This window comes from Anguilla rostrata, chromosome 7 (assembly GCF_018555375.3).
Source record: "Anguilla rostrata isolate EN2019 chromosome 7, ASM1855537v3, whole genome shotgun sequence".
Lineage (NCBI taxonomy): Eukaryota > Metazoa > Chordata > Actinopteri > Anguilliformes > Anguillidae > Anguilla > Anguilla rostrata.
The window spans coordinates 24,588,588-24,716,716 of NC_057939.1; the positions used below are offsets into that span (position 1 = coordinate 24,588,588).

General features: G+C 42.2%; 2 protein-coding genes across 3 annotated transcripts; both read left to right on the forward strand.

Annotated features, from left to right (window-relative positions):
* Positions 1-1,313: 1,313 nt before the first annotated feature.
* On the forward strand, positions 1,314-3,717 carry nkx3-2 (NK3 homeobox 2). The gene is made up of 2 exons (XM_064343855.1): positions 1,314-1,959; positions 2,682-3,717. Exons 1-2 carry the CDS (start codon positions 1,557-1,559, stop codon positions 3,116-3,118), a joined length of 840 nt encoding a protein of 279 aa, XP_064199925.1. The 5' UTR covers positions 1,314-1,556; the 3' UTR covers positions 3,119-3,717.
* A 13,695-nt stretch (positions 3,718-17,412) lies between these two features.
* On the forward strand, positions 17,413-57,948 carry rab28 (RAB28, member RAS oncogene family). 2 transcript variants are annotated; one of them, XM_064343858.1, is made up of 8 exons: positions 17,413-17,729; positions 25,232-25,328; positions 31,562-31,650; positions 32,858-32,987; positions 48,604-48,707; positions 49,544-49,621; positions 53,683-53,777; positions 55,246-55,347. In XM_064343858.1, the coding sequence occupies exons 1-7, from the start codon at positions 17,655-17,657 to the stop codon at positions 53,770-53,772; spliced, it is 663 nt and encodes a 220-aa protein (XP_064199928.1). In that variant the 5' UTR covers positions 17,413-17,654; the 3' UTR covers positions 53,773-53,777; positions 55,246-55,347. The 2 variants fall into 2 exon arrangements, with proteins under 2 accessions (XP_064199928.1, XP_064199926.1); XM_064343856.1 differs by lacking the exon at positions 53,683-53,777 and having other exon boundaries at positions 17,499-17,729; positions 55,246-57,948.
* The last annotated feature ends 70,181 nt before the right edge of the window (positions 57,949-128,129 follow it).

Consider the following 128,129-nt stretch of genomic DNA (forward strand, 5'->3'; position numbering starts at 1 on the left):
AGTGAGGGCCACAAAAAGACGCTATTAAATCGAATCTGTTAAATGTAACATAGTGTGTGTTTACAAATTTAACGGTCATAATGGTAACACGTTGAATCCAAATGATTTGGCAGGATATTTTAAATAATCATTTGATTTATTTTTTTAAATACCTTAATTCATTTTATTTATTTTTTTTTTTCTTTTCGATTTCACTCCACTTGTTTCCTGTTTGCTATAAACTTCAAATAGCTTTACAGTTGGATTGACTCACTGACGCAGTGATTTAGTAACTCCCCAATTCTAATTCCATAATACTTTTTAAAACATTTTTTTTTTCACTTGTTTCTTCACTGTTAATCCTTTGACTATGGAATCGTCACAGAACGTTTCGAAAAATAGACGAACATCCTACTTTGCATTTCTGTCTTGTTATGAATATTATTTGCAAGAGAGCGTTATAGCAGTGACATACATATTAACCATCATAAACAAACATAATCGAATAATGCACTGGTTATCAGAAGCAGGGGCAATAAACAGGGAAATATTTCCATTTTATTGTTGTTGAATATAACATGAAATATGAATGAAACAATAAACAATTCCGTTTGTATTTCTGCATAATAATAATAATAATAATAATAATAATAAATAATAATCATCATCATCATCATCATCATCATCATCATCCTCATCATCATCATCATCATCAGCAGCAGCAAAGGATAAACCGTCTTTCGGTGAATAGGTTATAGGCTATCGATAAAGCGAATACCTTTTTCCTAGGATCATTCTTCTCCTCTTTGGGATATCACTGAAACTGCCAGCCTCTTCGTACACTTTTTATGAGCAATTGTGTTCATTTCTTGACCTACCTTGTAAACATAGCGGAAGGGAGGAGTAAAGCGGAGACGAACATTGCCACAGACTAGCCAAATGCGCTACCTATGGTGTTAAGTGTTGATTAGCGTTCCAAAGCATGAGGAAAATGACGCTTATAATATTAAGAGTTATGTAATTGTATTACATATAATAGTAAATAACTCATATGCATTTATTCACAACACAATGGAACAAATTAAATGAAAGACTACATAGATAGAAACGAGCGCATTTGATTGAGCCCTTTTAAAGCATTCTACTGCTCGGTGCTGGTGGTGTCTTTACTTTGGGAGGCAAAGGGTTAAGGCGTTTAAAACAGTATTAAGAGTCCCGACATGTTATTAGTATTTCGTAGTTTTGGGTGGCCAATCAGCGGACGACCTTTTCCCCCTCCTTGTCCAATAGGAAATGGTGAGGGATTGCTGTCAGTTACAGGTGAGGTACGACAGCAGAACTGGGTGAAAAGGGGCAGGAAACTGAGAAAGGTCTGGACTCGAGAGGAGCGTGCCAGCGGTGAAGAAGTGAGCAGGAGAAAACATAGCGCAGCCTCCATACCATCCGAATAAGTTGAAGGCGCAATGCGACCCACAACCCAGCTTGCGAAGATAAGTGGATATATCGGCCATTGAGGAGTAAAATGCGGTTGAACTAATTCCAATATATCCGTGGTTTTAAACTAGTTTTGTATTAAAATGGCCGTTCGCAGCAACACCTTGACGCCTTTCTCCATCCAAGCTATTTTGAACAAAAAAGAGGAGAACCGACATTTGAAAGATTTGGACGTATGTTTCCCCAAGGCAACTTGCTGGAAAATATTCAGAGATCTGGACACTGGTACTGAGGATTTGTCTTCTCCCTGTAAGAGTGAAGAGGGAGCTTGCATGGCCAGTGATCAGAAAAGTTATGACTCGGACTCGGGTCTCAGTGAGGAGAATGACAGCAAGTCGCTGCCCGTTTGTAAATCGGAGAAAGACCCGGAGCGCTCGGCTTCAGATGCACTGGAAGGCAGTATACAAGACGAAACGGATCACGAGTCCACTGCTGTTGAGCACGCAAAAGGCTTAAGTGACTGCGAACTCTCCGCTAATGTCTCCGGTGAGTGTGTACCATTGCTACAAAAATGGCAACGTACACAGTATAATGTCCTGTGTTAAGTTTACTTACACATTGTATTTGCGGTCCCTATTGGACTCATATAAACTCTGAGTTTAATTAACACTTGACATTTTACTGCGTAATAATCATCCGACCCACCTTTAAAATGCTGTTATTAAACTGACGCAAATAACCCTTCATTGAATCTGGTATTATAAGAAACATATTTGGGTGTGTATTTGTGTGTGTGTGCGCGCGCGCGCGCGCAAGTGTTTTCAGCACAGAGTAGGATACTCTATTAATTTTGCTAGATAGAAATATACCCAACAGAACTGTGCTCTGTAATTCTCTGTTTATCAACATCAGGAATTCTACAGGTATGAGAGAGAGGTTGAGAGTTGTAATGATAATTGTAGCAATTCCATACACACAGATTACCTTTTGGCGCATGTATTAAAACTTTCATTTTGAGGACGGCATATTAGACATCCATTAATGTTAAGTTAAAGCTAATTGCTGCATTTGCTCCTTTATTGTCCTATGATAATTAGAAAAGTTTGATGAATGTGTTAATACTTTATCGCATTTTAAATAAAAACAAAACTAATACGCAATGTTGCGTAAAGGCTTGAGGAATTGATCGCGATTAATATAGGCCTACATTTCACGAACCAAAGTTAAGCAGCTTACAACTGAAGATAATATTGACACCTTTCTTTCAGATTGTAACCTCCTGGACGAGTCGAGCTGCGACAAAAGTACGGATCAGCCTAAACAGAGGAAGAAACGCTCGAGGGCTGCGTTCTCTCACGCACAAGTATTCGAGCTCGAGCGGCGATTCAATCACCAGAGGTACTTATCCGGACCAGAGAGGGCCGATCTCGCGGCCTCCTTGAAGCTGACAGAGACCCAGGTCAAAATATGGTTCCAGAACCGCAGATACAAAACCAAACGTCGACAGATGGCCGCCGATTTGCTGGCATCGGCTCCAGCTGCGAAAAAAGTGGCCGTGAAAGTTTTGGTGCGGGACGACCAAAGACAGTACAACCCAGGGGAACTCCTCAGGCCCCCGCTACTCTCCCTCCAGCCTCCGTATTATTATCCTTACGCATATTGTCTCCCGGCATGGACGCTGTCCGCCTGCGCTGGAAATCAATGAGAATGGGGACAACAATTTTGAGTTTCAACATATTTATTTTTTTTCCACAAAAAGAGACAATTGTTTGATTTTGATCTGAAGAGAAAGAAGAAAAATTCGCAGGACTGCTCTAAACGGATCGATCATTGTAAACTGCCTCATGGTATCCATGTTTTGACAGAGACCCCTTCTATGTTGGACTATTGATGACAAATGCCCTACTGTTTGTGAATGTATGGACTGTTAAACACCTAACTCTTAAATGTTTCCGTAGACATTCGAGCTCTGTGTTTCCTGTTAACCTGTCTTGGAAAACGACAGCTTCCCGGTGACGTTGTGAATAGAGCCGTTACTGCTTTTTTCTGGCTGGGTTTTTAGGGGACCGGTAAGACTTTTCAGCACTTTTAACACATCTAGAGGTAGCCTGTGACCTTTTGTCTGACTGTGGGACTGGTACTTTTAGCGATTTGAAAGTGTGTATAAATTCAACACTCTCAAGTGAACTGTCTAAGGACCCGAGAAGACCTAACTCTGATTAAAATGTATCTGTTTTCTAATAGTTTCGAACTATTTTGTTAACTGAAAAAATTAAACTTATAAAGCATATTGGTATTATTCAAGACCAGCTTTCATGGAGTAAACGTTTGTACACACATCAAATGCATTTATATATTTTCTTTTTTCATCAGAACTGTAAAAAGACACGTCCTATTCTAGCGGATAAGCTATAACCCCTCTATCACAAAAGTTGCAGTCGTCGCTATCTTTAATTCTTGCCAATGCAGAATTCTATTCCTTATGCATAGGATAAATGTAGGCTAATGATTATGCGGGAAATCATAGCTGTATCACACTGCCTTTATTATTATTATTATTATTATTATTATTATTATTATTATTAATAAGTTTTATGTTAGAGTTCTGAGATTTATTATTATTAAATGTTATGTTAGAGTTCTGAGATTATATGACTGGGAACATACTAGGCTACTATACGACTGGTACGTTCTACAACCATCTTAATTATTATAAAATCATCTAACGTTCGATTTGTACTGAAAAACGGTCACTAAACGTGTGAAACCGTGCGCGTAGGCCTTCTTAAAAATAAATCTTATAAGTCTGTTTTCTTATAAGACAGCTGAAAATGTATCACATAACATTTAGCCGTGATATTTTGAATGAGTACCCTTTAAAAAGTGGCATAATATGTCAACTATTACGACTGGAAAAATACATTTTTATTGCTAGTTTTCTGCGCCATTGCTTTTACAATGGCGAAAGGGTCTTTTCTTCCTGAAGTTTTACACTCCTTATGTAGAGTATGTACAAACCTATTTCACCCAAGGCCGAAACAGACGCACACGATTCAAGTTAGGCTTTAAGATTTTTACTTTATTTTTGTGTTATTGTTTTTTTTTTTTTTTTTTTTTTTTAAACTAATGGTAATAATAGTCTGTCATGGCGACAATAAACGTCACTGTGTGTTTGGTAAATAAATGATAATGAAAAACAACCAGCCAAACAATTTTAGGTAATCCTCATTCGTTTCAGAGGCGTTAAAATGATTAGTTCATTCACAAAGGGGTTTCCTTTGCCCATCTCCACGGGAAATTGTGTAATCGCATGACAGAATCTAATGCAAGTGCCAAAACGTAAGGGCCCAAGCGCTACTCCCTACGAAAGTAGGGCAATGTTGCTCATCATACAAAATAGAGGGCCAATGTTGTCATCTTCGTCATTTTTATTTTCTCTTAATAAATCTAAATTAAGTTTGAATCTGTGATATCTCACACCTACGACGAAATCTCAGGTAGCCTATGCTGTACAGGAAATAGACCAGTATTGATCTTTATTCATTTGCCTAAATTGCCAGTTGCCTAGTCGTCATTGGACAGAAAATATATCTCGATTAGGCACACAGCTGGCTTTATAAATGTAAACAATTGCAATAATATTTTATGACGATTATTATTATTATTATTTATTTATTTATATATATTTTGTCGTATTGCCTAGTAGTAGGAGGTGGTGGAGGAGGATTATTTCTGCTGTCGTTAAAGGAGCGATAATGTTTTAGATCAATCTTATCACGCATAAGGTGAATATAAAAGATAAGAAATTAGTAAAATGTTATGCAGTGTGAACGATGTTGTTATCTACACGCACTGCAAATGTACAACTGGATTACCTTCAATATCACTTTTATTTATTTTTTTTATAAATTTGCAGTTTTATCCTCCCACATGTAACTTGCACCAGAAGATTTGTGTTGTCGAGGTGGCTTCTAAACCGGCGAAATTGAGGCCTCCACTACTGACTCAGGGCGAGAAGTTTTAGGGAAGCATAGACATGCGTCATCATTGTTGTATGTGTTTTAGATTACACATTTCACAACCGAGGGGTGTGGATTGCGTAACAGTTCAATTATTTTTCGCAAATGCATATGCTAATGTGCGCATGTTTTTAGCAATAGACTCCCATAGTCGAATAGATCTGCACCTACTGTACTCTACAGTAGGCCAGTATTAGGTGTACGATACATAATATATTTTAGAGAGGATTAACGACAGCGGATATAATCTGCAGAAAATTACATAATTCTATTGATACTAAATCATTAAATTATGCCCAGGAAGAGCTGACATAGGAACATCACGGTGTTACTACTCTCTCTCGCTCTCCCGCGCGCTCTCTCTCTCTCTCATGACGGATTTAAGCGCGCTTTTTGTAAAACGCAGACGACAAACCTGCAGGCTGTTGTTTCGCATTAGGTTTAATTGTGAAGTTTGTTATACTTATATGATTATATACTTTTTTAAACCATTTTGATAGCCTACTATTACCTGTCAGATGACCCCCTGACAAGGGATCATCAATGTGACGTTTCATTGCAACCACGGCCATATTAGGCATGCGTAAAAGAATGAACGAAAGGATTTCGGTCATATACATTTCGATATAGGCCTATTAATCACCAGGAGGACACTAGATTACCTAGCGCACACATGTACGCCTCTGCGAGCGATGAGGGTTGCCAGCAGGCCATCACAATGTCGCTATTCACAATTCCCGTCCTACAGGCAATATGCAGGGCACTTGTCAAGGCTTTAAAGAAAGAATTTGTCAGGCGAAACACAGATCTAAAAGTTGGGGAAGGCTATTTCAATGGTCCGTCCCCCATCCCTTGTCACGGCATATCCGTGGCATAGCCTACCTGCATGTGGCGATATCTGATATAGTGTAATATCGTCCGAACTGAAATACAAACACCCATGATGGTTTTTATTAACCCGTTGTAAAATATTTTCCCAGAAAATGAGTAGACACTTGATATGTGATGAAAAGAGCAAACAGCAGTTGTTCCGCGGTAATTGCGCAAAACATTTTGTGAATTTCACTGCTCCTGACTTCCAGTTCTTTAATTCTAACTCTATTAACTATTCAAACCACTTGCATACTGAGAGAGAGAGAGAGAGAGAGAGAGAGAGAGCGAGAGAGAGAGCGCCAAGTGCACGACAAATTCCAAACCCCCAACGACATAGGCTTTTACAGTAAGATATAGCTAGGCCAGGAGGGTGCGTTATAGCGTTAGCTAAGATATATAAACCTATATTATTTAATCAACACCTAGTCTACTAAGGAGACACTGTTTTCCATGGATTTAGCCGTACATTCAGTTGTTTTAATGATAACCTTTTCCATTCACCATTAACTAAAAAAACATACATTACAGCCGCAGAAATGCCGCCAAGAATGAATCGCCCAATCAATGAATATTACCCATTCATAAGTTTGGCTGATAAATAGATAAACAGAAAACAATTTTAGATACGACCTGACACAAAAACCTATGCCAGTATTAGCATCTTTCAAAAACATATTGTTCAGCAAACGGATATTACCATAGTTATTGTTAATGGTCCTTTTAGAAAACAATGCCAACAGAACCCTTAATTCAAAGTTCAAGGCCTATAATTTATTAATTCTGCAACGCCCCGTGGGCGACTTGAGCAAAAGCGGGTGGTGCAAATTTAGGTAGCTTAGATCTTACAGCAAGCAGGTGTTTCACAATTAGACTGCAGTACGTCTGTGTGCCTCCTCTTTCAAGCGCAGTCGGAAAATTACCAAGTATTTCCACATTGTATTATAGACCTTCCGCGTATTTAGTCCAATTTGCATTCTGTTGTTCATTGATTTCATTTAAATAAATGAATCATTTAGATAAATTCTACGGAGTATTCCACTGCAGGTCATTTGTATACGTCTAGTAGCCTATTTATTGACTCAAATAGGGTTAAGAGGAAAACATTCCGAAATAGAAAACGAATCAGTCGACCTTAAACATTACCTAAAATAAATGCACCTGGGGAATGGTCCGTCTTTAGGAGAGTACGCTTCACTGAACAAGCACAGTTGATAGCCTATATTCAGTTCTGACAACAAATTTCGCATATAATTAGGAACGTATACTGGGCCTTTATAAGTAGTGAATTGGTGATAGTCAACTTCATAATTCTGGAGTAAGTGCGTGGCCTACATCCAGTCAGACCCCAAAGTTAACTACCATTGCATCTGGTAAACAGACTGAATCAAGCATTCAAGCATTTTTTTAGATTCTCACGCACATATAGTCTACATTATGAATTAGTATGCTATGTAACAGTATGTTTTGAAATATATTTGTAGCACCGAATTGAATCATATATTTATCTGGTACACTGCAAATGAATACATTTTGTATTTTGTACATATAGTATCACACAGCCATTTGGGTCGTACATGTGTAGACAACACTATCTATTTGTAGTCAGAACGAGAGGAGTGAGATTTCCAGGTATTGCTGAAGTTTTGTTCTTGCTATAAATTCAGCTAATTTTCAGTCACCTCACCTGTGTTAGTTTTATTGGCACATGATATTCAGATGAGTGAATAAATGCATTAATTATTGTATAATGTAGGCATGCATACTTTCAAAAAGAGAGTAACGACTCTTTACGCATTGTCTACCCCTGGGAACAGGGTTGATCTCTGAGGACGAATTTTTATATCACTTGCCCTTACTTAATGCAGGGCACATGGCAAATTGTAAACTGCAATTCAATTTTGGACATGGCAACATGTATCATGGATAACAGAAACACTGCTTCCGCGCATTGAAAGGTATTTCAAATGTTTAACTGGTACAGAATATTCAACGCAAACGTAAATGACAGAAGTGCGTTTCCGTTGTTTCATCACCACGGTGACCCCAATATAGAAGAAAAAAAAGCATGTGTTACCGTAGGTGGGAAAGCGTTCACATTTAGAATATTAGTAACAAAAATTACATTACTAAGAGGTTTACAAAATAATTGTAGCTTTTTGAATTGTTGTTTTATAACCATTAATGAGCAAAACTGCTTTGAGTCGGTAGATTGATTCGGCTTAAATGTTGATGGATCAGTGTGATTGCAAACGGGCCATTTCTGATTTATATTATTTGACTACAAACATTTTAAAAGTTTAATTTAAATCGGCGAATGAAGAACTATAAACTAGCCTAGAGAGGGTTAGATTATGGCGGTTCGGTTATGCCTTTTATTGTTCAAGGCCAAAGTTAACATAGGTTTATGCAGGTGTAGTTATACGTAGAATACTTTGATCAACTTTAAAGGGCTTACGAAAATACTGTTGTTACAACTTTCGAGTTAGTAGTGACTTCAAAATGGCTGCGCTTGATTGACCAGTACACATATAACAGGAAATAGAATGCTTTTTAAGTAGTAAAAACTTCAATTTTCAAAGAAATCTATATAATTTAGTGTGTAAATGAATATCATTTAACTGAAAAGCAAAAAATCCCCTCCCTTTACAGAATAATTTTATATGTTTGTATATATGTATATATATATATAATTTTATTTTCATTTATATATTTTTATTTATACAGATATGCAAAGTTAGTAGTAACTACCAAAATACACTGGCGACTTGGCATACTCTTCCGATGTAACATCCAATAAATATTCTTCCAAGGATTAAAAATATTCCACAACGAGCACATTTTAACAATGAGATACTTCATTATTTAGGTTAACCACCTATACAAATATGCTACGATTTTTGGAATGAGTCACACAGGTTCATGTAGCCTACCCAGATAATGGCGTGCAGCACGTTCACAGAACGAGGTACGTCCACAAACCCACTAACACAGAACACTTGCTCACGCAACCTTCTGTGTACACACGTGCGTGGTGCGTGCATTCTTCCAAACGTAAGCGTGTCCAAAATTAGGAACACGGAAATGCATATGCACGCGCGCACACGCACAAACATATTTGCCAAACACTAACACTAAATTGATGTTGGGGATTATATATTTTTCTCAGGAACACATTCTGTTGATCGACCTAAACAAGAATGATGATTTAAGTGGTGCTATTCATTAAAACACAATTTAAAGGTTCAATGTTAAAAGCTGCAATTTTTAGTTGCGACTTTTCTGTTACTCTATACTAAAGACGAATGTACCATTTTTATTTTCATAGGATTTACAACTTTAACATGGAATAGTAATTTCCCAGTTTATAAGTACATCTTTACTATCCTGTGAATGCCTGTATATTTTTGGTAAGATTTTGCACGTCAAGGACAATTTCTTTATACATGTTAATAGAGTGCGGTTGACACACATAATGGCACTTAATCAGTGAAATTATTTTCCCTAGCGAGGAGACATGTTCCAGTTGTTGTTCTAGATCACATTTCAGATTTAATGATAGAAAATTACCATTTCAAATGCTACATTTTTTGACACTTAAATCCGTGCACCATATGTTTCCTTCTGCGAGGGATACATTTATTCGAGCATAGAACCTAATGAAATTATATTTAGAGATGTCAGGTTACGATAGCCCAATTTCAAAGTCACGACATAGCCTACTGCCCAATGTGACCGTTGGGATTTGTATAGGCCTAAAACTTTTTATTTTATTTTTTTAATGCACCGGGGGTGTTCTGACAAACATATAATGGCAAAACCGTAATATTAATTAGCATATATCATGTTCCCATGCCTTTGTTCGCCTCCGAATTTCAATAACCGAAGAACATATTAATTCACAAATTCCGTGACAGGTTAAACGAAGGGATTAAAGTAGGCTACACGTGATCTTACTGTGTAAAAGCATAAAAAGTAGGCTACTAAAATAAAAAGTATATATTTTATTTTAAAATACACGTCAAAGAAATATGAAATATAAACTTACATCAGGTTGGTTATATGGTTTGAGTAAACATCCAGTCAATTAAATAAGGCTTAAATTAGACTCATATTCTTTAACCTGCATCTATGGAGGGGTACAAAGTCCAGTGTTAATTCAACTCTTAACATATAACATTTGGTCTCAAATAACACTGGACATTTTACTGTGTAATAGCCTAGGCCTATATATATATATATATATATATATATATATCCGCCACATTGCACTAATAAATAAAAATGTAGGCAATCGATCCGCCATCCTAAAAAGCATAGTTGAATATATTTCTATAAATGCGCCGTGGACGCGCAAAGACTGCAACCGTCTGCAAACACTACGGAGCTAGAAATTGCACTTGGGCATGTAATTCCAAAGGTGATGCCGCCTACCTTAGGTGTGAAATAAAAAAATAACATGATTAGCATGGTAAAATAAAATGCAGGTTTGTGGTCTCAGTAAATAAAGCGATGTATTTCGACTGTATTTAGAGCTCGATCTGTATTATTATGCAGTTGAAATTTGCTTTGCCCATCCTTTAGAGAACATTCATTATAGGCATATAGTAGCCTACACAGTTCATTAAGTAAATTCACTGGACTTAATTTCATTTGTTAAATGTCTAATTGGCCGGCTCTACATAATTAATTTTGACATCTGAGGGAATCTGGTGCAAAAAATTACAATGATTCAATTCTGATTACATTTTAATGCCAGTAAATTAGCTGCATCTAAATAAATAAATAAATAAATAATCCTCCGAATGGAAAGGACATGATTTTATAGTTCCAATAGCTTTGTCCACATTAGCAAAACACGTGTAGGTCATGTCAAACGAACCTGAGAAAGTATCGTTAAATACAAACAGGTATTTCAAGATTGGCCGACATAGTTTACATTTTACTTAATTTTATTTGCCGGTGCACTTTGCAACTTTTCGTGTGGCCCTGAAACTTATTGGGGCATCGAATAGGTCTACATAGATTACAGTCAAAAACTTACTCGTACGAAGGCCTGTCCGCATTTTAGCTTCAGAAATATGTTAAATAGGAAAATTTCCACTGAAGAGATTCGATAATAATAAACACGAAAAGCTAGTAGGCTATACCATTTTGGTACAACAGGAACACTGACAGTTGGGCTAGGATGTCCTTTCGAAAATAATTTTATGTTTATATTTTCTTACAAATTACATCCATTGTGTTTTTTCCGCAATAAATATGCTACTTAAGAAGCTATCACGTCTATAATGTGTCACTGCTGTTAGAAATAGATAGGTTGACACAAAGACAAATAATGTAGGCCAATCTTGTCGAGCCAAGAGCTTCATTTCAAATATAACGTTTCCTCTCTTTTGGGCTTACTTAATGGCCTAAATAATTAAACTGCACATAAAGAAACAATTTAAACCTTCATTAAAACTTTTATTTAGCCTATCTGCGCTCCAAGATGCCTGTGAAATGAATTGTTTAACTACACACAACGGCATCTTTAAACGGTGACGCTTTCTTGTTGTAGGCTACATCAGCGTAAATTTGAAGATTCGCACGTTAAGTAGGCTGCGTAACGCTGACGTGCTATTTCTAATCAATATTGTGTGCAGGCAGGGGAATACACATTCGTATATGGGTAGATCCCCCAGACTGGGAACCCTGATTATCTGTGACTACAAATGCATTGCAGTCGCAAATGCACACACTTGGAAAGATAAAACTTTGGTCACTTAAATGCTGCTTTACGACCACAACAGTAGGTTTACAAATGTGTTCTGAAATAAAAGCGATTTCTGTCCTTGGACGTGATGTTGGGTGATTGTGCAGTTAAAGGCAGTATATGTGTCATAACTAGAAGAGTGAAGAGGCCACACACTGCTGAACGGGCAGGGTGTCCATCTGACAGACAGTGCTTATTCGGGCTTAAATGTGACACACAGGGTGGACTTCCTTCGTTGTTAAACTATGCCAACACAAACACTCTCATAGAGCTGAGGTGGCTTTTCAGACCGATACACATTACCTCTTTCATGAAGGACAAACCCGTGTTGATTCGCTTTGGGGACACTGCCCACCAGCTGCATGTGGCCGGGATGGATGATGCACGGATGATTTCATCACAGCGCAGAAGCAAAAGGCTTTTTTGCTATTGCCCTTTTCTTTAATGTTTAAAATGAAGATATTTCACACATGTTCCTAGAAATTGGCGAATGCTTAGTTAAATGTTTTACATGCAGCATTCACAAAGAGGGTTTTGATTTTTGAATTCAAAATTTTAGGCTTATTTTTATTTTTTAACGAAATATGTGAACCTCAGCACGAACCACCTATCTACACAGCAAAAAGAAGAAAAAATAATCATATTTATTCAACTCAATTATTAAATTAAATTTAAGCTGAAAACATGCAAACAACATAAATATAACAGAAATATATCAAAGCAATACAAAGCAAGCAAATCAAGAGGAACCACTGTCCACAATTAAATTGAATAAATGAATTTTATCATGGAAAGTGTAAATGATTTTTTTAATTATAGTTTTTTTTTGACAGTGTCTAATCAAATTTAAGTATTCAGCAACACACGTAGTTTAGTACAAGTGACACCTTGATTGGAAACACAGCTTGGCTCCTCTTGTTTATCACATCCTCTTACAAAACAACACAGAGTGCGACTGCACATCTATAAGTGATCTTATCTGGAGGTGCTTCCCCCTCTTAATGTGCAGGATTGTGAAAGATTTCGTAAACAGTCTTTTCACAAAGTGCTTTCCCTTAACCATTTCATTTAGTCAAGCTTTGGTTTCCCATTATTGCCCTTTAACACTCCCCAAAACTGAAAAGGACAAGAAGAAGACGAAGAAGAACTTATTTTCTATTCCATCTCAGTCATAAAGGTCAGTTATGCTTGTGTAAACTCTTGCTTTTCCCAAGACCTCTTGGAACCAAAAATATGCCCTCTAGACTGAAGCTTATAGTACCTCTCCCTGTGTGGGGTAATGGCGAGGAATGCTCTGCTGGCTCACTCACTCAGCAAAATCATAACACCTCCTGTTCTTGCCATCCCATACTTCCTATTTTACTTTCTCAAACCAAATGTGAGGTAGTTTCCTTTCACAGCATTTAATTTGCCATTCGTGAGTAATGCCCAGTATATTTAGCCATAAATTGATTTTTGCATGTTTCATAAAGTAACCCCAGCTGTCCGATGGCCTGCAGTGCTCTCTCATAATGATTTCATATATAAATAAATAAATACATAAATAAAAAAATCACATACTTTGACAGTGTAATCAGCCTTTCTGTTTGTGCCTTACCTGATCACTGGCTGGCGCTACTTGGGCCTCCACTATCTGAAACACTGTGGCTTGCAGCACATTGTTTCATCTCTCTCTGTTGGGGTGGGATCGGGGTGGGGTGGGGGTCTATTTAAAATAAAAGTGAAGTTTTATTTTATTCAACGAGAAAATGACTAGAAGCAATCTTTCTGCCTTCACTCATCTTTTTCAACAATTTTTTTGATAATTCCAGTGAACTTCACCAAACTTGTAATCTATCTAACAAAGCAAAGCCATTAAAAATGCAATATATATATATATATATATATATATATATATGCAGTGCCATGAAAATTTTTGCCTCCTTCCCCTATGTGCAATATTTGAGGAAATTGCTCAAATATTGCACATTTGTCACACTGAATGATTTCTGCTTTTCAGATACAGATGTGATATCAGACAAAGGGAACCTGAGTTAACACAAACCACATTTTTTAAAATTATTGTTCATTTAATGACAAAAGTTATGAAACACCCATATCACCCACAAGAAAAAGTAATTGCCCCTCCAGTTACTGGTTGCAGCAACTTTAGCAGCAATAACTGTGACCAAATGCTTCCTATAATTTCAGGTCAGTTTTTCACATTGCTGTAGAACTATTTCTGGCCTACTCTTCTTTGCAGAACGGTTTTAATTCAGACAAATTGATAGATTTTCAAGCATGAACTACTTGTTTCAGATCCTGCCATGGCATCTCTATTGGGTTTGAATCAAAACTTTGACTAAGCCTCTCCAAAGTTTCAATTTTGTTCCTTTTCTGCCATTCAGGTGTGGACTTTTGTGTTTTGGATCGTTATCTGGCTGCATAACTCGACTACACTTCAGCTCACAGACAGATGACTGGAATTTCTCCTTAAGAATATTCTGGTACACATCAGAATTCATGGTTCCTTCAATGATGAAAATTTGTCCAGGTCCGAGGCAGCAAAGCATCCCCACACCATTACAACACCACTGTTGATATGATGTTCTTTCTGTAAAATACTGCATTTGCTTTACACCAGACATAATGGGACCTGTGTTGTCTAATAAGTTTCACTTTTGAGTCATCTGTCCATAGAACATTATTCCAAAAGGCTTGAGGATTATCCAGATGCTTTGCAAATGTGAGATGAACATTGATGTTTCTCTTGGTTAGCAGTAGTTTCCACTTTGCTACACTCTCATGAATCCCATTTTTGACCCTTGGAGAAATGTTTTGCCGGCCGCTCCTGGGAAGATGCACCACTGTTTAAAGCGTTCTCCATTTGGAGATAATGGTTCTCACTGTGGTTCAGTGGAGTTCCAGTCCCAGAGCCTTAAGTGTGGCTTTATAACCTTTTCCATACTAATGTATTTCAATTATTTTTTTCTCATTTCTTCTGGAATTTTCTTTCATTGTGGCATATGGTATGCTGGTAGAAAATTTGTGGTGACTACTTCACTCTTATAGTAAGCTTCAATATGATTACAGTTACTTTTTGCATGGGTGATACGGATGTTAGATGATGTTTTTTTCATTAAATAAATACAATGATAATTTAAAAAATGTGTTTTGTCTTAATTCGGTTTCCCTTTGTCTAATATTACATTTTGTCTAAAGATCTAAAACCATTCAGTGTGATAAGTGCATTAAAGTTAATCAAGAATAGGGAAAATACATTTTATCACAGTACTGCTTATGTATATATATATATATATATATATATATATGTGTGTGTGTGTGTGGGTGTATGTACAATAATCTTGATAAAATAACTGATAACATTTTTTTTAATGACAGACAAAAACTCCTGAATCCTGTCCACCATATGTCAAAGAATAATGGTATATGCGTGCAATATACCATTAGTGGGAAATAATGCTGAATAATTCTTAGTTATTATTAGTTGTTGTTGTTGTTTTTTTGTAACGTTTTTTTTATGAAAAACCTGACCAAGACAGATTTTTATAAATCCAAAGTTTTCATTGATTTTGATGTCTTAGTCCTGCATGATTGTAATGACTAAGGTTTTGGCAAAATTTAGATAGTAATGATTAAACTGTTAACAGTGACACCCACAGTCACAACAAGAACAATAGATATTTGCAGGTATACTTGAGACATAATATGTAGTTGGCCATTGGATAATTTATGTGTACTGTATTCAGAAAATATTAAGTGGGCTTACTGATACTTCCACTCTTTTTTGACATCAACAATTGTATCGATAAAACTGCAGCATCTGCATTGTGCTTACTTAAGTTTCTTCTGCATTTCCAGTTGAGATTTTGTCTGTCGCTCACAGATGCCCTCAACATACTGTTTTTACATTGCTTTCTGGCTCACTACCTTGCTTTGTACATTGATGGGCCAATTTTGACATGACAGGAAGTTCCACCTGGATCCCTCAGACCCCAGGTGCAAATACTGGCAACATTGCTGGCTTCCATTAGTGAGAGTCTTGGAAAATAAGTGCTATAGTATATTTGTCAGGATAATCACTAGTGACTAAATAATAATAGAATTATGTAAACTAGATACAATGTGTGGAATTATTTGGACAGTGACATAATTTTGTGTTGTTTTTTCTCTCTGTACTCCAGCACACTAAATTTGAAATGAAACAATGAATATGAGGCTAAAATGCAGACTGTCTGCAAGACATTTACAACCACACTGGGTGATTTGTGTCAGAGTTACAGACCTTTTGTTATAGTCCCCCCCCATTTTAGGGGAGCAAATAATTGGACAAATTAACACAATCTGAAATCAAGTCATCATCTTGACTTCAGCAAGTGGAATTCATGTTAATTTGGATTCAGGATGGGTGATTAACTTGGCCAGTCAAGAACATTTCACCTTTTGGCCCTTGATTGCTTTAGCAGTATATTTTGGTTTTGTCCAGCTGTATGGGGAAGCATCTTGTGGTGAACCCTCTGATGAAATGCTGGTGTCTTCTTTTTGTGGTAGTCTGACACATCTATGTCTACATCCAGGAGAGTGTTTTTGATCTGTTTGACAGATGAAAAGGTGTTTTTCTTCACAGTTGAAAGTATCGTCTGCTATTACTCAGGTGTATTCTTGCTTTCTAACAAAGTATCAAACAGTTTATTTTGACATACCCAATGTTTTAGCTATGCTTCTGATTGACTTATTCTGTTTGTTTAGTCTCATGACGGCCTACTTTACTGGCATGGGCAATTACTTGGTCCTCATGTTGAAAGATAACTCCAACAGATTCCACATGCAAATTCCAGTCCTAGGCTATTATGAACTCCAGACCATGTGAGTTAAAATCGCAATATGTCTACAGTTGACATTTGCTAATAAGTAACCAAAACACACGAGTTAAATACATGAAAAACACAAATTAACCGCAAAACAGAATCTATTCATAAAAGTACTAATACTCCGTGAAAAAATTAACAATTAACACTCGGAAACTATAATAACCACAATATTATTCGGTTAAATAGCAGCAAGCTTGCGAATTGCGAAATGTTTTTAAGGAAGAACATGTCATAGAGCAATGTTTACGCATGCTTGCGAGTGCTCAGGTTATAAGAAACGATTTCTGATTCTTGGGATTTGCAAGTGTAGAATCCTCCCAACACCAGAAACTGCTTATCCTTCTCCATAACTATGGTTCCCATCCTAACTTGCGACTCGGTGCCTTAGCGACGAAGACGCGTCATGGACGGAACAGTCCATGTATTCCTCAATCGAAAACAATTAACAAATAACATATTAATATATAAAGTGTAGATATTATTGAGGTTTTACATACAGCTAAGAACAATCGCATATCTGATACATAAAAGTTACCAAATTATCCATAAACCACATAAATAATTCGCGAAGTGAATCTAGCGGAACATACCAACTGGTGCCGCTGGGTGAATATGGCGTCTGGTTGCTTAGCGCTAGCCCGTCTAATCTCTCTTTGATAACGTTAGCCCGTATCAACTGCGATATCCGTTACTAAATTATAAACAGATTATTTATTCATCAACATAATGTCGGATTCGGAGGAAGAAAGTCAAGACCGACAGCTAAAAATTGTTATTTTAGGAGACGGAGCTTCGGGAAAGGTAGGGGATTTTCAGATTTGTGGTGGATCTAGCTTAGCTAGCTATCTAGCAAGTTCTAGCATCAGGAGGTTGCAGAAGTATGCAATGTCAACAAATCTTGCGAGCTAATGTTACTTTACAAAAAGACTAAATATGACAGTGTCAGTATTTATGCAGTGACATTGCACAAGTATAACAGTGGATTTGAGTAGCCATTGCGCGTGCGATGTTTCACGCATTTAAATGGATTTATTGTTATGATAAATGCCGTTATAATACAGCACTGACAAGTCTGTCAAGCAATTCTGGTCGGTATAGCTTGCTGGCTAGCTTCTTTAATGAAACCTAGCTGACTGTTCCCTTATGTTTTGACTCGTTAACACGACGTTATCGGCTTGAGATACCGCACCAACCTTAGTCTACGCAATTAGCATTATTGAGCTAGCTAGCTAGTGGAAAGGTGATGGCTTGCTCTTGCTGGGTAACACAGCAACCGTTATTAACTGTGCGTAGCTAATTTTAGCCCTAGGTAAAACAATTGACTGGCTAGCTAAATTAACTTTACCTAACGTTGTCATAAACAATTTCCTGGGGTAATCTTGGGTTGTCATTCCTCAGTGTACTGAATGTTATTATGCTAAGATAGCTAGCCGTTAACCCACTAGCTATACTAACGTCGTCGTAAAATGTGGATTACGTGGTAATCCAGAAACTGTTTAACGTGCGTAGCTAATTAGCCAGAAAAATGATCTAGTTAACCTACCTAACGTGTCAACAATTTCGGTAACGGCGTGATCCTCTGTCTGAATGTTATTTGCGTAAGAATGCCTAACCGCATAGCATAGAAACGTCGTTATAATGTGGAATTACATCGGAATACTTTTGGGGAATAAAAGGCTATATATTACCACTGCGTGTAGATCAAACCTACCATGCATCAAAGCAAATCGTTAATCACCCGCTCAAGCTGTTTATGATGCCACCACAGCGTGAAGCGTTTTAAACTACAGCGCTGCACCACCTTAAAAAAAGAAAAGAAAACATGGCTACATAATGTTAAGTTTAAGTATAGACCTTTATAATTTTACATTGACAACTTTGGGACTAAATTGTAATACAACTCAAAAGTAACTTATACATCCAGTGAAAACCTAGTGGCTTACTACTAGTTGAGTTTCTGTTCTTGAGTATAATGGACCAAAAGTTGCAAAAACTTTCAAGTATAAGCCTAAGTATATTTCCTGAAGTGTATAACCCTTCAAAAAAATTTTTTTTGAAGTAGTAGTGTAGTGTACTATAATAGTGTGCTTATAAAAATGTAGGGTCAACCTTGTCAAAGTTCTCTTCAGTCTAAAACTTCAAGTTATTCAAGTAGCATCATATGATGTTATGAAACACATCCCAGCGTTGTGCCATCATAAAATTCAAGAGAGAATAGTTAGGCTAATACATGGAAAACTGAAGTGAGCCTCAGCCATGTTTTTGAGTTAATTAAACTGACAGCACAGGCAAAGATATTGTAATTAAGAAATCATTGAAAATGCATGATGATGGAGCAGCGTCTTATTCCTGAATCCCCATCCTCAGTCAGTGAGAATTTGTTTATAGGACCCCCACACTTCCAGTGTATTTTGCTACATTCTAAGCTTAGACCTTAGTGGATAAGCCTCTGGCCACTTTGTTTTTTAGTAGATCACGTAGCATATGTACATATTTCTTCTTGAAAGTTGCCGTCAGTTTCTCCACAAGGTCCATCCTGAGCAGTTCCTGAAGATTTAGGGGTGGACAGTGAAATCCTGGTAACTATGTACAGAGGCATATATAGATGAAGATTACTTGAACATGTTCTTTGTGTTGTTTGATGTTCTTCTGGCACTAAGGGGAGTTCAGGAATAAGGCACTGTCATATTTCCATACATTTTCAATGATTTCTCAATAATAACCCGTGCAGTAATCTTTGCCCGTGCAGTCCGCTTCATCAACCCAAAAACATGGCTGAGGCTCATTTTCTTATGTACGGATTCTCCCCTTCATTTTATGATGGAATGATGTTTCATGATATTAGCCTATATGATACAGCTTGAATAACCAGTTTTAGGCTGAAGGGAACTTTGACAAGGTTGACCCAACAATGTTTAATAAGCACACTACTTTAGCATATTTTCTTAAAATAAGAAACCACACTTGGTTCATTTTTGAACTATGATACACTTAAGGAAGGTACACTTGGGCTCAACTTCTGTGCAACTTTTAGTACAACAAGTGGGCGTTAAGTACTAAGTGGCTAGTCGTAAGCCGCTTGTGCTCACTGGATTTAAGTTATTTCTGAGTTTTATTAACTGAAAAGTGGGCCAATATTTTTTTCCCGAAGTTGTCAAAGTCAGACTAGTGAGCCTATTCTTAAATTTTACGTGTACCCTACGGTTTATTTTATTTTATTTTTTAAGGGGGTGCATTATTTATACATGCTCCTGGCAATGATGGCATTATAAACAAATTTAGCGGGTAATTGAGTGTTTTTTTTAATTTAATTTTTATTTTAATTATTATTTAAAAAAAATATATATATGGTAGGTTTGATTTAAATGCAGTGACAGCTTTGGGCCCTTTTTAAAAGGTGGCATCTCTCGATATAATTATGCCACCGTAGTAAAGCATTTCTACGCTTGCGGGTGGGTCAGGCATTCTTCACGGTAAGAATACATTCTTAATACAGCGCTTCCGGCGTTGATTGTGTCGAAAGTGCTGCGACAGTAACAGCGATGGATTATCTTGCAGTCACGCCTGTCCAGAATGTAAACACAAACGTAAACAAATCAGTGAGTAAGAAGACATTTTACGAAAACGGTCACTAGTCGTTTGCGCCGTGGGGATCCAAACTGCCCACAGTCACAGCTCGGTGCAGTTAAATACTGCCATCCCATCTAGGAGATGAGGGTTATGTTCGTGGCAATGACGCTGATAACTGACTTTGACTAATTGCATTGTTTTTAAAAATATATATTAAATGAATACAGCTGTAACGCGCAGTATCAAAAAGTCATTGTGTAATTTAGGATCTGTAACTGGCTTAACTAGTTAGTTGACAAATCTTCCTTCTTGGAAACATTGTTACTTTACCGAAATGTAAAGCGCAATTACCAGAAAATACAACGGATTATTTACGGTAATATAAGTACTTCCCTGTATTAATATTACATGACTGTTAAATTGTGTTGCAAACAACTGGTTTATAACCCCGTTTGATTGTACCTGCTGCGTAATGTTTACATATTCAGTTGGATGGATTTTCTTAAGGGCTTTGGGGTTATTGTAGCCAATAACTTGATGCTATTCATTGTTCTGTCTTAATGCGTCTGATCAAAAAAACAAAAACAAAACCCTTTTCTTCCGAACCCCCTTCATATTCCGTGTCTGATAGACCATGCTCTGGTTTATATCTCGAGAAAAAATGCATCTTCTGTTTCTTTTGGTTGCGGATAAAGTTATGTGAAGTGGCCCATAATACAATTTCTCAAATTAGTTTATCAAAAATGCATTGAATCCATACGATCAGTTTTATAAATTACTCTTCATTTCCAGCATAAATATATTTTAATTTGGCGGCTAAAAGCTTAATGTTGTGAAGAATATGAAGAACAACCATAATAATAATAATAATAATAATAATAATAACAATAATAATAATAATAGTTTAAGATAATTCAGGACTGAACATTTCAAAATGGACTCATAACATTCATTTAATAGAGGCATTCTGTTTAAATATACAGTCATAATTTTGGACGGTTTTATTTGAGGAGTGAGAAAGAAAAAAATTATGACCTATTGCAGTGTTCATCGGTGTTCACATGTGCTTTTTTCGTGCAGTACCATACAGCATAATACAGCAGGTGTAGTTTGATGTAATTGCTGTGGTCTTGCAGTAATGACGCATTCTTTCAGAGGAAATGGCAGGGGCTATACTTTAGCCACCAGAAATGTGGTCAACCTCAATCCAGATTACTTTAATAAGACATGTTTTTGAGGAGCCCAAGTCATCTTGTAAACTCCTAATCTTTACAGGTGTTTTTTTAGCTTTATGATGCTTTGTGTTTTTCTTCTTATACTTTTTCTTATTATTATTAGTAGTGGTGCTGCATTTTGTTTTGTTCATTTCATATTCAATCATTTAAATTTTATTTGTGATAAATGAAAACGCGATGTCAGTTTTTTTAAAGTTTCTTGAAACAAAGTTATGCTCAGAGTAGGCTGTGGAACCAAGGTTTCATAAAAAAAGAAGATTGATTTGAGTACCTTCCCTTGATTTTGACTGTATTCTAGGCGTAGCCTAAACCTTGAGTTTGACATTGTCGGTTATACCGTTAACAGAAATTAGCTGGAGGTATTAAACCACCTGTTCCAATTGCTTGACACCTTCTTTGGGTGAGGAAGGTATTGTCATCGTGTTTGTTTTCTTTTCCGTATGGAGAACAATACAGGAGATGATCCTCAGTTGATACTGAATTAATGTGGGAGAAGCCGGATTTTGCCATTGGTTTCACAACCTCTTCGGTTGTATTTGGCTTCTTAAGCAATTACCGAAAAAAGATGTGTTAAATTAAGCCGGAAGGGAATTCTGTGTTGAATTTTCATGGGTCTGAGTAATTTGCTCTACCTATACTAGTGTTTGGTTTCTCTGTCCGCCTTGGTCCGTCAGCTGGCTGAATTGGAAAGACTAAGCTGTGAAAATGTCGGCGTGATCCATCCCCTCGCATATTTAAACCTTCCCAGATTGTCATTCTTTTCCCACAACGTTAAAAAGATGGATAAAGAACAATCAAACATGTAATCAGTAATTTTAATCTCATAATGTGAATAATTTGTTTTATAATAACTGCAAGCTGTTTGTAATATGATATCCACCCAGTGATTTTGTATATAGCATGCTATATTTTTAGGAAATATTTTGTGGGTTATTATGTAGATGTTAATTTACTTTTGGTCACCAGTCCAGACACTGGGGATGAAGATTAGCTGTTTAGCTATATCTCCGTATAGTGCATTGGATTTAAAGCTTGAAGTACGTGGTCCCTGTTGAATAAACAACCACGAGAGCAATCTTGCAGGCCATCAAATGTGGCAAGTGTGTGTTTATGTATATGTATGTATATATGTGTGTGTGTATGTATATATATATATATATATTTATATATATGTATTATATATATACACACACACACACATATATGTATATATATTTAGTAATGTGTAATATTTACAGCAAAGTACAATGGTTGCCCTGACAACCATTACAGGCATTTAGCCAACCAAGGCAGAAAGCAGGCAGAAGGCAGAAAGCAAGGCAGGAAGCAGTTTCCTTCAGAGTGTGTCTTCAAAATTGAAGAGATTAGGCATGAATGCACAACAGCGATTTTGTAAAAGTGCCTTGGGACCTCAAGCTCATCTCTTTTTTCCCCCTTTTTTGTTTTTAAGAAGGAAAAAAAAGCCACGTTATTTAGGCTTAAGAAGCAAATGAATGGTTTCAGCGCGATGGTGCTTTCATGCGCGTGTGTGTTCTTTGAACGGCGAACCAAACGCCTCGGTTTTTCTCAATGAACGCGCACAGAAGCCGTCAGGGCCTCGCCTGATTAATTCAGTCCCTGAAGGATATCTCTTCATGACAATATGAGCTCCTTGGACCGTGGCCAGATGCCAGTTTGCAGCAATTAAAACGACTTACCTGCCTGCCTGTGGGGGAAAAAAAAACAAAACAAACAAAAAAAAATGCTTCAACAGATAGATTGACTGACATTCTGTCTTTAATACATATTTGCTTGGAGAGCAGCCACTGAGACTCGCGGCTCTCATGTCACGATTCTAATCCCGTGCTCGAGGCAGTCCGTCCATCTGTGAAGGAGGCCGTGGGCGCCGACCGGAACGCACATCTGCAAAAGAATTCCCGGCCGACTTCAACCCTTTTGAAAAAGTCTATCTTTCGCAGTATTTCACGCACGTTCGTCCAAGTTTTTTTTTCTCCTTTTTCTTCCTCCGCGCGAGAAATCGCGCTCGCCTTCCGTCTCGATCCCCGCGAGCGCCCTTCCTCATCGGACCGTCTGGCTCCGGGCGCTCGCTCGCTCGCCCGCCGTAGCTTCTCTGTGGCTGAGGCGTCGCTGAGGGCTGTCCGCGCCAACCGCCTGCAGGGGACCCCGGCGTCCCGGTCCCTGAGGACGCAGCGAGGGGGTCTCCGGCCCTCCTGACGGCTGGCAGCTCACGGGCCCCACGGCTCGCCCGTTATAAATATCCGCGTCGCCGCGTGACGCTCTGGGAAAAAGCGGGGTATTTTTCCCTTTTCTCTTTCCACCGAAAGGCCAAAAAGGCATTGTAAGCATCCCCTTCCCACAATCCAAACATATCACTGCTTGCCAATGAGTCTTTGTTGCCTCTGACAGGGGAAAAAAATAAAAATAAAAATCCATGCGCTACGCCAGCATATAAAGGCCAGGTTACTTTCAAACTTTGGAATGAAAATAATAATGGATGTGTGTAAAACATACACACATGCACGAAGCCAGGCTTCTGTAAAACGAAGAAAATTGTATTGCAATGCCAACATATGCATGTGGAAAGTAGATTCTGTCTTGGCTACTTATTCTAGCTTTGTATACAGTTGTTTGGGCTACTAAAACAGAGGTTTCATGGACCGATTCCCATTCCTTTTGTGTTTGTCACCGTTAGGCCGAGCCATTTTTCCCACGGCGTGTTTTGCGTGTGAGACTGTGTGTTCTCCTACGTCCGTAGAGGCCTGTGAAGGAACTTTGGGCTGCTTGCACATTGTTTTAGTTATTGCTTAGTACCTACTTACTTTGGAGATTTAGTCATTGCTAACTTTGTGAGTGTGTGGTTAGAGGTCAGTTTTGGCTCCGGGGAAACTCCGGTGTCTGTCTGAATGTAGCCAGCCATCGAACCCGGGACCGCAGGACACTGAGCAGGTCCCCTCTCTTTCGGTTAACTGCACTGTTTATGCAGTTGTACGGTTCCAGATTTGGCAACGTGACATGCTGTTGCACTCCTTTTCTCTCTTATGGGTTCATCTCATCCATCAAAAGGAATTAAACTTGGCAGTCCAAGCGAGAATTCCCATGGATTTAAGAATCTGTCATTCATTTATTTTTGTTGAATTCTAAGTATAAAAAAAAAATCTTGACACTGTTGAAGCTTTAAATTTGCTGCAATTATCTGCTCTATTGTGCATCTGAACACCTGTTTTCTCAATTTGGGTTTTCATGCTGTATTATTCTGTACATTGTGTGCAATAATATAATGATCAGTGTTAGACAGACACACAAAAACAAAATGTGTTCCGTATAACCCGGGTTTCTGAAACATTTCTCTGAACAGTCGGAAGGCAAAAACAAAGCAAGGACATTTGCTGTGACTTACTGTGACTTGTTGCACATGGGAAAATAAGCTCTCCCTCTCCCCCTCTCCCCCCCCTCTCTCTCTCTCTGCCCCCCGTCTCTCTCTCCCTCTCTCCGTTTCAGACGTCGCTGGCCACGCGGTTCGCTCAGGAGGCCTTCGGGAAGCAGTACAAGCAGACGATAGGCCTGGACTTCTTTCTGAAGAGAATAACGCTGCCAGGTGAGCCGCCGCCCGCGGCGATGGCGCGCTCCGGTCCTCCCGCGCCCGCGGCCTGCGGAACGCCGCTCTCCGAACGGCGGGAACGCTCGGCCCCGTGGGTGTCGCATCGCCAGCGACCCGGGGCCACCCTCACAAATAACACCCCCACCCCCCTCAAAATCCGTATTTCACACTCTGCTCGACAGGAAGGACAGTAGAACTAATATGAAAATAATGATTATCATAATCGCTATCATTATGATTTTCCTCATTTTTCTATCATGTTATGTATGATGTGCGCTCTTATCGGGTCTGACATAAAAGGTCTGTATGCCCCGATATGTGTAACACCAAAGCATCAAGAGGAGCTGTAGCATAGGTACAGAGCCACCACTCTCCCTTTACGGACATCGAGCCGTATGAATAGTAACGTGTGTCATGAATATTTCCTGTCAGTTATCCATAAGAGTAATACACATACATTGTGCAAATCTTAATTGAGACTATAAATGAAAAATGTAAATAATGAACTGAGTATGAGAAGTTAACAGAGTTAAAATCGCAAAAGTGTGAAGTGTGAAGAGGTACTTGAGAATTAGGTTACAGAACACACACGTGCACGCACACACTCACGCACCACACACGCACACACATACGCACAGGCATTTCGGCACAGTTGGTGTTATTGTTTGTCCGACGGCTAGATCTGGGATATAGCACTGTAGGTAGAATGCTGTTTAAAAAGAAAAAAGCCCAAAGAATTTGATTTTCTATGTATTAGGTATTGCATTCTATTCCATACTTGTGTCACCAACAACCAGGAAGATTTAATTTAATTGGTAATATTTTTATGGTTGCTACTGTATTTACTCAACATATCAGTTTCACTTATTGAATAGGCTTTATTCAAAGATCCCTTTTTCTTGCTGGCTGCAATTTTCATTTTACCGATTTAAATAAGGATTTCCTTTATTTTAATCAGTCGTTTTTTTTTTTTTTTTTTAAATGATTTTTTTCCCCAGAATTTTCCTGAAATTCCTGTTTCTGGGGGAGCGCTCTGTATTGTAGGGTGTCTGCCTTTTTTCAAGTTTATTCGTTCTGAAGGCTGTTCTCTCTAGAGCAAACACAACTCGCTTTTTCCCCCCCTGAACCTTACAGACATGTTATGTGCGGCACGGGAAATCTAGCGAAAAATTCTCTGGGCGCACTGCAGAGCAAATATATTTAATATTTATATCCATGTCCCTTATCCCTGGGTTTCAACTGAGCTTTGTTCCAGTCCGCATAAGACCTGCATGATCCTATTTACTTCTTTTCAATTCCGCGGAAAAGCCAAATAATTCTGTAATTCTGTAATATAAGTGCCCGTTGTGCAACTTCTGCTATATTTTGATTTTCAAAACACTTTAAACATATGAAAAAGACAGAAATGAATTGCAGCTGCAACTGAAATGAAATTAAAAGTTGTCATTGATCAATTCATTGATCGGTAAGAGAATGCTAAAACCGCCATTTTTACATTTTCAGTAGATTGTTTGTTATACATGGGTTTTTGCTCGCATATTCACATCCGGACAGAATCTAAGATAAAAAAGAGTTTGAAAAACCATGACTAAAAGTTAGAATTAAGAATACGTCTTTGGTCTGAACAAAGCTTTGTGTTTATGTATTCTTTTAGGATATGTTGTCATCAGATTGCTGCATTTTGTTGTCTACTGATGATCAACTGCTAACTACTAAGCCTGTTTAGGGATTATTTGCTCATATTTCTGTGTGCTGTGCATCTTGGTAAATACGTAGGCTATCTTTATTGCAGCTTCCAGCACTTTGCCTGTTTTATTGTCTGCTTGATGTAGCTTTGCTTGTGTGTGCGTACGTGTCTATGTGTGCCTTCATGTCTGTGTGGGTGCACGCGTTTGCGTACGTGTGTGTATGTGCGTGCGCACGTGTGTATGTATGCGCGTGTGTGCATGTGTATGCGAGTCAATGCATGCACATGTGTGCATGTTGTGTTTGCATAGGTGTTTGTGTGCATGTGTGTGTGCGCGTGCACGTATGTTCGTGTGTGTGTGTGTGTATGTGCATACAGTATGTGTGTGTTTTTGTACATATGTGTGCATGTGTGTGTGTGCATGCGTGCGTGTTTGTGTGTGTATGTTTGTGCATACAGTATGTGTGTGTCTGTGTGCGTACAGTATGTGTGTGTGTACATACAGTATGTGGGCATGTGTGTGTGTGCTACAGTATGAGTGTACGTGTGTGCGTACGTGTGTGCACGTACAGTATGTGTGTGTGTACATACAGTATGTGGGTATGTGTGTGTGTGTGTGCGTACAGTATGAGTGTACGTGTGTGTGCGTACGTGTGTGTACAGTATGTGTGTACGTGTTTGTGTGCGTGTTTGTGTGCGTACAGTATGTGTGTATATGTGTGTGTGCGTACGTGTGTGTCAGTATGTATGTAGTGATGTGTTTGTGTGCGACGTTGTGTGATGTGTGCGTACGTGTGTGTACAGTATGTGTGTACGTGTTTGTGTGCGTGTTTGTGTGCGTACAGTATGTGTGTATATGTGTGTGTGCGTACGTGTGTGGGGAGGGGGGGTTCCCGGCAGCACTGTGGCTCCTGCGAAGCGGGTGGCCTTCGGGCTCCTCCCCCTCGCTGGGCGGGAATACTCCCTCTGGCCTGTTGGTCCTTCAGTGCTGAAGAGGCATGTCACTCTTACAGTGAAAGAGCGGCTTTTCAAACACAGCGCACATTTTCCACCCGGGTCTGGCTCACAACGTCCTCAGTGTGTGTGTGTGTGTGCGCTTGTGTGTGTGTATGTGTGTGTTTGTAGCCCTTGTGCAGCCACCAATCAGTGAGCCTTAAAGAACGGTTGTGAGAAGAGGCTATAACTGATTGGTAAATGACAGGAAAGCTTTGATAAGATTTTAGCCCAAGCACTTAAATGTATTGCTCTTGTTCCCTCCAAACCCCCGCTTCATTTTTTTTTTTCAGTGAAAATATGTGAAGCTGCAGACATGGGGGGGGGGGGGCAGTCTGGGACTAGAGGTGATCATGGGAAATATTGAGTTACTGCTTCATTTCATTGGCAAATACCTCTGAGGTGTTGACCGGTGCATAAATCATAAATCATTTATCGTAAGGATTGAACTGTGAAATAAATAGCCTACAGAATGTATACTTTTTCCTTTCCATGTGAAAAAAAGGAGCAGTGTTGGTGGTGGTGGTGGTGGTGGTGGTGGGGTATGAAATCACAAGCCTGAGATTCAGGGTAGGTCCTTCAGTGTGCGCTTCAGCGTGTGGCTGTGTAGTCTGGATGTATTCACTGTGACGCTCACGTTTCCTTCCTCTGTACAGCCAGCGCGAGCATGCCCAGTTCGCCCTGTCAATCATGCCCCGCCGGCCCCACTCCCTGGGTGTCGTGTAAAATCCCTCTCTGAGCCCTTTGGTGCAGCTCCTCCGAACACTGTTTGCTCTGAATGGGGTTTATTTTTTACCTGCTCTCTCTCTCTCACTCTCCCTCCCTCCCTCTCGTGTTCTCTCTCTCCCTCTCTCTTTCTCTCTCTCCCTGTCCCCCACTCTCTCACATAAGCACTGCATGCTCTGCCTTGTTTTTTTTTTTGTTTTTTTTTTCTCCGAAGGAATAAAATATTTATTTTGATTTGGTTTTGTAACTCTCTCCTGCAAATTGGGGTCAGGAAAACCTTAAAATGTTTCTTTTTTTTCCCTCTTGGGTTATTCTTTTTTTTTTGTTTAATTGCCTTTATTTTTCTTAACACCACATATTTGTCCGCGCGCTCACTCTTTGGCAGCGCGGGGCACAATGCAAACAGTCGAAACCCGGGCTAAGAAGGCCTTTTCTTCTACGCTTTTCTCGGCCTGCTGGAAAGAGTTTAAATTTCGGGGTGAGCAGAACCTGTTTGTCTCTCGGGATTGGCCTGGGAGATGTTCTTTGGACAGAGAGCGACGGTTCTCTGCCAGGCTGAAGTGACCGTAATGAGATTAACCCCCTCCTTTATTGTCTCCAAAATTTATTTTACCAGCAGTATTACTTTTTATAAAATTCCTCCTCAAAATTAGAGGCTCTAACGTGAGATTGAGTGCCTGGTCTACGGTGTGCCTGAACAAACCAGCAAAGCAGTGTGTGAATAGAAATTAAATCTGAAAAATGGTGGCCATATGCTAACAGTAATACCAGCATCAGTGCTAGGCACAGCAGTTTCAGTAATAATTCTGCTTGGGGATGAAGTTAGATTGATTTCTGAGTGAGAATATGTCTGATAATATGTCTCACTTGGAATTCCGTAAATGGGCATTATGACTCACATCACTAATGAATATGCTTCTAATAATGCAGCCACAAGAGGAACGCCTAATGAAGAACATTGTAAAGGAGTTAACTTTAATTTTTAAATTGCAGTTCAGGGTGAATGTTGCTTGAATCAAGGCCAGTGACTGGATACTGCTTCAGGATCCTTCCGGCTGATCTCAGATCAGTGCTTCGCCGTGTCCTGTGCATAGCAGATCAGCGGCATTGGGGGCCTGGGCTATCTCTGGTCAGTTTGATGACTATGGCTGCTGTTCAAATGACTGAAGCACAGTGATTGCGTTGCTGCTCTGAAGTGTGGGCTTCCACTCTGTGGCGTTTAACGGGGATGCTCATATAAAGTGTAGGCTTTCCTTGTGAAGCGCAGGCCTTGTTGTGAAACGCTGTGTAGGGTTTCAGTGCAAAATCCCGGTTCCGCATTCTGGTCCCAGGCTGCTCTTCCTTTACACTTATTTATGTGCGTATTTATTTTACTCTGGGGTCGTGGTTTAAGAGCCGCTGATACTGATTTACGAGAGCGCTCAGTCTAGGCTGAGCGCAGTTTTCTCCCGTGCCGCTGAGCTAGGCAGTTAAAGAACAGCTATACTTTTTTTTACTGTTTACAAATGCTCATTTCTTAATTTCAGGAACCACGAAGATGTGTAAGAATTGAATTGTCTCATGGAAATGAGGTTGCACAAATTGTCCTCGGTTTTTCCTCAAAATTACAGAAAAATCGGCATTTGCTTTCTGGGATACTGATATGTTATTCATAATGAAACGCCTGGCACATTTTTAAAGCCTGTATTTATTTGTGAGATCTGTGACATAATGTAATGTTGTCTAATGGTGTGTAATGCTGTTCGCTGTGTGCAATGTGTAGTGTGTGTAATGCTGTTTGCTGTGTGTAATGGGCGGTGTGTGTAATGCTGTTTGCTGTGTGTAATGAGCGGTGTGTGTAATGCTGTTTGCTGTGTGTAATGAGGTGTGTGTAATGCTGTTTGCTGTGTGTAATGAGAGGTGTGTGTAATTCTGTTTGCTGTGTGTAATGAGGTGTGTGTAATGCTGTTGCTGGTGTCATGAGCTGTGTGTAAGCTGTTGTGTGTGTAATGAGGTGTGTGTAATGCTGTTTGCTGTGTGTAATGAGGTGTGTGTAATTCTGTTTGCTGTGTGTAATGAGGTGTGTGTAATGCTGTTTGCTGTATGTAATTAGGTGTTTGTGATGCTGTTTGCTGTGTGTAATGGGTGGTGTATGTAATATTGTTAGCTGTGTGTAATGGGCGGTATGTGTAATGCTGCTTGCTGTGTGTAATGGACGGTGTGTGTAGTGGGTGGTATGTGTAATGCTGTTTGCTGTGTGTAATGAGAGGTGTGTGTAATGCTGTTTAGCGTGTGTAATGCTGTTTGCTGTGTGTAATGGGCGGTGTGTGTAATGCTGTTTGCTGTGTGTAATGAGCGGTGTGTGTAATGCGCTTGCTGTGTGTAATGGACGTGTGTGTAGGGGTGGTTGTAATGCTGTTGCTGTGTAATGGGCGGTGTGTATGCTGTTGCTGTGTTAATGGCGTGTGTGTAAGCTGTTAGTGTTGTAATGAGTGTATGGTATGCTGTTGTGTGTAATTGTGTTGTGATGCTGTTTGCTGTGTTTATGGTGGTATGTAATGTTGTTTGCTGTGTGTATGTGGTGTGTGAATGCTGTTTGCTGTGTGTAATGAGGGTGTGTGTAATGCTGTGGGTGTAATGGACGTGTGTGTGTGGTGTAGTGTAATGCTGTTTGCTGTGTGTAATGAGGTGGTAATGCTGTTAGTGTAATGCTGTTGTGTAATGGCGTGTGTAATGCGTTTGCTGGGTAATGGCGGTGTATACTGTTGGCTGTTGGTAATGAGTGATGTGTGTAATGCTGTTTGCTGTGTGTAATCGGTGCTGTTATTGTGGTCTTTTCTTCCAGGCAACCTGAATGCTACTCTGCAGGTCTGGGACATTGGGGGACAGACTATAGGTGGCAAGATGCTGGACAAATACATTTATGGAGCTCAGGTACAGTCCTGAATTCACGCAGACACACACACACTCACACGGGTGAATGTCCGCCTTTCTATAGCTCATTCACAGTCTGTTACAGTGATGCTCCGTTAGACTGTGGGGTTAATAAGCTTTAATAATTATATTAGTGTAGCGTGACTAGGGTTGAAGCTGCCGGACTACTAAATGCAGACTGTGTGGGTCTGTGTGTGTGTGTGTGTGTGTGTGTGTGTGTGTGTGTGTGTGTGTGTGTGTGTGTGTGTGTGAGGGAGAGGCAGTTTGTCCGTGTGTTTGAGAGTAATTTTGTTTATATGCACATCTGTGTGTGCAGTGTCAGTGGTTGTCACTGGTATGTCTGCAGGTGGCTGTTGTATAAACGCCTGTGTGTTGCCTTGGTGCATTTAAATATTATTATTCTAAAAACACACAAGGCCATATTTAATGATTATTTAATGATTTCGTACTGGAACAGAGATTTTGTTCTTCAGTGAAATGAGTTACTGCGCACAGAGAGGTGACGCTGTGATGTCACAGACCTAGCCGGGTGAAGGCTAATCTGCGGCTAATGAGCGAGGCTCATTTAAACGGCAGAGCGTGGTAATGGCGCCGAACGGGGAGAAAGAGGCTGGGGGCGAGCGTCGCAGCTGCGTCTCTCTAGCCCCTGTGCGGCCTAGCAGCGAGCAGCCTCCCTTCCCGAGCGCGCTCTCCGCGCGTACGCCGTTTTCCTCGCGTCACTCCTCACCCCCCCTTCCTCTCCGCCCCGGGCCTCAGGGCCCTGGGGGCTGAACCCTTTCTCCCGCTGGGGCCTTCAGAGCAGTGCTCTGGGCCTGCCTCTCCAGGGACCGCAGCTGCCGTCTGAGGCACCAACGCCACCTGCTGTTCACTCTGCCACCCTGCCCTTCTCCTGTCACTTTGAGCCAAAATGGCCGCCCTGTATACAATACTGTTCAGTTTTGCATCTCCCATTTTAACAGTTTTCACGCAACTGTAATTTAACAATATTAAAATATTAAAATTAAAACTCATACACGATCCTCTTAATCTTCATAATCTTTGTGTGTGTATGTGTCCATATGTATGATTATGTTTATGTAAGTTTCTGTGTCAGTGTTTGTATGCATATATATGTGTGTGTGTGTGTGATATGTTGTTTGATAAAATATCTGAAGGGATTCGGTCCTCAGACCTGCTTCACTCTTCCTTCCTCCTCTCCTGCCTCCAGGGTATTCTTCTCGTCTATGACATCACTAACTACCAGAGCTTCGAGAACCTGGAGGACTGGTTCGGGATGGTGAAGAAGGTGAACGAGGAGTCCGAGGTGCAGCCGGTCATCTCCCTGGTGGGGAACAAAAGTGAGTCCTCAGGCAGGGGAGCGGGGCCTGTGGCTTCCACCGGCCAGCTCACATGCAGCCGAAGGCAGGAAGCCCCGGCTGTTTCGTCCACTGCAGCCAGCGGCTCCCACATCTGAGGGGGGGGGGGGGGGAGAGAGAGCGCGCGGGGCTGGCCCGGTCCGCCGCGGTGCCGTCATTGTTTAGGGCTGACTTGCTCCCTGCGGCGTCTTCCCTCTTCATTATCTGGGGCAGAGGCGCCGGGCCGCGGCGTCGTGTTTGGTTTGGAGAGAGCGCGCGTTTCTGACTGCGCGCTCTTCGCTCGGCGCGTACGCCTGTGAGGGTGCGGTGTGCGAGAGTGTGTGTCTCAGCTGACACACTCTCTGAGTTTGTGTGCTTGCCAGTGTGTGTGTTTCTCTGTCGTTCTCTTTGAGCCCTCTCTCTCTTTCTCACCCCCTCTCTACCCTTAAAATTCAAATAAAATAAAGCTTTATTGGCATGACAAGATACATCTTATGTTGGCAAAGCACAGAAAAGGACATTACAGTTTAATGGATAAACATGGATCTAGACATACACTGTACAGACAAAAATAATAAGTCTGTCTTTTAATATCATTAATAATATGTCTATCCCGGTGTGAGTGTTTTCTCTCTCCCTCTCTGTCTCTCTCAGGCTGGATTGATAGTCAGTAGAGCCGGAGTGCAGTAGCTGGGGATCAGGGCTCCAGGGGCCGCTGGGTTTTAGGGGTGATTTATGATCTCGCGGCGGGACGTCCCGGCAGCGCTTATCTGCCTCTCCCGGAGCCCCGCGGGCTCCTCTCCCCGCCCCTCCGACGGGCAGGCCCAGCCGGACGTTAACCAGACCACCCCCCCCCCCCCCGTCCCGTCCCGGAGAAAATAAAGACTAATAACAGGCGATGTTTTAAACATCCCCCTGACGGGCGGAGGAGCGGCCGAACGGAGCGGCCCGTAATTAAAACTCTCGCCTCCGCCGCGCCCGTGATGGATGACTCCTGGAGTGGTGTCTCCGCGCAGGAAGTGCTGATCCCTTACTCAACAGAAGGTTCGAAGGTCAGCTTGTAATGTACGCATTAATTCTGGGCACTTTGCGCTCCCGCGCGGCGGCGATGCATTAGCCGTGCTAACGTGCTTCGGCGCGGCACCGATGCATTAGTCGCGCTAACGTGCTCCGGCTATGCATTAGCAGTGCTAACGTGCTCCGGCTATGCATTAGCCGTGCTAACGTGCTCCGGCTACGCATTAGCAGTGCTTACGTGCTCCGGCTATGCATTAGCTGTGCCAACGCGCCGCGAGTCCCCCCGCTGTCCCATTGGCCGTCGGCCCCCGGCGCCTCGCATTCCTCCTGTTTATAAACCCCGCCCTGCTCGCTCTCTTCGTGCGTCTTACTCCTGCGGCGTGGAAAAAAAACACTGACCCGAATCGCCCCGCCGGGGGCTATCAATAACCGCACGGCGCTATTCCGCCGACCTTCGCTCGGGCGCATTTTTTGCGAGGGAAGAAGCCAGTCGCGGTGTCTTCTGGGAACCGGCCGTCCGGACCTTTCTATTTCTTGCACCCCGGCGGCCCGTTCGGTTTTTCGAACGCCGAAGACTGCGCGTCGGGGAAGAATGAGAAACACACGGCGTTCCCGGGCCTTTCCGCACAGACTCCGCAGGTTCCCATGGCAGTGGGATGAGTGACAGCCGAAATGGAACAGCGAGGGTAAACAGTAATTACGCCGTCCTGATTTATGCCTGTGAAAGGGAAGGTCTTTGGGGAAGCGGCTTCACTCGACACCGGCCGCTCAGGAGGAGACGCGGGGCCAGGCGGGATGGGTTCAGGGAGTATTTTTGGCTCTCCGGGACAGCTGGACGTAGCGAGCGTTCCCAGGTCCGCGCTGTCACGGTCGTTCAGTGGTTTTTTTTTTTTTTTTTTTTTTCCTTTTCTTGCTTCGCTGTTCGTTTGAGTTCTTTCTAGAACATTTCGTTGACTTTCACAGTCCATTGAAATATGCCTTACAGGATGGTTGTGATAATTGTTAGGGAAGCAGTTGGAAGCATGGAATACTTCAGGATTAAAAAAAAAACAAAGTACTGCTTGTAGAATGAAATACTCTTTTGAGCGCCTGCAGGACAGCACTATCTTGGTTAAAAACTGAAGGTGTAGAACGTCACAGTGGTGTTGTGTAGCGATACGGGGAGAATCCCGGCCTGCTGACGCCCTCCCTCCCTGGACTGGGCAATGATGCACAGTCAGGATTTCACTACAGCCCTCCTTTCTTTTAATCCCTTCTTCTTCTCCTTCTTTTCTCTCTCCTCATCTCCCTCTTGGTCCTGAGTGGACGGCTTGTGACCCCAAAATGCCCTCTTCCCTTTCTCTGAGTGCAGTGTTCCCCCCCAGGAGCAGCGACCCCCCCAGCCCTAACCCCCCCTCCCCCTGAGAACCCCAGATGCCGCCCAGATACTTGTGTTAAAGAATGGCACCTCTTGTAACAATTCTGAGAGGAAGCCAATAAAAGATTTTATTGAAAAGACATACGCTCTCACACACGCACGCGCTCCCACCCACGCTCTCTCACACACTCACATACACACACATGCACACATTCTCTCACACACACACACACACACACACACACACATGCACACACACACACACACACACACACGCACACAGAGTATCACACGCAGTATCACACGCAGAGTATCACACATGGAGTATCACGCACAGACTATCGCATGCAGTGCATCCCCCACGCAAAGTATCGCACGCAGAGCATCACAAGCAGAGCATCACCCACGCAGAGTATCACGCTCACAGAGTATCACATGCAGAGTGTCAAAAGCAGAGCATCACACGCAGAGTATCCAATAAATCACACCCACCAGAATATCACACACAGGTATCACACATGATATCACACCACCACAGATATCACAACAGGCATCACACATAGAATATCACACCCACCCACACAGAATATCACACACAGGGTATCGCATACTCAGAGTGTCACACGCACAGTCTGCACACAGGCCCTGCAGCCTGCAGTTGAGCTGGAGTTGGAGAGGAAGCAGGCTGCTGCAGTGCTGAGCGTGGGCCTGCCCTGTCCTGAAGCCCTAGCGTCATTGTGCGCTGTGCTGGCTCGTAGCCCGAGGCTGTCAGGGATATTTAAATGAGTTATTCATAGGGACACTTAGAGGCCTCTTAGCTCTGCACTTGTTCTATGGTTTCCTCCAGCCGCGCTGCAGTATCACATGACCTGCTGCAGGGAGGAGGCCAGGCTCCTGTCCAACTGTGTGTGAGTGTGAGTGTGAATGAGTGTGTGTTTGTGTGTCTGTGTGTGTGTGTGTGCATGCGTGCATGTGTGTGAGTGTGAATGAGTGAGTGTGTGTGTGTGCGTGTGGGAGTGTGTGCATGTATGTGTGCACATGTGTAAGCGTGTGTGTGACTGTGTGCGAGTGTGTTTTTGTTTGTGCAGTTGCAGGAGCTGCATCATAGCACTGAACTGTCCAAACTGAACTGATCCGACAAAATGCACAGCTGTAGTTTTTTCTGTCGTAAATATTTGCATTGCACAGGACAACTGGGCGGATAGGATCTGAGTGACTATAAGTGTTTTAATTGGCCTTATTTAGACCAGCCCTCTCTGTGAAATACTCACACCCGCTCTGTCTCTTCCAGCCTTGTGTCTGTGACTCTCACCCCTTATAAGAAAGCTTCCCAGTGTCCCGTGTCTGGAGCTGGGCTTCCTGCAGTCCTTTCTGCAGTTTACTTTTCTTCCTCTCTGCAGTCTGTAACGCAGCTCTTCTGCTCTGTGTTTAAAAATGACTGTCTGACCTCCCTCCGCTGCCTCCGCTAACTCCATTTCCCTCCCCGGGTCTCAGAAACATTCACCCCCCCCACCCCCCACCCCCACGGTCCTTATTTGGTGTGACTTAAATGGGTTCAGTTCTCTTAACCCTGCACCATTACTCATGGCTTTTAGCACAGAGGCTTGTATCCTTTAACCTCTGTGGATCTGAACCAGCTCTGCATGGGAAATGTTCTCCTTTCCACAGATAAGTTTTTTTTCTTCTTCTTCTTCTCCTCCTTCTCCACGTCTCAGGACTGCTTTACGTATATATAAAAAAAAAAAAAACTCTCCTGCGTCCTGTCCAGGGATATCTTTTTATTGGCCCGTTTTAGTGTTGTGTAAAGCAACACGCGTGTGTTTACATTCTGCTCGGTAGAGCGGCGTTTCCGCGCATCTCCCACCCCCCGCCCCCTCACCCCCCCATCCCCCGCCCCGCCCCCAGAAACCTCGCACTCAGTCGCCACGTGAGGGTTGACGTGTTTTTAAAAAGCCGGGTTCTCATGATGGTTTTTTTTTTTTTTTTTTGGAAATGCCACCAACATTGTTCTGGGGTGTTCGCACATTTGGCGGGAGGAACGGTGAGGGGTGCGAGACCCCCCCGACCCCCCCCCCGTAAATCGGCCTCACTTCCTGTCTGTTCAGCGCAGGGCCTGCGCGTTTCTTAATCCAGAGATGCTAATAATCCGCCGGGTGCAGGGAGGCTGAATACGCTTCTGTTTTCCGTTTGGCTGGAAGGTGTTTTCTCTGGCTCCGGCCGTGGCACTTCAGACCCTCTTATAACAAACTGAAGGTTTTTAATTGCCCCCGGGGGAACGGTTAGGGCACAATGGACATGTGGCGGACAAAAGGCTGGGCTTCGCGGGGCCCGGGGCTCGCTGTAAACGGGGAAAAGGCGCACACGTCAGCGGCGTCTGCGCGGCTACGCGGGGGTGGGTGTGCGGGCGGGTGTGCGCTTCGGTGAGGGGAGTGGAGGGGAGGGCCTCGCCGCGTGTCCTCACGCCTGGTCGCTGTCTTCGGCGCCATCTTGCTGGTGAGCGCTACCGCCGCGCTTTCAGGCTGGGACTGGAGGAAGAGCGGCTCCCACAGCGGTTAACTGCAGTAGCGATATCTCACCACTAGGGGTGGAATATATGCTGCTGGAGAAATACCTGTTCAGTTCCTTTTATTTATTGGGCACAGGCACCAAGCTGTTGGATGTTACCATGTCGCATGGTGATGTTGGTGGACAGTGGATGATTGCTCTCTGTGTTACTCTCCTTATTTTTATGTATATCTGCTTGTACTTCTATTAGGCTTAAATATTTCTTGTTTAACTTTTGGTTTAGTTAAATAATATAAGGTATACACCTTTTTGCCTTCTGAATTTTAGTTGCTGGGAAATATGTGGCAATTTTTCCAATAAAAATGTTAATTTAAACAATATATGAAATACAATGCGAGACACATTATTTTGCAGTAATGTACCTGAACAAGTATGGACAGTTAATTTTATCGCTGCGTGTTTTTATTTCTATCATAAGTTCAAAATCAAACTAGTTTTCGGCTGTTATTTTTTATTCAGTTCAATAATTTAATGAACTGAAATGTATGTTCATCTTCGGTGAGTAATCTGGCATAATGGCACTGTTTTATGTTCTCTCTAGTCTTTTAAAAGCAGGCAATCCATAGCTTCACGGTTTTTCCCACGATTTAAAAAATAATGTACCCTCGATGAATACAGAAGAAAATAAATCCTCTTTATTATTCGTACTTGAAATAGACATGATGTACAGCATTAGTGAATTTCCCCTCAGAACCAATAAGGTTGTGTTATTTATGCAACGTTTTACTGTGCCGACAGCACGTAATTATTCATCGATTGCTGTTTTAGACAACCGATAAATAAAGGGGGTATAGAAGGAAAATACTAGCTAGCAAGCTAAACTGAGCCTTAGGGATTGTTACAGATTCTAATAGCGATTTAAACGCTCAGGAAAAAAAACTACAGGAAGTGGCGAGAGGTCGCGACCCCGCCGTACGCGCCGCCGCGCTCTCCGCTGGAAGCAGCCGGAAGATCGCAGCCGTCACGCCACGCCGCCTCTCGTTTTACGGGCCTCGGCGCGAAGGACCTCACACGGCGGCGCGCAGTAAAGCCGATTGAATAACGAGGCGGGTTTCGAAACCCCGCCGCTCGCGCGACAGTGGAGCGCCGTTAGCGGTGATGCAGCAGAGCCAGTGTCCGCATCTGCAGCGCATTGAGATAGAGGTAGGGTTTCTATAGGGGAGGGGGTAAGGGGACGCTGTGTGGCCGGCCGCCCACCCACCCCCCCCCACCCCCTGGCCTGTTTGAGCGGCTTTGCTGCGACGTCGAGCGCCGGCCCGGAACGTCGCCGACCGCGCGGACGCTTCTCGCGCCCGTCCCCGTAGCGATTCCCGCGCGCGCGGCCGCGTTGAATGTCTTCATTCACCCGGGCCGTCCGTAAAGCAAATATTATCGCACATGCAGCGGACGATCGGTCTTCTGCTGCCTCCTTGTGTGGTACGTCACAGGCCATTACCCGCGCGTACCACCGGGCCACCTGACCGGGCCCAGCGCCGTCTGGAGCACCGCCCCGCGCCGCCCCGCGGTCAGACGGAGCCTTTTATTCCGCCGTCGCCGCGACGACGGCCGCCGGCTTTAACGAGCGCCCGACGGTGCGGCCCGCGGCAACCGTGTCTCACGATGTTAACGTTCCGTTTGGGGTGGAGCCTCTTTCACAGCACCTGATTCAGCCGTAACACACAAACAAATAAACAAATAAATTAATAAATGTTCTTCAACGCTGATATCTTTGTAAGTCCCGTGGGATTTGTTTTTCCTCACCTGCTCATTTTGTTTGCTTGTATTTCTAAGCCATTTAAATTCTCCCTAAATATTCCCTTAACCTTATTTGTGAATAAATAAATGCGATCAAATATAAGTTCTGTGGAAGGATGGGGGGTGCGTATAAATAATTAATAATATTGTTCATACATTTGTTTATTTGTTTAGGCAAAAAGTAGCCTTCAACATTTATATATTATTAAATTATATATTACTTAATTAAATACATATAATTATATGATTATATTTAAGATGTATGATAATGCATATTTTCTGTTAAATTGATTTTCACAGGCAAATATACTTTTTAAAAAAAATTAAATGATTGTTTTTATTTTTGAATGAGCAAGAAAAAGCTAAATGGAATTTTCCAAGCCACCTTCATTTAACAAAGCCAACAGACAGAATCACCGTACTGGTAAATATGTGTTTGCCTGTCTCATAAATAGTTTACCTTAGCCCGTTTCCAGAAAAAAACTAACAACATTTACAAGTGCGCAACGCAGAGAAGTGTTTTCACAAGTCACAAGGTGCGTTGACGTTGTGAGAGAATTCTGACATCTCCTTCGTACGTGCCAAATTAACACACCCAGCCCGGCCACCGTGTCGCCTCTGTACTGGTGCACCGAGCAGGCATCACGTAAGATTACATTTAGCATGCGTCAGGCCTGCACCAGGTGAAGCATGTGTAACCGTAGTTAGCATAAATAATGCCTTGGATACTGCGGGTCAGTTTCTAGCCTGTACAACACCACTCCTGGAAATATACAGCAAATATGTTGAAATAAAGTGTATTAAGATTGCTTATTTCACTACTTCACAGCGTGTGTACAAAAAATTCTAATTTTCACTTTTTAAAAAATTTTGAAACATACATTGCTGTGGAAAAATACGTATTCTGTTTTTCAAGTGTTTTTTCACATATTTTTAATATATTGCCATGTATTCTTTTTCCATACAGGACATGCTTCATGCTTCTTTTTAGGTTTAAGGTTTATTTTCACAGATTTTTTTTGTTTTGTTTTTTTAAACTGATCTTGCAGTTTATTATACACAGTAATCCTTTTAGCTCTCTGGCCTCTGATAGTCACATTAGGTCTTCACTCTTTTAGATGCTTTTAATGAAATCTCACCCTGAATTTAAGCGCAGAGGAAATCTATTGGTGACCCTTCCGGGTCACTGCGGAGGTGACTGATGAGCACTGAGAAGTGTTCTGAGGTTTGGGGTCGACCGGTACCGCCCTGGAGGATGGGACGGATTGAGTGAAGCTTCATTAGAGTGTTGCTTTATTCGCGGGTTTTATTGCTGGGTTTAGCGGGGACGCTGTGTGCGTGTGATGTGATTGGCGGGGACGTGATGGGCGGCGGCGTGGGCGGGCTCGGCAGAAGCGCCGCTGCGTTCTCTTCACGGGTCCCGGGAGCTCGTAAACCCGGCCAGCGGGCGTGCGGCCCCGACCCGCCCAGACCTGCTACTGCTGGAGTCCGCCCGGCCTGCTGTGTGTGCGCCTGTGTGTGTGTGTGTGCGTCTGTGTGTGTGTGTGTGTGTGTGTGGAGAGAGAGACGAGGTGGTGTGTGTGTGTGGTGTGGCAGAGAGAGAGAGAGGTGTGTGTGTGTGTGTGTGTGGGAGAGAGAGAGAGAGAGAGAGAGTGCGCGCGTGTGTGTGTGTGTGTGGCAGAGAGAGAGAGAGAGAGTGAGAGTGTGCGTGTGTGTGTAGCAGGCTGCTGAAAGGATGAGCTGTGATCAGTGTGCCGCTGACAGGGCTCTTGTGTGCAGGAGGAAGGGTTCGAGTCCCCGTAAGTTCTCCTGGTGTCCGGCCACCGGGGCACAAAGAGGCCTCTGTGTGTGTGGGCCTGGGGAGCCAGCGCCTTATCACTCGCTCTCGCACGCTCCCTCTCTCCCGATTGGCCCTGGTCAGCCCGGTCCTCCCGACCGCCCGCCCGCCCGTCACGGTCAGACCGCGGCCGCACGCTCACCCTCCGCCCGCCGCCCGCGGCGTTGGACGAGATTCACACGAACGCGCTGGCGGAGGGACGCATGCGTGGGAGCAATGCCGTTTTATTTCCCTTCTCTCTGCTCGGTCGTAACTTTTTACGGCCTTTTCAAAAACAAGCCGGAGAAAAATGTTTCGTAGGGAGCGAGCGCGCTGAGCAATAACAAGCGATCGGGTTGAAGTCCTGTTCAGTTTTGCCTGTTTCGTCTTGGCACAGTTCGTTTCGCATTCCAGCCCATTCAAGGTCCTCAATCTGAATTACAATGCCACGGAATTTGGCACCACGTTGACCACAAACAGCACCCAGACTGGTTTAGTCCAGTCACTCCAGTGAGTCAGTCCAGTACAGGGATTAATACATGATAAGGGCAATATATACATGTAAATGGGGCTCCAGACATATCTACTTGTCGGTGTCAAACCGAAAGTACAGTAAGGATGCAAATGCTCAGATGAACTCGGTCTTAGTCTTAGGTTTGGCACCAGTACATCATAGAATGTCTTAGCCCTGTTTTGAAAAGCTCTTTTGGGCGGTGGATTGCTTTGCTTTGAGTGCAGCGCTTTGCTCTTAGCGCTCGTGTTTTGAGCCGCCTTCTGCCGTCTTATCCTTAGTGCTCGAGAGCTCTCTTAAAATTCGACTGCTGCCTCGGCGCTACGCTTCCGCTCTGCTACGGCTGTGCTTTACCGCACGCACAGGCCCTGGCTGCTTTTATCGTCCCTTTTCACGTTACGCGAAACCCCTTTTATTATTGTCGTTCGGATTTTTCCAAAGCAACCCTTGCGCGGCTTTTCCGCGTAATGCCTTCAGTACGAACGGTCGCTCGGTGCGAAAGGGTTGTAAATGACGCATGGCGTTTCGGGAACATTTTTACGGCTACGCGTGGCCGTCGGTGGACGACTCTAATCGGACCACCGTCAGGAAGCTAGTGTGACGTTACATGAGTGTTGATTCAACGTTCCACTCACAAGTGCGTATAATTGCAGCGCTTTTTATGGGGCATTTTTATCTACCCTTTATATTCCCCAGTGGGTCCCATTGAGAAAGAGACCCCTTTTCTCAGGGAGTCCTGGCCAAGAGGTGGCGTCATTCGACATAGGGCAGCGTAGCACCATTTGAAACTACAGCCGTGAAACGGAAAGACTACGCCGTGACCACCGGGCCGTTTTTAGACCGCGCTCGTGGTGTGGTCCCTACGGGCCGGAGGGTTCAGCGTTCCTCCCATACGGGGTACGGTGGGAGGAGGGTTCGAGAGGGAAGCCGCAGACCGGCGGGTCTGAAGCCCGGCTCCCTGGCCGCCTCTGGGCTCTGTGTTACCGCGGCTCCCGCCAGGGGGGCGGGGTCAGAATTCGGAGGGGTCGCGGAAGGGGTCAGGTAGTTCGCGAGTGGGAAGGGGCGGGTGGTTGGGTTGCTGGAAAAACGGGAGCCACCGCCAAGGGGGATGTCGGATTTTCGGGAACACCAGGGAACCAGGGAGGACGTCGTGGCGGGAGAGCCATCCGGAGAAGGAAGAAGCCGACGGCATCCCTGGTGTTAAACAGAGGGGAAAAAAAGCCTACAGCTTTTACAGCGCCCTCTCCCGCCACCAGCGACCCCTTTTGAACAAGCCTGGCTGGCGGTAATTGTGTGTTATTCATTCGGCTGCAGTTACTCAGTTAAACGCTTCTCCCGGTGCTCGTCCGGCAGAAGGGTGCGGCGGGGTGCCGTGGCACGGTTTGGCTGGCGTTTTTTTACTGTGTGTTTTATAAGTTGTGACGGCAGGGACCACAGGGCCCGCAATGCCAATCCCAGAGTGCCCACCCCGTTTAAACCGTGAAACTATGCAGCCGGCACCTTTATGTAACAGACACACCTGTAGCTAGCTAGCTGTGTTTCGCAAAACCATAGCTTCGCTGGTTACTATGTTGTTTCCCATGTTGTCATGAATATTTATTTGTTTATCTGACATCAGTCCCAGTGGGCCTTTTTTCCCGAAAGCCCTGTCAGATCAGTACACCTTCGTTCTGGGCTAGTTTGGGAAGGAAACCCAACCCTAACCCCGATTCCAACCCTAGCACACCCTAATCCCAATCAGAACCTTGATCCCAACTATAACACACCTTAATCCCAAACCCTGATTCCAACCAAAACACACCCTCATTTTTACCCTGATCCCTATCCAAATCCTAACGCTAACCCAAATCCCAAACCTAACCTTAATCACCATTAAGTTTGTTTAAGGTAGAGATGCCTGGGCCTGGGCAGCAGTGTGGCTGGGCGACAGTGTAGTATAATGGCTAAGGAGTTGGTCTTGTAACTTAAAGTTCGCAGGTTCAATTCCCCAGTAGGACACTGCCGTTGTACCCTTGAGCAAGGTACTTAACCTGCATTACTCCAGTATATATCCAGCTGTGTAATTGGATACAATGTGAGTCACTCTGGATAAGAGCGTCTGCTAAATGCCTGTAATGTAACGTAAAGATGCATCGGGATGTTGATGTTTTCTGTTAATGAATGGAGCATGGACATGCATCGTACACCTTAATAATAATAATAATAATAATAATAGCTTTATTTGTATAGCACTTTTCAATACAGGAAACATTGTGCTTCACAATAGTCGATACAAAATACAGAAACAAATTTGAAGATGATATTTATTTTGAAGCTTTATGCTATTTTGCGGTTTATACATTTATTTATTAGTGATTACGTCCCCACAAACACTGGTTAAATACAGCTTCCATGCTCCTTTGACAGTTACTGTATGTGAACTGCAATACCAGAATATCAGTTTATGTTATATATATGAGGATAAGCTACACCTAATGTATTTTTGGTCCCTACAGTATATTGCAACAGCGGGAAAACAGTAGAAACACTGTAATATTTTTTTGGCCTCCATTTTAGTTGTTTTTAGAAGCATGATATATTGGCATGCGCAAAAATGATGTGCTTTCTCTGTGAGTGTATCGGAAGTGTAGCATTTGCATTTATGTTGTTTGCACTGGTCAGAACTGATGAATGAATGCTTTCCTCATGTGCTTTCCTGCAGAAGAAGAGTGTTTGGGTTTGTTTGGGTTATGAAACATCCGAATCCAAACCCTACAAGCCCTCATTGTGCTACTCAAATGAGGGGAAGGTAAAGTGTGTGGTGTGTGTGTGCATGTGTGCGTTTGTGTGTGTGTGTGTTCTCGCGTACTTCATTGAAAGCAGCATATAGCAGTGATTTCGCGTTTGTTTTATTTTCCCGCTAAAGAGGAACTTCGAAACGCTAGCGGGCACCTCAGTAAAATAAACAGCGCCCGGATCCGAGATGAGCGCGCGTCATCAATCTCCCGGAGGGACGGCCTCGTCCGCCGCGCTATCTGTGCGCGCGATGGGGTAAACAGTTTATTTTGCATTTGCGCTCACTTCCTGGAGGTAGTTAAGGTGATGTACGGTTTGTCAGCACTGAGGCAAACCAGATCGGCAGGGAAGATCGTTTATACCTGATAACCCAGCGCAAAGTTTTTTTTTTTTTGTGCGAACCAAAAATACAAAAACAAAAAAAAAGAAAAACGACTCAAAGCTTTAAAGAAGATCATCCCTTTCGCCTGTCTGAGCCCGGCACCGGTGTGGTCTTTCGCTCGCAAAATATTTTGTGCATTTTGCGAAGGTTCGAAGTCTCCGGTCGCCGCTTGCGAAGTGGAGTTTTGTGATTCGGCTCGTCTGTTATAATGCGAATGAATACGTTTCGGGTTCTTCCTCGTTATCGGCTGCGTTTTGCCGTCAGCTGAAACGTGATAACGAGGCAGGCCCTGCGACAGCGATATGGCAGGAGCCGAGCGACACAGTTATTTTCCCATGTCTTTCGCCCGGTGTTTGTGAGAAGTCAAAAGCACTTCCAATACGCCGGTAACTATAGAACGGTTTTTAAAGGCCTGCTCTTTGTCTATTGTTATTCCGCTGAATGCGGTCTAGTAAGATGTTCTTTATTCCCATTATGGTCTATGCAAGTTGTGGGTTTGAATTTCCACAGCTGAAAAATACTGTCGTACCATGGGTAAAGACATGACAGTATACTGTCTTTCTGTGTTGTTGTTTTTGTTAACCAGATATGAAATTGTGTGTGTGTGTGTGTGTGATATTTAAACAAGCCTTCTCTGATTACTTCTGTGAGTCCCGTAGGGATGGTTGTATTCACTTCAGTTCAGTACAGTGGCACAATACTGTATGGTTATGAAGCCCTTTTATGTCCTCAATCTGCTCAGTTTATTTACTGTAGATTCTTCACACAAAGCTTTGCAAAAGATAAAACGTGCGTGTGTGTGTGTGTTTGTTATTGCAGGTTAGAGCAGCCTGACTGGCTCTATTATACTTTAGCTTGTGTATGTGTGTATGTGAATGTGTGTAGGTGTTTACGTGCATGTGTGTATGTAAGCGTGTGTGTCTATGCATCCGTGTGTGTGTGCGTGCGTGTGTGTTATTGCAGGTTAGAGTAGCCTGACTGGCTGTCTAACACTTTAGCTTGTGTATCCGTGTATGTGAGTGCGTGTGTGTTTACATGCATGTGTGTATGTACGCGTGTGTGCCTATGCATCCGTGTGTGTGTGTGTGTTCATGCGTGCGTGCGTGTGTATGTTATTGGAGGTTAGAGCAGCCTGACTGGCTCTATAATACTTTAGGCGTGTGTATCCATGTGTGTGTGTGTGTGTGTGTGTGTGTGCGTGTGTGTTCTTATGTGCGTGTGTGTATGTAAGCGTTTGTGTCTATGCATATGCGTGCGTGCGTGTGTATATAATTGGAGGTTGGAGCAGCCTGACTGGCTCTATAATACTTTAGATTGTGTATCCGTGTGTGTGTGCGTACATGCGTGCGTGCGTGTGTATATAATTGGAGGTTGGAGCAGCCTGACTGGCTCTATAGTACTTTATATTGTGTACCCGTGTGTGTGTGCGTACATGCGTGCGTCTGCGCGTGTATGTTTTTGGAGGTTGGAGCAGCCTGACTGGCTCTATAGTACTTTAGACTGTGTATCCGTGTGTGTGTGCGTACATGCGTGCGTCTGCGCGTGTATGTTTTTGGAGGTTGGAGCAGCCTGACTGGCTCTATAATACTTTAGCCTGCTCTTCTGCCGGTCAGCAGGTTTACATTAGCAGCTCCTCTTGTGCAGTTGTGGCAGAGTGTTAATGTTGGCTAATCTTCTCCTGACAGCCCATTGATAACCCTAAGAAAGTGTCCTGGATCTAACGGATTACTGCAGTTTAGCCCTGGTAGCGCTGGGGTTCCTCCTCTCTTCGCTACAGGCATTAAAAAGCACCTCCCCCTCCCCTCCGCTCACTGGCGTGTTTATGCGCTGTGTGAACTCTCCATTACAGCCTTTACAAGAGTCCCTGTCTGTTTGTCCCATGTCTGTCTGTCTGTCTGTCTGGTGAAGTGTGTGAAGGCACGTACAGGTGAAGTTATGGATTATAATGGGATGTTAATAAAACAATCAACATTTTCCAAATAGAATGCTAACTATGGCAAAGTCGTATTTTCTTGAAAGTGACGTTTGGAATGCTGATCCATTACCGTCCGAAGTTGGATTATTCTAAATGTCTTCACTTGATGGCGCATGCAAACATACACACACAAGCATGCACTGTGCACACACACAGAAAGACACACAATCCACACTCGCATGCACAGTCACACACGCATATACGCACACACACACACAGACACACATGCGTACACACACACACACACACACACACACAGACACACATGCGTACACACACACACACACACACACAGACACACATGCGTACACACACACACACACAGACACACACGCGTACACACACACACACACATGCAGAAAGGCAGGAGACGGGTAAATTCTCTTATCTGCGTGAAACCTCAGTCACAAAAGGAAGCTGGTTGGAGGGAAAGGCAACACCGTACAGTAGCCTTCCCCCCTCCCTCCGGGCCGAGAGGACCTGGGTGTGGCTCCCGCGGACACAAAGCCCCGAAACACAGAGGGAAGCTATCGCTTTCAGCCGCGCGACCCCCGGGCGACCTCCCGCCGCGACCCCCCGGTGACTCCGCCGTGACATCACATCTCCAGAGGAGAGGGAGGAACGCCTCGGGGCGCTGTCGCGCAGCGACCGTAACCCGCGACGACGACACGGCGGCCGCGAAACTCGCGCGGTAAATCACTGCGCTCCGACGGGCCTAGCCCCGCGCGCGGGTCCTGCTAGCGTCCTGCTAACTTCTAGCGTTCGCGCTAACGCCGTGCGTTGCGGCGCTTCTTTTCCGCCATCGTTCGCGACCCATTAGCGCGGATGGGTCTCCTCACCGATAAAATATTTTTTTTTAAGGCTGCTTACAGTCCACGGCGGTCTCGTATCACCTGGGAATGAGGACTGACGAACACCTGGGTGCGGGTAAAGTTCCACTCGGACAGAGCCGAAGAAGCATGGTCTTTTTAAATTAAAAAAACAAAAAAAAACAAGATAAAAATAAAATGGGAAGTTGACAGAAACTTCAGGTAAACACGGTGTGGTTGTTTTTTTCGTTAACTTTCCACGGAAGTGTGTACGGCATTAGGACGTGTGCTTTCATCAAACGCTCATATTACTTGAGTTACATATATGAAAACATTTACAGGCCTTCAAAGGTCCCTTTACGAATGAGCTCCAAATCAAATATTTAAAGCTATATCAAGAAGGGTCATTTTAGAATTTTTGAATCCATTATAGATCGGTGGAGAGCCGTGAAGCGATTAGACGCGAAGGATTTGTCAACAGCGTGCCCTCAGATTCTCTGGGAGTCAGGTCGAACGCTTTTCTAAATGTATTTAAAAATTAATTTGATACGTTCCTGAAACGCATTTGAATAATTGTGTGGGACCCAGGACCGAGCAGGTTTGCGTACGCTGCAGAAAACGGACGTCTTATATTTTTTAAAATGTTATTTATTTATTTTTTCTCCCTCTGTCCTGCAGTTGACCTGGAGCACATGAGGACGGTGAAGGCCGACAAGCACCAGCGCTTCTGCCAGGAGAACGGGCTCGTCAGCCACTTCGTGTCGGCCAAGTCGGGAGATTCGGTGAGTCGCCAGCGCCGCGGGCTCCGCTAGCGGCCGGGCGGCGGGATTCTGCGCGCGCGTGCGTTCCGCACATTCGCGCGTCGCTCGTGTACGGATCTCAGATCTGGCCCTTAGTACTGCCTCCGTGAGCGGAGAGAGCAGCTAAAGGTTCTGGATTTCTCGCAGCTAAATAAACACTACTGTATGTGACACCATGCTTTGGCCTGTCTGAGGATTGATTACCTGCCTGTACTGTATGTGACTGAAACTATTTGTGGCCGAAGTAGCGAGCGTTGGCTTTTGTTGCACCCTAGCGTGGAAGAGCACGGAGTCTCGCAGGGCACTCACGGTTTAGCGGCTGAGTCTTGGCGGACGTTCACGTTTCACGCCAGAGTCTTGGCGGGCGTTCACGTTTTACACCAGTGTTTTGGGGGGTGTTCATGTTTTAGGCCAGTGTCTTGGGGGGCGTTCACGTTTCAGGCCAGTGTCTTGGGGGGCGTTCACGTTTCAGGCCAGCGTCTTGGGGGCGTTCACGTTTCAGGCCAGCGTCTCGATGGGCGTTCACGTTTCAGGCCAGTGTCTTGGGGGGCGTTCACGTTTCAGGCCAGCGTCTTGGGGGCGTTCACGTTTCAGGCCAGCGTCTCGATGGGCGTTCACGTTTCAGGCCAGGATCTCGAGGTGCACGTGTCGCTGGCTGTATTTCAAGTCAGTTACTAATCTGTGCTTTTACATTTAATTCCCCCTCAGGATGTGAAGTGATGCTGATCTTTGCCCCTTTCTCACCCCTGCTTCTCTTACACTTTGTGTTTTTCACTTCCTTTTACTTACATCTTCACCTCTCTCTCTCTCTCGCTCAGGTCTTCCTGTGTTTCCAGCGAGTGGCAGCTGACATACTGGGTGTGAAGCTCAACAAGGCAGAGATTGAGCAATCTCAGGTAACCCCACCTTCACACACCTCCATCTTCACTGTATGACCCTAAAGGTAACTTACTTCCATTTTTACTGTATGACCCAAAATGAGCTTACCTCCATCTTTACTGTATGACTCTAAATGAGCTTACCTCCATTTTTACTGTATGACCCTAAAGAGAGCTTACCTCCATTTTTACTGTATGACTCTAAATGAGCTTACCTCCATTTTTACTGTATGACTCTAAATGAGCTTACCTCCATTTTTACTGTATGACCCTAAAGGCAGCTTACCTCCATTTTTACTGTATGACTCTAAATGAGCTTACCTCCATCTTTACTGTATGACCCTAAAGAGAGCTTACCTCCATTTTTACTGTATGACTCTAAATGAGCTTACCTCCATTTTTACTGTATGACCCTAAAGAGAGCTTACCTCCATCTTTACTGTATGACTTTATAGGGAGCTTACCTCAATTTCTACTGTTTGACCCTAAGAGAGCTTACCACCATCTTTACTGCATGACCCTTAATGAGCTTACCTCCATGTTTACTGTATGACTCTATTGGGACCTTACTTCCGTCTTTACTGTATGAACCTAAATGAGCTTATCTCCATCTTTACTGTATGACCCTAAATGAGCTTACCTCCATCTTTACTGTATGACCCTCAATCAGCTTATCTCCATCTTTACTGTATGACCCTCAATGAGCTTACCTCCATCATTACTGTATGGCCTTAAACTAGCTTACCTCCATCTTTACTGTATGACCCTAAATGAGCTTATCTCCATCTTTACTGAATGACCCTAAATGAGCTTACCTCCATCTTTACTATATGACCCTCAATGAGCTTACCTCCATCATTACTGTATGGCCTTAAACTAGCTTACCTCCATCTTTACTGTATGACCCTAAATGAGCTTACCTCCATCTTTAATGTATGACCCTAAATGAGCTTACCTCCATCTTTACTGTATGACCCTAAATGAGCTTACCTCCATCTTTACGGTATGACCCTAAATGAGCTTACCTCCATCTTTACTGTATGACCCTCAGTGAGCTTACCTCCATCTTTACTGTATGACCCTAAATGAGCTTACCTCCATCTTTACTGTATGACCCTAAATGAGCTTACCTCCATCTTTACTGTATGGCCTTAAACTAGCTTACCTCCATCTTTACTGTATGACCATAAATGAGCTTACCTCCATCTTTACTGTATGACCCTAAATGTGCTTACCTCCATCTTTACTGTATGACCCTAAATGAGCTTACCTCCGTCTTTACTGTATGGTCTTGAAGGGAACTTGCCTTCATCTTAGAATTTAAATATTTATTCATTTAATAGATTGTTTTTCGTGTGTATTATTCATTTGAGAAATGCTTGCACTGAAGTGGCTTTGGAGGCGCCCGGGGGACGGGCTGTAATCTTTGTGAAAGACGTCTGCGTCCGTAGATCAGAGGAGGTTTTTCAGGAGTTTCCCCGGCGGGGCGGTAGAGGCGCGGTAGTCGATGTTTACCTCCGCGCGTAACTGTCTGGGCCCAGGTGACGATGTCCATGCGGAGCTCGGCCTGTGTAAATACAGGCTCCCTAATGATGACGAGAAACCCGGGGGCGGCGGCCCGCCATTCGCGGCTCCTGATTCATCGCCCCTTATCTCCGGCGAACGCGGAAAAGCCCGGAATGACACGTCCAGCCGGATCGCCCCGTCGCCCCGAGCCGCGGGGTCGGGCCCGATAAGATTAGGGCTGGCGGGGGCCGGGGGACATTAATCCCGCCCCTGATACGACTCGGCGGAGACGGGCTGACTGGAGGGAGGGGCCCGGGTCTGGTCCGTGCTCGTGAACTGGGCTGGGGACGGGGAGGGAGGAGGCGGGACCTTGGTTGCGGACAGGGATGGACAGGGCGTGGCCTGGGCTAGTGACGGGGAGGGAAGGGGTGTGGCTTGGGCCGGGGAAGAGGAGTGTCGTGGACCAGGAATATGGAGGGAGGGGGCGTGTCCTGGACCGAGGATAAGGGAGGGCTTCATCGCGAGCCGTGAATAAAGACCTCCGTCATCACTCCATCACCTCCCGCTGTTCTCTCCCACTCCTGACCCCCCTGCTCCTTCCCCTCATATCTGTCCCGAGAACAAGGGTTTTAATCCTGGAAAAACAAACAGCGTGCGTGTCAGTCCGCCGTCCCTAGGTGGGGGGGGTTTGCTTTCTCACAGCCTCCTACTGCTGCTCGCTGGTTTCTGCTGTAGGAGAACGTGAGCAATTAGATAACCTTGTGAACGGCGCCTGAAGCCATCAGGCACTTAATGAACTGAGCTTGGCTTACTGGCACTTAATGAATACCACGGAAACACTGGGCACGTACAGTACCTACAAACCGGACTGCTGAGATGGCTTCTGCTGAATGGGTAGGGAAGAGATGAGTAGATGGAGAGAGAGTGGTAGGTAGAGAGGGATAGACTGGGAGAGGGATAGATAGAGATGGAGGGAGGGAGAGAGGGTAAGAGGGATAGATAGAGAGGTAGGGAGGGACAGTGGGATAGATCGAGAGGGAGAGAGGGGTAGAGATGAAGAGAGAGAGAAGGGTAGATAGAGAGGGAGAGAGAAGAGTGGGTAGGTATGTAGAAAGGGGTAATAGAGGGAGAGAGGTAGGTAGGTAGAGATTGATAGATAGAGAGGTAGTGAGGGACAGGGATAGATAGAGAGGTAGGTAGGTAGACTGGGAATGAGGTAGGGAGGGAGAGAGGGATAGATAGAGATTGAGAGAGGTAGTGAGGGACAGAGGGATAGATAGAGATTGAGAGAGGTAGGGAGAGACGGCACGATAGATAGATAGATAGAGATTGAGCGAGCTAGCGAAAGGGAGAGGGGGGTGAGGTGGGGTCAGACAGGTCTCATTAACTCCTGTCAGCAGCGAGAGCCGAACAGGAGAGTCAGTGGCCTCTGAGCCGATAAGATCAGCACGGGGGCCCCCCTCTGTCAGCTCCCTGTTTATGAGATAAGATAGAGGAGCCGCGGCTCCTCAACCTGGGGCCGGTCTGGGGGCCCGGTCTGGGGGCCCGGTCTGGGGCCGGCTCGCTCTCACACGCGTGCCCCCCGGTGCCTGGAATACACCCGGGCCTCATGGGAATGCTTTCACCCGGGTCAGGCACCGCTGCCCATATTAATCATGCTCATGCTGATTCTGGGTTCTGTCTGCTAAATGAATGAAATGTAATGTAATATGATGGATGGCTTTATTCGTACACATACCTGGTTTGGACAATAGGGACCTCTGCTCTGCTCTTTAAAAACATCTTGTTTACTCTTTACTTTTCAGATTGTTAATTTGTTTTTTTTTTTGTTTTTTTTTTCCAGCTTTTCAATATTAAATGATCATGTACAATTATTATGTAGGGTTGAGCTTGAATTCTTAGCGTTCTCTAAATGAGTAAGACTCTCTGTAGTGGTGGTTGAAAGTGTTTTTAATGCAAATGGCTAAGAGAAGTCACAGAAGGGATTCTCAGGCTTCATTTGTGGCTAATTCGTCTGTCTGCTCACTTTGACTCTGACTTGTTCATGTCGTGTTTTTATTTTCTTTCCCGAGTCATTGTTTGATGATTCATTTTTCTTCTGCCGTCACCATATCCATCTTCCTTTCTGTTTATGTCTCTCCCTGTTTCACTCCCATCCCTCTCTTCCCTTGGTCTCTGTCTCCCCCATCTCTCTCCTCTCCCTCTCGCCTCTCTCCCCTATCTCTCTCCCTCTCTTTCTCTCTCCTCTCTCTCTCTCTTACCGTTTCATTCTTTCTTATCTTGCTTTTCCTCTCCTCCTCTCCCCCTCTTGCCTCTCTCCCCTATCTCTCTCCCTTCTTTTCTCTGCTTCCTCTCCTCCTCTCTCTTCTGTTTCATTCTCTTCTCTCTCCCTCTCTCTGTCTCTATTCCTCTCCCTATCGCTCTCTCTCTCTCCCTCTTGCCTCTCTCCTCTCTCTCTCCTCTTTCTCTTTGTTTCCGTTTCATTCTTTCTTTCCCTGTCTCGCTTTTCCTCTCCTCCTCTCTCTCTCTCTCTCTCTCTCTCTGTCCCTGTTCGCCAAACTTCCCGCTGTCAGAAAGTGGTGCGAGCCGAGCTGGTGAACTACCCTCAGGACGAAGGCCCCGTTAGGCAGGAGAGCAGGAGCAAAGTCTGCTCTGTTCAGTAGCCACAGTAGGTGCGCAGAGTCACTGCTAGATATATGCTTCTGTACATATATCTACTGGTGAGCGGAGCAATAGAGCATTTAGATCAGCCACAAAGCCCGTCACAGTGTGCCTGTAGAAATGAATGGTACTAGGTGTGAAGTAGCGGCAACTGTATTAGTAAGTAGAGCTAGCAGTAGTTAGCCTGGCCAATAAATTAGGTGGTACATTATCCATGCAATAACATGTCTGCTCAGGTGTTGTGCCGTAAATCTGCCGTGAAATTCTTTTTAAAGAAATATGAACTTTATTTAATCATTTACTGTTTTCATAAAATAGAAATGATGCTCATATTCCTAATTAAAGTTATGTATTGTTTGTCTTTTTGTGTATTTAAAGGTTTTAGTTTTTTAAAGGTTATGTTTTGTTAAAGATGAAACTTTTATTGAATTCAGAGCAAAGTTATTTTTTTCTTTTCGTAGCAGAGTATTTTTGTTCTTAAAGTGCAGCACTTTGTCTCTGCTGAAGTGTGTCATGCAGGAATGGGGATGTGAAATGGAGTTTTTCAGAGTGCAGTGATACTTGGCTGAGAGCGGAGTTTACATCAGCATCATCCAGGGATGGGTGATTGGCGTCTAGTGTAAATATTTGTGTCTTCTGACCTCTATTTAACCCCGGGCCAGGGCTGCAATTCGCAGTTGTGAAATATTGCTAAAATGTCAAGACGTTCGAGATTCAGAAAAGTACCCTACATTTTTAAAGTAATTGGTTTCAGTACACACACTTTTTTGTTTATTTATTTCCGCTCTGAATTTTTAAAAAATCTATTATAAATCTATTAACTATTTTGTTCCCCTTATTTAAAGAGGAACATGTTTTGGAGTTATTTCTGGATTGCCCATTAAGTGGTCGTGTAGGTTTGTGCATAGCAGTGTTCAAATGGTAATGGTACATTTTTAAATAAATTAAAACATTTTTAACATTTATTTCCATGTCTGTCTGAACGTAGACATACCAACCTCCAGATGACGAGGACAGACACTGTTGTTATCGTTGTTAAAGGGGAGTGAACGCGTGTGTAGCAGTGTTAATTTATGTTATGTTTCATCAGTGTTTATTTGCGTCATTTGTAATGGTGAGTTATGCCCACTTTAGGACAGCTAATACAAAATGGCCGTTGATGCTAAATTAAATTCGTGTAAAAACAAAGGTTTGAAAATGTACCGTTACTTAGTGTTAATGTTTATTGAATTTTTGTTGTTATGTTGTAAACACATGGATGTGTATATGGGATGTGATTTAAATTGCTAGTGTGACGAAAATGTTGAAATAAGTGGTTATAAAAGTATGTATTTAAAAAAAAATTGGAATTGGACTTATAGGTGTGTTTTTATATTATAGGTTAGCACAGGACCGTAAACTGCTGCGTGGTTTGCGGGATGTTAGCGTAGCGCTACGCTAACGCTAACGCTGTGCCTGATTGCCTCTCTCCCCAGCGTGTGGTGAAGGCCGATATTGTGAACTACAGCCAGGAGCCCGTGGCTCGGACAGTGAACCCCCCCCGCAGCTCCATGTGTGCGGTGCAGTGACACCCCCCCAGCACAGCCAGAGGTTTCACAAACTGACGAAAGCAGAGCAGGAGCGGCAGACAGCTCCCCCACACTGGACCTCATCCTGCCCTGCAGGACCACACAGAGAAGAGACAACACTACTGAGCCCCGACCGGCCCTTCTGCTCCACGCACACACTCACGTTCATACACATACACACACACACACACACACACACTGTACATACACACTCACGCTCACACACACACACACATACACACACACTGTACATACACACTCACGTTCATACACACACACACACACACACTGTACACACACACATACACATACACACACGCTGTACATACACACTCACACACATACACACACACTGTACATACACACTCACGCTACACCACACACACACACACACATACACACACACTGTACATACACACTCACGCTCACACACACACACACACACACACACACACACACATATACACACACACGCACACTCGCACTCATACAAACACACACATATACACTCACTCAAACACACGCACTCACACACACACACACTGTACGTACACTCACGCTCATACAAACATACTCATATACACACACTCAAACACATGCACTCACACATATACACACACATACACACTTGTATACACACACACAGTAGTGTACACACAACACACTCGTATACACACACATACATATGCAGTCATACACGCAGCCACACACACTCATATACCCAAGCACATTCACTCATGCTCAGAGTCATACACACATCTGGGCTTATGTATTTGTTAGTATTTTCTCTGTATCGCTGTTAGACTACAAATCAGTGTTTTGTGTCAGTTGTGGTTCTGAGAGAATGTTTACTGTATATTACCGAGAACACTATTCCTTTAGTGGACTTTTTCCTGTGTGCGTGTGCGTGTGTGTGTACGCATTTGTGTGTATGTGTGTGTGTGTGTGTGTGTGTGTGTGTGTGTGTGTAGACGTATCTATAGAGAGGAGTGGGAACTACAATTCCCAGGTGTATAATCCTGACTGCTCCACATCTACATTTCACCCTAGACTATACCTGAGGGAGACTTAACTTTTAACTGCAACGCATTAATGTTATACACACACTGTCATCTCTTTCCCGGGTTCGGAAATGTGCCCTTTTTCATTTCTTTTCCCACATTCACACATGTAAAGTCAAGCATTTATAATGCGTTTTATTTTTATTTTCTGTTGGAATCATGTGTCTGAAAACTGTAAAATGATCGAACTTTTGTTTGGCAGAACCCTTCTCTGCTTTCCTGCTTTTACAGTAATAGATAATGTCACAGGGACCAATTAATAGTATTCAAGAAATTATATTGTTTGTCTTTCAAAGAGGCGTCCGTTTTATTTATTTTATGTCGTGTTTTTTTGTTGAGGGAACATGGGTGGGCCGGCGAAGGGGAGACAGTGAGGAGTTGGTGTTGAGGCCCGTGACAGATTCGGGGAAAATACTATGTGCGGACGGCAGCGGCAAATAGTGTCTGCACTGTCTTCCCGTGTGGTGACTCCCCGTGCACTTTCAGTCACCAGGGTCCGCTTTTGAGATGGCGGCGGTGTTCACTGGCCTTTTACTTTATTTGACGTGTGCACGCGCTCGCTTGTAGCCTGACTAGAATGTTCTCAGCTAAGAATGTCATGGAAAGCATTTGTGTGTGATTAGTTTTATTATTTTTTTAAATGATTATTTTATTACATTTCTTTAAGGAAAGTTTGCAAAGCTTAGGATTCTGCTGTCATAAATAAAGTCCTGATGGCACTAGAAACTAAGTTGCTTAACAGTTAGTTAATAGTGTTATATTGTTATAACATTATAATTGCAATAGTTAGTGCTTTTGTTGCTATTGTAGTGTGATGTTGCAACCAGCTTTGAAAGGGACCACTGGAGAAGTATTTGAGTACTCAAACAGACACTAGAAATGTATTTGTTTTCAAGAAAAGAGTGATAACTATCAGTTAAGCCAAATACCACTTCTTTGGATGTACGATTTGTGTTTGTGAGAACCAATCACAGCTTAAAAAGATATATGAGCTGTTTTCTAGAAAAGGTGGTTTACTGAAATGTACAGAATGTTTTTACTTAAGTATTAGAACTAAGACCAAAAAACTAGGAGCAGGTAGTCTGTGCTTATGTTTAGCAAACATAGACTCTGAGTCAGCAAAGTAAAACAGCTGTGATTCATTAAGTGCTCACAAGGATTTCATCTATATAGACTTTTTTTTTCTTTTTATCCTTTAAATGAAAATAAGGATTTTCTTTTTTCTTTTTTTCTTTTTTGCTGAAAAGGAATATAAAATGTATATGTAGACATTAAACAGAGATATTGTAAGGCTTTGTTCATTAATCTGACCAGTAACCATATTACTGTCTGTATATTATTTTCATACTATATATTGTGAACCAGAAAAATATATTTACTGTCTGTGACATTGTCACTTTCTGTGAAAATGGTCTGTCTGTTAATGGGACCAGATCTAAATATGTGGTGCCCGTATCTGCTGATCTGCATGTCATCTGAATGGGCTCATATGGGTCTCGAAGATTAGACCTGGACATCCATGTAGTATATCTTCCGGACACCCGGCAGACACAATGCCATATTATTTACTTTATTTTTATTGAATGACTCTTGTAGTGTAGGTTTCAGTATATTAGTTTCAGTATATGGTTCTTGAAATTACGACCAGTGACTCGCGATCTCTACAGAGGACACACGTTAATTGCCGGGTCAATGTATGTGTGACCTCTTAACTGATTTCTCTGGACAGACAGGATGGTGAGAAATCTCTGACATTTTGCCTTTTTTCACAAAAAAATAATAATTCTAATTCGTCTCTGAACAATTTTGTTTTAAGCTATTCCCTCCCTCATATGTGATATTTTTCCCAGTAGAAGTGATGTCTTGGGGCTTTGACATTGTAGGGAAATATCTCGCCTCCTGGTCATAACTCACTGTATTTTCCTCTGAAGAAATTTGCTTGTCGAATTTAATTTGAATGTGATGTGCACTCCAGCTTGGCTGTTACGTGAATGTCATTAAGAACAAGACCATATTTATATATTTTTTTTTTTTTTTTAAATTTATTTATTTTTTCCCCATACTGGACATCAAGTACATAGATCTGATCGGTTTAGTATATTAGTTTGCATTTTAAACAGTAAAAGTGCATTTTATGATTAGGAATGTGTTATATGTAAGAATACTAGTTGTGATCAATTTTTTTAAACGTTTTGGGAGATCTGTCCAAATTATGTACATAGAAATTCAGTTCCATTCAAACATGATTTTTCTCTTTTTATTAAAAAAAAAAAAAGAAAAAAAAATGCTGATTGGATAGCTGGTGCGTGTAGGCTTAGGTTTTATAAATGTGAATTCATTTAAAATGTAAAAATTAAGAGGCAGTCAAACATGGTCAGAGATAATTTAAAAACTCCTATTGAGCACACAGTGATTTTCATTTACAGGATATAGCTATTTACCTTTAATACCCAATATAGAATAGTATCAGATCTGTACTCTTTAAGGCATAGATAGAAATCAAGAGGGCTTTTACATAAAAGGGCATTGTAAGGTTAAATATTGTTATTTGAATGATGGAGTCAGCACGTCAGTTTTTTTTTTGTTTTTTTTAAAAAAATTTTTATTACTCATTACTTTTATAAAATTAAACTTGCTAGTATTTTTTTTTTTACTTCCTGCCATTGTTATATACATTACAGAGGGGATCTATTCATGAAGATGCTACTTTTCTTTCTGGGTAACTTTCTTCTCATAGAACGTTTTTTTTATTTATTTTCCCCTCAAAAAAAAAAAAAAAAAGAAGAAGATTATATATTAAACTGCAGATGCACTATTTTTCACTCCTGTAGAATACATAATTTGTCAGTGACAGTTCTATAATGGCATCTGTCCTTATTGAAATAAATCTCTCCCACAAAAGAATTAGCTAATTTGTTGCTGCGGATGTATCAGCTGGGCATAATTTCATTGCATAAATATGAAGTAACCAAGCGAAGGAATGACAGCTTTTGCTATTATGCATCAGGTGTCTGCGTGCGTGCGTGCGTGCGTGCGTGCGTGCGTGCGTGCGTGCGTGCGTGCGTGCTTGCGAGCGTGCGTGCGTGCTTGCGAGCGTCCGTGCATTGGTGTGTGTGACCCCCATAGGAGCGCAGGGAAGGACGCTACTCTCCATATATGTGTAAAAATACGTACAGCTTGCTGAATATGCGGCGCATTGTAGCTGTCTGTTGGGCCTTTCAGTCCCAGCGTCTGTAGTTTTGGCGTTTAACAGAATGGACACCCAAGTCGTTACCCGAGGGATATGGCGCAAGGGCTCTCTCTGGCGAGGTGAGTGGACGCACGCCTCATTAAGGATGACACACGCATCAGCCAGCGCAGCGCGGCCCGACCTCCGCCTTCGACGGGAAATCTGTCCGTCACGGCCGTGGCCAGCGAGGCCCGCTCCCTCTGACGCACTGTTCTCCAGCCCGCAGTCAGCCTTTCCTTTGCTGCGTCCTGTTCCCTTGGAGTCTTCAAATAGGTTTCTGAAAATAATTCCAGTGTCTGAGCGCACGTGTACACGCACAGCATCGCTTGTTTGTCTTTCGTTAAGCACGTATTCGGAATTTTCATCCTGCTCCCGTGTCCTAGAAGTGTCTTGCAGCTCAGCAGGTAATTAAGCTGGCTCAGAACGTCCATGTGTCTTAACCGTATTGGCATTCTGCTAAATGAAATTGTTTTTGTCCATACCTGAGAAATATGGTTTTGAACATACAAGGTTATTGTGTAGCACCACCACACTATTTCTCTTACATTTGGGGGGTTGGGGGTGGGGTGGGGTGGAGATACAGGTCAAAAATACATACCGTATAATATTACTTTTAGCATGTCCCCCAGCTACCCCCCTCAGCTTTACAAAAGTTAAGAATTGATACGGACTGCCTGCAAAACCCACTTGTGAAACCTGCCGGTGCTTCTCAACTTGAAAAAAAAAGAAACAGAAAATGCCATGACAGATGTCAATGAAGAAGTGTGTTGGAGCTGAAATGGCGGCCTGGGTGACAATACCTGCCCAGGTGGAGGAGGCCCAGGGGACCCCCGGCGAGGTGAGTGGGGGTCAGATATGGCGCATGAACGCTCGTCTGTTTGAAATTTAAGCGTAACAGCTGTAATTCCAGCCCCCCGGAGGATTCCGCATGCCCGAACCGTCTCCATGCCGCGGGCTGAAGCTTAATGACGACCCAGGCCATTGTCGCTTAATCTGCATTAAAATCATTCGGGACAGATGATACAAAGTCCATTATGCGCAGTTGTAAGCCGTATTAATTAATCACTTAGCCTGGCCCTTTTTTTGTCAGCGTTGCGAAACTGTAAAGAGGGGTTTCGGTTTCAGGTGTAAAATATTTCACAGAGAGAATCTGGCCGAAGTCTTTTTGTGTTTGCCCAAAGGATTAGGAAAGAATATCAGACAGGACCGGGAGATGGATGTGTCAGTTTGACTCTCCATCGTCATTTTTCTTTCTTTCTTTTTTTTTTTTTTTTAAAGAGAGACTGAACAACAAAAACGGTTCTCCGTGGCCTTTTAATTTTTTGCTTCCAAGCGAACCGCGGACGTCGCTGTTCGCGGCGTGGCGCGCCGGCTACACGTAGCCTCGCGGAGCGCGACGCGTTTCGGCACATCTGGAGTCGTTCTAGCGCACGTGCGCCGCGTTATGCTCGAGTTTCCGTCCGAGGATCCCCCTTTCTTTGGCGAATTTTTGTCTCGGGCTGTCATTGACGCTGACAGCTGGGACTTACTTTTGGCCCCGCCGTTGTTTAGACAGGTGTTTCAGTAAAGAAAACAACGGCGGTCTGTTTCCAGTTAAACACCCACAACACCAGAGAGAGAGCCCGAGCGACGAACAGATGCGGAGGAAAGATTAATCTGCCCTGGAAAGTAACGCCGCGAAGATTTACCAGAAAGCAGGAGATGTTTGAAGGCAAGGGTGATTTGAGTATGGAGTAATTTGTCGGTCTGTTTCCTCAGTGATGTTATTAATGGTTGTTTGACGTTAGTTTGTTTTACGTATCTATATTTAAATGATATAATGTCACTTAAACGCATCGTGAGTCTGTTTGAAGTGACAATTAGAAATTGACTGATGGCCACGTTTGGATATCCTGCGCACCACTCAAATTGCATCTAAAATCATTTCTATCGTAGGTCCGTTTAATGAACTATATACCAGTTTCTATTATTATGACTTTTTTTTAAAGCAGAGCTTTTTAATGTGAATCAGTCTTGAGGGCACAAATAAGGTTTTTCTTCTTAAGGCCTGCAGAGAGACAGGATTTCACACAAGGCCCTTTATCTGCTCAAGAGGCCCGTGATCTCTCTCTCTCTTTTTTTAATGATTGTTTTTGGAATGACCTCCAGCCAGGGCAGTGAGAGCACGTGCGCCTGGTGGTAAACCGGCGGTATGAGCTGGCACGGGTCGTTAAAAACCCTCATATGTGACCTGTAATGCGATCCCGCCGACCTCTGTACAATCAACCATTTAAGAGCCCTTTCCGTCCACGTCCAGATCACATGCACGGAAAACATTGTTTTTCTTACTCAACACAATACACAGAGAGAGAGGGAGAGAGAGTGAAAGGGGGAGAATGAATGAGGAGAATGGGGGAGCGATATTGGCAAAGAGGGAAAAGGGAAGACAGAGAGATGAGGAGAGAAGGAAAGAGTGGAGAGTGAAAGGGGAAAAAAGAGAAGTAAATAGGGAGAATGAGGGAGAGAGAGATGATGTGCAGCCCTTTCTCCTCTCTTTAGCATACAAGTTTTGAGAGAGAAATTCATGCAGTGCTTTGGTGTCCTTGTGTTTTATATCAGTAATATAATGTTTTAGTCAGGGAGTTGTACGGCGCTCCTATCTAGTGATAGAGTTGTATTGATGTTGGCATTACTGCTATAGTTGTTCACTGTTGAGTTCAATATGAAAGAGCCACAGTTTTGGCATTTGTGGGATAGTGTTGTGCTGTTGGGGTCAATGGTATACTGTAGCATAATAGAGTTGTGGATTTGTGCTGCACTTCTTACAGTACTGGGGTTATCACTTTGTTTTTACAGTATTGCAAACATTGCTACAGTGTTACAGTTTTGGGTGCGTGCAGTAGTATTAGTGTTGGACTCATTGCCACAGGGTTAGAATGTTTGTTACGCCATTGGGTTGGCACTATACAGTTACAGTGTTTAGTTGGTGTAATAGTGTTACAGTGTTGGGTTGGCGTTATACAGTTACATTCTTGAGTTTGTGCAGTAGTGTTATAGTGTTGGGTTGGTGCTATAGAGTTGCAGTGCTGTGATGTCAGACGATGTGGTTAGGTTTTAGACAGACCCATACCGTGGTGGATGCTGGGTATTTTCACTGAGTCAGACCTTTGCCACACTGCCCATATGCAGGATGTGATGTCTGTCTGTATGTCTGTCTCTCTTTAGTGTATTTTTTGGTTTGGCCCAGACTGTTTATGGGGGCAGTCAGGCATCTCGTTTGAAAGCAAGCAAGAAAATAGGTTTCAAGTAAGCAAGACACTCCAGAATGTGGCTTGTATTGTGATGTTATGTTTCCAGAGGTTGTACATTTGAATAGATTTATTTCATCGTTCGTTCACAATTCTAAACATATACATTGGACGAGTGCCAATATTAAAATTCTTCCTTCCCTGATCTCAACTGGTGAAAGTTCTTCTCTCCCAAAGACTGGTGTAGTAATGTTGATATAGGAAGCCAATGCCTTCATTTCATAGAGCAAAGCGATTTCAGGTCGCGCTCGCCATTGAAAATAGTTCCAACCGAAAATAAGATTAAATACATACATACAACCTCTGGAGGCATAATGTCACTGTACAAGCGGCTTGAAGTGTATTTTCTTTCTTCAGACCACAGAACCCAAAAGCTCTTGTACCAGCCATTGTAAAGCCAGCTGGCCGTCAGAAACCTCTCAAAATATCAAAAATATCCTTCATCGCACGCGAAAGCTGTCTGGGCCAATCAAAAGCATGCACCTAAAATAGAAATAATATCAAAAATTCCCTGTAAAGTGAATGATCTTTCTGAGTCACATGTATGTGAATGACTAACGGCTGCCGAGTCGCGCCTCCCTCTCTCCCCCCACCGTACACACACTGTTGGTCAGCAGGAGGCAGCAGTGAGGGAAGACGGTAGCAGTCCACGTGGCTGGCCCTCCCCCCCCCAAGCCCTTTTCCTCCCAGATGCACACAGTGCCAGATCAAAGAGTTAAGAAGATGGGGAGCAGAAATTAGACTCCAGTTACCACCCCCTTCTCCCCATCTCCCATCCCCATGGTAGGAGCGAGTGCCAGAACCAAGCTGCCAGGTTTTCTATCTTCTTTTGGTCTCTCGCGGTTTTTCAACTGTCAGCCGGGGAAACAGCAGCTGGAACAATGCCTGTGTGTGTGTGTGTGTGTGTTTGTGTGTGCGTGCGTGTCTATCTGTCTGTGTATGTGTGCATGCGTGCAGACTTCTGTCTGTAAGTGCATGTGCATGTCGATGACGACAGCTCTTGCCACTTATATTTATTTTTTATGGTTTCAATGGCAAAAGCATTCAAGCTCACACACACATTCGCATACACACACGCACACAGACAGAAACGGTGGCAAACACGCACACACGCACACACACACACACACACACACACACACACACACACACACGATGACGACTGTGTGGTTTTTGCCCTGGCAGTGCAGCCGCCTGCTTATTTGAGGAGGATGTGGGTAATCAGAGGGGTTGTGCTGTTTAGACACGCCCCCTCCTGTCACAGGATCAGCAGTCGTCACCGTGGGGACAGCCTGCAGCCCTGCGCCTAAGCAGAACTGGGAGCAGTAAGCAGACCTCCCTATGGTCATTGGTCCAGCCCACAACCACTCCCCTGCCTCATGTGCCCTAGTTTGCCTCTTGAGCCTTCCTTCACTAAAAGGAAATTAATCTTGTGCTCAGTTGGATTGGTTATACTGCTCCACGTAAATTGATTGTTCTTGTCGACCACCCATGCAGCAAAAGAAAACGAATGATTCAAGAGACCTCAACCATCGGGAATATTGGCTCAGGGTAGAACGCAGCAAATGGAAATAAAATTTTTCATTAAAAAAAATCAATTTATTTGCTTTATTCGTTTAATTAATTTTTTTAAATTTTTTATTTTTTGGTCCATTACCTGGAAGAAAGATTATTCCACGGCTCACTTAAGGCAAAAAATATTACATCTCGTTATTAATGTGGTAATATTCAATGATCAATGACTACGTTTTCACAACAGTCACAGTGCTCATCGCTCACTGTTCATTATCTCAACACAGCAACTAGACAATGCTATTGATTTCCACAGTGCACTTCAAATAAAATAGTTTATGTCACCAAGGGGGAAAAAGCAATGACAAAAACCTGGAAAGAATACTATCATTTACTGAAACAGATTCAGCAGCAGACACACAGGAACATATTCATTGTAAAAGTATTTATAGATGACATCCATCTGCAAAAATGATCATTATAAATATGCATAATGCATGTAGCATACTACATGGTGTGCTTGAAATTGTTACTAAATTGGATCCATATACTGGATGATGGCCATCATTTTTCTATCATTATCATATATATCATATAACCCTTGGCTTATTACTATCTGGCCTATAAGCTTTCATACATTGTCTAGCACTACATTAAAGAGTGCAACTGCAGTGTCTCCCACAGGAATCAAACCCGCAACCTTTAGGTCACAAACCCCATTCTTTTAACAGTTTCACAGTGCTGTATGAAAAAAGTGACTGTATGTAAATACAATATTAAAATTCATATTTTCTATTCCAGTAAAGAACATATTATTCACCCACGTTGTTCATGTCATATCCACATGTAACACACACAGTGATTTAATTAGGCACGGTAAAAATAATTCAACCTTATTTTGAAAGTCAGTAAGGACAAAATATGATATGGTTAAAGGAAACAGTTCATGATGGCATCTCTCTCTACATATTGTGTATTATCTGCGAAAAGTCACCTGACAGTGTTGCAGAAAGCATTAAAAAAAAAAAAAAAATCTCATCTACGAGAATACAGGACCTGCTGAACTACTACGACATTTCGAAACAGAGGACTCTTGATTCAAAATCTCAAGACAATTGGTCGGCTGCACACTTAATAAGCAGCGGTTGTTCGTACGGTAAAATCGTTCGGAGTCGTATGCGGTGAGCGGCTCATGTACGGCTCGGCGGCGAGGCGTAGGGCGAGAGAGCGCCACGGTTTCACGCTCCGCTCCTGTCGGGATGAATAATTCCTGAGGCCGGCCGTCCGTCACGCGCGTAGTTAAGCGACAGCCGGCCGACGAGGCGGGAACTAACATTCCGCCGATGAAACTGAGACGGCGTCCACTTTGCTCGCGCCCGACCCGTGGCTCAGGTGGCGGCCCGACCGCTCCGGGGCCCGAGCCGGCATCGTCGCCGCCGGGTGAGCTCATAAGCCCCGCCCCGCCCCGCCCAGCCCAGCCGTTCCCTCCTGGCTGATTGTTACCCGCGCTCATTGTTGTGGGGCTTTTGTAGGCCTGTAATTGGCCGGAGCTCCATTGTGCTGCTAAAGCCGGATCTTCCCTTCCAAACACCTCCAGTTATGGTCGGTGACCATTAAAAACCCGTGGCAGCTGAATGTATGGAATCCATATCACGGTTGCCAAAAAGAATCCTTGAAGTCAACAGTAACATGCTACTTTAAGTTTTCGTACTTTCAGTTGCAGTGTTTGAATGCAAATCCAGCCTGTTCTGGAATGAGACGATGACACATTTGACACCGTAGCCTAATATAAGGTTAACTTCCCAGGTTTAACGACTGGTGAACTTATTGGTAATTTGAGAGCCCCTTTGTTACCTCGATGACAGACCAGGGTTTAAAAAAAGGTTCCAGTTGAAAAATGGTCGATTGTAGTCACGCCTTTGCACAGGAAGGACCATGGAGTTTACAGGTGGTGCTTTGAATTACGAAGAGATAAGGTTCGAGAGGTCAACAAAACTCATTTTTGTAGGGGAAAAAAAAGAGACACAGGCTACTCGCTGACAGATATTATAGTATTATGGCCTTCAATCACAGGAGTTAGTCCTCACCTGGGGGCTGTGGTTATCCAATCCCAGGGATCCTCTCCCTGATCCTGTAGTAAAAATGTAACGTTTTTTCTATCTCCCTCCAAGCGGGCCCTCCCTGTACAGTCCGGAAACCACCGGTGAGCACACGGACCTTGATTAATGAAAGTATCCTTTTATACCGACATCCTGGCTAGCTGTCATCACTGAAGACGTGGGCGTACCACACGCTCGATAAAGACCTTCTTTAATATACAAGAGGACATGTTTTTCAAACATATGCAATTAAGAAATAAGCTACCTTATTTCTTACCTTACCTTATTAGTTGTTGGATTGCATGTTTTGCTGCCGTGGGCCACCATGCATAGTAGCGTGACACAGGTTGAGGCAGAGGAGAACTATCATCGCTTGTCTCATCAATAAGCCTGGCACTGAAGCATGATATTGCTCGCAGCGCAAATGGTGCTGGAACGGGCTGGTTATGCTGTAATTACTCAAAAGTTGCCCGTCCAATCTTTTTACCCTTTGTGATTCGCTTCCATTGTTCCGCTATACTATGAGGGCAAAACCTGATACCCATCGGGTCCTTTCAATGCCTATTCATGGCACGTTGCAAAAAGAGGAACACTTAGCCACTGTATCCATTTTCGCTACGCTTCATTCCGGCATGCATTTCGGCCATATTTCGTGCATTATTTCAACTGTAAATTTTTATTCTCTTGAGTGACTGTGACTGTGTGTCATCTTAACCGCAGATTCCTTGTCCTGCATAACAAAACAAAGTAAAACCGAATCTATTAAGTTCATTTAGAAATATATTTAAAAATATAAACATAAATCTTTGATGAAACAAAATAAAAATAAAAAGTTGCAAATTAAATTTCAACATGGATATTATGCATTCTTAAATGCAAATGAGTGGAAGATTTGCTCTGTTTTTCTCACTGGACTAATTTTGCATAGTGCTGGTTGTAGAGAATTGTTCAGTGTGTTAAATAGTGACAGACAGAACTGTTGTGGTGTGTGGTGTAATACTTGAAAGATAGTTTGACTGATTGTGCAGATTGCTTAAATGATTTCATATAGGTAAAACTATCTAATTGTTGTGCAGCGAATTAATGTCTCCTATCCATGTGTGCATAAACTTGATTTCTTGTACTATATCTTAGATACACTTGGATACATATCCTAATTGGTATATATCACTTTTTGTCATCATGAAAGAGGACAGGAATTGCAAATTAGGTAGTTTGATGAACCCTGAAGCAATGCATCTGATACGTCTTGACATTGCATCAATGTCATTGTCACCTGCATAAATAAAAAACATACATTGTTCTACAGCATTGTGAGTAATGGTGGTGGTGACTGTTATAGTGTTTGAAACGTTCAGTTGCCTTAATTTTAAACTTGGTTATGTAATGTACCAACCCTCACAAATCGAGGCCCCGTTTATTAAGTCGTTGATTGTTGAGTAGCGTGGAATATTACACTGTAATAATCAAATATTGGGCCAATCATATTTGCTGGCCAGCAAAAAGAAAAGAATTTCCTGCTTTTAGCAAATCAGTACTTGTTCCAGACCACGAGATGACCCAGGGTACACTCATCCTTAATCTAAAGGGGGGGGGGGGGGGGGCCGGGGCGGTAATGTTGGGAATGGCGAGGAACGATTAATTGCCTGGCTGTCGGTGGTCAGGAGAGAGAACTCTGACATAATTTGAGCTGATGTGAAAGGCCTTTTCTGTCCCACTGGCAGGGTGGAAATGCAGGATTGCGTGTTGAATGTTGTTCTACAGAGACTTACTCACTCCACTGTCTAAAATCTTTCCATGGTTTGGGTATGGTCCCGAAATTACTGAGTCTGGATCAGAGTCCTATGAGTTAATGACTCTAATGGCCACAGTTGCAAGGGCCTAACACAGAACAGTGCAAAGTGGCCGTGGCAAAACAGGCATTGACACAGACGCCAATTCCTAACGGAACCCTTTCTGAGGTATGTGGCCTGGTTCAGGGTCCTCGTAATCACACATTAGAATTAACAAGGAACCTTTCAGATTTGATTTAAGGCTTGCTTTGACATGCAAACAGGCAGTAACAGTCCATTTTCCTGCCATAAAAAATATCTGTATTTTTGTGAGCCTAATTTAACCTCTCACACAAGAAGACAAAAAGAGAGAGAGTCGGAATGGTTGGTCTGTAACCATTGTGGTTTTACTTTGAATGCTATTCTGTTCTTACAAATCTGTTAGCGTCCAGTAAAACCAAAATGCCAATATGCTTATCAAAATGTGTCAATGCAATGATAGATTTGCTGACTGAGTGCTACCAAAACTGTTTTGTGGCGCTGTAGGAGCAGTATGCAAAGATAAAGGCACTGAATTTGTTGACTTTAACGATATTAAATAATGTCTGCATAACCAGTTATAACCTATCATAAGCAATCATAACCATATACAGTAGAGCCTAAAGGAGCAGTGGGGTTCTTTGCATTGCCTTTTGTGGATGGCCAGCTCAGATTGCTGGTCTGGCGAACTGGGCTGTGGGGTTTGGATGCACAGACCAATCGGCCTTGTCCGTCAGTGGTGACGTGGCAGGGCCACTCAGTCAGGTCTTCAGAGGGACAAGAGGACCCTGCTGTGCTGCTGGCAGACAGAAAACAATAAAAACCGAACAGATTATAAAAAAACCGCCTCGCAGGCTACCATCAGAGGTCGGATTATAAACACGTAAAGAATAGATGATAGAAAATGCCATGCCTCATCATTCATTGTCAGTCCGCCAGCGTTTAGCAAATTGGCGTGAAGGCAGTCTGTCTAGGAACAGCGGGAACATTCACCGACTATTTTGTGTTCTTTAGACCAATTTAGATATCCTCATCTGAACTGTGTCCACATAACTCTATGGTACCGGACCTTTACAATGGCGACCTGCAAAAACACTGGTGTATGAGTGGTGGTCTATTCGTTGGCCCTGCATATTCACTGGCTGGCGTTGGAATAGCATGCTAACGCTAACTAAAAACAGACACAGTAAAGAAAGAAAATGGCGGTTTGCAAATAATAGTCTTCTGCTGTTGGGGAGTTGAATCGTTCATGGACATTTCATTCCTGCAAATAAATCAGCTCTGCCCTGGCGATTCCTTGAGTGGTGGTCTCAGTGGCGGTGGCACGCAGTCCTGGATGTCCGAGGCACACAAAAAACATCCAACCCCCCCAACTCCCGGTCCACGATCACACACCACCCTCACCCCCACCTCCATTCCCACCCCCACCCTACCATGCCCCTGGCTCACCCGCAGTTTTTTTTCAGTACAACCACGACTGGAATTCTGGTGCCGCTAGTGGGTGATTCTGGCTGGCTTCTGGCCTCCTTCACTAGTCTTTGTGAAAAAAGAGGTACAAGGAAAGAATACAATTCCATCAACACTATTTTCACCTGCCACCCACTTTCCCAGGGCTGCTGAAATAGGAAGGCTTGTGTTTATATTTCTGAATTAGAATGTCATTAAAAGGCTTGTGTATCTGAAACCACTCTGATGGAACAGCGGGACTGGTTTATTTTTATATTCTAACACGAGCCCTTGCATATCAAAGTGTTTTTGGAGCCCATTAAGTTAAATAGCAGGTATTTCCACCCCCAAACTTCATGGTATACAACTAATGAGTAATTACTGAATTATTAGATCATTAGGGACGAGACACATTAATTGTGTGCCATGGACAAATAAATAAATTAAGTGTGCGTATGTACATTTATCATTAAACGTCTGTTCAGTTTTCACAAGTTCCTCTAAAATGAGTGGGCCTTTATAAATGATGTGTTTGAGGACTAATCATATCATTAGCGAATAAAAGCTTACGAAAGGTGACCGACTCAAAATTAATGGTGTTTTTGCAGTTAAATACGTCTGGCCATACTGAGGCAATTAACTCTTCATTAATGTGGTGCTAATGAGTAAAGTGAGCTGATGGAGCTTCCTTTTGGAAATCTTGGCAATGCATACCACCATGATAATGGAAAGGAAGTTGATTTTAGACTTCATCTGTTTCCTAGTTTTGTGGTTTTTTGGGGGGTTGGGGGGGGTTGCATTTGTTTCTCAGCAGAACTACTTGTGTATTGTGCATTTATTACTGTAACATTACCCACCATAAGTGTCATTATTGTTCAAGTGACAGGGTGCAGAGAGAGCACATGGGGGACCCATAAAGTTATCTGAACTGGCACTGTTCAGCCATAGCACACTGCTATGCTGGCCGTTCTGCCCTCTTGTGGTAACATGTCATTACTGCAGGAGTCGTTCAGACAGTTAACCAGTAAGTCAAAAGTTGAGTGAGGCAGTTAAGGAAGGACCAAAGGAAGGATCAAATTATATGACTCTTAATGATATACATGTTTTCCAGTACATTTAAAAATTAACAGTTACAACATTGCATGCTGAGCACATTTGAAGCGTTCCAAGACGATACCCGCACATGTACGCACGCACACACACATGCATACACACACACCCATGCGCACACACACACACACACACACACGCGCACACACGCACACAATATAACACATACTCACAACACAGTGCTGGCTAGTAGCGAGTGGAAGTGAGATTTCCACCTTGCTTTTCATGTTATCTGGATACAACGTATTGAATATCAAATTTTTTAAAGTGTGCGTTTTCAAGCTGTTGTGCGTTTTCAGTGGTGGAGGGAAAGTAACAGGCATGACATAAGACGCTCTTATTTTCATTATAATTTTTTTTAATTTCTTTTTTTTGTTGCCATAATACTCCATATTGATTAAAACTCTATGCAGGTAGTCTGGCAAATGAAGAAGGGTAAATAAAATAACCTAATTAAAACTGTTTATTTTTTATTTTTTTATTATTCCATGGAGGCCAGGGGCCGAAAGCCTGGCACTTCGCCCGCGTTTGGCACCTCAATTATTCACCAGCCGCCCAGCTGGGTCATGCGAAAGAGAAACTGCGTTCCGCCGGGCGCGGTAAACACGATCCCGCCTTCCAGGGAAGTGCGAATATGACGAGCCCTTCCCCGTGACACCCAATCTAACAAACGGCCACCTGTCTTCATTATAAGTGGGCCTCCATGCAGCGCACTTAACAAACCCCATACATCTTTCATGCTCCACAAGCAATTAAGCAGAGCCAATTATCTTTTCAATTATTGAGGCAATTTTGGAAACCCAATCATTTATTCATGGGCTTCTGCAGGTAGCGTTACCTGCGCAGGGGTCCCAGGGGATGCTGGGAGCTCCCAGTTTGGCGCCTGTTTGTTTATTTTATTGGCGAACATAATCTTTCCATTTGGGAGCGGGGCAGCGATGTCCTCTTTCGCTGCCAAGCCCTTTCGTTATTCATATGCGTAGCCAACGACAAAGGGGAGTCCATAACAGTTAATCTCCTGGACGCAAAAGTCACCCGTCTCAGATGTAACGAGGGAGAATGTCACCTGAAACATTATCGTCATAATGCGCGGCGAAAAAATATTTTTTCCTTTTGTGCTTCTGACAGGACTCAACGCAACTTACAGCATTTCGGGCAGGTCGGGAATTATTACACGTATTGTGTTCTTCTGTTTGGAAATTAAATCGAGCGAGGAGGGGATTTGATGACATGCAATATTCATTAAATAGGTTTTAAGAAATCTGACAAAGTGTAGTGTCTGGTGACTAATCCTGAACTGGCACTAAAAAGCAGGGGGTAGAAATGGCCAACCAGACCTCTGTGAGCCAGGCCTACTCTTTCTCTCTCTCCCCTTCCTCCTCTAGTACTTAATTCACGAGAGGTGTTCGGATTCAAAAGGCATCAGTTCCTTAAATGAGGAATGTGTGCTGCCAGCCAGCCAGTGTGTCTTTATGACCGCTAAAACAGGTATTGGGCCAAATTTAAAGCGGAAAAACAGGAAAGTGGTGGAGGACGGGACATTGAAAATAGTCTCCTTGGGTTTGTTTAGTCTACAGAAGAAGCTATACGCCACAGGACATCTAGGACCTCTGCATTAACATGGGGGAGGACATCCCAGTTCCCTCTCTCTCTCTCTCTCTCTCTCTCTCTCTCTCTCTCTCTCAAATTCTAGTATATATATATATATAGCCAAAGCATGAGTACGACAGAATAAACATTCAAACAGAATACAACTTTGCGTGTGTGTGGTATTTGCGTATGGTAGCTTGTGTAATGTCATATGTAAATGAGGTGAAAGAGTGAGTATAACATTTAACAATAATATATAAAAGTATTCAAAAATATAATAAAAAAAGGATATAGTGTCTCTCTCTTTCTTTCTCTCTCTGCTTCTACATTATAACGCAAAGTGTAATGCATTATCTCAGGTACACCTGCTGTAGTTCTCCGCCTTGATGTCAGGCAAGTAGAAGCGCATTGCTTTACACAGAAGTCAAACCCGCCATCACAGTTCTGTAAGCATCGGTGAACGGTGTGCTGTTTGCTTAGGGCGCAACTCAAAATTCACCGTAAAATTTAGTGCCGTATAATTACACAGAAGGAGTATGTTTGTGTATTTTGGTGCAAAAAAAAAATTAAAAATATCAAAATCCAGGTCAGGGCATATAGGCCTGTCTCTTCTCAGATTCTAAATATTTACAGTGACAGTCCCTGCTCACATTGGAGTTTTTGTTAGGACAATCAACCTGCTGTCTGTGAAAGAAGACATTTTTCCAAAATTGTACTTTGCACTGTTGTAACATCTCAAACCTGAAGACTCATCCTATCCTGAGCCCTAATTGAATTAGTCTTGTTCTATCCTAACCCTAACTGAGCTTCAGTGCTAATCCCAACCTCAACCCTAACTGCATTGACCTATTTCCATTCTTACCGTAATTCAACCATAAAACCTTTTCCAGCTTCAACCTTAGACTAAGTCCGACCCTCACCACAACTATAAATGGAATCTAATTTGAACTGTAACTAAACCCCCAACCACAGTCCCACCCTAAAAACTGCCCTGAACTCTTAAGCAATGTCAAAACAGTTTTGCTCTAAACCCAACCCTAACACTAACTAGAACATTTTTTTTGATTCTACCCTTAACCTTAAACCGTCTTTGCTGTTGCAAAAGCCGTTTCAACAGTATGATTCATTTCTCTGTTCATTTCTGTCTCTTACGTTAGAAAAAAAATATAAATGTTGTGTCCATTTTATATTTGTGCACTGAAACCTGTTGTAGACGCACACTGTAACCAACATATTGATGAGGCCTAACACATATGTCACTTCCTGTGATAGGGTGGCTCTGGGGCATTGTTTTCTGAATATTTCTGCCAGTGACCTTGAGAGCAAGTTAACGCTAATGCTACCATGGCCCACCTGTCCTGGGCTTAGTCTGCTTAGGTGCTTTATTGAGACAGCTCTGTGTCCCCCCTCCCTGCTCTCCATGGTTGCACCTCAAGGTACTTCCAGAGATGATGGTACATTGGTTATCTCCCCAGGGGTGTCCATTCCATTAGAAGACTGCCCCCCCCCAAAAAAAAAAAACCCTCTGCCCCCATCGCCTCAAGCCAGGCGTGTGATCAACAGGCCCTAAATATTTGACGAGGGGTTCGGGCGTTTATAAATATTTACACCAAAGGCTTGCCTCTCTGAACAGGATGTGGGGAACATCCAAAGCCACAAGCCATTGTTCCCCTGATGTGTTGCCGCTCTGCGCACTGGATTGGGTTCATCGGAGAGCTTCGCCACTGAGAGGGGAAGAGAATGAAATGAGACTAGCAAGGAACCATGGCCTTCTCTTCCCAACGACTTCAGCTCTCAGACCCGAAAACCTACCTGTTCGAAAACAGCACACCACAGAACAACGTGCTTACCTGAAGGACCAACTTACAGCTACCTGTCTTATTATTTGGGGAATTAAAATGTAACGGTACTGTAAATTACACAGCATCTATTCAGCATACATTCTGAATGTACATTATATATATATATTAGTCACTCTACATACAAGACAAAGTACATAAGTGCATTCAAGTCTGACAACAAAAGCTCCATACTACAGTAAGTGATAATCAGTGTTCTTGAAGCCAGTAAAAGTGTCAAAAGAATCGGTAGAATTAGCTAGATTGTTCAGCATAATCAACACAGTGAAGCACCTTTCTTTGAATATGCCACTGAAGGGTAGTCTGTTTGTATACCACTAACATTGCTCCTTGTTTCTGGGAAAATATGACTGTTTCTTTGAAATGTATGACTGTTTAAAACCCTATGCATCAGGCACCACCATCTGTACAGAAATACTCATACATATCACTAGTGCAAAGAAATATTGTTATTTTGAAAGAAACTATGGAAAATATTATTCTCTATTTTATTTTTCATTGTCATATATATTTTTCAGAAGACAAAATGCGTGCTGACAGAGTAGCCCATGCAAGGTCAGTGGAAGACCTTGTTTGTGTCTCAGGTGTATAAAGATGTGTGCAGGAGCAACGCTCTGAGGGTTGGGCAGCCACCCCACCCCCCTCCCATCCACCCGGGGGACAGGACCACCTGGGCCAGATTATGAGGGTGAAGACTTGCTGAAGGCTTTACAATAGGGTTGTCCCTGACCCCCCTGTGCCTCTGAGTGAAATAGCGTCAAAGAATCAGCAGAAGTTTACACACATTGTGGGGTACTTCTGAAAACACATCAGTTTCTTTCACAGCGCACGACTCTGTGTTCAGGATGGTTTCAGAGTTCTATGGTGGGAATGTGGGATCATGTACAGACAAATATTACATAGCACAAAAAAAAAAAAAACCCAAGCTCTCTCCCAGGCAAGGTAGCACAGTGAAGGCCAGTCCTTTTTGGGATTTAATGCCCGATGCTGCTCTTAATAAGCCCATATTTATTCTAAGGTTTTTGATAAACTGGTGTACTACAGAATTGGACTGCATGCATATCTATGGTAAAAATATTTTACTGTGGTCTGAACTAAGAATGAACCAGCACTGGTGTGTATTGCTATTTACACAAGCCGGAAAAAACTGTTTAAAACTAAAATCTGGACACCCGTCAGCCCTCCGAGACTGAAGTTGTGCAGCCCTGTTCTTGGACACGTTTAAATAGCATTGTTGGAGAGCACTCTGTACTCTGCAATCTTTCCCTTTTAAACCTTGATATTTGTCGGCATTTCTGAGCACCACTTGTAGTGATCTACAACACAAATCTCAATGTTAAACATAATGATTTTTTTCCTGCAAGAGACCATATAATCTCTGAAGAAATTATGAAATTATGCCCCACAGCACTTAAGAGGGTTTAAATATATCAATATGAAATGCTCTTGGACCAAGGGGAAAAGTAAAATCATAAATATTGTACAAATGGATGAATGACTAGTCTCTCGGTCCAGTCAAGAGAAGTCTGATGAAATACAGTATTGATATGTGAGCAATTTTAGAGAAATACTCTGTGCTGTTTCTGGCTCAATGCCAGAATGAATCAACATTTCTGTCTTTTATAATGGCATACTGAATGGTTCCCGGCAGTGTAGAAAAAGACATTAAAAGACATAAAAAACCCAGCAACCCCCCCTCCCCCCCAATGGCTTCTAACCATCCACATTTTTTCAAATCCAACCGATTGAGAGACCATTTTCTCAATCTGTTTGTTCCAAATGGGCCGATCAGTTTTGCTAGAAGTCCCTAGATGATATAATGATACAAAACCCAATGATGTAATGACATCATCTAAGCTCTCAGTGATATACAGGATTTTTACTTCTGTATAAAGGGTTAAAGTGTGTATATTTGACCAAACTTTGTTCAAAAGATAGAGTTGCTCTGAAGTTATAGTTTTGGTTCTCCATTTCAATAAAGAAACTGAAAAGTTTTAACCCATAGTAATTTATCATCTATTTATTATTACTAAACAAAAGCCTTTCCTGCTAGTTGTAGTGTAGTAATGGGTAAGGAACTGGTCTTGTAACATTGTCTTGGTCTTGTAAGGTCACAGGCTTGACTTCCACGTTGTACACTGCCATTGTACCCTTAAGCAAGGTACTTAACCTACATTGTTTCAGTATATATCACATGCAACGTGAATGCTATATAAAAAAGTTGTGCAAGTTGCGATGTTGTTTATGACTCGCTGTGTTCCTTTTTCGCCCAGGAAGTGGGGGAGGAAACAGCCGGAGCGGTCTCCACGGAGATCCTTAAAACACCAGAAGCCACAACACAAACATCGGCGGGCGCGCGAAGCTCGGCGGCGCTCGGCGGCGCTCGGCGGCACGCGGGCGTCGTGTTTACTTTGACCGTCTGCGTCGAGGGTTCCTCTGGCTCCCTGCTGTGTTTGGAAATCCATTCACACCTGTGGATTAAATTACTGACACTAACGTTACCAGTATTGCTTGGACCTGCTCCCGATTTTTGAACCCATAAACCAGTGGAGCCAGGAAGGGAAATGGGGGTGAGGGTTGGGGGGGGGGGAGGCAGAGAAGAGAAGGGCGGATTCAGATGTGAAACAGGAGGTCAATTTTTTTGCGAGATAAGCACAAGTCCCGTCTGACTTGTCTGTTTACTTTTATATTTTTATCTCCTCCTGCAGCTCACTGAAATAGTCTGGCTATTTCTTTAAACGGGGAGTGGATTTCAGTTTGGGAAGAGTGTGTGTGTGGGTGTGTGTGTGTGTGTATGTGTATTTGCAAAATAATCAGTGGTAAAATACCTGAAATAAATCAAACTGTCACATATAGCATGCTTATAATTGCATGTTAAAAACATATATAGGTAAATCACACACACACACACACACACACACACACAGTGAAGTGAGGAAAAGTTCAGGCAGGTTGACAGTGTTCACGGCTGCATTCTCTATCTCTCTCTCTCTCTCTCTCCCTCCCCAGCTGTCTTGGTGAGGCAGTTCCTAAGTGGCTCAGCACTCCTCTGTGGAGCTTGAACTTGGGGGGTGAGAAGACATGGACACCTGTGCATTCCCCCGCCTTTGGAACGACAGGATTTCTTTCACCCCGGATCACCGGCGACCGAGAGGCCAGGGAAAAGAAAGGCTTCCGAGAGCCGTCTCTGCTCCTGTCAGCCGGAGGTCGGGGGGGTCAGAGCCGGACCCGGAGGAGGTGTGTCAGGTGTTAAGTGGTGCTCGTCTGACAGCCTGCTCACCTGCGTGCCAGGTGCTAACACCCAGGTGACCGCAGTCCTTCAGAAACCGCACGCCGCTCGGTCGAAGCTAACGCGCTTTCCGAGAGAGCTAACAGGCTTGAGATAAATTCTGTGTTGTGAAACAGCATCGATTAGAGGCAGTGCTCATTCATGTGCATTTATATGCTCGGCCACCTCTTATTACTGTGCTTTAATATGGCTTCCTTATGAGCAAAAGTCCATTCAATGGTCCAACTCAGGGATGCAGAGTAGGGCTGCACGGTATTTCGGATCAGGTCTTTTTTTAGTGTTATTAGAATAACCGCTGCCGTGGGGTGTATAAGTGATCTTTCGTCTTTTTTCCTTTAAACACCGGATGTGGTAGTAAACAACCAAATGTCAGAGGCTGTTTCCCAAATTTTTCTGGGAAAAAAGACGTCACTGATATCTACTGGATGCTGATAAGACAATGTATATGTTATTGAAAAAACAATCTTGCTGTTGATTGGCTACCTTATCATCAACACCCAGCATATACAGTATGTGATGATACTTTTTCCCTGATGCATTTCATGGCCTCTGACGTCTGGCTGTTTGCTACTGCGTCAGGAATGATTAAAGAAAAATCTATATGTCTTTCAGCCCTGATTCTGGGGTGTTTTTCACTTCCAATCATGTATACTTAATAGGTGAGGTCACTGCCTCGTAGTGCAGACCAATTTTGTTCATTTTATTTGTATTTACAACTCTCAGAAAGCAGTTGAAAGCAATTTTATAAACTGTAGCATACAGGTGTGTGTGTGTGTGTGTGTGTGTGCGGTGAGAGGGTGAGGAATGAATGGATGACTGTTTGAGTGTCAGGCACCCATTCGACCACTAATGGGAGACCCCCAATCAGTCCCTCAGCGCAATAAGCCAGCTTTTGTTAGGGCAGGGATCTGCGTGTGCCAGGGGTGATCAGTTATTAAACTTACTCTGCGAAGTGTTTACTTTTTTCCCACCGAGTCATTACATTTTAATTTGTGTTTTAAACCTTCATTAACATGTCACAGAGTTAAGAGATATTGATGAACCGTTAAATGCAAAAAAATAAAACACGCACAAATATTCCATTACACCACAAATTGACTGGCTAACTCTTCAGTGACTAGTGGAGAAAAGCGCACAATATTGAGCAACATCAATGACCATTTAACTATAAAAAATAAACATGAATGTATGTGTATTCCATTGCAAACGGCACAGATATGGGTGATCATGAGTTATCGTCACTTTGATAATTAGCGCAGAAAGGCACAAACATTTTCACTTTGTTTTGATGCTCGATGAACATCAAGCTGAGCTGAAAGGTCAAAGCTCACATCCCTGTGGTCAACAGTAGGATCAGTGACACTCAAACCCTTTAGCGATCGGTTACCCGTCCACTATCGCATGAGCAGTGACATTGGTCCTTGCCTACAGGGACGAAGCCAGGTCCTGTCGAGCGTAAACCACGCCATTTCATGGACAAGCACCCCAGTGAACGACGGCAACTCCCGTGAAGGATGCGAAAATAACCTTATTTCATTAGCCCGGCGTGTTTCTCTAAGCCGGGAACACAGAGTAACAATGCTAATGACGGTGTGGGCATGCGTGCAGCGGGACTTGTCCTTCCTGTTCTGTGAATCCCTCCGCACACTGTGTAGAGCCTCATTCTTTTCCTCTATCCCTCCATCATTTATTAACGCGCCTGCCCAGTGTCTTTGTCCTCCGCGCGCCGCGTGGAAATGCACACTGCTCGGGCATGCCAAGGCACTTCACCTGAAGTGTGTCGCTGTGTTCCCCGGGCAACATGACACTTTCCCGACGCTGTTTCCATGACGCTTCTCAGCCACGCGTACACTGTGAGCGTTCGTGACTGGTAATACTGGACGAACCGAGGAAATGCTCTGGTATATCGTCGGATTGTGATTGTGTTTTCTAATATATTATGTAGCACGTAAGCATGATATATTGATTCCAGTGGTCAGACATATATGTGTGTGTCTGTATGTTTACATCAAAATACTTGCTATTTATAGTTATATCAGCATTCAAAGATTACATTCTTCTAGAAAATCAGTATGACAGTAAGTGTATGTTTTATACATTTTGGTTTCACCGTGTAGACATTACAGCACTTTTTATAAATAGTCCTCCCGTAGTCAAGTGCGTTCAATTGCTTTCTTAGTGCAGATATAAGACAGCGCTCAGTCCCAAGCCCTCTAGCCTTTTGATTGACTTTGGTGTCTGTTATTGGTGTTTATCAGCATGAGGACCAGAGTTGTGTCAATGAAAGTAAAGGAAGCAAGAAATAAGAAGAAAAAAAGTTCCTTGGCTTACCAGTTCCTTTGCAATTACTGAGCTCACTAGTGCTCTCTTTCTTCTTTATGATGTTCCAAACAGCTGATTTTGGTATGCCTAAGGTTGGACCTAAACAGTTTTTTTCTAATTTCTCAGCCTCATAATGGGTTCAACTTTTGTGCTTACAGCAACCACAGACTGCAATGCAATCAAAAGCCCAGAATCAAGACTGGATGATGAAAGCTGTCTTATATATGTGCTAAGAAAGCAGTTGAACACACCTGACTAATCAGAAACACCTGTGAAGCCATTTGCATTTACACTGTATTTACTACATGGTGAAAGCATGTATATGTATTGAAATACCTTTAAATATAAGCTGAGAATGTGCACTTTAACCACATGTGAACTGATTGATTACAAATCTAAAATTGTAGAATACAGATCCAATTTTTTTTTTTAAATGCCTTTGTCCCAACCATTATGAAGCTCACTGAATATGTTAAATGTCTAATATGTAAAGCGTTGTAAATATACTACTTTATATATATATGCACTTTTAAAAATATATATTGTTGTTCTCATATTTTAACATATGTGACATTTACGCAGAGGATAATGACTTAAGACAACCATCATGCACCACTAACAACAACATGTCATGTCACTTGTCATCATGTCTGAAGTCGCTTGTCACAGACGTGACACGTCAGCGGTCTCCGCGCCTGACGGGCCCTTGTCGTGTGCACTTAAGGGCGCTAACGGCAGCTTGCGACGCTCGTTTGCGCGTCATACTTCCAGATAAGTGTTCCAGCGTGTTCCGCCATTCCTTCATCCATCCTCTCCTTCTGCGAGCGCGCTTTCATTAAGAGACGCTACACGCGATGGCTAACGAGACTTTAAATTTCCGCTTTGTTCTGTAGCGCGAGCCGCTAGCTCTCCTACAAAGGGCGACCCTCAGCGTTAGCGTCCCTCGCCACGGCCTGCTGTTCGGAACGTCATATGGTTCAGTTTTCGACGGTGCGGTGTTTCACTTAAACGGTTACGGTCGGGCCGTCCTAATGCGCGGGTCTGGGGGGGGGGGTGAATGCGCATTGTCCTGCCTGATTGTGGCCCCCTCTTTAAGTTCTTAAAACCAGGAAATGGTTAAACGGGGCTAATTACCCCCGAATTGCCCCCTGAAACGCCGCGGCCAGGCCGTCTCTGGGGCCGCTCTGACAGGAGTCGTGCCCCCCTGAGCTCCCGCTATCAATCCTGGAACTGTTCCAGCCCCGTCATATTGGAACGCTTCCCTCACGTCATTTTGGGATCACTGGATGAAGCAGGACCCTGATTTTTTTTTAAAGTTATTTTTTTAACTGCTCTGCCCATTTCTCAGAGCCAGTCCTAACGTTGTGAGAGCCAAGGGACTGCCTCGCGATGGACGAGCTTGTTTGGAATGAATAAAGGAAAAGAAAAGGGAAAGTATGAAAATGCCCTCTGTTCCTTTCTTTATGAGGAAATGTCATTTATGGTTCTCTTGACCCCAATGGACATTCCTTACTTTGTCAGTATGTCCAAGATTTTTTTCCTGATTCAGTTGGAGAAAGGGTTAAGGGTGAAAGAGGGAGGCTACATAGATGAGTGAGGCTGTAGATGAGAGTGAAACTAAATGAAAGGGTGATATCGCAGGTGTTAGGGATAAAAAATGTTCAGACATAAATGCAAGAGTTCCTCCAGTGAAATACAGACTTCAGGAGAAAGAATGCTCTGGCAGGGACTTGTGTGTACCTGTGTGTGGGTGTGTGTGTGTGCTATGTGTGTTGTGTGTATGTGTGTATATTTATACACTGTATGTGTTAGTGTGTGTGTATGCCTGTGTGTGGGTGCATGTGTGTGTCTGTGTGTGTGTGTGTGCCTGTGTGTGGATGTATTTGTGTGTGCTATGCGTGGTGTGTGTATGCGTATATATTTATACACTATATGTGTGTGTGCGTGTGCCTGTGTGTGTGAGTGTGTGTGTGTGGGTGTATTAGTTTGTGCTATGCGTGGTGTGTGTATGCGTATATATTTATACACTATATGTGTGTGTGCGTGTGCCTGTGTGTGTGAGTGTGTGTGTGTGTGGGTGTATTAGTGTGTGCTATGCGTGGTGTGTATGCGTGTATATTTATACACTGTATGTGTGTGTGCGTGTGCCTGTGTGTGTGAGTTTGTGTGTGTGTGGGTGTATTAGTTTGTGCTATGCGTGGTGTGTGTATGCGTATATATTTATACACTATATGTGTGTGTGCGTGTGCCTGTGTGTGTGAGTGTGTGTGTGTGTGTGGATGTATTTGTGTGTGCTATGCGTGGTGTGTATGCGTGTATATTTATACACTGTATGTGTGTGTGCGTGTGCCTGTGTGTGTGAGTTTGTGTGTGTGTGGGTGTATTAGTTTGTGCTATGCGTGGTGTGTGTATGCGTATATATTTATACACTATATGTGTGTGTGCGGTGCCTGTGTGTGGAGTGTTGTGTGTGTGTGGGTGTATTAGTTTGTGCTATGCGTGGTGTGTGTATGCGTGTATATTTATACACTGTATGTGTGTGTGCGTGTGCCTGTGTGAGTGAGTTTGTGTGTGTGTGGGTGTATTAGTTTGTGCTATGCGTGGTGTGTGTATGCGTATATATTTATACACTGTATGTGTGTGTGCGTGTGCCTGTGTGTGTGTGTGGGTGTATTAGTTTGTGCTATGCGTGGTGTGTGTATGCGTATATATTTATACACTATATGTGTGTGTGCGTGTGCCTGTGTGTGTGAGTGTGTGTGTGTGGGTGTATTAGTTTGTGCTATGCGTGGTGTGTGTATGCGTATATATTTATACACTATATGTGTGTGTGTGTGTGTATGAGAGTGTGTGAGTGTGTGAGTGTGTGAGTGTGTGTGTGTGTGTGTATGAGAGTGTGTGATGAGTGAATGAGTAAGGTCTTTCAGGTCCCCATTTGTTCTGCTAACAGTGACAATACTCCCTCTGCTGCTGTTGCTCTGTAAACACAACCTTCAGGAACACTGTGTGCCGCTCTCCGCACAGAGTATACTGTGTATTTCTCAGTGCACAGGGAATACCGCACTTCTCAGTGCAACTGTGTGATGTTCACGGCACAGAGCTCACTGTGTGTAATGATCACAGCACAGACAGCGGTCTCCTAGGAAACTCTCATCTATTTTCACTTTTTCTAGGTAAGTGTGGTAGTTTTCTATTTCTTGCAAATTAATTCTCTGACTTAAAAACATCACTGACCAGTGTGAAAATGTACCCCAATACATAGAAATAATAAAGAAATAAAAAAAATAAAGTAACAATGTAGTCTTTTCTTTTCTTAATATGTACTCGTAACAAACAATATTTTGTAAAGTAAAGTAACAAGTGCACACCATCTTTGGGACACTGGTATTTTTTAGGAACCAAAGGAAGTCCATCTTTGAATGACATTACACATTGCACATTTCATGAGCAGGAATGTTCCAGAACATTGTAAGATATACAAATGAGGTCATGTTTCAAACTTCTGTTATTGCTTTTTCATTAGTAACGACACGCAAGTGTCAGGGAGTTGAAGTTTCCAGCAATCTGAGAGGAAAGAGATACTCACCCAATGGGGATTTACACTGATTTCTTTTCCCTATGGCTTGCTTTCTATTGGCTGAAGGCTATCCTCACAGTTTGACAGTTAGCCACAGGAGAGAGACAGTCTTTCAGTTCTTCCCTCATCATTGTCAATAACGCTTCTATCATCCAAGGAAATTGTTTAAAAATAATAATGATAATAGCACTTGTTACAGCTCTCTGGTGGAGGATCAACCTGTCATTGTAATGTTGGTCTAAATCCTGCACATCTGTGGTAAAAAAAAGAAAAAGAAAGAAGAAATAAAAACTAGTCTAGGATTTCATGTACCATTCAATTATAATTTAACAAACTGGCAGCCATTAAAAGGTGTCCATTTCATGGTGAATTCTATAAGGTCAGCTGAAGTAAAGCCTTTTTCTCCTTGGTTTCTGACAGGTGCTTATTAACCTTGATTCAGAAAGCATGGCTGTAAAAGGAGGTCTTTTTGGGGGTCTCTTTTAAACACCTGGCACTCGCAATCTCCTAATTACCCTCATGGAGCCCAGTGCTGCGCTCACGTGCACACACACACACACATACACACACAACTCACTCACCTGCACACACACACACACACACACACAACTCACACACACATGCCAAGTGGAAATCTAAGCTGGCAATCAACATTTTATATGTATTTCTTCTTTTTTTAAGATATTAAAGTAATTTCGATAATTATTTGAAACAAGTCCACTTTTCCTAATTCCCACATGTGTCCTTGACAACAAGGTCACACAAGGCCTTGGCAGCTGATCCAGATGGTATAGAAAGAGACAGCAAGAGAGCGAAAAAGAAAGAGAGATACAGGGAGAGAGAGAGGAGGGGGGCGGGGAGGCCACACTCAAGGTCAGCTGAGGAATTAAAGTCATTCTTCTGTCTTTGGCTGAGGCTTTACTTGTCTCCGATGGCAACAGACAAGCCAATAGCCGGTAGGCAAATAAGAAAAAAAAATCAGAAGGGAGAGGATGGGGAGTGGCCCGGAAAAAAAGAAATCCCTACCTGTTTAAGGATCTTTGAACTTCTAATAGCGTACTGGCTTTGAGTAAATCGGGGGGGGGTGTTACGGAGAAGAACTTCTCCAAACAGACAGGATTGTCTGGCACAGTCGGTGAGCAGCAACACTTGAATAAAGAGGACGATGAAAGCTGCACAAAGGGCGGGGCTGCCCTGTCTCACGCAGCGTTGTCATCAGCCCCCCCCCCACCCCACCTCCAATCCTTCAGCAGCTCCATCTTTCAGCTCCGACACCTTTCGATCGCCTGTTGCCAAGGAGGGCTCTGTCACACCTCCAGGTCCTTCTGACATCAGTTTTTATTATTATTTTTGTTTGGATTCTGAATGCTAAACCGTAAAAATCTTGACTGGGTGATTTTTTTTTAAACTACCGTGGCGACAACAAAAAATTGGTTGATGTAATTTCTCCACTCACAGTTTTCTTCAAGATGCATGTCAGATTCAATCACTTTTTTCAATGCGCACTTTTTCCACAACACACTTACCCAGAGGGAACGGTGCTAAGATGTATGTCAATAAAGAGCTCATTGCGATTCAGCTACAGGGTTTTACGTGCGTGGTCAAACTGGCTTCTCCTGGGCACTTGCATTTTCAAATTTGCATAAAATTCAGACTGCCTTACCTGACCTCTGGAACACTGAGGTGCGAAAACAAGACTTCTCATTCTGGAGGGAGCTGGACTAAGCTCAACCATTAGGCCTCTCAGCATTATAGAGGATCAGTCAATTAGTACATGAAATCTTCCCCTGATCTTATCACCCTCTCAGCCACCAACACCTAAAGTTGATCCAAAAACACTACTTCTGGCCAAAGTGTAATTAGCAGGTAATTCAGTTCAAAGCCCCCATGAGCCTGGGGGGTGCACTGGACTGTGGAGGATTAAACAATATTCCAGATATTCTTTAATATTTCTGTGGATCGGGCTTAAAGTCAGGCAACTCATGGCCATCGCATTTGAAACATTCTATGCTTTAAATTCACCCTTTGTTCATCTTACATAAAAAAGGCCTCAGACCAACTTTTCCTACCTGACTGAAAATTTGAACCAATCAAAGGTTTCTGTCTGTTCCTCTCTGGACCCAGACTTAATGACAACATCTATATCAGCAACAACCTGGAGTCAACAACTTTGTTCCCTGAGCTCTCTGATTTATGTGAAACTATAGAGTTAGCTTGACAATTCTATGATTAAACTTGCAACAACAACAATAATAATAATACTAATAATAATAATGATAAATGTTCATACATAATTTTATATTGTTGTAAACATATATTTTTCTATATGTTTACTTTATATTGAGTATACAGTATGCAGTATACAGCACAGTGGGAACTGTGATACCTGGATAATCTTACCGAGCACAGGACCTGGAAAAAAAAAAACATAAACCAGGAAAAGCAAAGAAGACAGGAATACAAAAGACTGCACAGAGCTGCAGGGGAGAGTGGAGAGAGCTTTTTAAGAGCACTTTGAACAGTGAGCCTGACTTCACCTTGGGGATGTGTGGAAGAGCATTCCAGAGATTAGGAGCAGTCACACAAAAAAGCTTCATCCTCAAAGGTGTGTTTTGTGGATTCAGGTGTCTTCTCTCACCTGCTTCGGAGTGTGCCATGCCCTGTAAGTTAACAAGTTCAGCGAAGCAATTGGCAATTGTAACATCCTAATGCTGCGACACCTAATATGTTTATGTTACAAACATGCTTCTTCGGGAAAAAAGTATTGTTTTAAAGGACAGGTTTTGTTCTGTGTCATGCACAATTGTGTAATATATAGGCCGCCTGCTCTGTGTGCATTAGGCACAGATGGGATGGTCTGTGTATGTCAGGCACCTTTTGCAGCCTCCATTTTAAGCATAATAAGACTTGGATGGTAATGGTGTAAGTAGGTGTCAGAAAATATTCCGCAAATAAACATTGCATGGCTAACTCAACACGCTCGGCGCACACACCGGCTAAATTAAGTCCTTAAAACAACACCGTCGCCGTTTTAGCTAACTCTGAGGCGAAGAAACCCAGAACAGCGAGCTCCCCAGTGACAGAGCACTTGAAAGGTAACATAATAGGGCGCACTTGCAGAAATATAACAGACTGCTCGCACGTAAACGTCACCGTCGGGGAAAGAAATCGCCCTTTTTTTTTCTTTCGCGTTTTATTTTAAACCGTTCTCGCTGTCGGACTCGCGCGCACAAAGAGCCGCGCGCCCAGAGCCGAACCTGGTTCTTATCTCCCGCGAAGTCGGAACGTAACCAAACAAGGATGGTGACAAAGGCAGGGCTGTTCCGCACGCGCTCTATCCCGACGGGGACTTCAAAAAATAAGCACGCTCTGGCCTGATGACATCATCAACTCCACAGAGCATCCCTGAAGAGAAGCAGGGTGTGTGTGTGTGTGTGTGTGAGAGAGAGGGGGGGAGGGGCGCTTAGTTGTATGTTAGTTTTATTTATTTTTATTTTTTTTCATGTGCCATGGTCAGTGACATTTTTTCTTCAGACAATAAAGTAGTTTTCCAATTCTATATAAACCTTGTAAAAGGGCACTAAAGAAAAAACCACAATACAATATCAGTCAAGGGAATATATCATGCAATTACAATGTCCTACTGCTACTGCTCCCTACACATGTAAAAAGCAAATTCCTAATGCTCGTTTCCTCAGAATGACTAATTACACCTCAAATTAAAATATTTCAGGTTGTCAGAATGATAACCTTCCACGGGGACTCAGACATGCTTCAGTTGCACGAAGCCTCGAAAAAACCCAAACTCTCCCGCTTGTCAACCGCTTGCTTCGCCAATGCCGGAATCACTTTCTGATTCAAAGTGGAGGCTCGGAGACAAATTCCCATTTTTTTAAAAGGCCGGAAAAGCCTTGGACAGAGGTGGAAATGCTGCTGGCCCGAGTTGAAAGCCCGACTGTCATAACATGACAGAGTGCCAGCGGCGGGCCCTTTGAAACGCGACAACTGGATGATGATTATTTGATCGTCTCATTAGAAAATTTAGTCTAGGTGTCAAAGAGTTTCCCTCTGCCTGTGCCCGGGCTATTAAACTCAATTAGAGCCGCCGGCGAGAGGGAGGACTGTGCAGTCCTGTTAGCGTGTCTCAAAAGCGCTCGCTTTTAAAACGCCTCGGGGAGAGCTCCAGAACGTTTTTATTTTTATTTTATTTAACCTTTATCTAACCAGGTTAGTCTCATTGAGATTAGAAATCTCTTTTTCAAGAGAGACCTGGCCAAGAAAGCAGCGGTCGATTACAGACACGACAAAATTTCAACATTTAACATACTATAAAAGCAGACAAACAGCAATGTTCAAAGTTTCACAATCTGGTCAACGCGAGTAATCTGTAGTGTTCTTCATAACTCCGGCAGTTATGAATAAAGTTTTCCTTCGAATTATTTGCAATCGCGCCACACCTGCTGCCAAGCCCCTCCTCCAACACCCCCTCCCCTTCCACCGCACAAAATACACAAGACACATTGTCAGCACTAAATCAGGATGAAGCGGTGTCGCGCAGGGTCGAGGGAGGGGCCGTGGGGAACCGAGAGGTTTGTGACGGAACGCTATTCTAGAGATTCCAAATATTCTCGGGACATGTGTCTGCCTCCTGGCCGTCTGGAACATGGTGTAGGGGGTAGTGGATAAAAGTGTCCTGGTAAATACTGCAAAGTGCAAACACGTGAGTGTGTATACCTGGCCACTGTGTGGTCCAGGCCCTTTCAGACCAGAAGGTTATGGGGTCAAGTCTCAAAGGGAATACGGAGTGCTGGTGCTTTACCTTAGTCTCTCCTGAAATAATAATAATAATAATAATAATGTCATTGTCATCATTGTCATCATCATCATCCTCAGCATCATCACTTATGGTGAGACATCACAATTGAACCCATCACTGTAGAATCAACAGAGTCTTATAAATACTAATGTTGCTTCACTTAGATTTCAGGTTTCTGATGTTAGACAGGATTTTACCATGCTTAATATCTTTATCTTTGTACGACAGCGGAGCGATTTCAATTTGAAACAACACCACCTTCAGAAATCCCAAGGCTCAAGGAAACACCAGCAGTGTAAATGGCTTATGCAACATGTAGAAAAAAATAATAAAAAGAAACAAATGGAAATATTTTTGTCTCTTCCCCCATTATTTGCCAGTCAAAATGTCCTGTAATTAAACATTGTGTGTCATATTTAATCGTAATTTCTAAATTTGTTTTTTGATGTATAGTATCAAAACTGAGTCATAAAGAACCACAGCCATTGCTGGTTTAACTGCCAATCACAACAGCACTAATGACTCGTTTCATTAAGTGAAAGAAAAAGCCATATTTTTCACATCAGACTGACATGAGACCTATACTAAACATATTTGAGAGCAAGCAAAGCATCCCTTTTAACCCTCACAGGTTTTTCTGGCTTGCTCTTTGTTTATCCAATTTTTCTTAAGATCATAGTTCAATAAATAGTTTGCAGCGTAAAGTAAAGCATATCGCTATCTGAAAAGCCTTATTCAAAGAAACCTTTCTTTACAGTATTTTGGCTCTCTCCGCAGTTGTTTTCTCCCTGCTTACATTAGATCCAATTACTGACACAAACTACACTTTGATAAAAAAATATATTTTAAAAAAATACCATAAAACATTATATAACTCGTACTCTCGAAAAAAAAAAAAAACACCGGTTTTGACTTCTGTCAGACTGGTCGTTACGATTCTGGGTACTTCCAGTATTTTGGGGAGGAAAGAGCGGGGGTTGCGGAGGAATGTTTAAAAATAAATAGGGCCTGTGAGAGTTGAAACGAGAGCTTCACGGTCAATCAGGTTCCATTTCATCATGGGCTCCCACCAGCTATTTGGTCTTCAGCTGAGCTGAGTCACTGTAATCCAGGCTGAATGGGTTCTGCCATAAGTTTTTACTTAGAATATCCGTATGTCACAATAGCTGGTTGGTGTTTCCGACCCTAACGATCGTTTATATTCCCAGCAAGCAGAAATGTATCGGACAGCCTTCTGTGCCCGGTATTGGTTCACCAGAACTTTGTAAATGGACACTGCATTGACCCGCTGGCAGGAGAACTGTTCGCTAACCAATTAGGAATAATTTTAACTGCTGGTCCTCATTCCAGTTACCTCACCTCAAGCTGTCCATTGGTGAACCGCTGTTGTGCTGACATGCGAAACGCTGGTGGGCTACGGTGCTGAAGACTTGGTGCTATTGAGCCATCCTGTGATTGGTAGCTAGGTATCTGTGGTTACTAAGTAGCAGAGAGCTGGAACCACGGTCGGACTGGCCGTCTGGTAATTCTGGGCTGCGATCGCAATTCCTCTCAACCCTTTCCCCCGGTCTGTCATCGCAATCTGCAACCCTATCACATGTGTGGGGCTAGTTGGGGTGGACCGGTCAAGGGTGAAAAATGCCAGAACTGAATTTTGCTCCCAGTCCGGCCATTGCTGGAACAATCCCATATGGGCTATCCAATGACCAATGAAAAAACAGAATGAAATAGAAATGAAATTCACGAGGAACTCTACTTTAGTACATGTTTCTGAAAACAAGGAGCATGTAGAGCAGTTAAAACCTTTTTATCGTTTAAAAAACTCATCCAACGCAAACCTCAAAGTTTGAGGAACAGTTTCAGAGGAACACATGAAATTTAATGTGGCAAAAAAATCAATTCACAAAAGCAATAAAAAGGCAGAAGAAGGAGAAAACAGAAAGAAAAATATATCCTACTTTCATGTTCTTTTATTTTTTTGGGAGGGGGGGGGGTTATACATTTTAACCCTTTGAAGAGAGGGTTTTTTCTAGAACTCCATTGCATTCAGTTACAGTAGGGATTGTTGCATCTGCATTATAATGTTCAGTTAAGAACATTCCAGCGTCATATTTGTAATCTTGCACCTTAAAGGGTTAAAGTGGGTTTGTGTGACTTCAGGTGGAGAGAGCTTTATGACCTTCCAGTCTGAGGTAAGAAACTTGCCTCTCAAGCCGTCCTCTGTCTCGCTAATGGAGACTCCCTTTCCCCAGGCAGTGGGAGAAATATCATAAGTATATACATATTCCAGATTAAAACTTTCTATTTTCCTCTAGGAGGTGTTGCCTTTCAGACTACTCAAAGGCTCTCTTACCTAAAGAATGGAGTCCTATCAGCGAAATCAAAAGCCATTACACAGCTCACTACTCATTTAGAATTTCTGCGGCCGCGGTAAGAATGTGAGACAGGCCGCAGCCTCAAAGTCTCTATTTACTCAGCCAAAGTGCTCTGTAATTTATTTAAAATAATCTATTTTAACAAATAAAGAGGTCATTGAGTGAGCGCATTGCTGCAGGCCTGCGTTTAAATAACCCTTTTGGCTGGCTGGCTAGCTGAGCTGAGCTAAGGAGAGCTGAGCTGACTGGCTCTCGCTGGCCTGCTCTCCGAATCACGGAACAAAATGATTCTCCATTTCAGAAACACGGTCGGGTTTGCGACTGCCTGTTTACACACTCTCCACTCTCTTTCGAACCCCCCCCCCCCCCCATCCACCGCACTGCACACTTTTTAATGACATCTTTTACATTTATTGCTGGCTTTAAGAGACATTCTCCTCTTAATGATGATTGAGAGGGTTGGGTCTTGTCCAGGGATTTATTGAAAGGGTGGTTCACAGCCACATTTGCCAATTAATCAAACATGATCTGGGAAATTTGTTATTTTTAAAAATAAATAAACAGCTAGCTGCTTGGCATCTCTATGGTTTGGATAAATGTGGCAAACACAAGCCACTACCATTTCCACACGTTACTTATTGGACCTAGCGGCAAAGGTATGCTCTCCCGTATTGGACAGATGCCTAGTACAACTTTGAAATGCTTATAGCCAGGTAGATCAAAGCTGGTGCTTCATGCCACTCTCTGCTACATGCTTATAAAAGGCCCGGAAAGCACTAAGTCATGTGACACAGACAAAGAGGTTGCTCATTGAAAATTGTGTCACCACTTTGTTCCAATAATTCTCAGTGCTCCTGCATGTTTGAGGCTCCAGTTGGTAACGGTAAGTTTTGATGATGTTCATGTTGCGGCGTGCAAGCTGTCATGTCCTGTCTTTGGCTCCACCCCTTCACAGATAGACCAGCCAATCAGAATGCATTTCGCTTTAGTGATAGTGGGCACATTACATTCAACACTCTGAGCTCAGTAAATAAATATGTATAATAATACATATGAACAGAATATCTATGGTGACTTGTTCTCTGGCTTGCCCTGAATAGCCTAATTGTCTTCACTGGCTTAAAATGTAGTATTCTCACAATATCACTGTACCCCTAATAAAATGTACTTGTCACCATGTTTTTTTCTTTTCTGTTTTAGTTGGCTCCATTTGCAAAGGCAAAATAGTGAGTCCCTGTGAGCGATGACTGATATTTTGACATTATTGGTTAACTCCAGAACTGTAGTGTCCTATGCCCACCAACCAGTATCTTCCCTGACAAACCACAAATAATGCCAATGGCTGTTTGACTTGCCAAGCTTGTCGGCGCTTGCTAACATCCACTTGCGGATGTGTCTTTCAGCTCACTGTTGGTAGGACTCCAGGCAGTTTGCTTTAAAAAACTTCTGTCAGCAAATCTTTGAAAATCACATTTATCATGCCCATTTGATGGTACAGCATTAAAAGGATGTGGTTACTATGGTAAGGCGTAATGTGGTGAACTATTCTGCTTTACCACTCTAAGTTACTCTAAGTTTAGCTTGTTCGAAATGACATAGATATCAGTTACAAAGAGTTTGTATTATATTTACAATAATTTTTGCCTCCAAAAGAGTCCAGTAGGGCACACTGGACCACTGCACACAAGTAGAGTTAAAAGCATTCTAGTAGAATTGACTTCTTCACTGAACATTTTGTATCCACTCTACTGTACATTGTGCTTGCAACAAGTTTAATGGCGGGCTCATCTTGTTCAATTGTGTAAAGGCACAATTCTTGTGTAGTTCTAGGCACCTTGATTTAATTTCTGACACTTTTAAGGAAATTTTTTTAAATTTAAATTTTAACTTTTAAATTTAAATTAAAAAGAATTTAATTTTCACACTGCATATCATATTATCAATAGTAGGACATGCACACATGTACACAATATATGAAAATAACAAATAAACGCATCGTCATGAGCACCAACACACACACACACACACACACGCACACACACACTGCATATGCTATACACACACTACAAATGGTCCTGCATAGCCATGGATGGTAACAGATGACCTTGTGTACCTTGAAATGGCTCTGATTAAAATTTTTAAGTATGTGAATTGGTTCCCTTGGACATCGTCTGATCTGTTTTGGATCGGGACGGAGATAGTTTTAAAACAATCCCAACACCGGCCTTGGTTCGTCTTTCGGGCGTTGTTATTGATTGGAGGGGAGAGCGATATTCTGTTCTCCAGTGAGGCTCCACGGTCGATTATTTAATGTACTTGTTTTACAAACGACCCTAAATCTGCAGAGTAAAGAAACACGTAATTTAATAGCAGCGGCTAATTTTAACAAGAGATTATTTTTCATTGGGGTAGTGCGCGACTGGAATGAAAAACAAGGAGCTCGTACGGAGCGAGACGTACGCTATCCAAACACGGCCGGGCGTAAAGCTATCCGCCGGACTCACCCCGCCACGTCCCGGTCGACAGAGGAGAATCTCCCTGTGATCTCGCTCGCCGGCACTTTCGCCCACCCAGCAGGCCTTGCAGCGCGGAGGAGACGGCCCCGGCCGCGACGGGGGTGAACCGTACACGTTGCCTTGTCGGGGGGACGGTTATCTGCGGGTCACCGTCGGTCCGCTCGCTTTTATTCTTTCCAGCTATGAAAGCAAACTCTTCTCTGGGTGTTTTCCCTCATCACCGCATTTCACTCATACTTTAGTGGAGATGTTATCTGACCACAGATCAGACGAGACTGACAGCAGAAAGCTACCATATGTGGACTCTTTTGAGGATAATACCGACAGCAAGGAAAACGGCGACAACATTATTATTATTATTATTTAGTAGTCGTCATAGTAGTAGCAGCAGCAGTAGTGGTAGTAGTAGTATTGTTGTTGTTGTTGATCCTTTTAGTTTCCATTACAGCAATTGTAGCCTAGTTGCCATCATAAGCAGTAGTAGGTGTAGCACTATACATTAGGAGGCCTATTGCATTAAACAAATGAAAATGAATAGCTTTTTTGGCAACTTTCTTTGACTATACGCAGTCGAGAAACATAATACATATTTTACTTGGAATCATTTTATCCGATATGATTTCAAATTTATTGGTACTCGTTTGCCCCACCTTTCTTCATTTCAGAAGATCTGATTTGGCATTGAGTTTGATCTGATTTTGAAAGGTAATGGTTTTAATATCTGACATAGGGAGGACATGAAACTCAATCACTTGAGCATGCAATCAAATAATAAACCAGCAGATTTTTTCAGTAATGTCATTTGCTATAATATCAAACCCTTACTTCTATTTTACAATGTCAGCAGTCAAATATATATTCATCTAGTTTTGGCCACCTACCAAATTTGAATTACTCTGCCGTGAACCTTAAACTCGCAAGTGTGTGCATGTGTGTGTGTATGCGTGTGTGAATGTGCACACCTATCCATGTCCAGATACACAGTGGTTGTCATCATTTGAGTTACTTCAATTTGGTGAATAAAAGTAATAATTGAGCTACATTAGTTATTTAAAATACACATTTTTATTCATGAATAGGATATATTTTAAATTGTATCAAAACAGTCTTAAACATCATTGTAAGTGATAGCTTTGTTTTTTGTTCCACACACTTGTATGCACAGATTTCTTTTTTTTTTTTTTTTTTGGAAAGCCACTTTTCTCCGAGCCTCACATATGGCAAACACTTTGAGTGTAATTTAATTTGTTAATTGGAATTAACACCGGTGGCCCCAGCACGTGTGCGGTGTTTGATGTTAACTCAATCAGATGAAAGGTTGCGAGCCAGAGAGTGACAGCAGGTGTGGGGGTGGGTGGGTTAAATGAAAGTGTCAGCTCATGCTGTAATTGGCTGGATTGGCCATGCTTCTTCTGGTGTCAGGTTTCTTCTAAGTGGCTAATGTTTGCACGTGTGTGTATGTGTGTGTGTGTGTGTGTGTGCATATGTGTATGTCTGTGTGTGTGTGTTTGTGTGTGTGTGTGTGTGTGCGTGGCTGTGTGCGGTGTGCATGTGCAGTTGTGTGTTTTCATGCGTCATGTGCCTGGGAGGGTTGGGACTTCCTGTCGTTTAGGGCCCTCTGACTGAACCGTGACGACCTGTTGCACCCTCCTTGTGAAACCTCGAGCGTCCACAAAAGAGACAAAAAAGGGTTTTGAAATCTTTTCGAGGTTTTCTGTTTTTTTTGTTGTTGAAAGAGTATCTTCCCTGCAGACGGTTCACATTAGTCATTTAAGGTACATAAGAAAGGTTAAGATAACCTCCAAAGTGGAAAAAATTGGGCAGTTAACTTCAGACTGATCCTAACCATGCTGGAGGGTAAGCAATGGGCAGCTCAATGCTTTCAGCGGCTCTCCCTCTCTCTCTCTGTCTCTCTTTTTCTTTTCATCTTTATTTTCTTATCCCTCTCTTTTTATTTATACATTTATATTTTCACTGTACCTCTCCAACCCTTTCCTTTACTTCTCCCTTCATCTTTACTCTTACTCTAACTCTATCTCCCCATTACTATCACACATACACGCATGCACGCGCACACACACACACACACACACACACACACACACGCACACACGTTGCCCAACTGGCAGCCATCTGTTGATAATTACTGGCCAGTCTCAGCAGAGAACTTGTGATATTTAATATTTCCTCCGCACTTGAACAAATAAGCCATAATAGCTGCAAGGTACTTGACCACAGGAGTAGAGAGATGGGCAGCATGAAAGAGACTGTGTGCACCTTGGCCAAAGCCGTGTTGTTAGACTTTCCATAGAATGTCTACCCCCGCGCATAAAAATGTTTCAGCTTCAAATCCCCCTCCTCCCGAACCACAAGATCCTAAACAGTGAACAAACTCTATAAATCATGGTTTAAAGGAGATATAAATAGTCTCTCTCTCTCTCTCTCTCTCTCTCTCTCTCTCTCTCTCTCTCTCTCTCTCTCTCTCCTCTCTCTCTCTCTCTCCCTCTCTCTCTTCTCTCCCTCTCTCTCCTCTCTCTCTCTCTCTCTCTCTCTCTCTCTCTCTCTCTCTCCCTCTCTCTCTCTCTCTCTCTCTCTCTCTCTCTCTTTCTCATGTGCAGGCGCACAGGCTTGCTCACGTGCACACGGATCGCTGATAAGTTTTCACGGTGTCGCAATGAAATTGGGACTTCAGGAGAGAACATGTAGAGGAGATCTTGGGGCTACAGAACATTCATTAACGGCTCTTTACAAAGCTGACTTTGTGACACTCAGGATCGAGCCCATCTCTCTCTCTCTCTCTCTCTCTCTCTCAGAGTAAGGAGGCACATAAACACAGAGATGAATTACGGAACCGCTCAAGCCATCGTGACTCTTTTTCTTTCAAATTTAAATAAGATTAAAAGAGCAAAATAAAATTGAAGGCATGTAGCTCTTAAAAAAAGGAAATATACTTTCATAGTTAAACAAAACTGTTAGTCCTAAAGCTTCCAAATGGTTTGATTTCAGTCCAAACCGCAAACTTTAAAGGTAAGGTAACAAAAACTCAGAGACCTAGTCCCAGATTGAACTACAATCAAACGCCAAGCATCCTCAGTAAATCTTATTTTAAATGTTGATATTCCCTTCATGTGGTCCTATGAAAACTTGTCTGGATCAGTGCCTTCTAAAAGAATTCAAATTGATGATTGTACTTTGCTGCCATTGGCTAATTTACAACACAGGTCTGTGTAAACCTATGAAAAAATCTGAAAAATGTGCGGACAAAAATGCTAACAAACAATGTGCAGAAGTATTCATATTAATACTAGAAATCATTAACTTCAATAACAGTTAAAAGAGAGAATTTGAGGTACATTGGAAGATAAAAATTGTATAAGGTGAAAAATTAATATTACAAAAAGAAAACATGTCACACATTATGCACTACAAGAAAGAAACAGTGTACCGATACACATTGTGCACATAGACAAAGTGCACAAACACTGCACACACACTGCTGAAATACTGTACACCGCACACTAACACTGCAGAGATACTGTACAGTGCACACTCAACACGCAGAGATACTTACAGTTTTGTGCAGGCTGACAGATCTACTGCACAAATACCCACAGGGGATGTACAGTATCTCTGCAGTGTTTGTGTGCAGTGTACAGTATCTCTGCAGTATTTGTGTGCAGTGTACAGTATCTGTACAGTGTTAGTGTGCAGTGTACAGCTGCACAGGAACACTGCACAGATACTGTACACTGCATAGGAACACCGCACAGATACTATACACCTCACACTAACACTGCAGAGATACTGTACACTGCACACTAGCACTGCAGAGATACTGTACAATGCACACTAACACTGCAGAGATAATGTACACTGGACATAAACACTGCACAGAAGTCAGGTTGCCAAATACATGGTTTTTAACCAGAATGTCTGGTTTTCAAATTATTTGTACAGGCCTGGGTTGTGGTCCGGACCAGAAAAAAAGCCATTAATTTGTAATAAATTAGCATCTCATGTTCCCCCGGTCTATGATCCATTCCAATAGTTCCCCCCACCCACACGGTCAATGAGAGGTTCCGAAACCCCGACCACCCCCCAACTGCCATGGTCCGCCATCAGTTCCGTCAGTTCCCCACCACCTTGTAAGTCATTAAGCTTCCAGCTGTGCATGTTATCCCCCAATTTGGACAAATTATCTATCTGGCAACCCTACATGGAGGCATTGCAGATATAACATACACAGTATGTTAACACCACACACAGATATGGGAAAGATACTTTACACTGCAAAAAAAATTGTACAGAGACCTAATCACTGCACAGAGGCACTGTATAGACGACACACAGCACACACCGCAAACACTGCCAATAGACAGTGTGCTTAAACACATCACAAAAAGACTGAATGGAGTAAACTGCATGGGGGCACTACATGGAGGCAGTGCTATTAAATATTTTACAGGGACCAAATATACACTGTACACTGGGCTGTGTATATAGGCAAATACAGTATATGGATTTCATAATGCATAGAGATTATGCATTTCTACACTTTACAATGACTGCACATGCAAGGCCAGATGCATAGAAACACTGCATAGAGACAGTACACTTTACAAAGACTGCACAGACACATACAAATACATGGAAATACAGCATAGAGACAGCACACTTTACAAAGACTGCACAGACACATACAAATACATGGAAACACAGCATAGAGACAGTGTACTAAACTTTATAAAAACTGTGCAGCCACATGCTGATGCATAGAGACAGTGTAGTACACTTTACAGAGACTGTACAGCCACATGCTGATGCATAGAGACAGTGTAGTACACTTTACAGAGACTGTGCAGCCACATGCTGATGCATAGAGACAGTGTAGTACACTTTACAGAGACTGTACAGCCACATGCTGATGCATAGAGACAGTGTAGTACACTTTACAGAGACTGAACAGCCACATGCTGATGCATAGAGACAGTGTAGTACACTTTACAGAGACTGTACAGCCACATGCTGATGCACAGAGTCAGTGTAGTACACTTTACAGACACTGTCCAGCCACATGCTGATGCATAGAGACAGTGTAGTACACTTTACAGAGACTGAACAGCCACATGCTGATGCATAGAGACAGTGTAGTACACTTTACAGAGACTAAACAGCCACATGCTGATTCATAGAGACAGTGTAGTACACTTTACAGAGACTGTACAGCCACATGCTGATGCATAGAGACAGTGTAGTACACTTTACAGAGACTGTGCAGCCACATGTTGATGCATAGAGACAGTGTAGTACACTTTACAAAGACTGAACAGACACAAGCTGATGCATAGAGACAGTGTAGTACACTTTACAGAGACTGTACAGCCACATGCTGATGCATAGAGACAGTGTAGTACACTTTACAAAGACTGAACAGACACAAGCTGATGCATAGAGACAGTGTAGTACACTTTACAGAGACTGTACAGCCACATGCTGATGCATAGAGACAGTGTAGTACACTTTACAGAGACTGAACAGACACAAGCTGATGCATAGAGACAGTGTAGTACACTTTACAGAGACTGAACAGACACAAGCTGATGCGTAGAGACGCAGCATACGGACAGTGCAGAGACAGCAGTGCGGCAGAGGCCGCTGCACAGCGCTGCGATTGTTCGGCACACAGGCTCCACGTGTGCGGCCCAGAGTCGTGCTCCCGTCTGGCGGCCCGCGGATGAAAGCCGCCGGGGTGTGTTGGATCAGCTGGAGAGGCTAATAGAGGCAGCACGGCCAATTTGAGACCCAGCAGATGAGCACAACGGTGAAGAAGAGGTCAGCCACACACTCGAGGGTGGGGGGTGTGCGTGAAGGACCACCAGGGTGTGAGAGAACAGGAACGACCCCGGCGCGTTTTTATTCACACTCTCTCTGTGGGAGTTGGGGGGGCGGGGGGGGGGGAGGGGGGGTGTCCGATGTAAGCCATGCTGAGGGGTATTGTGTGTTAAACACAGGGGCCGCGCCCCGGGCCCCGTTTAAAACAACACTTAAAGGATGTGCGGCCTGCATTTCCAAAAACAGTCCCCCACTGTTCGCTGAAATTCTGCGCCGTTGCGTTAGGTCTTACTTTTCAAGTCGAATTAAAAACATGGCCCCTACTTACTGCGTGGCAGGCCTTGTACGGCTTCTCCTAGCCAGGCTAAAGAATTAAATCTGTTATCCTTGATAAAATTCTCCCTGTTCAGTAGAAAAAAGTGAGCCAGGTATTTGCACTTTAAACCCAGCGAGTTGTGATGGTAGGATGGGTATTATTAACTCTTGTGAGTTATTTATTTCACACTCCGACTTGGGTATTTTACTTAATAATAATAATAATAATAATAATAATAATAGAACCCATGTTTAAATAACCACGTGTTAGAATATTGTACTGTTTCTGTCCCAAAGGTAACAGAAAAGAAAACCTTTTGGCTAGAACGTACTCAAATAACCAAATTGCCTCCGAAAGTGAGGGAATTTATCACTGTGATGGCAGAGAGGGTGCAATTAATAATTGGACAGATGTAAACCAACTAAGAGCGTGAGACTAGTGTTTCTCTTGCGGGTGGCTGTTCGAAGACCGGACCTGTGGCTTCAGTGATGAGGCTCAGATAGGTGCCACGGAGGCTGGTCATGCCCATCGGCCAAACCTGCCACGCACCTTAACATGTCAGCGTACGTTTGGTAATGGAACCAGTCTGGCCTGGCCTGGCCAGAGATAATAACGGGATCTTCAAAACGACACACATGTACACACGCGCACGAACATGCACACACACACACACACACACAGAATAGCCAACGCATCCCTTTCTGTTTCACTGGCTTCTAAAAAAAATACTTTTTGGTTCCAAAAATAGTTTTTTTCGAGACTCTAGAAGGACCACGTTGGTTTTCCCTACATAGTACCCCATTCATTACTAGTAGGGGAGGTGGGGTGTGGGGAGTGGGGTTACCATGGTAGCCCTACTTCTCTTACATTTCCTGAGCTCCAAGTGGCAGAACTCCAGGAGTCATCATGAATTAACTAAAATAAAAAATAAAAAAGTAAATAATTTCCTGGTTTCAATAATTTCTCTCTCTCTCTTTAAGAAACAAACCAAATTACATTGTAAATATGCTCAGATAAAAAAAAAAAAAAATTATGTGATAGCCATTTAGAAGAAACAATCATGCTGCTGGTACCTGATCCACTTTCTGGGTTGTGGGATCCTAGGATCCTGGTCATGAAACAGTAATATAATTCTCTCTGACAAGAAGAGTGAAGACTTTTATTATTGTATTTTAAATAATACCGATGCCCAATGTATCCAATTGGCATCCTGATTTGGAATGGTCAGTTAGATATCTGCGACCGCAACCGCATTTATGAACAATTCACTGCCGATTTTGTTTAAACATCCGCGGTTCTCCTCCAAAACACGTGGTGCTGCCAGCTTGCTATTCAGCCAAGTTTGCAAAGAGTGGAGTAGGAGGAAGACCTTTCATGTATGGCTTTGGCGTGAAGTCCATCAACGCAAAGTCGACCAGCGAGAGTCACTAGAGCACAATGAAACATGGCCCCCTAACCGATTCCATACCCGGGACAATGCAATCACCAATTGTGTGTCACCCTATGGAGCTACGCGCCATAGTCCACACTGGCAAGCTTCAAATTTGATTTGAGAGTGAAGAGACCTCAGCTCTGCTCAGTAACTAGCTTACATCACTTACATCACGTCTTGCTGCTGTGTCTCTTCCTATGGAACCATTAAAAACTATCAAAAGACAAGAATTATATGATTTCTTGCTTTTTAAGTTTTTTATCTTATACTGCATATTCAGCTGAACTTCTACCAGTTCAATATTTATACTAATTTATCATTAATATTTGTATTGCTATAATGCAATCAGTAAAGTCCAAAATCTTCAGAAAGAAAGAATCTAAAGAAAGATAAAAAATTTAAAAAATTCTTTAGAACTTTTGGACAACTTTTGTCTTTAAGACTTTGAATAATGCTTTAGTCAATTTAGATACTATACACAGATACAGAAACGGACTAAAGAGGAAACCTGTTGGAATAGACCATTTATCATCAAGGTGCCTGTCATTTGAAATAAGATTGCATTAAATACTAAGAAATTTGAACAAATATGGACTACAATGGGAATGGGAAAGAAGGAATTTGATGGAAAAGGAGTCTGAAAAGAAATGGTTCGTTTGCAGCAACCCGTTGTTGCTACCATTCACTGCAGTGCTGACATAGACGTGGAAAGGAACTAAAATGGAAAAAAGAAAACTGGGTTTGAAAAAGAAGCTTTTGATAGAAGCAAATGCACCCAACTGTGAGTTGGACTCGACACACGCAGAGTATAAATAAACTTTCGCCCGACGCCAAGTTTCCAACAGACCACTGCTTAAGCTGTCGAGATTTTATTTCATTTCGAAAGTTCCACAGATATCAAGATATCAAATGCAAAAAAAAAAAAAAAAAAGGATTTCAAAAAAAGTCAGAATTTAGGAAAGGATTAGACTTTTGATGCTTTACATTTCTGATGTGTTATGACAAAGCAATCAGGAGTGATTGAGCGGGTTTGCGTGTAATAGCGGCTGAGGTGCTGTGGAAGTTGTGATCGCCGGTCGAAAACGTGGAGGATCTGATGGGTTAGAAGTGTCACATGTTGCGCTTTGCTGACCTCCGAGGCTCTGTTTCAGTTTAAAACCATTACATTACATTATTCTGTTTATTTTCTTAACTGATCCGTTCAGCTTAGACAGACTTTAGGCAGCCATTACTCGGGATAACACGAGCCTAGGACACATGGAACGATTTCAGCCCTGATTAACCCTGATAATAGACATTACGAGTTCCCAAAAAGGTTCCTGCACCTGTTGTTGACAACTTATACATGCCGCGCAGAAATCCCGTACCTTGAAATCTGCATCATATTTGTTGTACCTACAAAGTACCCACAGAGTTCCAACTGTGATTTTAAACAGGTCAGAAACCCCTCACCAGGATCGTGTTCAGCGTCGGGTTTCAAACGTTCCTCAGTAGGGTTGAAGAAAATCAACTGTTCAACATCACAGTGTTCCAGCAGCAGTTTCTCACATGAATCAGAGAGAGAGAGAGGTAGAAAAACACAATGGCAATAATCAAAAGAAAAGGAAAAACACACATTGGACACAAGCTGAAGTTGAGGAGCTTATTTTGCCTTGGCAAGAGTATGAGACCATGCAACAACCTGGGTCAAATTGCATAATTATTTAGACACCAGTACATTCCTACAGGTTGCTGACAATATTTTTTCAATATATGTTCATGAATATTCAGAACAAAATCCTTTCATACAATTGTAGTTTTATTAGTACCTTGTTCCGGTGAAAATGTTCAGAGATCTGCCGGCATTTCTTTCAATTTTACCAATAAATTATTGAAGTATTTCAAATTCTGTATATATTTGACCCAGATCTGCCAAATCACACCAATCAGAAGCCCAGAAAGTGCAAATGGAAGGTGGTTTCATTTGTCTTGGAGCTCTATGCTGTTAAGATGTCCTAATCCGTAGATCATGCTAAACCTGTATCCAAGGTAGAAATGTGGAAATGCTAACACAGTGATAAAACATTGTGCACGAGGACATGCCCGGCTCTGTGCGTTGTGCATGGAGGCTACTCCACTGAAGATGTGAAGGGGCTGGTCTTCATTCAGCTGAAGGCCATGACCTGACTGTGGTCTTGAACACTAATTATACGTGGCCTCGCACGTGAAAATGTTAGAGGCCTGTGGGCAATTTGAGGAAAAGCTAGTGTATCGTACATGTTATCCAAAACAGTTCCAGTTATGCTAATTAAATAACAGATACTCCAGTCTGTTCTGTACCACTAGCCTGATATCAGACAATATTGTCAACTCGTTACACTCCATTTTCATCTGCAGTGGGCGGATTCAAAGGTCTGGACCCAGGCAAGTGTACCACAGATATCAATAGGAAACCTTCACCAAAAGGTGTAAGAGTTGTGGTGGATTACATTATTTTAAAAAAAACAAAAAAAAAACTTTGTTCATCAAAATCTTTAATTTATTCCTAGGTTCTGACTATCTAACTTTAAAATGTTTTCTTTTTCTGTACAGTCAATCATGAACTTTGACATACAAAAACAGACAGAGACACTTAGCAAAGAAAACCTCATTTACAAAACGCCATTGCGCATACATTACATCTTCTAAAAAACAACCTTGAATGTCATGGTACGATTCAAGAAGCACTTTTGCAAATGTTTGCTTTAATTAATGAAAATGGAAAAGGCCATTAAAATGAACATGTTAATTACCTTGGAGCCAAAACCAACCTTGTGCATTTTACTAATGGGGAAAGTGTTTGGTTTCATTCTATGCTTTTTTTGTCACAGAGATCAGGAATACTTCACAAACTACTTCCCTAACATGAAACGGCTTAAGAGCTTTGCCCATCATTAATGAAACGGTGAAAGACCTTTTTGAAAGAACTTTTTTTTAAAGTTTACTAACCTCTGGGCATTTTAAAATGATCCAACGCAGATTTCCTCATCTGCTGTGAGTCTTGGAAGTGTTTTACTACCTGAATATTTGTGTGGGAACATCACAACGTGGGTCTATTGGCAATGGTAACACAGCATAAGGGCTTCCCTATTTGTGCAGTGAGATGAGAGCCACTTTTATGCTAGCGGTGCTGGCAGCTAAGGCAGATTACATGGTCAGTGTCACTCTAAAACTGACAGGAGAGGTGTTTGTGTTACGGACACACTTCCTCCCTATATCAAGCCTTCATTGCCCGCAAAAGGGCCTCACTGTCTGGTACTTTCCACTTTCCCAGCACCGGTTTCAGTAATTATTTTGATGAATTGTTCAAGAGCTAGATTTCTGAGCCGTAGGATAGACTACAGCTCGCTGTAAAAAAAAAAAAAAAGAAAAGAAAACATGTCAAACGTAGCCATTGATATTCTGTTTATTTACTGTCTTACTGCAAAACCCATTCTGATTGTTCTGGAAATACAGAGGAGGATGCAGACAGAGAGAAAGAAGCAATGGGGTATTAGAACGATGTTCAGTCACCCAAAGTGACTGAATACCGCCAGGCCCAGCATCACAGTGAGCTGTAAGGAGAGGGGGGTTGTAGGAGGACTGGCCGAGATTGGAATGCTGTCTGAAATGTGTAAGAAGGACATAAAGATCCCCCACAGCATTTAAGTGAAAGTAAACCGACGTTGTGAGCTTTAAAACCAATGTTTTTTTTGTTTTTTTTTACAAGACCAAGCATTTACAACAGAAAAACAGAAAAATATTCGTATTTGCAAAGACAGCGCTGTGATGATCATATATGTTTTTTTTAAGAACTGATGTAGGTTTCTTACTAAAAGATTATGGGTTTCTTCATTGTGTATGTGTGGAAAAAAAAAAGGTTTTGCAACATTTATCTGTTTTTACTATAACTTAGGAGTTGATATATTAATTATAATCATAACTTGTTAATAGCGAAGAAAGTAAGTTTAGTACTAAAAACATGTCTGATTGGCTCTGTAAGAATACAAGCAACATACAATGCAAAAACATTATCCACTAATAGACATACTTATATGATATTAGGTTTCTCTTGTGGAACATGGAAATTTTGTATTATTATTTTATAATTATTACATGCTCTGGACGATTATTAAGCAGTGGATTTTTAAATTATTACAATTATTAATTCCTACTTTAGGACAGTTTGACAAACAAAAGATTATTACATAAACAACTACAATAATAATTAATAATGAATAATTCCCTGACACTAATATTTCACTGTAAAATATTGTAATCAGTTTTACTGTGAAATCAATGGTTACCTGCATATAGTAATTATTGCACAGCAATATTTCACAATGTAACTAGAATATTACTGTGAAATCAATGCAGACTAGGGAACATTATGGCAAAATATGGTGAATTTTGAATTGAAATGGACCATCTAGCATTATGGAAGGAGTTATGGCAGCTGTGGTTGAAATATAGTGAAGTGGCACTGACAGCAAACTCGGAGTGGACTACCAGACAGATGCAGCCGCCGGCCAATATTAAGAAGCATTCCATTTTATTTTCAGAGTTCAGTTATATAGTTATATTTTAATATCTTGTCATTGCAATGGCTGTGCTTTCATTCGTAAGGCTTCATAGGCGGAATGTGTTATGTGAGATTATCAAGGTAACTGTTGACGTTAACTTCATGTTAGCCTAGCCATCTAAAATCATAAAGAAAATTAAAGGATGAATAAATTAATGATCTTTTGGGTCCATGTAATTTATCATTTTCTTTTGAAATAAGGTTGCTTACATGACTATAAATTGTCAAATGTACAGTATTTAACAATATTAAATGTACTTTCATAGTAAATGGCTGGCTACTGAGTTGTATTACTTTAACAGTTGATATGTAAAAATAGAGGTGATTAATGTAATTTAGAAACAGCTGATTACTGTAATTCTACAGTAGTATAGAGCTGTATCACAGTAATTCATGCTCCCGTTTACTGAGAAATCACAGTATGTAGTTTTCATTTAATTGTAATTTACTGTGAATTTGTCGCAATAAATTACTATGAAGCTTATTGTAAAAGAACTGCAATTATTAGCCAGTAATTTATTGTTGATTTGCATCCAATTTCATTTTACAGTGCATCACTGATATTACTGCTACCGCTGCTGCTACCACTACTACCTCTACTAATAATAACAACAACAAAAACAGCAATAATAATAATAAAAAATATATAATAATAATAATAATAATAATAATAATAATAATAATATCTGTATTGACACACACATTTATTATGCGCCTGCAGAGACACATTCACATTATAAAGCACCACTGTAGATTGCATTTTGTGGTACTGCACAACTTCTGTTCAAATTCAAATTCTGCTCCACTTCAGTTTCAGAATTTTGATTTTAGACAGGACTTTTTCATGCTTGTTCTTATGATGCTCATGATGCCTATCTTCAGAAATCCCAAGACAAACAGCTTTGTGGTACCGTACATATTTTATGCTCTTAACCTCTTCGTTTTCCTGTGGAAATATGTATCAGAACATGTTGTCGTCAAACCCAGCCACCCTCCTGGCTGTCTCGGTCTCTCCCTCCCCACAACATACTTTCCTACCGATCTACAACCCCAATTATTTGCTCGCCCGCACAGGGTGGCCATGAACTCGCAGAGGATATCTGCATCATTTCTCAGCAGTGCTTCAGCGAAACCCAAGCGGCTGACGAGTTCTGGATTTTCCAATCTAAAGATATCTGTGGTACTTAACACACAGCCTGCTTGGTGGGAGAGGGTCATGCCTATATCTAGTGGAATGTTTGTCTTCATCGTGTCCTTCAAGCAAACAGTGGATTATTATTTATTGTTCTGTATTGGTAGGAGGGGGTGTGGACTTTGGAACATGGAATATTCTTTGTAAGGAAACTCCATCACTGTCGAGCCAGGTCTCACGGTGTTCTAGTCTGAGGGTTGAAGGCTGACTCACTACTGTTTTTAATCCCAATCAGGTGTTCAGATGAACAGGTTTGATCATATAAAGCACTGCTAGTTGAATATATATATATATATATATATATATATATATTCATCCTCTCATTGTAAAATGTCTTGGTGACACTTCTTAACTTTCGCTTGCAATTAAATGACAACCTTTCTGAGGTTTTTATTCTTCACAAAGACAGTTCAAGGAGTTCATTTCTGTGATTGCGGAACTTGCCAAATTGTGCTTGTGAAGAAAAAAAAAATCTACATTTGCATTTAATAATGAGACACTGAAAAGGGCAAATGCTGACTGAATCATTGTCTCTATCTTATTCATTCAGTTAAGTGTTTTTATGCTGAGATTATGAATGTAAGAATTTAGCAATTTTATTTATTTTCATAAGAAGCAGTATCCTGGATTTTCAGGAGTTGTTTTGTACTCATTTCTGTATGCTTGATTTTAGGACATGTGTAATACAAGAAGCCACATGATGCTTTACAATCTTAATTGATGTCTGCTGATCAAAGTAACATGGATTGGTATTGTTGTATCAGTACTACATGTGTAATCAGTGTGTTATTAATGCGGTATTGATGTGTTAATTAATGAATTTTAATATAAAGTATTACCAAGATTACACATGTACATACAGGACATGCATACATTCATGCATACATTTATTTGTTTTTCACCACAGCTTGCAAGTTTATATATTAATTGTGATCATAACATGATAATATGTACCAGAATATAGGTAAATAATGATCCCTCGCCTTGCCTCAGTGAAGGTCATTATTTTTCCATAGCAGCCCACTTCAAAGTGGATTATCTCTTTAATTATACTGCGAATCACCTAACAATGGAAATAAATTAATAATTTGACACAAAGTATGGATTTAAAGTCATTTTATTCGTCCAACTATAGTGAAATGAGCATTGCGCAAAGCAAGATCTGTCAAGAAACTCAAAAATCACAGCCGACCAATCGATCGCTCCCTTTAACCGCATACTCACACGTTTCCACAATCATCCAATTGCATACACACAACACTCTTCTCTTTCCTATCCAATCACAGGCACACATCACCAATGGAGTGCCTTCTTAAACAAACATTCAGACCTCTCAGTGCTGCTGCTTGCCTGCGCTGCTTTGCATGCTTCACTGCTACTGCTCAGAATTGTGCTCACTCTCCACCACCCCAGCCAGGGATGTAGCACAAAATTCTGGGCCCTATACATAAGCAGTCTCTGTGGGCCCCCTTCCTCTCTTGATCCATGTCTCTCACGCATCATTCCAGGCTTTTCGAGGGCCCTCCCCCTATTCGGGCCCTGGGTAGTCAGTCCCACTTTTCCCCCAACTACGACGCCCCTGACCCCAGCACCACCTATTGTTTGGATCTGCTTCTAGATACTGGGGAGGTTTCTGGTATTCCTCCTGTTTGAGTAGGGGAGATGTGTAGTACTCCCTGTTAGATAGGGTAATGCATGCACTGATACCTGAAGCAGATCCATTCACCACCAAACCAAAAATATGTATTTACATATCCATGTAAACATTTTAATACATGAGTTGTCCTGACTGAAATTAATATAAAGCAAATTATACAGCAAGTTCTTATAGATAATACGGGCCTATGCCAAAGTACTGGCTAATGGGCGTATTGGAGTAACCTTAGGTTTACTGAAATAAACTGAAGAACAGAACTACAGAATGGTTACACTGCAAGATGCAAACTCTTGTTACAATAGCAGCAAAAGTGAATAGCCAGGTTACAGTTAGCTAATAAGTACCTAAACAAGTCTTCAGAGTTCTGGAAAAGGGTCTTGAGACAGATGAGATCAAGATGCACTTGCATCAGAGCAATTTCAAGTTGTAGGAGGCCAAAAGGAACTGCCCAATATCCAAAGCACCTCCCCCTCATTTGTGAAGAATGGTCGTGGAAGTGTTATGGTTTGGGCTGCGACAAGTACTGGTTGACTTCACTTCACTCATGATGTAACTGCTGATAGCAGCAGCAAGCCAGTGACCCCAAACATACTGATAAATCAACAAATGAGTTTTTTAAAGCCAAAAACTGGAAAATTCTTCACAAAAACTTAACCACCAAGACAAGCAGGAGCTGAATATGGCTGCAGTACAGGCCTGGCAGAGCATCACCAGAGAGGATACTCAGCAACTGATGATGTACATGGGTCGCAAGCATCTTCAAGCATCCATTGCATGGAAAGGATATGAGATAAAGTACTAAACACGACTAGTTTAATTTACATAACATTAATATGTACCAAACATTATGGTGCCCTAAAATGGGGTGGGTACCATCAGCCTTCATTAGCTCCATTATCCCCATTTCATTATTAAAAAGTAGGGTTCCCTCACACAAACCAGCATCATTGGCTCACTGATGGTTTGCTCAGCTTTATTCCACCTCATTGGTTCCTGAAATTTCCACATCCGTTTGCTACATATCTCTGCTTGCATATGCCGGAAAAAAGAGGAGGTGACATAATTGCGGTGCTTGTTTTTTGTATATTTTTTCATAGTTTTCCTTTTATTGGTGCCTTTGCGGTCACAGAGGAAAGTGACTTGGGGGATTTTGAGCACACAGCACTTGTTTCGCTAAACAACTCTGAAGGGTCCCCCAGACATGAAAGGTGTCTTCTATCGCTACCCTAGCGCTGATCTGTCCCCCCTGATGTCGATCTGAAAGGGCAGAGCAAGAACCCACTCCAATTAAACTGGTCTCCCAGTCAGGACAATGGGAAACAGACCAGTGAAAATGCAGAAGCTATGCTATATTTGTTACTGTCATAAGCTGGGCTAACAGAAAGCTATTAGCTGTGCTGTAATACTGCTGCATGTTTCTGAAATTGCTAGGAAACTCAGCCAGTATGTTACTGGAAAATGAGTAGAATGTGCTATGAGACTTTCATGTTAATGAAAAATGTAGAATTGGTCTTATAAGACTCGTTTCTATTGCTTATGAAAACTTGAAGAGTGCGCTCTAAGACTGTCCACTTGTTACTAAAGGCATGTACGCTATGCTGCCAGAGGGTCAAATGCTATCGGTGGCACAGATGCTATGGCAGGATGCTGCGGTGCTAACTTCAGCAGATGCTTAGTAAATATCAGCCATCGTCAGGCAGTTTGGTTTAAACTCTTTCGGCTTTCCTGCTCCTCCTCAGGCTTATTTATCGGCGCGAGAGCAGGGGCCAGCCCCACAGGAAGTGGCCCGTAAGTGAAACAGGAAGAGAAAAGGTGGACGGTTTTGAACCTGGCATGTAAATCAAGCCCTCTTTATGAGCCCGACCACCCGGAAAGATGAAGTGCACTTGTTGTGAGAGAAAACACTGGAGAAGCACACATGTCATAACATTGACACCTTCAGAGGAGTCCGGCTCCGGGCCATCCTAAACTGAGCAACCCGGGGCCACGGTATCTAACACCCTCCCCCACTGCCCCCCGCCCCCCCCTTCCCCCAAATTCCCTCTACCCCCTCACCCCACCCCACTGTAAAACCCAAAGGCAGCTTCTGTCCCCCAAACACATTCTCCAACAATAAACATGCAGGGACTAGGTGGTCCTGTCAGTGGTTTGTCTTCATAGAATAACCAGCCGCCACAGGAATTCTCCGCAGTTCACTTACATTTGAGCCGGTGCCATTAGTCTGCCTGCAGTGACGGTCGGTCCAAGCAAACATACGTAGTCCACACATAGTCCACACACACGTAGTCTCCAATGTTTAAAGAAAAAAATGAAATAATAATAATAATAATAATAATAATAATACTAATAATAAATTGCACAAATTTCAGTTTAAAGTTTTATGCTTCCATTGTTAGTCATGAATTTAAATAATTTCCTAACAAATGTACTGTAAAAATTTCTGATTAAAGAAATATATACCTTCCCATTGTGCAAAACTAAAATATGCAATTGATCAGTTTTATGTCATTTACTTTCACAAATATATCGCAAACTATGGATTTTTGCTTTTTGAATGTGCTTGAAAATGACCAGCATGTCACATGAGAACTATAATACATTTACTGGGAATGTACTGATGCTTGTATTGACGCAAAATGAATGAACAATTATTAATTTTCGAGAACACAAAAAGAATATCTGAAAATAATAAAATAAAAAAGAAACTCAAATTTAAAAACCAAGAGACCATTAGTCCTGATACTTCATTCATGCTTCCCCTGTGCTATGAATCACTTAAGCGACTCGTTCAAATCTAGAATGACGTAACCATTAACGCGGAACGGGGAAAGCCAACACCACGCTGTTTGTGTGGAAACAGTTTGTCATGTTTAATTAGTTCCATTGGTGTACTTCGCACGCTAAGAACGTTACGTCTATTCCCAGGGCGAGCTTGGCAGTAATTTTAAAAAACATATATGTTTGCAGGATACCCTTTATTAATTGACCTTTTCTGCGTAGGTTAGCCTGACGCTGTGCATTCGCTTCCCTGTTTTCATCGCCGTTTTATGAGACGGGAGCGATGATTTAGCGTTGTTGTGGCTGATCTAATTGCGAGCGCTCTAGAAGTGTTCACAGGAAGCAGCGTGTTTACTCGAGCGAGTGACACCAGCGCGGGGGAGAGCCGTGGGATCGCGCGTATAATGGACTTTATTTACGTCCTCACTTAAGCTGGCGGGGTCTGGCTCTCTCCAACCGAGTTTTTTACGCGAGACGTCATGGATCCGTTGCGAATAGGAACTGTGTTCACCAAAAGCCAGTCAGTGAGAGGATTATTTGAATGGAACGAACAGAAGGTACAGGTGAGATCATAATCAAACGTCTGTTCTGACATTACATTCGCAAAATCAGCACCCCCGTTTAAAACAGTTTGTTTTATGTGCATCAGGTAAAATGGTGCAATTTTTTTTTTCACTAAAGGTAAACAATAATGTATGTCAACATTCAGAAATAGTGATGTAATGCTGTAAGCTCCATAATTTAACAGACCTAATTCACTTTTGTTTTCAGTGTGCAGTTTCACCATTTGCCCATAATGAGTTTAGTTAGAAATAAAATAAATAAATTAAATAGAAGTATTCTCTCTCTCTTTCTCTCTGTTCCTCTCACTCTCAACAAAACTTTTTGTTCCACCAATGACTGAGCAGGACTTCATGCCTAGTTATTTAAATTCATTATTTACTCAAAGAGAAGGGTTAGGCACCAGAACCACCGTGTTTACATTGAATTTTGGCTTTGGTCAAATTGGTTATACAACTGCAAAATAGCGTTTTCATTTCCCATGAGAGAACTTGCTATGGATGGGGCTGAAGTATGGCCGACCCATTGCGGAACGCCAGCTTCTGCTTTTCTTGGTCCTGCCATTACTGACGTGGTCACAAAGCTTGGGCTATAGACCCCATTAAAAGAAATCGCCTGTCAAAAAATGAAAGGTTCTTTTAAAGAATAAGAAAATAGACTTTGACTCAAAAGAGATTATCTTCCAGTTCTAAGCGAAAGTGGCACAGCCATACATGTGGTATTGTGTACCATACCATCTTCTGAAGGTGGTCAGCTACTTAAATTAACTGAAAACAGTATCAATAAATCGCTTGCAGATTTATTTGTAAGATGCCTATTCATGTTGAAATGCAAATTTAGGCATTCAGTACACATACTGAAAAATGTTTTGCGTGATCTAGAACGGCTTATTTTGACATAGGCCAGCCATATTTGAAATGAAAGTAGGCCTAGTCAGTATATTTATGTTAGACAGTTTAGTTTGGCACTTCCCTTCTGATAATTTCTAACAGTCCTAGTGTAAATCTGACATCTTCTGGCTCATGAAAAGATCTTCCGATCTTAAACCTTAAATGTAGTCTATTCTTCCAGATACTAAATGCTCACTGAACTGCCATGCAAATATTCTCTTTCTCCCCATTTCTCTTTCTCTCTCTCTTCAAAAGGCGTCTGATTTTTGGCAAAGACTCATCATCCTTCCGGAAAAATCCACAGCATAGGCTGTTTTCACAACTCAGGCGAGGTGACACAAGAACGCACACGTGGTAAGGCTGGTCTCCCTGGCCTACCTTCTGTGGTGGCAGAACCAGGGCCAGCCAGTGCATGGAAGCGGGTTACATTCCTCTTTGCTGATACCGCAGTTGCATTCAGTATATTTTTTTATTATTTTTCTGCTGACCATGCACATTGAAGAGCTGTTTCAAGGGAGGCTCAGTTTGGTCATCGATATAAACCGTGCCACCCTGCAAAGTTTCAGCACAAATTCCAGAATGTTGTTTTGTCACTCGCCTGTCACGTGTACCTTTTCTTCATGACATAATTTCGGTATGCTTTCGTTACCATGGAAAGCAGACTCCCCCCCAGGGGGTGATTGGCCACATGTCCATGAAACCGCCTACACCTATGGGGCGACATAGCTCAGGAGGTAAGAATGGTTGTCTGGCAGTCGGAGGGTTGCCGGTTCAATCCCCGCCCTGGGCGTGTTGAAGTGTCCCTGAGCAAGACACCTAAACCCTAACTGCTCTGGTGAATGAGAGGCATCAATTGTAAAGCGCTTTGGATAAAAGCGCTATATAAATGCAGTCCATTTACCATTTACACCTATGTTGGGGGGCAGTGGTCCCTGACTACAGGCATCCATTTACTGTACAGTGAAGGTTAAAATAAAAAGGCAGAAAGACAAAAAAAAAAATCCACAGAATTAAACTTGATCAACGAAACTGGCACCGAGATCAACGAAACTGACACCAAACCCAGTGACTCGGATTATGTTTTTAACTAAACTGTTCTGAAGTGTTCTACATATTTGTAAAAAGAAAAAAAAAATAAATGAAAAAAGTAGTTCTAAAAAGGCTGCCTCTGATCACAGAGTTGAACTGGGATGTTTTTATTAGGCCTGCACTTCAGTGGCCAATTCATTTGTTTGAAATCAGGCTGCAAGAAGAAGAAGAAGAAGAAGAAGAATCCACTGAACCAGGCGAGTAAAGGGTGATCACAGCTCCTGGGTTTTGGGTAATCAAGTAGAGGAGTCTGTGGCCCTATGCACAGCAGCAAACATCAGATCAAAGAGCCCCAAAAAAACAGTGTGATCTAACGCTACTTTCTGGCCAAAGCCCTTCTGTGTTACGGGGGGGCTGGCGATGTTTCAGGAGGGGTCAGGGCAGACCGCAGGGTCACTGAATGTTTCATTATATCTGCTGGCCATGTTGCCCCCCCCCACAGTAGAGCAAGTCTGAAATATGCAACCCCTCGGAGGCAGCTAGCGGCAAAGCAATTCTCCACTTGCGGCTTTTGCTTCAAATAGGACTTGCCCGGCTTGTATGTTTGAACACAGTGGGCCTCTTTATTAATCAAACACTTCATCTGCAGAGGCAGCATAAAGTTTCGATTTATGTCAAGCGCGCCTCTGAGAAGGAGGTTTGACATAATTAAAACAGAAGAAATATTTTTAGTACGATAAATACGGCAAAGTGCAACTGTTTTCTTAGGCAGCTCTGCTTTTTCAAACAGGAACGGCAAGTTTTTTCGCCAACCGATAAAATGAGAGGGGGGCTGGGGGCGGGAGGTTTGGGGGCTTGACAATTTGTCCAGTAATCTTTCCGTGCAAATATACATCCGTAAGTTCGCTGGTTGGAAATCTGTCATTCAGCAGAGAAACTGAGGTATGGAAGAAACCCAAGTCATTAGTACATCCAGTCAGGAAATGTGAAATACGAAACACTGCGCTCTGTGTGAGATTGAGCTCGCAGTTTAAAAAAAAAAGAAACATTCACCTGTAATGTGCGTGTTTGTGAGTGTAATTTTTTCGAAATCAAACCTTAAGAAGTATCAGTAACTCGCAAACAAATTGTAATGGTAAGGATTTAAATGAACAAGCTTATCTGCAACATATTTATCAACAATATTTTTAATCATGGGCTTTTTTAAATACTGGCATGTATTCAGTAAAAACATTTCCTTTGACTTTCAAGTAAACACAGTATTTTACACCATTTTTATAAACTCCTTTTGACTGGTTAGTTTTATTGATTACTGAAAAAATGAATGGATTACTTTCTGCAATGTATGCAAAATAGTTAACACCTTAGAATTTGCTTTTGGTTAAACTAATGTAAAGGCAATAGAAAAATTAAATTATATAATCTGGCATGCAGAATCCTATAATTATAAGCTCTCAAAAATGACAAATTTAAACGACCTGCTTCCTGATTCAATTGTGCATCTAATTCGTGAGTTGGTTTCTTTGTGCAAAGTATTTATTTTTAGCCTTTTTCATCACAATTTCTTGCAAGAATATGGAACGTTCATTGCCTTTGGAACTGGCATATCTTTAAAAAGATTGATATTTACTTTAATATGGAAAACAGTGCTATGTGTGGTATGAGACCATGAATTACTCAACCAGGAGTAAATGTCAATCGTTTCTAGAATGTTTGATACAGTGTGGTACTGTGTGGTACATATCCATGTACAGATAATATTTTGAAAATGATATAAATAATGTTTCCAAATGAAAGCTGTGTCCAATGGAAAAGTGTCTGCTGAAAAAATAGACCAAAGTGCATCCGCGCTGCCATATTCTGTCATGGAAAATTAAATATCTTGGTCATGCCTGCAGTGCTATTAGAAACATTATGAATAGTGCATGCTCAGTAAAGATTTGGTAAATATTCAAAAGTATTTCTGTAACTTTATTCGCATTACTGATAGTCATGTTCTCAACAGTTTGTGGAGTGTAGCAACTTTTTCAATTCGGAATAAATTTCCTGAAAGGATTTTCCTTTGGTGCCTAGAAGAACCTTCTAGAAAAAAATACTTAAATAAAAAAAAATGATCTAATTCGTTTAGCGGGAATGCTAAGCAGCTTATGAACATGGAGAATATTCCCAAGGGGATGTAGGCACTCGCTGCCTCTGGTGTTTCTCTGAATCTCTCCTGGCCTGTTTGAAGCAGTGAGAGTGAGTTCGCAGACAGCTGTTGTGTGTTAGGGGCAGCAACAGCTGAGAAGACCTCAAACACGGGTAGCCACTTCACCTTGCCCCCCCACCACACCCGCCTCCCCCCCAAACACCACGTTGATTGACAGCTGCCTGTTTTCATCCTTAGAGACATCTTTGCCAGTCCCTTTCACTCTCTCGCCTGTTCAGACCTAAAGTACTTCTTAGCAGCACTCACTGATAAAAACATACATTACATATATACATATAATATTTCTGAAATCCAAGAATTAAAGAGGAGATTCAGATAGAAGAAAGGAGAGTGACAGATTGACAGATGTTAAAAGAGTTACAACAGCACAGTGCAACACAGTCTCAACACAGTCTACCCAGACAGCAATGCTGCACGGCTTTGGCAGCAAACAGCAATCAAACTGCAGTCCATTTTATCCTTTAACTTAACAATATCCTTACCTAAACATTTTTTCCCTCACGCGCCATTAAGCAGTAATGTATGGCAATAAAAGGCAAGCATAAATCAGTTCCTCCACCAAAAAGTGCATGATCGTGGATTAGCACTTAACATGCTCGTCAAATGCATTAGTTCCAGAAAGTTCCTACCTTTTATACGTTTCTTTTGTTTCCTGTGCTTGGTCTGTGTTGTTAAAGTAGTAGTTTTTTATTTTTTATTTTTTTAGTTGCCTTCTCTAGAGCAATATATGCTAACGATCGATTTTTGGCTGTATTTTTTTGTAAGCAGATGAACAGAATTTGCCTTTATATGAAATGCATATGGTGCACATGTACGAGCACATGCACACAGATGTATGTGTGTGCGTGCGTGCATGTGTGCATCTGTGTGAGTGTGTGCACACTTGCATCTGTGTGTTTGTGTGTGTGTGTGTGTGCGTGTGTGTGAATGTGTGTGTGTTTGTGAGTGAATGTGTGTGTGTGTGTGTGTGTGTGTTTGTAAGTGAATGTGTGTGTGTGTGTTTGTGTGTGAGGTTCACGTTTTCTGTGAAAACAGCAGAGACAGACTGCCCTCTGCTGGGTAGGAAAATAACACTGTTTATATTGTAAAGGTTTAAATCACACGCACAAACACACTCACACACACGCATATTCACACATACACATGCACACACGCAAGCACATACATAAACACACACACACACACACACTTACATATTGAGAATAATTGGGAATTATATACAAAAAATGAAAAATGTTTTAGTTTTTTTACATACAACGAGTTGAGTCCTAATGGGGAATCATTTTTTTTACAATTAACGGCGCTAGCGAAATATCAAAAAAGAAAAGAATATTATTTAAATTTTTGACAATTGATTGTATTTAAAACGAAAACAACAAAAACAACAACAACGCTGCCCACAGTAAGAGAAGAAGCACGTTGGTGTATTTTATCTGTGGCAATGACGGGTTTTTCCCCCTGTCTGGTGGACTGGAGCAGACGCTGTAAATGAGCGTTGGGTGTAGGAGAGAACGTGTAAACCCTGAACACACACGGTTCAGTTAGCGGCCCAGCTGTGAATACAGAACGCAAAGGGTCATCCCGGTCTGTCCCGAAAAACCCGCGAAAAACGGTCCAAACTCAGCCCCGCACGCAGGACCGCTCCCTGCTGACGTCTTCGTGATGTACATTCGATGCTCCGACAACGTAAGACTGCTTCCTTCCCATCCACCATCCCTCCATTTTCATCCTATATAGCTCTTTTCTTTTTTATTTATTTTTTCGAGGGCTGTCGTAGGCATCACTATACTAAAACAGTTTCTTCCTGGAAATTGCATATATATCACCCTACACCCCAGCTAGACCTCTCCGTTCTGCTGCCACATGTCGCCTGGTCCCTGCCCCGGCTCGCACCAGCACCCGGTCACGCCTCCTGTCTGTTCTAGCCCCACGGTGGTGGAATGACCTTCCTGTGCAAGTCAGAACAGCAGAGACCCTGGCCGTCTTCAAACGTAGACTGAAGACTCACCTCTTCAAGCTACATCTCACCTCATCACCCCCCACTACCCTCTAACATTTTCTTTCTAAAAAAAAAAAAAAAAAAAAAAAAAAAAAAAAAAAAAAATAGGGTGTACAATTCACACTTATACCTAAGCAAAGTTATACCTATTGTAGCTCTCTTGCAGGAATGTTGTAAAGCGCTTGTCTCTGAGTTTTGTAATGCACTTGTTGTAAGTCGCTCTGGATAAGAGCGTCTGCTAAGAACCTATAATGTAATATCCTTTGGATTTATTCCAATAGCAAATGCAATGTGTACTGTTATGGTATGGAGAGTAATATCAGTAATTTCCTCACCAGTGTCTCAGATACAATACCTTCTTGGAGTTCTAGTAAAAACATAATCTAATTGTTATCTTGCAAAAACGCAACCAAAAATATAGGTGCCTTCAATGAAGTCTGAAAACTATCACATTATCTTGAAATACATCTTAAAGTGTAGATCATTAAATGTTTCTGTTATACTGAAGTTTTGTTTGGGAATATTCTAAAGATTTTTTAAAATGTAAAAAACTGTTGTTCATATTAGTGTAGTAATATATATATATATATATATATATATATATATATATATATATATATATATATATATATATATTACCTTTAGCTTTTCAACTTTTCAACATAAATATAGAATAAGTGAGAGAGAGAGTGTGAATATTGTAATTGCAATACGTATTTCTTTTTAATGAATCCAAATATTTTTGTTAAAATATTTCTAATTCAAATTATCGATACAGAAGGTTTTAAAAAGATGCTTCTCCTTAAGTGTGTTATCTTACGGTGACAACTTTTCAGGGAAAATCTGAATACAGATTTATTGTAAAACTTAATTACTGTGTACTTAATTTGAGCGCTTGTGTGCGTGCGTGTGTTCTCACAGCTTGGTTCTGCTTCGGTTTAAACTCAGGAAAAATCTCCCACTTTCAAAGATAACATTTATTCAGAATGCTGCTAAGGGTCCACAGTATTGGGGAAAATAATGACGAAAGAAAGAAAGAAAGAAAAAGAAAGGCGAAGGAAAAAAAAAAAGAGTACATCCAGAGTACATTTTCCAGCCAGCCGTTCTCCTGAAGTGGGAAAACAGTGCGCTTAAATTGAGCAGAATATGACTTCTCCAAATGGCTTTAAGTGGCTCTGCAAGCAGGCGACCAAAAACAGCCTCCTATGACCCACAAAGCAAGAACTCCCTGCCTCCCCCCTGTTCCCCTATCAGCCCCCCAGCCCCAGGAAGTCTTTAGCAGGCCTTTAACACGTACTGTATGGGACCCGTGCGCCCAAACAACACTTTATTATGCGTCTCTGCCAGAGGACGGGCACTAAATACATCATCCGCTGCGTCTCTGCGAGATGGCCACTTACAGGCCTCGGGCCTGGAGCCCCTCGAACACGGGTCCCACCGTCTCCATCTGTAACACCCCTGGCTGTCAGCAGGGGCCCAGCAGAACTGGAGCAGACGTCACCTATCCGCTGCTTATTTGGATAATCTACAGTGGAGGGTCATAAAAAAAATGAAATATGATAAAATATCAGAATTTCCCGATGTGGGGTCCCCTTCTGTTTTTCTGGGTCCGTGATGTCAAGGGGTCAATTTATTAATCTGTCAGCGCTAAATATTATTTTTCTGTGCTGGTGGTTTTTTGCTCAATGTGAAAGCTCTCTCTCTTTTTTTTAAAATCTCGCATTAGGGTAAGATTCTGTAAATTGGTCAATTTGAAGACATATGATGTCCCCCTGCTTTTAACGCCAGCGTACAGTATTTACGAGAATTATACTCTCATGATTATACTCTCGTGATGCTGTGGAGCATGGAGATATGTCTTGTGAAATCCTTGATAAATTTAATTGCCACTGTTCAGGAAATGTCTTACATATTGAATTCATATTGTTTTGGACATTTCAATATAATCAACACACAGGCGTCGTATGGGATAACTTTCAATATACATAGACAGGGTATGACTTACTTCTGGCTTTGGCAGATATAAAAATGTTTAACAGTAAAAGATTTAATAGCAGTTACAAAGCTCCTTTAAATACAAATGATTGGATTAAATCCAGAAAGAACACATACGTCATTTTTCAAGACCATGCAAAACCGGATACTACGTATGCAATCAATGTCACGGCTGTTAAAATGCTTTTGTGTTCTCAAACACATCGTTAAAATTGATGAATAAGTAGTGTATTATTTTCTTTTTAACGTACGACTGTAGATACTGTGTGTTATATAACATCTGCATGTTGCATCAGCCAGCAATGTACATACATTATAATCATGTTGACCCAGACACAGTTGGTATTCAGGCTAGGAGAACCATGAAAGCTGGTGTGTATGCTATTTATCTGTCCATTTATCTTTCAGTTTGAATAATGGCAGTTCAGATTTGTGTTTTATTTCTGTTTAGTTGTATTACAGTTAATTATTGCTAATATTGTTTTAATCTTGGCCAAACAATTTAGTTTTTAAGTGTATGGAAAAAAGAAATGAAAACTGATTACTAACCAAACTCATATACCACTGTTTTAATTGCATAAAGTTAAGTCTAAAATAATAAATGATTTTAGTTACATAAAATGGAAATATGTAACCATGGAATAGGTTTAATTTTTTAAAATGTATTATTATTTTTATTTTTATATTTTTATACAAATTACCTTGTATAACTTTTACTTAACATGTTAGAAGTCCAACACATTTTAATGGTGTTCCTTTGAAATAGCTCACATGTATTGAAGACTAAAACTTCAAAACAGTTTTTCTGTACAATGTATGCTTATAAACCATAAACCCATGAATACTGTATGTCAGCATCTGAAGACATTTGCTCTATCTTTTGATCTACACATCCATTCCAGTGCTCAAATTAATTACTATGTACATGCATATTCACACACACATGCATATGATATACATAAACATGCATACATACATACATACATATGAATAAACACACACACACACACACACACACACAAACACACACATATATATATGTATATACGATATTATATATATATATATATATATATATATATATATATACGCATGCAACTGTATACACTGTACATACACACAATTGTGCATGTACATACATGCACACACACACACACGCACACGCACACGCACACGCACACGCACACGCACACGCACACCCACACACACACACGTTGATCTGTAGACCACCGGTACATGAGCTCACACCCAGAGCACGATTTACATCAGCAAATAAAGATGTGGTCTGTCAGTCCTGACAGCAGTCGGAAAAGCTCTTCACCCACCACTTGTAGCTACATCTCCAGGGTTGGAGGTATATAATGTGCCGGGTGAAGGCTGTGACAGCCTCCCGCGCCTGGTTTCCACACCGGGTTCCAGACGTTTCCTCGGCAACCGTCGAAGGGTTCTGCAGAGGTCCCTGCTTGTGCCCTCTAAAGGCTGACAGTAAACACTCTGGTCTGGTCATTCCGTATTGACCTGTTTTCAGCTCATAAATTACTTTTGAGAGCAAACCTTTTTTTTTCTCACCATACCTTTCCTTCCTTATTTTGTAAGGCCGCCATTTTGACCCTGGTTTTTTTATAAGAAGCGGTATAGTTACACCCCTTATATTCTCACAGGCCTCCCCTGGTTTGAGTTTTTGCCAGCCAGGCCTCCTCGTGGTCTGAGAGTCCACGCCTGTGGTGAGTCATGTGATGGCCTGGTGCAGTGACCAGCACTGCGGTTTCACCAGCTGGTCCTCAGCACCTAGCATGCAGACCGAGGACCTGGCCCTTCAGTGGAAAAATCGTTTTCAGAGGTAAAAATAAAAATAAAAATACAATTCACTAGAACATCGACACCTTTTTATGACTAATATGATGAGAATAATAAGGATAAGATATATATGCATATAAGGTAAAGTATTTCAGAGGCATGCACAACTTTAAGGTCTTATTTAATTATTGAATATATATTTTTTGTGATATTGGAACATAGCATCATTGTATATTTCCCCTGATATACAGCGGCTTCTGTTCAGTGAAGGCCTCAGTAAAGTGGATGCTCTGTGTTTTTGAGACAAATAAATTCTGCAGAGGATTTCTGTGCAAACATTTCTGCAGATACATGCATACAAGTTGTCATTTTTACAGTCTCTCACTGTAAAGTGTGAGATGCTAGACTGTACTGCCTTATGGGACCAGCAACGGGTTCCACCACCACCTCATCTGGCTTTGGGTTTCAACGTGTATGACTGTGTGTGCATGCGTGTGTGTGTCAGGAAAGGGCGATGTGCCAGCTCTCTTGGTTAGCCATCAAGCGCTTCAGTGGAAAAATAGTGCTTGTGTTGCAGTTTTTTAGAGTCATTACCACTGCCAATCACCACAGAGCCCCAGCTCAGTAAAGCTTATTAAGAGTCAAATGGACCTGTGATCCTTTGTCATGCTGTAATGAGGGGAAGACATTTTTACACTGCAGACAAACCAGGAGGGATGAGTCTGAAACCCATCAATCATAAATGATTGATCCTCCTTCTCCGGGTTTAAAAAAAAGAAAAAATGTAATCCCGGTGCATATTAGCTGTCCTCCATGAGCTTTCCTCCAAGAAAGACATCTTTAATTTGTTTGTGTTACGCAGAAATGGGGGGACATTATATCTATATTTAACTCTGAGGCCATTTCTTGTTGGATGCTTTTTGTTTCCTGGGCTGAAGCACACTTGTTTGTTCAGGTGCTTGTGCTCTGTGGAAGGATCCTGAACACGGCGCGGCGTTGAGCTGTAGAGAGGCATGGGCCTGCAAGATCAGATGAATCATTTCAGCTTTGATTCAGGAGCGGGGGTGATGGGCCTTCTGCCCTCCCCGACCGCACCAAGCCCAGATGTGGGGATTCTCCCAACACCTCTACTCCTCTCTTCTCCGCTCTACTCTTTTGGGTGATCAGCTTTTTATTCATCAATTCCATACATTCAAATTTCCACTACAATATCAGTCAATCTACATTTCCCATCTCTTCTTTGCTCTTCTCCTCTCTCCCCCCTCCTCTCCTCTGCTTTCCTCTACTGTCTTCCCCTGAACTCTCTTCTTCACTCACCTCTCTTCTCCCCTCCGCTCTCTCCCTTCTCTTCTCTCCTCTCTCCTCCTGTCATGTCCTCTCTCCCTCTTCTTCTCTTCTGCTCTCTTCTCCTGTCTTTCCCTCCACTGTCCTCTTCTCTCTCCTGTTGTCTCTCTTGTCCTCTTTTCTCCTCTCCTCCCTCTCCTCTCTCACCCACTGCTCTCCTCTCTTGACATTTCCCCACACCCTTTCCAAAAATGAGTGGCCACATGGTGCAAGAGAAAACAGCATAACCAAGAGACCATTCATCATAGAGTGCAACACTGCATTATGGTGAACTATATAGAAATACAGAAACTACACCATGTTACATTATCCTAAATTGCTTTACTCTGCCTTGCCCTTTTGAAAATTAAATATGTTGAAATCCAAGACTGGAATTACCAAAACACAATGTATTGAATCATATGAATTATATAAACTGTAATGTGTCGGCAAATAGGCAGCTCATAGATATTTGCCAAACTCCAAAATAATATACATATTTAATAATGATACTTTGCTGTTATTTATCATTATATTTTCCAAAACTCTATACCTTCATAGTTTGCAGTGCATTCCATTTCCATGAGTTTATACTGTATAACACAAAACTATGCATCGATAAGAAGTGATTATACAGCATTAAACTGCGCTAGATTTCATGACTGTTTATGCTGTTATATTGCATTCCTAATGCAATATGCAGAAATATACAGTAATATTGAGTATTATATTGCAATATGCCATGTAATGTTGCTCTTAACAGCATTAAACAGAACTATAGGCTACCACTATACAGTTTACATTGTGAATTAGATGTAGACTATGCAACTTTAAACTAATCTACATGTCAATATAATGTACCATAGTTTATCACACTACATTTTATGCCTGTCCAGTGCTTTCTTTATCTGCAGCACTGATGGGGTCTTTAAACTTCTGTCAAATCAATATTGTTTCATAAATCTTTTTGACATCAGTGAATTTTTGTTTTCCTGCGAGTGATTATTCCCTCGTCGGTCAGTCTGTCGAGTGCCCGGGGTGTTTATCCGTCATTAATCTTTTCCTCCTCTGTTCACTCGGTCTTCCATTCTGTGTGATTAGCGGAAGCTGCAAGCTCTTGAACGAGTTGAAAAATGGAAAAAAACTGGTATGAGTTGAAAAATTCAGTCATTTGCGACCGCAAATGATTAAGCCCGCAAGTACGTGCTGCTGGATCTGCTCAAATGTTTGGAAACACCTGTAAGATCTGTGGTGTCATGTTCATTGACCTAACCCCCGATCCCCTCATTTCTACACAAACGTGTGAGGAAATAAGTTTGCTGAGAAAGATGATGCCATTGTTAATAAATTCACAACTCTTCTTTGTATCACATTTGCCCAAACCTGAATTGAACAGAAAGTGTGATGTAGAAACAGCTACTTTTAGTTCAAAGTGAGGGGAAAAAACTGCAACTGGGTATCCTGGTTAATTTACTTTCCGTGTTTCAGCACGGAATATATGCTTCTTCTATGAATCTGAGAACAAAAGAGTATTTTTCATTTGTTATTTTCTTCTCATTGGAAAATGACGGTGAACAGAAGTGCCTGAGACCGCAATGTAGAGGTGCAGAAAGTAAGATGTGCTAATGACTGTCAAGAAAATTGAAACATCACGTTACATCAGGAATTATGTTGAAGTACCAAAAAGGAATACTTCTATGCTCTATTCTTTTGAACTCTCAATTCTCCACTTCATTGCAATGCCCTATGTGTAATCAGATTTTTTTGGTGACACTGATCTCTTGCATGCTCATTTCGTAGTTCCAGTTTGCCCTGTTGCTTTTTTGGTGATCCATGGTGAATGTACTGTGGCATTTTTTTGGAAAGATGTATATTTTTGTTGATTAATCATGGTACATACTACACTTCATTCACTTTCATATGTTTTCCTCCACATATTTAAAATGGCACCCAAACTAGTCTAGACTAGGTTCTTTGCATTGATTAGAGCAAAAATGACAAGGGCATTAAAATAAATAATTTTGGCAGTAGATACAATGGGTCATTTTGTCAATTCACAAAATAAAAAATGATACAACATTCCTTTAACACAGAACTCTTGGGTTTGTAGTCCTTCTAGCCAGTGGCTCCCAAATTAAATTATGGGGACCGTCTGTGTATGCTTATTTCGTTCCAACCACAATTGCAGTCCCAGAATTTTTACAAGCTGTTAATTTTATTTTTTATTTTTTATAAATTAGGTGTTTTCCATGTTTAGAGAAATTGCTCACCCACTTTATCCACATTATGTCAGAAATAGCTATGCATGCCAGAAGAATAAAAGTTCCATGTTCACATTGTGCATGTTGTGCTGTACTGCAAACCTTTGTGTAAAGAAATACGTTTTTTAAACAATCTAATTAAAGACTCAGATGAATTAATAGGCTCCTAATTATGTTTAGAACACGTGTTTAATTTCTTTCATTATTTTTTCCTTAAACGTACAGTATTAACACTGCTGGTTTGGCTTGTCATTTGCTTTGTCTTTGGAATATTTATTATTTATCAAATGGTTAGTTCTAGTAGCCATTTTGAGTCTGTTGAAACTTTGTTTTGATCAATTTTTTTTTAAGTTTCATTTTTTGTAATTGTTTCCAATATAGCTCTATAAGCACAATGTGAACATGGTATTTTATTATTCTTGGCATGCATAGCTATTTCAGACACAGTGTGGCTTAAGAGGGCAAATAATCCCTCTACATATGAAAAGCACCTAATTAGGAAAAAATAACAGCTCCTTAAAGTTCTGGGATTGCAATTGTGGTTGGAACAAAAACCACCACCCAGACCGAGTTTGGGAACTGTTGCTACTAGCCATGCTACATTTTCTAAGCTACACTGAAACAACCAAAAACTAGCCGAATGTTTACTAAAACAGAAGACCACAGATATTGTTTCTGACCCCCCCTCCCCTCCCCATTCCTTAAATTGACTTTGCTTTTTGAAAATTGTTTCTTGCTATTTGTGATCCCATATAAGCCTGATTGTTTGTAGCTCTGAGCAAAAGTAAGCAGGTTGCTCGTTCAAAACTGTCCCTGAAATAACAGGATGTAGGCTACAAGGGATATGCGCAGTCTCCTCACATCGCAACCTATAACTGCGTTTATGGACCAATTACAGTAGATTGTAACTGGCAACGCAACTCTTCAGAAAGCAATTGTTGCGACTTTGCACTTTCCAGAATGAATCACAAAGAGGTTATAACCGACAGCGTGAAATGGATGGAGATGGAAAATAAAGTGTCCGTCTGAATGTTTGTGGAAATGTGGTTTTCTGCACACTCTGTGTTTTAGTGACGTGTTCCTTTAGCGGTGCAATAATCCATGTGAGGTTCGCGTAGGTGAGGTTCACCGCAGCCATGTTGCCACAGCTTTGCATCCAGGTGAATTCTGTGGGTACAATGTAACATTTGTTGCTTTTAAGATAATGGGATGCTCTCTCTCTCTCTCTCTCTCTGTTCCCCTCTCACTCTCTCTCGCTCCCTCTCTCTTTCTCTATGATGAGGTTTCACATTTGGGCTTTTTGAGCAAACAAGCCGGCTGTCGTGTGAACACTGTCCTTTCTGCGCAGCCCAGAGATCTTTCACCAAAGTAAATATTTTCGACACAACGGAGCATGACTGGAAGAAGGAGGGGAAAAATGGCCATTTTGCTGCCGTTGTCTTTTTTACACGCCCCTATATTTTCTCTATGGCTGCATAGGGGGAAATAGAAAAATAAACACGGTGGAAATGATACAGGAGGCGACCCCAGGGCTCGCTGTGTGTTTAGGGAAACCGGCCTGTAAAGTATCAGCTACCCGCTTAACTGCTCCGAGAGAGAGAGAGGGAGGGAGAGAGGGATGGAGGGAGGGAGGGAGTGTGGAGAGAGGAAAGGAGAGGATTTGGGAAGCAGGGGGGGGTAAAGATGGGTCAGAGAGAGAAAGGTGACAGATAGATGTTAATATTAATGTTGACACATCAATAATTGAACATTTAATGATTAGATTTTGTTGAATGCGATAGCAGTCTTCATTTATGCCAAATATTGACTGTGTTTAATTTTCATCAACTCTAATTCAACTGTTGTTGTTTATGATTATTTGCTGCTTTTTTGTAACATCTTGAGGTCCACACAAGCATGTCGTATTCCAATAAAGCAGTAATTGAATCATTGATCTAGAGGAAGACAGGCTTGCTAGGAAGACAAACGGGGAGCCAGGACAGTAGAAGAGAGAGAGAGAGAGAGGAGGAAGGGAGAGAGAGAGAGAGTGTGTGTGTCCGTGTGTGTGTGTTTGTACAGCTGAACACAAGGTGAAGAAGAGCAGGCTCTTTCGCACAGTCCATTAGCCTCTGAGCTCCACGCCGCGCTGCACTCCTCACATAAACAGCCTCTGGAACACTTGTGAAATGTGTCAAAGGACAGGCGTCTCCTGAAAGAACAATAAAAGCCTATACACAGCTGCACAATGGCTACAAATCGCTTTAAAAGAGCTGGCGCAGGCCGGGCCGAGCGCTCCAGACCAGGCGGGGTTTCCTGAGAGAGAGAGGGAGGCGCCTGTCGCTTTTTTTTTTTTTTTAAAGTGTGGTTATTTTCTGTTGTGAGGTAAAGCAGAGAGCACGGTGATGCTGTTCGTCTGCAGGGCCCTTTCCATGGAATCACGCGCAAAGCCAATTTATGGGGTCGTTTTTGTTGTGGCTCTGAGTCGGTTATCAAAACTCGATCTGTCAACGGTCGCCAGAAATTTGAGCGAGGGCATTGAATGGTGTGTGTGTGTGTGTGTGTGAGAGAGAGTGTGTGTGTGTGTGTGTGTGTGTGTGTGTGTTGGAATGGCTTTGATTTGTGGTGGCTGATGGAGCAGTTTGTGTTTTTCTTGGTGTTTCTTTTGATCATTTGGAATTGTTGGAACTTAAGAATAACTGTTGAATTCCTTTCGCCAGTGCCAAATTTACATAATTCAAAAATATGCTTTCACAAGCAAATTACACATCATTTCAGAAAGACTTCAAATACACGTGGATATTTGTGAAAATATGTGGTTGCAATGATAGTGTGAAGTCCCAGAGCCAAGATAGCAAAGATTATGATCATTACAATAGTACCAGGAAACAACATTCATTTAGCCTTTACTGTAACATACTGACATGGCACAATGGACACAATTTGTTTTTATAGCAGTGTCTTAGGAGAGGAGAATTTTTGAAGTGGAATCTGTGACATATTCAAGTGTCATCCTCTGACTGTTCCATGCATGTTTGGTAACACTTTCAATGAATAACCATTCAT

Coding starts and splice junctions, on each gene's coding strand:
- nkx3-2 (XM_064343855.1), top strand. CDS start 1,557: ATGGCCGTTCGCAGCAACACCTTGACGCCTTTCTCCATCCAAGCTATT. Junction 1,960..2,681: donor ACTCTCCGCTAATGTCTCCG/GTGAGTGTGTAC, acceptor CCTTTCTTTCAG/ATTGTAACCTCCTGGACGAG.
- rab28 (XM_064343856.1), top strand. CDS start 17,655: ATGTCGGATTCGGAGGAAGAAAGTCAAGACCGACAGCTAAAAATTGTT. Junction 25,329..31,561: donor GAAGAGAATAACGCTGCCAG/GTGAGCCGCCGC, acceptor CTTTTCTTCCAG/GCAACCTGAATGCTACTCTG. Junction 31,651..32,857: donor AATACATTTATGGAGCTCAG/GTACAGTCCTGA, acceptor TCCTGCCTCCAG/GGTATTCTTCTCGTCTATGA.